General features: G+C 36.4%; 3 pseudogenes; 1 reads left to right on the forward strand and 2 right to left on the reverse strand.

The window, feature by feature from the left end:
• Nucleotides 1-16888: 16888 nt before the first annotated feature.
• On the reverse strand, nt 16889-17006 carry LOC118605814 (annotated as a pseudogene).
• A 29976-nt stretch (nt 17007-46982) lies between these two features.
• On the reverse strand, nt 46983-90103 carry LOC107505735 (annotated as a pseudogene).
• On the forward strand, nt 74136-74254 carry LOC118606316 (annotated as a pseudogene).
• Nucleotides 90104-107666: the final 17563 nt, after the last annotated feature.

Below are 107666 nucleotides of genomic sequence, written 5' to 3' on the forward strand. Positions count from 1 at the left end.
TTACAAGTTTTCAAATAATGAAGTGGTTTCCTGATTTATTCTCATGAGGTGCATTATTATGAATGCATGAATTTAAAAATATTCATTGTATTTTTATACCTTGTAATTATTTTATTTCTTTATGCTTAAATGTCTTAATGGCTGGAGCAGCCTCTTCTTTTTGCCGTCAGAGACCCTTGGACACAATCCTAACACTTTCTGATAGCATTCTAACTTTCTGGTATGAAAGCTCATCTTGAATATTCTTGGCAACAGCTCTTTCTCCAAAGAGTCCTAACTTCTTTACAGAGAAATGCATTTAGAGACACTAATCTGATTGCTAGACTGGCTCACTGATACCGAGTTGTTGATTTTCTAAGCCTGCCCAATAGATAGAACTGGGAAATATGTATATATTTTCAAATTCAGGAATATAGTGTTTTTAATTTCACCACTTATACATCTAAATTCTTTCTTCTCACATGCCAAAAGTCTCAGTTCCTAATCACATTAATGTAAGTGTTCATTTCATTATCCCATATGGCACACTGCATTCTTCAAAAATGGCCACAAAATGTTTTCAGTCCTATGTGTGCTTCCAGAACCTAGTTGCTTCTCATTAGGGGGAGTCTGTTTTCCTTCCCTTGAAACTGGCAGGCCTTTGTGTCCCCTCAATGAATAGAGTGAGACAGAAATAACACTGCATGACTTCTGGAAGATTGGTCCTAAAAGGTCCTCGAAAGCTTCTGATGGTCTTTCTCTCAGGATGCTCACCTTCGGAACCAGTTACCATAATACAAAGAATTACAGGTTCCAGAGAAAGATCACTTGTAGGTATTCTGGCCAACAGCACCAAGTATGGTCTCAGCGAACAGACAGGATCACCCACCAGACCTGGGTGTGAGGGAGCCATCAGATGATTCCATTTCCCCAGGTGACACAAATTGGAGCAGAGGTAATTTATCAAATGTTCAATTCAGGAGCAAAATAAATATCCTTTTGTTGGTATTAAATTACTCATGCCTTATTGCTTTTAAGTATACCCGTTTATCTTTTTTTTTTCTTTTTTATTATCTTTTAAAAATAGCTTTAGGGAAGTATAATTGACATATAAAAACTAGATAATTTAAAGTATACAATTCAGTAAGTTTTGACATATGCATACACTGTGAACCCATCAGCATAATCATTAGAATGAATCTATTACTTCAAGACTTTCCTCCTTTTCCTTTGTGATCTGCGTAATCCTTACCTGGTGCCCCAGCCCTTCCCCCGCCTCCCATCTCCAGGCAACCACTAATTGGCTACTGGTTATTATACATTAGTTGAGTTTTCTATGAATTTTTTTAAATCGAATCGTATATTCTGTACTTTTTTTAATGACTTCTCTCCTTTGACATTATTAATTTGAGATTGATCCATGTTGTAGTTTTTACCAATATTTCATTCCTTTTTATTTAACTCTTGCCACTTTCTATTTGTTCCCTACTACCAGAAATTTTAAAATTTACTAGTAATGTTTTTCCTGTCTGCTTCCTCTTCTCCAACATCTACTTGAAATAGTATCTTTTTAGGCCCAGATGGTACCACAAGACAGTCAGTATGCTTATTCTTCTTTTCATCTCTATCCCTGTTTTCATCCTGTTTTATTATAGTCAGAGATTGTGTCTATCACACGTCATACTTTTTCCACTATAATTATCATTTTATCTTAGTTCTACAGATGAAAATGTATTTAATTTTTACTGTCAGATCTTAACATCAGTGATTGTCTAGTCGTTTTGATTGTCCGAAGCTTTCTTTAATAGAGAAACAGTATTCTCTGTTTCTTTGAGGGTTATTGTAGCTGTTGTTTGCTTGTTTATTTGGAAGATTAATAACAGTTGTGTCCTTTTTTGTGTAAAGTTATGTTTGGCTGGATAATACACAATGGTTTGCATTTCCTTTTCCTTAAGTATCTTAACACATGCTGCTTCATTTGCTTTTGACATAAAGTCAAAATATCTAATGACAACTTGATTTTCTTATAAGTGATTTGGTGGTAGTGGGGAGTACTACTTGATTCCTATAGGGATCTTTCTTTTTTTCTTTAAAGTTTAATTATTTTACTGGAATACATCATGGCTCTCCTATGATGATTTTCCAATATATGTAGCATACTCTTTCAAGATGAAGTTCCAAGGTTTTTTTTATTTTTATTTTTTAAACTTTAGTAAGTTTTCTCGATTGTTCTCTTCCTTTGCTCTGGCTTTCTCCAGGGACTCCTATAATGGTACGTCAGATCTTCTTTGCTAACCTTCTACATCTACATCTTTCTTAAGAAAAAATTAAATCTTTTATATTTCTTTTTGATTTTAAAACTTACCTCTTTTCCATTTTCTATTTTTAAAAAATTACCTATTATTATTTATGCCTATAACACTTGGTCTTCCTAGGTGGTTTCCCATCTAAGTACTAACCAGGCCTGACCCTACTTAGCTTCCAAGATCAGACATCAGGCTTGTTCAGGGTGGCATGGCCGTAAACCATGAACTGTGGCTCCACTGGGGTATGAACCCAGGACCTTCTGCATGTAAAGTAGACGTGCTAACTGCTACAATGGAACCATGTCCACCTACTTTCTGTTTCTTTTAAGGCATTATTTATCTATTGCTTTCTTTTGCTTTTGAGTGATTTCAGGTTTAGTCTTCATTTCTAAAATTATTTTTTTTCTCCTATTTATGTTCATTCCTGAGTTTTGACCCCATTCTTCTAAAGCTTCCATTTTCCAATAACCTAATTTCTATGTGTTTCTAATTCTGTTTTATGCTGTATTTTCATAGCTTCTATCACTCATAAATATTTTCACTCTTTTCCCCTAAAATTATCAGAATAAAGCTTTGTGGACATATGTTTCTACAGAGTCTTTATTGTATTCTGTTCCCTGCTTATTTTTTTAAATAATAATTTTGTGTGGAATTTATCTACACACCTTTTTTGATTATGTGTATGAGAAATAAGTTTATTTCTGTGTTTTAAACAAGAAGGGATATCCAGGATAGCTTTTTTCTAGATCCAGGGCTTTAGAAAACAACCTTTTCTGTTGTTTTCATGTAATGATTTTTAAAAAGTGTGGTTTCCAAGACCGGACGCTCTGCGTCCTTCCACCACATTCATCTGGGTTTCCTTTTACCTTTGCGTTTTGTAACCTGTACCTGCTCAATTGGTATTCTCCTCAGGATGAGATTTTTGTCTCATGTGGGAGATTTTATTCATTTCGAAAATTCCCATGGATAAGATGCCCTTGTCACATCTAATCTTTTAATGGCTCCACCCTCCCCACTTCTGCAGCCATTTCCAGGTTGGTGTCGCACTGTTCGATGAGTGCTCTGGCCCTGTGGGGCGCTCTCGTCCTCACAGCCATCAGAAGCTGCTTTGCCTTGTTTCTCTCTCCCACACGAATGTGGGTTACGTGTGTGTATTTGCCACTGCTGGTTTCCCCCACTTTCCTGATTGCATTTTGGGGTGCATGTATGCTCCTAGGTTTGTTGTAGCTGTTACGTGTGGGTGTTTGGGTTTATTCTATCAGATTTTGCTAGAGGGGAGAGGGTTTCTAGAATATTTCAAAATTAGGTATCCCATTATCACTCTCCTCAGATCCTTGATATTTCATTTTTAACAAGTTTCCCTGGTGATTATAAAGTGCAGCCACAGTTGAGAAGTCAGAAGCTCTGAATCCTTGCTCGACCTCCATCATTTCCTGGCATTGTACTTTTTAAAGTCACTTAAATTATTTGAGCTTCGATTTCCTTCTCAATACAATGATCGCAATAATACCTGTACTGCCTTCCCCATAGAGTTGAATTATTTTGTGTGATTCACATTTGTGAAAATTCTTTGAAAGTGTGAAATTCTGCGCAACATATGTATTAGCAGAATCTTCTTAAATGAACACCAAGTGCAGCAGCAACCATGCCTTCGATCCACAGACAACGTTCTGCACGAACACTGCAGAGGGGAAGGCAGTATGTAACTAAGGAAATCTGAGCTCTTGCTCAGATTTTGAGACACTGTTCCCTCTTGGTCCAGAACAGTCATTAGGATGGTTCTGCCTGTGTTTTGTAGACTGGGATGGCTGGAGGTCATGCCTGCTGGGTTCTGCTTCAAAAGCAGTGCTTTTGTCTTTTCTGTTTTATATTTGTTCTCCTACAGATGATGTGTATATAAAACTGTTCAACAAGAACAAGAACAAGAACAACAACAACAACAACAACAACAACAACAACAACAACATATTGGTCGAGAAATATCCCCGATTTGGCAATCCCTAATTTAGACACACGCTATGAAGCAAAATTTGATTTCCCCTTCAATTGTTTGGAACTCCATGCATTTTCTATCAGACACAATACAATGTTAGCTCATCTCTATGCTCACCTTCAAAATACAGTGAACCTGCAAAATATAAGGGACCCACATTAGGCGCTTTGATACTAACCCGAGCGCTCTATGTTGTGTGTCCTGGTGGCAAAGACTGATATGTTGCTGAAGAGAGAAGGGAAATTTTTTTCTTAGCAGTTCCTGGTACCCTGACAATTTCAGGCAAATTTTAGAAATAACAAGTAAGTTTTAATTTTCCATCAATCTCCCTTTCGTTCCGCACTCCTCTCCCGTGCCCTCATGCCCCTCGCCTTCTGGCCTCTCATGACTTCAGGCTGTGACTTTGTATCATTTCAGCCAAGGAGCAGAACAAAGATTTGATCTTCTAAAGTGATTTTTTAAATTAAATTTATTGGGGTGACGTTAGTTAATAAGATTATGTAGATTTCAAGAGTACAATTCAATAATACATCATCTGTGTATCACATTGTGTGTTCACCACCCGAAGTCAAATCTTCCATATATTTGACCCCTTTTACCCTTTTCTACCTCCTTCCTCCCCACTTTCCTTCTGGTAACTGCTAAACTATGGTCTGTGTCTATGAGTTTTTGTTTGTTTCTCTTGTTCATTTATTGAGTTCAGTTTTTATTTCCCACAAATGAGTGAAATCATATGGTTCTCAACTTTTTCTGACTTATTTTGCATAGCATGATAATTTCAAGGTCTTTCCATGTTGTTACAAATGGCAGTATTACTTTCATCTTTTCTTATGGCTGAGTAATTTAGTGACCTCTACTGGCCCCAAACTATAGTCTCTTTTCTACAAAGCAACTGATCTTTGTCAGCCATTAGAAATTTGATATAATTAAACCAATGCACACTAGTGAATGACTGATGGCCCTTAACAGTTATTAATATTTTTAAAAGAGGGTGCTTGAATTGCTAATTGGAGAAGTTTAAACAGTATTGCTAAAAAATGGAGGAAAAAAGCAAAACATCAGGCCATATCAAGGATGGATTTTGCACAGATGACTTAATAAATGAATTCCTGGGTTAGGACCAGTGCAAAGCATGTAAGCTGTGCTTTTTATATTATAGAAAGTGCCACTATGTGGAAAGTGGCCCCTGGTGCTCAGTCACTCAGTGGTCCTTACTAGGGTAACTCTATTAGACTATTTCTTACTTTTCCTTACATTCTACCTCATAGATTTCCTCAAAGCACTAAATTTCACAATGTCTCTTCAGACTGTAGAGTAGGTAGGTCACTTATAAATATAGGTTGTTTTACAAGTCAAATGTCTCTAGAGCCTGTGCTTGGATGCTCAAGCATATCCGAGGGAGAGATTGACAGTCGCCTGCCCCAACATCCATACTCTCCTCCCTCCTTAATTAACAGAACTCTGATATGTTGTGGGTGACAGCGTATGCAGACACATTCTTAAATTTTCTATCATTTCTAGTAGGTAGATTGTAGATGTATGTGCAATATCTGGTCACTGAGATTTAAGCAAAATCATTGGGTGAGTTTTCAGAAACACATTTTAAAATGGAGAGGATGCCCCCTTTGTCTTTGCTCCCTGTGTCTTCTGCTTACTGGCAGGAACTTAGACCTTGTCAGTGGAGATTGAGACACCATCGAGGTAAGGCAGAGAAAGCCAGCGTCCTCGAGAGTGATGTGAAGCCAGAATACCAACTCTGGTCTACCCAGATGTGGATAGCTTTTACTTGAGAAACCTCTGTCTTGTTTAATCCTCTATTTCCTAAGTCTCCATTATTCACAGCGAAGTCTATTACTGTTACAAGCCCCTAAGTCACAATATAACTATAGTCAGAGTCACTTATAGTTAAAGTGACTTAAATTCTATTTTAAAATGTATGACGTTTCAGTTTAAGGATATTTATTTTACCAAGTCAAGGAAGGTATATGTGAATGATATGTGGTGACAGAAAAGCAGTTCAGAAAATAGACTAGAGCCATTTATAAGTGACCCCAAAGTCTAAGAATTCTGGGGACAGTCTTTTAGGTGAGGGCATAGTCAATGTAGAGATAAGCAAGCTTAATGATATTTGAGGTTTTGTTTGTTCTTTCATATATAGTTAAAAGTTATGTATCAAGGTAACTGCATTGTTTTCAAGTTCTTACATCTCACAGTTTAAAAAGTATAGAAGACTCAAAATTTGTTCTGTTACTAGTTTACATATATAATTCATCATTGAATTATTATGGGCCTCATAATTCTTTTAATTATTTATTGCTGATGATTAACTTTTGTTGGTTCTCAAAATTTAGTATGTATAAAAGCATTACCTAGGGAACTTGTTTAACTGGCTTTAACTTGTTTAACCTGTTTAACTTATTTACTTGGATTTGTTTGTGTGAGGCCCCAGAATCTTAATTTAATAGGTACCTCGGGTGATTTTATAGTGGTTAATCCACAAACCGCACATGAGCCAGTACCAGGCTCTCTGGCTCCACTATGCGCACATTCACCTAAAGGCAGCCTTCTGAATTTTGGGTATAAAGACTACTGACTTGTGCCAAAGAGTAGTGTCCCCACTCCGGCAGCATAGACATCACCAGGGAGTTCACTAGAAATGAAGATATTCAGCCCCGTCCCAGACCCACTGAGTTAGAATCTGCATGTTTAGTGAGATTCTGAGGTTGGGGGCTGGTAGTGGGATGATTCACAATTACGTTTAAGTTTGAGAAGCTCCGTCCTCCTGGAAATCAATCAGCCTTCATACAATGTTTCTTTATCACTAGAGTGCCTCCAAACCCTCGAAGGAGCCCTGAAAAATCACCCCAGTTCTACGTCAGACTCACTGACCCTTCAGCAATACAAGGACAGGAAATAGCTTTTAAAAAGACCCAAAGGTGACTCAGATGCACACCACTATTTAAAAACAATTGCTCTGTTGGGTCTGTCTGGCAACTCAGAACCTTTGGGATGACAAAAATCATACCAGAGAACTTTCAAGTCTCAGTTTTGCTTTGTGGTGTGACAGCCTAAAATTCAGAGCAGACATTTTTATTACTTCGTATAGCCTTTGTTCTTTTTAGCTTTCTTGTCCTAGTTGTTACACAGGGAGAACTCAAAGAAGTCAGTGGGTTTTCATCTCTGTCCTGTGTCCTCAGGGGACAGCTGATTTATTCCCAAGTTCTCCTGCCTTTTTAATTTTCTTTTTCTTTTAAGTTGAAGGCTGTACTAGTGTAGGTCAGCAGATTCATAATTCACTCTGAGACTGGGGAAAGGACTCTGAGCTTCTCATTTTCCTCAGGAACTGAGCAGTAGTTTGTTAAAACTCCAGAGCTGTCAGCCGTCACTGTAAGTATGGTCCCCATAAATATGAAGAAATAATGAAACTTTATTAAAGGACAGCCTAGGCATGAATCTTTATTTCATTTAATAGGTCTTGTATTAAAGTAACTTTCAAGACATTCAGATGTAATTTTTAACTCAGTCACTTGTGGGGTGGACAGTTTATTGAAGGTATTTTGGTTTATAACTGAAAGGGGCTATAAATTATGGCCCCAGTTCAGATTGTCCTTAAGGACATGCCAATTGATATATTGTAGGTGAGGTCCAAACCAACTGAGAACAATCGGATCTTTGTTTGGTAGTCTGTGGCTAAATTGTCACTTGCTACTTTTCCTGAATCTAGGAAGAGGTAAAGAATGTCGAGGTCGATCACTTGAGGAATTTCTTCTAGTGGGTGAGTTCTTTAGGAATTTATCTCGCTTACTCTGTCTCCAGTCCAAATGCTAACTCAGCATGAGAAAACTCTCTTTCCTTTCATGTCAGTCAGCATAAAAATGTAGTATCAGTCACAAGAACCATGGGATGAGGTGGTTGTTCTACTACTTGAATTCAGCACCTTGGAGAAGGCCCGTCTACCTTCTGTGAGCACAGTGGGTGTGTCATATGGACCTCCTGTTTGCCCAACTACTTCAACAGTTCTCTGTTTTGAAAAGGGATCAAGCTTAAACGAAATTGCTCTTTTTATGATTAAACATTTTGGGGCCATGGAAACTATACCTATATCTTTTAAGTAATTCCTGCTTTTCCCTATCCTGTTCTGCCCTGTCACTTTCTCTCTCCAAAGTCCAACTGTATTTCGTAGTTGAGAGGACATTTATTGCAAGCTGAGGAGTTGTTAGAGGATAATACTTCTGGTAGATAATGATGTCCATTGTGCCATCTTGCCACTGAAGGGAGCCTATTTGCCTTGAAAATAATACCTAACATCTCAGTAGGCAGTTCTTTTAAGGATTTTATAACACAGATAAAAATTGTGGTCAGCCAATTAGTAAACATTTAACACACTTTTAATGTTATAGAATAAGTGAAAGAACATGCAACGTAGTGAGGGAGAAGATTTTTTTTTCTGTTGCATTAAGTTGATTGTGTGTTAGCATTTATCACAAAAAGGAAGCCTCACACATGGGTAGTTAGGAGACTGAAATGAGGTGAAGGAAGGAACAGGCATAAAGATAAGGATCCTGACTTTACAACCAGGGCAAGGGGTGGACTTGTTCCCTTAAACTTCACAATGCACTTTTCATAGGAATAAGCCTTGTGTGCTTTTTTAGTCAAATTGGAAGATAGCTAGTGATTTTTGTCCTCATGAAGAAACACTTTGATTTTTTGAAGCAGTGATTCAGCAAATTATACTCAGCAATCTTCTAGTTTTAGTCACTTGGACTGTGATTGTGCTATATTATAGTAATTTTTATCAAGGGGTGGACTGACCTGGTACAACACTTTGTAGCAACTCATTGCTGATTTACTCCTTACATGACTACCTTCTGAATAAAAGAAAAAATAGAAATGTGAGGAGGATTTTCCTATTTTCTAATTTTGGATTAAATAGTCTTTGGGGCTTATGGAGTGTGCAGCAGAGAAACAGGTCGCAGAGGTCTCTTCGTGGTTCAGCAGTGATAGGCCTGCCGCTCAGCCTCGAGGAAGCATGCCTTCTTTTTTACCTCATATTATTCTCTACAGCCATCCTGGAAAACTCCTTATCTGACAAGGGGCCCATTTTAATAAATTTACTTTCTCACAACAAGATACTTAAAGCATAACTAAGAACTAATCAAAACAGTATTCTTATTTCTGTGTTTGATTCCTGACCCCTACGTTGGGACATAAACTGTGGCTGTGTAACCCAGAATGAGTAGAAATGCCCAGGAGGAAAGGTGCAGTAGTGAAAAGGGAGGAGTTTAAAAGCTAAACACTTGATTTGACTAGTCTCCCACCTATACTTTATGCCCGGGAGACGCCCAGATCGTGATCGGAGGGGCATGTCTTTCTGATCATCACAGCATCCCCTAGTGCAGAGCACGTGTCTGCCTTATGACTTTCTGCAAAGAGGTGTTGATTAACTGATTGATTAGAAGGTCACCTGAGATATGGTAAGTGAAAACACACAGTGGAGAAACTCAGTGAACGCTCTTTGCCTTTCTCTGATCTGCTGATGTGCGGGCGGTAGAAACCTATCATTTTCTATAAATGTGCATCAGCCATGCAGGGCCTGTGCTCAGAAATATTAGATCGTTTGATAGCTGGTCATCCAAAGAGATGAAGTCCAGCAGGAGTTGTGGACGAGACAACAAGGCCAGGTTTTCTTTCTCTTTTATGTTCTCTTCATGTGATACCTTTTCAATTCCTTATCTAACTTTGATATATAATGACATTTTCTGGGGGTGGGGGGTGGGGGTGGGGAGACCTAACAGACTTTATAGGTACAAAAAATATGAAAAAGGAAGGCAGACATAATGATTAGTGTGACTCTGCTTTCTATCTTCTTATCATATTTCTTTTTATGTGCTGACAGGATTTCAGTGTTTACAAATTAAGACTGTAAAATGCTTAGCATTCTGATTCACTAAACCCACAGTAGTGGTTACAAGCTGTTCTTCTGTTGTTACTAAGCAATTATCAAAAACTTATTTAGTACACAGGGTGGTGCCAATTAGTGCATAGAATACACAAATAAAACTTGGCATCATGAAGCACTAAGCAATCTTCTGTAAAGGGGGCCGCTAATCTGGATTTCTCCATTTTGGGCACAAGAATCTTGTCTGCGATGGTCTCCCTATCAAAATATCAGAATTTCTTTAATTAGAATTTTAGGGAGGCAGAAAAACAATTAGTTGAAAGTGACCGAGTACCTTAGTTGTGAGTAAATCAAAATTGTACATAATGAACTAAGCTATCATTTATTGACAGTACTGCTGATATGTTGGGACTTGATATAAACTTCCAGTTTGTCCTCTGTAACTTGGTGAGGACTGTTAGTCCTCTTTGTCTTTTTCAAGTATTGCGGAGAGGATGGACTTTAAATTGGAATTTGCAGACATATGGGGATACTGACCCAGGTCTCATGCCTGAAACATTCTGGGTTGAACTCTTATTTCAAAGTCCTTGCTTTTATTTTCTGCTTATGCATGGGCTCAAGGTTTATTTGCTTAACTTTATGACTGTGTTACTTTCATTAACCTCTACAAAATGTTTATTGTTAATTTTTATTCAACTAAAATGGACTGTTCTTTGTCTTTTTGCATAGAGCTGTATTATACATTATCATGGTTTTAGTACCTCCAAATCCTGCAAATATCTCTCTGGAGCTTCAAACCTACGTGTTCCGTGCTTACCGGAATGTCCTATCAATCACTGAAACTCAGCATGACTAAAACAGATTATTTCCTATTCCCTCAAAACCCCACTTCCAAATTGTTTAAATCCAGACTTGGCCACTTTCTGGTGTGGGACTTGGTCAAGTCACTCATCCTTTCTGTATCTCATTTTCATCACCTATAAAAGGAGATAAAAATGACAACTATGTCATAGACTTGATGAATTAGTTAATGCATGCCTTCACATAATATACACTATGAAAATGTTAGTTGTTTTAAATATTATTTCCTTGGGGTTCTCTAACTTTGCAAATGGCACCACATTAACCCAGTAGCTAAAGCTCAAAACCTCAGCGTCATGCTCAATTCTTCCCTTACCACTCGATTGCCCATCAAAGACCAAGTCCTGTGGATAACTACTACTTACATACATCTCTTGAAAGTTCTTCTTTAACCCCAGTGACATGGCGTAATCTTATATTACTGCAGTAGCCTCCTAGCTAGAGCTTCATTGACTACAATACCTTTATTATTCCTAATCTCTGAAAGAAAGACAAAACTGTATTTTAAAAATGCAAATCTAATTGAATATCCTGCCTGTGTAAACCTTTCTGTCATCTCCACTGTCTTTAACAAGGTACACAGAGGTCTGAATAATCTGGCTTTCGCTTTCTTTAACCTCATCTCCTATCATACTCTCCCTCTTCCCTTTCTTCTGGGTCTTTACCGAGGCCGTGTCTCATTCCTGGCCTGAAGGGCTCTTCTCCTTGCCCAGCTACCCCTTTCCCCAACCCCAATGGCTACCTCCTTCTCATACTTTAGGTTTCAGCTTAGATGTCACTTCTTCCAGGCCAGCTTTTAATCTTTATTAGCCGCCTATGCATTATATATGCTTTGACTCCTTAGCATCATTATTTCTTGGAGGGACAGTCAACTACAGTGCCTTCAATCGATCCATTCTCACTGAGGGGGTGGCTTTGTGACTACTTAAAAATCTAAGCCGTAGATATTGGTTATTCTGGGTTAGATACTGTTCTCTGGGTCAGAGACCAAAGTAGCACCAACACCCCTATGGAAATTCAGGTTCTCCCAAGTGTGTCTACAAGGTAGGGAAACAAAAGGTGATGCTTAATTAGTGTAACAATGGCATTCACTACTCAAGCATCATCTTTTGTTGAGCAATTAAGATAAAATTTGCTTATTTTTTGTCTTTGACCAGCTTCTCTTAATAGCTTGCAGGGTGAGGATTAATCTTGGATCTATATGTTTAAATAGCTAAAGTCTATCAGTTATAAAAGAAAATAATATACCAGGACCTAAAAGAATTTGGTCATCAGATGAAGAAAAATGGAGTATGCCTTAAGTATTCTCTTTTTCTTTTTCTTTTCTTTCTTTCTTTTTTTTTCGAGAAACTATACAGTTGCAGGGAATTTGGAAAATATCTATATGATATGCATATTCTTATATTCTCTGGTGCTATTTTAGTGATATATACAGCTTTTGAGTTAAATGAGAATGGCTACAAAACTGCTGAAGGTTGACCTGTATTTGTGGAATGGAAATTTTCCTGGAGGTGGATGTTGATAGTCCTGATGAATTTGGAAAGGTTTTTGAACAATCTTTTAAATCTGTCAAATTCTCTATTCTGTTACTTGTCAAATGAGGGGCTTTACGTAGATGAGGATAATACACATTTTATAGATTTGTATGGCACTTTACAGTTTACTAAGTGTTTTCTGAGAATAATGTAAGGCTTCTTGCAGCTCCAAAATTCTATTATGTTATGTTTTATTGATTCTTTTGAATACTTAATGAGATTTTTAAAACTTAAAATAGATATATTGAACAATTTTGGTTTGGTAGTGATATTACCTTCCAAGCTCTTTACTTTCTTAGGGGTTACTTGGATTTTGATTATGGACTCTGTTAACGAATAGTCTGCTAATGAATAAATGATGTAGAAGTATCCATAAGATGCATTTCAAAAGAATGATCTAATTTTAATAACTTGTGAACAACCAAAGTTTTAAATAGGTGAAGATTATATAATTGTAGCACAAATTTCCCTGTATTTTTTGTTTTTGTTTTTTTTTTTTTTTAGAATTCCACAAGATGGAAGATAACTTGGTATACATAGGAATCAGCTTTCAGATTGTCATTATCATGGATAATGCAAAGATAGTTGAATTATTACATCCCAGTTACTCAATATAACTAAGTAAGTAAGTAAAAATAATGGTCATTGTCAGACCATCTAAATGCTTCAACAAATTCAAACATTTTCTCATTTCTTTAATATTAGTTTGAAATTATTACCACTTAAAATGAGCCCCTAAAGGAGCTGAAATAGTTTAATATAGATTATGCTTAAATTAAAGAGAATAACTTGGGGGAATTGGTTTTTTGTTTTGTTCTGTGTTTTGGGGAATTGGGGATAGATGTGTAGGAAGAAAAATAATTTTTCCTCCTACCCTTAGAAAGTTCTTCTGGCTGGACTAATCATTAAAATGACATAAAGGAGATTAACAGGAGAAAACCAAGTTTTAATTCATGTGCACGAGGAAATTAACATAAGCATGAAAATTCCAAAGACAGTAAGGCAAAATAAGGTATATGTCACTCTGTACTAAGGAGGTGAAGTAGTGGTCTAGTACTTCTAGGCAAAGGAAAGTAAGGCGATTTACATGAATATGAAAAGAGTTCATGGTTAGTAAACAAATGCTTGTTGGGCCATTTTGAAATAATGAGGACTTTGATTGAATGGGCCTTCCTAGGTTCTCCCTGTCAACCATACTTAGTTCATATTAAACTGTAGTTCTGTATGATGATATCTCACTTCCTGGAGCAGGTCTCCTATTTAAATTCTTTTAAGCAGTATGCAGAAGGTCACATGTTTTTTTCTGAGTCTTTATTTTCTTAAAAATAATCAGCTTAAAAATCAGTATCCCAAAGAGGCATATTTTGGAGGGGCAAACTCTGCTTTCCCTAATAGGGTAGGGAAAGAAGCTATTTAGAGGTGATTCCCATCATTTCTTGTATAGATTTTTATCTAAGACTTTCCAAGGAGAAATAGTGGTGCTCAATGCTAACACAGCTCTCTCTCTCCTGTTTAGATTTTCATACCTTTTCATGACAGTACGTAGAGGAAGAAAATGATTAAAATGACATTTATCAAACATCTATTGTGTAACAGGTACTCTGTACACAGAGAGTGAAATGACCCAGATATAGACTCTAGTCCTAGGTAGAGTAACCTTTTTTTTTTTTTTTTTTATGTGGAGATTAGGTGACCCTAAATGAATTTAAGCATGGCAGTTGTACCTCTTCTTTTTTTATACACAAATTTACATGAGGAAGAGTCTGGGACTTCATTTTTAAGAATCGAATTTGTTAAAACTCGTTGTGTGGACTGGACTGGCTCTTTTCTGGCTATCTTAAAGAAAAGTGGTTTTGAGAGGAATTTGTCATGAGAGGAATAGGAGTTTCAGTCAGGGCTGACTCTTTCATCGAGGACTTGAGGCTGAGAACTCTAGAGGGCTCATCATCTGTGAAGCAGCAGACACTGGAACCTAATCCAGCCTAGCAAACCTGGAAACTAAATTGTGACCCAGGAATGTGTCTGTGTGAAGACATGGGACTTGCTTAATAAATACATAAATTTAACTCTCAAATTCAACATGTACATGGCAGAAACTAGAAAGTCAAAATTACAATTTATTTTTTGGACCTTTCTGGATTCGCTGTCAATGAAGTTCAAAGAGCATATACCTCAAAGTGAGGTGAAAGACTTCATCTTTTGTTTTCCCTTTCAGATTTAATTCACACATGCCTCCCATAGTGTGAGTGCCTCAGCACATGGAGAGAGAACTGGTACATTGACTCTACATGATTTTTACTTGCACCCTGACATTGAGTTCTAACTTCCATGGGACTGTGGTATAAATAATTGGAGTCCAAGCTAAATTTAAAGTAGACTCCCTCTGACTAAGCAGAGTAGTGGCAAGCTATTAACCTAAGGTTCTACTGTGACCTGGGCAAATTGGCAGGGACCTGTAATAGAAGTCAGTCCACCATGATGGGACAACAAAAGACACCTAGATCATGTGAACTGATCACTCTGTTAAGTGTGGGGTACTTTGATTTCAGCAAGAAGTGACTCTGGCCTCAGGAATAGTATGAGCAAGACACTGACATGAGCATGGACTAGGGGCTGTGTTTCTGCTTCATCTCTACAGGAAGCTGGTCATGTTTGACCCAATGAGCTCTGGTGGTAAAATCAATAAGTCATCATACAAGGATGGTGAAGCTTTGGGAGCCTAAGTGATGTTGCTTTGTAATCCTCTTTCCAGCATCTGCTCCTTTCATTCCCTCTTTTGATTAAAACCCAAGAAGCTAACTCTTTATCTTGGTAACTTGAAAGCAAAAAATGGGTTTTGAAAAATTATTCATGTTTCTAAAAGAATACTCTGAAGACAGCAGTAATATAATTTTCTATCAATATGAACAGGTTAGGGCAAAAGGGAAAATTTGTTTTCCTATCTCATAATTCTGGTTCAAGCAACATAGAATGCTTAGTGAAGATAAATATTTTAGTCCCTTTAATTATTTTTTCCTGTGCAATGAAAAAAAACCTCATAGATGAATTACGTAGTCATGTCAGTAAATATTTATAAAGTTCCACTCAGCCGCATTTTATAAAGACTTCCAAATATCATTCGTTCCATAATTCTTAAATTTTGTACAATTTTACCAAATGAGGAAAATAGCCTTTTTTATAACATTTATAAATGACCATTTTGTTGGAATGTATTCCTAGAAATCAGTAATGCTGTGAAACATATTTTCTCTCATACACTATTAGAGTAGGAAATCACATTTCTTATCCAGATTTAGTAATCTATAAATCATACCTATGACCCAAACACACCATAAAAGCAGGGATAACTAGCCATCAATGTAAATATTTAATAATTGAATTTTCTTCTTGGAAAAAAATAGATTATTATATGTATACTAGAACCAACAATATATTTTCATTTCATAGCTCTAGAATTGTCAAACAATTGCAATTTCCTAGGGTTTAATTCGTTATACATAATATATGTGAAATTCACAAAAAGAAAACTTAGATTATAAATTTGGCCAGCATCAATATATTAGCTCAATGTGTTTTTAAACTTTTCTTTAATGATAACATTGCTTCTCTGATTTGGAAAGGCTCTTTTTAGGATAATTTGGATTACAGTCCTGGGAAATTTACATTAATTATGTTTCTGATATTTTATGTACAAAATACCTGGGATATAATTACTATTGTGGATGAAGTTTTGATGATTCTTTTATTGACAGCAATACATTTGAAAGTAAGGGTTAGGAAAAATAAGACTTAAAAAAGTTCACAGAGATATGGCAATATAAATATTTATTAGAGCATTATTTATTATAATGAAAAATATAAAAACATAAATGCCAAAATGAAAAGATTAGTTAATAGCTTGTACAGTACAAGGAAAATTACAATACGACATCATTTTAAAATGATGTAGAAGAATGTTTATTAACAATGGAAAAATCAATATAAACATATATTGTTAAATGAAAAGTGTAGATTGCAAAGTAACAGTATAAAAATACACATTAAAACACACAGGTCATATAATAGGAAGGTTAATTAGCAATAGAATTGCTAGTAAGAGTTTTTCTGATTGTGTTATTTTAGTTTTCTTCTTTTGCTAGTTATTTGTTAATTGCTAAAGAATATCTTTTATCCTTATAAGAAAAAACAAGAAAATGTAGGACTTCTTTATTGCTACTTCCAGAGAGTTTTTTTTTTTAGGTGAGGCAATTCTTGGTTGACCTCACAGATTGCAAGGACCTTATCAGCTTACAATCCCTTATTTTTTAATTTTTTACGACTACAGCATCTGGTCTTCCTAGGTGGTCTCCCATCCTAGTACTAACCAGGCCCGACCCTGCTTAGCTTCTGAGATCAGTGGGATCAGGCTTGTTCAGGGTGGCATGGCTGTAGACTCCAGAGACTTTTTGTTACTTATTTTAAATTATACCATTGTGAACTCCTTGTATATGTAACTTTACATTCTTGAGGACATATTTTTTATGGGATGAGTTCCTGAAAGTTGAGTTGATGGAATAAAGTATATAAAATGTAATTTTTGTAGATTCGAACCAAAAGATTACAGCTAATATAATGTAAGGGAAATAATACGAGAATGGGATTTATAGAAGCACAAATACTAATATTCAATGAATATATAAAAAGCAAGGCAAATTAAAGTAACATGATTTTCCACTTATCAGATTTGTTAAAATTAATGAATTTGATATATTAAGTTTTGGTAAGGGCATGGGGAAACAAGTGCTCGTGTGTACAGTTGGAGGGAATATAAATTGGTACAGTGTATTATTTTTTAAATTAAGGAAATTAATAGACCTGATCTTTCCCCTTAGTACCTCAGTTTCTTCAAAACCACAGTGGCTTTAGTTTTTAACCTATTAAAGAACCCTCTCCTTATCTTCAAAATAGACAAGACTCTTGGGTGCTACTTTTATTTTCCACAGCCATTTTCCTTTCTCAAGGCACTCAACTGACTCTACAAGGAAGGTCTATATTCTGCTTGTTTGCTAAAGAACCCTAGAATATGGCATATGCTTTTACGTGCCAGTTTTACTGTGTGATGACCTTAATATATCAGAGACTTACATAACAAACCTCATGTGTCCGTGGGTCAGCTGGAGAGGTTATTTCAGTCTGTACTTCGGGTTACATTCTTTTGCATGTGTTTTTCATCCTTATCGGACCTGGATACGTGGGACACATTAATCTCATAATTAATGATGGGAAGGCAGAGGCAAGGGGGCAAGCCACGTGATGCATGCAGACTTCAACGTCTGCTTCCATCATGTCCACTGACATTCCATTGGCTAAAGCAGAAGACACTGCCAAGCCAAAAGTCACTGGGGTGAGAATTATACTCAACCAACTCTAGTAGAAGGTGCCACAAAGTCATACGGAAAGGGCATGACCTGTGTACTTCTACACCACACATGTCTATTTTAATAGCATGAATGGTAGGAAAGCATTTGCTATGTTGTAGAAGAATAACTTGCTTTCAGAATTCCCTAGCACATTTTGGGGCTATACTGGTTATATTACTGAGGTGGATAAAATTATCTTTCATGTGAAATTTTTGTTTGTTAATGGTCAAAATAATGAACATATCCAACTTTGTATACTTCTGTATATTTTGCCAGTCACTTTCCTGTATGTTCTTTTCTGTTTGAGTCTCACGATCACTCTGAGTATTATTATTTTGGGTACACTGAATAGTTAAATGACTTGGTGGAATTCAAGAGTTGAAATCTTTAGCGTTCCATAGAATACCATGAAATAACTCTAGCATGTGACTTTTTAAAATGTCCTTCCCAAGGTCACAGACTTAGTATGTGGCAAAACCAATCTTGGAATACCCATGTTCTGTTGCCTTCTGATTCTGCCAATGGACATCTTCTGTAACCAGTGGCCAAATAATGGTCTCGTTTTCTTCCAAAAGCCTCTTCTATAACCACATTAAAAAGAAATTAGCCTAAAGGTGTAATCAGGTTAAGTCCTGACTTTACGACAGAAGGAGCTTGTTTAGATGGCCAGGCTTCATGGCTAAGGGAATTCAGGCACTAGGTACATTTTCTCTGAGAATGGCAATGAATAAATATTTACCCCAAATTTGGCCTGGGCCATTACCTGTCTGTTTCATCGCTTTTGTCATTATCTTGTAGTATTTTCTTCTCTATTAATGCAGAACAAATAAAAATTCGAAAGCCTCAGTTATAGTCTCACGTAGGGGCAAAAATGGTTATGCCATATAGAGTTATTACATTTGGCCTATTCTAGCTAAGACCGTAGATTAGGCTAAGTTTATTCATTCATTAGTGTAGCAAGTGACTGGATTTGTGAACTGACATGGATCATGAAAGTTCAGTGAGAAGGCTGTTTCTATTTAAATTATTTTAGAAGGGGATTAATTTGAATAAGCCTGACCCAAGCCTTATAGCTAGAAAGAAAGTTTCTATTTACTAATAATTTGGGGATTTCTGTTTTTAATAATGAAATTTGGACTATGATATAAAAAGGAAAAATGATCTCCTTTATGTCAATCCCTCACAAACTACATGTAAGCAGACATTGCTATTTTAATTCTGTCCAGGAGAAACTTAATTTTTCCTACCTCCTTTAACAAAGAACATTGGAATATAATAGCAGAGGTAGTTCTTTCTTGTTTCACTTAATAACTACTGCACCTTTGAAACCAAAGAAAATCAAATGTTAAAGCTTTTCTAAAATTCATCTTTTATTATTGAACAAAAATAGGGATAAAAGATAATTCTGATGTTATTAGTGAAAGAAAATTTTTAGGAAAGAGAGCCTCTAAAAGTGAAGATGAAGGAGCTTTTGTGCTTACCTAAAACTCATCCAAAATAAAAGAAAAAATAAGGTTTTATTTAGGGTAGGAACATTATAATCTTCCATATGTAACTATTTTAAGTTTTCAGGAACTGGAAAAATTATTAAACTCACTGTAACACCATTGTCTTCATATTGCCCAAAGGATTTCCCAAATGATAGTGAACTAAAATGTGCCTATCTCCAAGTAATCTCCTGTTTAAACAAGGGCACTATGAATTTTCAGGAAATTACTAATTTCTATCTTTGAGCTCGAACAACAACAATGGGAAAAGCCAGGTTAAAAAAAAAAAAAGAAAAGAAAACAAAAGAAACCAAAAAAACCACTTATCCCTAAGAGCAAAGGAAATGTCTAATTAAGATATCACTCCCATTATTGGAGACCCTCAGAAACTCATTTTGCTGCTAAATACTCACTTTTCCTTCACAAATAGTTTTAAAAGCCCTATATAAGATGTATGAAGTCATCCTTAGAAATGACTGTATGCTCAAGAAAATTAGAAGCACGCTGCAGTCATAATAGATGAGGGAAGCTTCGTGAAGGGCACAAAAGCAGCTCAGCAGGAAGTAGACACTTGAAAACAGCAATTTAGAGTTTACAGGCATAGATTGAGGCTTTTAAGAGGTACTTCCATGCTTGGTGTGCTGTTAATCCTTTATTAGGCCATGAAAATGCATTCACTGAAGAAGCAATTTCCCTAGTTAAGCAAATATAATTTTTCCCCCTCACCAGGGCAGTTAAATAGGCAATTTTTCCCATGTAAATATTAGAGAGCAACTAACTGGTCTTTTATGAAGGACATTTGATGGCACAGTTTGTTTGTTTGTTTGTTTGTTTGTTTGTTTATTTGGTCTAGCTGCAGATGTATCAACTCAGCACAATAGTATTGAGGAGAATTAAGAGGAAAGGTCTTAGGCAAGAGCATGAAGAGGGACAAGAAATGAGAAAGAAAGAAAAAGTAATGGGGAGGGTGCAGGAGCTGGACAGTGGCTCTGAGGAATGTTTTTCAAGAGCATAGGCAGCCATGAGAATAGAGAAAGAAAAGGGCCAGATGAGGTCCTGGTTAGCAGAGGAGAAGCCACTTGGTAGTTACCATTATTGTGTTGCAGGACAACTTTGGATGCCTGAGAGTGGCTAGATGGCTCAATGGCCAGACCCTACACCCTTGGTAGCTTCTGTGATCAATCTAGAAGTCTGAAAGGATAAGAATGGGTTTTGAAGATTCCTTTCTCAATCACAATATTCAGCTTTGACTTGGTCTTCCCAAAACACTCACTTCTGAATATTCTACCTCTGACTATCTCCAAGGGACCTCTACCTGTAATCCAATGTCACTATTCTCATTTGACCCTCTGGAATTTTTCTGAGATTATAGGCAATGCTGAAATCATGGGAAATACTTAAGATAGGAGTACCTAGCAAACTATTGGCACTGTCTTCTGTTTTTTCCTGCCCTTCTACTAATATCTTCTTGACCCTATTTTTCTTGGCTGTTGACATTACCTCTTACTACTTTGCCTAGCCTCTTAATGGTCATTTCTCCATTTTTCCATGTCAAAACCCAATTCATTTTTTGAAATCCAGTTCAAATTCTACCACTTTCTTGTTCTGTCAGCCAGAATTAATAGTTGTCTTCTGTGTATTCATATAACAATTGGTACCTTTATTTTGGAATGCGATACTTTATTCCTTGAATTAGTTTTCTTTGTACTGATATTGTCTGTCCCACTGGACTACAAACTTCTTAAGAGCAAAGGTCATACTGTGTTCATTGCTATAGGCTTCATAATATTCAGCACAATGAAACATACAGTATATATTCTACCTTTTGAATACCTAATAAATAACCTAAAATATGGTTCCTTTCTGAGGAGTATTTGCATTTTAATGGGACTTTTTTTTTTTAAGTTGCAATACTTTTATAACCTAAAGGGATTAGTTCCAAGGAAACTTCTAGCAGGTAGGAGATACATTCTGGTAGGAACCTTGTCTACTGCTCTCTGAACCCTACCAGCCTTCTTTTCCCGATAATCCTGGCTCTAGTGATGATGCATAATATATTTTGAACATCAACATTATTTTGCAAAGAATTCTTTTTGATTCATTCAGTTTAACTAATTGGAATCATGTGACTTTGTCCGTGTTCAGGCTCCCTGAATGATCAATCAGCCACATAGTAGTTCCAAGTACCAAGAGGTATTAATGGTGATCAGAAGAACCAGTGTGTAAACCGACTCTACCTCAACTAGCTGTGAGACTTGGGAGTTGGTTACTTTCCATTTATTCATGTATTTAAATAGTATTTATTGAGCTCCCACTAAATGCTAGGCACTGAGTTAGGGCTTTGAGATGTAATAGAAAATGGGAAGGCATGGCTTTTTCTATCTAGAACTATTGTAGTAGAATAATGAACTTAGATAGGTGGATATAAGAAATTATACAAATGATTTAAATATTTTAAATATTTTAATCTTAGAAAAATGGTGATCTTTGTCACCTGAGGATAAATTTTAATGTCTATACTATTCATCATTGTTCATCCCTCCCTATAGTTCTGAAGCATTCAGTAAATTTATGCATTTTATATTCCTTTTGGAAAAATCTAACATTTATTGAGCATTTTTATATTTCAAATATCATAGTAGGTTGAATGATGGCCCCCAAAAGATGTGTTCTTGTTGCAGAACTTGTGAATATGACCTTATTTTGATATAAGATCTTTACAGATGTAATGAAGTTAAAGATCTCAAGATGAGATCATCCTGGGTTATGTAATCACAAGTAATATAATCACAAATATCCTCATAAGAGACAAGAAAAGATAGAGTGGAAGACCATGTGAAGACAAAGGAAGAAATTGGAGTGATGCAATCACAAACCAAGGAACACCTGAAGCCACTAGAAGGTGGAAGGCCAAGTCTCTACAGTGGGTACAGCCTGGCTGGGACCTTGGTTTTGGACTTCTGGCCTTCAGAACTGTGAGAGAATACATTTCTGTTGCCTAAGTCACCCAGTGTGGCTGCCCTAGGTATCTGATATAGGTCCCTTCATAGATGCTTTAAATACACTATTATATTTAATCCTGCCTTGACACTTTCTGGATGAAATTAGTTTTAAAATTGCAAGAAGGATAAAAGCCCTGAGAAGTTAAGGGATTGACCATGTTCTCATGCATAGTAAATGCTGGAGACTTGATTTAAACTCATTTCTGGCTGACTCCAAAGCCCATACCCTCTGTGCCATACTAGACTCATTCACATTAGGGCAGGGATGGATAATAAACTCAGATGAACTATCTTGTTCATAATGCAAATTTTCATCAATCCTGTTTTATGGGGTCTACCATACATAAATGTATTCTAGACACCAAACATTTAGGTTAAGGCAGGGCTCAGAGTTTGTTCTTTGTACTGTGTTTCTCTATTTTACTTATTCAATTTCATCTCAGAGTTTTTTTTTTTTCAATAAAAGTTATGTTTTATTCATTGATTTTTTAAAAATAATTTTTCAGGCACAATTTCCATTTCTCCTTCCCCTTCCAAATGAAGTTTGTAGTAATACAAATGTCCTATCATATACAGATAACATAGTCTTTGCTGTAATTTATGCTTCAGTCTTGCTGCTAATGCGTAATATTATATATTTTTCTTGAATGCTAAAATGGCATGTTCTTGGTGACTATATACTAATATATTCTTGATTCAAAAAATTTTTTTCTATTGAGCTGGGTGCTTGTATTTTTCAAAACATTGAAAGCATAGTAGATCATATAATATTTCCTACCAGGAATATGAAATTCTTTGAGGTTTTAAAAATTATAAATTAAAGGTGTTATACTTTAAATAAATACTTACATTGGGGATTAGTGTCTACTAGAAACTAATTTATTTTATTTCTGAGAAGGCACTTATAGGAAAATTTAATGAGGAAAGAATGCATTGTATTTAAAGTAGCTGGTTGTCATTGATCTCTGATCTTGTCTTTAAAAGATTTCATCCAGCAGAGAATTATTTGTAGTATCTGAAATTGTGCGGTCTTACCATAATTTATCCAAGGTTTAAAATCATTCTATTAGCCTGGCACTTATTGACAATGTCCTTTGCTGATTATTTCCTAGTTCAGATTCTTTTTTTTAACTTTCTCTAATTCATAAAGCTGCTTACCATAGCACTGGGGATTTTTATTGAAGAAGTAACTTTTGATTAAGTTAAATGGAGGGAAAGAGAATTTCTAACATACTTATATTGCTTACAGAGGCATAAATAAATTGTGGGTTAAGAGATTTCAATGACTTCTTAAAAAAATCAATGATCAAGAAGAGTAAGCTTGAAGAAGACACAGTTACAATGTAAAAGACATTTTAAAGAAAGAAAGAAAAACAATTATCAAAGTATGGCATAATTTGTGATTTGATTTTTCAGGGATAGGTATGAGTTTACTAATGAGCTGTTTATTTTTCCAGGTCTTACTTATAGCCATCAATTAAAATGAGTTGAAAGGCCATAGATTTTGAGAGACAAAGAGGAATCTTGAGATCATTTAGACCTACCCAAGCCACACTGGCTGGTCTCTTCTCTGGCTCTTCTCATCTGTAAAGTTTTGGTGTTAGTGATTGTGGTTGTTTTAGATTCCTTGGAAAGTGCTTCATGCAAAGGAATGAAAAGAGAAAACGGTGCAATTGTGGGAAAAAAAAAAAACTTTTCTAGCAATCATTCTTTTGGTTCCTAATCACTTAGCAATCCATAAAGCCCTTGGATTCTGACTCCCATTAGATTTACATAAATTCCCTGGGAAGTCGAATGCCATTTTTATGGCGTCTACTGAAGATATGGAATTGGGAGCAATTTGCCCTGTGGGAAAGAATATTTTATCATTGATATTGTTTAGAATTGTGGACACATGGTGATCTAAAAAAGCAAACCAGTTTTAGCTGATTTTATTATGGTATTTTTATTCTCTAAAGTCAATGCACTCATTGTTGGTATGATACTGGTAATGAGTTATATAAACATAGAGGAGAGATATATCATATCAAATCTTTTTAAATGGCATATTTATTTAAAGCTGGTGACTTGAGCATATTATATCTATAACATATTTCGGTGTATGATGATTACATTTGTGTGTGTATGTTTTAGGGGTTGCTCAAATAATCATTCAGATTTGTAAGACCACCAGACACCACATTTGGCACCAGTCCAATAAAAAGGATATAGGAAAGGAACCATATCTTGCACAGTTAGACATTTTTCTTCTGTAGACGTCTTTGCAGCATTTCAGCCAGCCAGGTGTTATCTTCTCCCAGGTGATAGATAGCTCAGGTATAAGATAAAATTCATGTCAGATAACTGCCAGAGCCTCTCTTACTTAGAGGTCTCATGTTCCACAAGAGCCAAAACAACTTGTATTATCTCCATAGGCATTACTTCCAGTGGGGATTAAAGAGCCTTGCCTGAACATAAGAGTCACTATGCTCAGGGAAGCCTAAATCATGTGTTCGCATGAAATGTCCCCATCAGGAATGATCATTTCCTTGTAGTTCCTCCCCATCCAGATGAAGTCTCCAATCAGGGACTATTTTTACCTTAATCAGTATTGCCTGGTAACAGAGTTAACGTTTACCTTTATCTTGTCATTTGAGAAATGAAAAGCCAGAGAGTTAAGTAAAGGTCAAATTCTCATGTAGCAGAGGAAGGAATTTTGTTAAATGCTGCCCACATTGGGTCAGAGAGTCAAATTTGGCCACTCATAAGTCAAAGATCAGACCTTATTAAAAAAATTTATTTTCTCAACTGAGTCTTTGCCTTTCATTAGACTCAGCGTAGAGATGGTAGGTAAAAAAAATGTATTTTTATTTATTTATTTATTTATTTATTTATTATATTCATTTTCTCATCCTCCAACCTTATTTTTGGACATACATGATTAATTTTATTCTCAGTGCTTCTCAAATAATATATGTAACAAAATAATATTTTCCTTTTAGTGAGTAAACTATATACTTTTTAGAATGTATCAAAATGGCTAATTGGGGGTTGTGTTTTTCCTTTCATAACTATCGTAAGAGTTGAGCTATGATTATCAAAATATTACATTAGTCCTTAATACAGAACTCTAAAATGAATGTGCAGATGTGCGATGCTGTAAATATATTTGCCTGGTCTAGGAATATTTACACTTGCATATGGATTTGCTAAAATGATAATGCTTCTTATAAATATTTTTGAGGCAAACATTTTATATCAGGCTGTTAAAGGAGCAAAGAGTTTATGAAATACTTTCATTGATTTTCCTTTCTACTAGAAGTAGAAAGTCTTACATTCCTTTCATTTTCAAGTGAGTGTAACCTTGGGATTCGTGGACTTGAGAGGAGCATGTAAACACAGTGCTGTGATCCTCCCAGGATATCCAGCACTCATCAAACACCTGTTATTGGAGCTCTGTGCCCAGTTTGACACCATAATTCTAAAGGTTTAAGAAATTTAGACATGAGAACTACTAAGAACATTAAAATATTATGGTAGACAAAGATATTAGGATAGGGATTATTTAATCTGAGAGAAAAAGTAAAAAGGTGACCAACCTAATATGTACATATCTAAACATTTCTAATTTTCATAATTTACTAAAATTTATAATGAAATGTCCCGTGTTCTCTCTCTGGAGAATTATCTCTGTGTTCTTTATATCAAAATCAGACCTAGTGTACTTTTTCTGGAAGTAAAGTAAGTAGTTCTAAAATTAATCCGTTATGCTTACTGAATCATGTCCTCTTGTAGGGTGAACTGTGCATGCCACACTTGTATTGAAAAATGACATTTAATGGAAACATTTAAATTCAAAATAGAATGGAAATGTTATTTTCCTAATGGGTTTATCTCTACTACCAATGATTAAGTATGTTATAAGACAGCATATATTTGTGAAGACATGACAAAACTGGTGTGAAATACATGGCATCAAGAAGCATCTTCAGAAGGTCTGTTCTTCAAACTGACCTCTTCCCTCTCTGAGAATGAGTAACTAAGGGCTTAGTGAGAGCTCTTTCTGCTCTATACAAGATCATTTCCCTTCTATATATAAAATTTAATAGGTAGTTATGTAATTTATGCTTATAAGATACTATCTAAAAAACTATGATATGAAATAAAACATATCATTGAGATCTGGAGTGGATGTCAAAACCCACCAGTAATTTGATGTTATAAATTGTATTTGTAGGGATTGATAATACTGTCTCCATTACTCATGTGGAAAATACTCCATTTGTATAGGATATGAGAGTTTGCTAAAATCCTTTATCCGATTAATTCCTTCTTCTATGGCCAATCTGATTCTTGAACACTTCCCTGTATGTATTTAATTATGTGATAATTCAACTAACATACATTGATTACCTATTTACTATGTGTGAGATGTTATGTTAATCACTTGGTAGTTTGGGGGATGGGAAGAGGATACATATTTGCCATGCCCTCACTCCCAGGAATTTTTTATCTACTTTCATTTGTGTGCATATGTGTATATATACACATACATATGCATATATGTGTGTGTGCATGTGCATTTTGTCATTTAGAATAAAATGAGAGAGAGAAAAAATAAATAAGGGAAATGAATGAAATAAAATTCAAACCAATGTAAATTGCTATGGCTGAAAGATGGAGAAAATATTCTAAGAAGTGGACAATATTATTGAACAAATTCTCTGATGATATAATTGTGGCCAGATGAAGAAAGATTAACTATATTACATAATAATTAAATGGATTAATTTCTTCATGATTTAAAAGACCCAAAGAGAGAGGGTCATAGAGCATTCTGGCCAGAGGAAGGAATTTCCTAAACTGACACATGGCTTTGTCTTTAACTCTGAGCTTTTCAACATTTCTAAGAAGTAATTAGAAAAAGATCTAGAGTTGTTTGCAGATGGCTCAGAGAGATGAGAAAAAGTGACGATAAACAAAACACTTAGATTTCAACTTGTTACAGTAGACCCTTGTCATTATTCATATTTTAGCTCGAATACTGCTTCAGACAGGACATCACTGACTCCCAATCCAAATGACACCTCCTCTATCACTATCTATTGTATTGCCATATTATTTTGTTTTATCTTCTTTGTAGTTACATTATCTTATATTTTTGCTTGTTTATTTGTATATATTTTAGCACCCCAAATTAAGATAGAAATTACATAAAAAGAGTAATTTTGTCAGTGATGTTCCCCACTGTGTTTCCAAGTGCCTAAGAGGTTTCCAATAAATATTTGCAGAAAGAATAAATATGAATGAATAAATGTATCTATAATAAAATATTGAAATTATATGAAGATAACTTTAGGTCAAGTTCATATACAAAGTTGAGGAAAGTTATGTTGATGTTCTTTCAGTTGACAGGTCTTAATCTAGGACTTTCTGTAGAGGAACAAAATCCAAAGAACAGTCTTATGATTTTAATTGATCTGAAGCTTTAAAATAACCAATGGTTACTAGAATGTGATTGCAATCTTGAGCAGCCTGAATTAAACTATTCTATTGTGGATGAGGGAGATAATAGCCTCATGTTTTATACTAATCATAAATTTTATTAGGAATTGTGTTTAAATTAGGTCATTTAAACTATACTGTGTTTAGAATATCCCTATAAGGATGATGAGCAATCTAGAAATCATTTAATTTTGGAGATGTTTGAGGAGATTAACCTAAAGAATTAGAAGTTAGATTTCAAGGCAATCACTGCTGCTGAAAAGTGACAGGGGAATCCTGGTAAGGAGAGATAAAGGAGAAGCTCCAAGTTTTGTTAATGAACTTTGTCCAAGTCTCTGGCTTACCCCTGAAATATGCATGCAAAGGGTAGAGTTCAAATAGGTCAGCTAAGGACAAAATATCTGAACTAGATTTGAGATACTAACCAAGAAAGAGTTTGCAATTTGAGTTTAGCCAAGCAAACTACTAAAAAAAAAAAAAAAAAAAAAAAAACTATCAACACACAGACACGCATGCATGCACACATACACACACGCATGCATGCATGCATGCAACTCTTTTCAGATGAATACAACAGAATCTGGTGTCTCTGTAATGGACAACCTGAAACCAATAGACCAACTCTGAAATATTCTAAATGTTCCAAAAGTAAACAACTATTTTAAAGTAGCTATGATCATTTTACTCAAAAACCTAATGGAAAGCATGCTCACATATGGTAAAAAAAAAAAAAAAAAAATAGGATGTCTAAGTTGAGAAGTAGAAACTATTACAAAACTAGAAATTTTAGAACTAAAAAAATATTATATACTCAATAATGAAACAATAGTATACTTTAATAATTTTTAGTTTCTTTTTACTTCACTGTCGGGAGTTTTGCTGACATTTTAATTTTATTTGGCTCAGTATTTGATGAGTGTACAAATCTAGTCTTAGGATATTCAAAGTTTTTGAATGGCTCAATATGCTATGCAAGTGATAATGAAGACAGTGAATTAGTACCTGGACAATCTCTCTTAATTACAGTTTTTTATGTATCTTATTGACTGTGATAGATAGTATAATTATCTACCACAAAGAGAAGCAGAGCCCTTCTTTTCCTCTGTAAATCCTAATTTCAATAATGGTTATGCTTTAATAAAGTCCAAAGTGCTGATAATTTATGTAGTTTCTGTTTATGAGGAAAAATGAATAGCCATATCCCAAGAGGATACCCCAACTCAGTTAAACAGTCTTGATTTATGGAGTAGAAGAGATTGATGTTTTAAAGTAGACCAAGTCTGCATACTGGTAGAGGTAGTTAGATCACAACCCAGAATTGAAACAGTTAGTACGGTAACTTCTTTCCCCTTGTTAAATGGAATGGGAAATGGATATAGAGGCATAAGAATATTCTTTTCCCCCACTACTAATACCACAACCACTTGCAAACTGCATTTGACTTCCACTTATCGACTATATCTGTTCTATCTAAAGACATCAGGGACCACTTGATCTGTGAATCCATTATCTTAAGTTCTCTACTGACTTTCATGGCACATTAGTGTTCTGGATCTCCTTCTTCCTTAGATTTTTCAATGTATTCTTTGTAGTCTTGCCTTCCCTCTCTCCCAAGTGTAGGCTATAGCCTTAGGTTGGTATTTAATCTTCTGTATTTCTGGCTCTATAGTTATTACTTAGGAAGTCTTATACATTGCTTTATATTTGGCAAGTTCTAAAAATAGGAACCTCCAAGCTTCTTCTTTTTCTTGATAGTCAGTTTTGTGTATGTAACTGTCTCCCGATATCTCTATTTTATTTGTTCATTTTTAAATAAAAGGAGTTTCTGATCTAGATAAATGGAGTTTCATCCTAAATCCTAGACCATCTTTGCTTTGCTCCTACTTTAATTTTTCTGGATTTATCTGTCATCAACTCCTAGGGCATATTCCATTATTGTGTCTATTGTACTTTTATTTTCTTGTGGTTTATCCACCACCACCATAACTACATAAATTTACATATGAATTACTCTAATGAATCACACTCATATTTCTGGCATTCTAAATACTCTTTCTAGATTGTGATTGCTGTGTTCTCCTATTTTCCTCTGCTTGCATTCTTATCTTTCCAATCACTTCTTTATAACTGGAGTGACATGCTCACATCATTTTTTAATGTAAAATAAAATTTATTTCATTATATACTAGATAAAGTTCAAACTCCTCATCATGGTATATAAGATCTCTTGTGATCTTTTGTAATTATTTCAGGTACTGCCTCTCTCTACTACAATACTTAAGTCCCTGCATTATGGAAAGACCTTCTCTTACCTAAATGTGTCATACTCTTTCATACTTCCATGCTTTGTATATCTATGTTTCCCTTTGCTGGAAACCCAGCACATCTTCTCCACATTGTATCTTGTTAGACTCCTATTTATGCATTAAGATTCCACTGGAGAGTAACCTTCTCTGAGAAGTCTTTCACATAGACATGTGAAAAAAACACTCCTCAGTTATGCAAAGTACTCTCTGTTTTCTTCATTGAAACCCTCCTCTCTTGACTCTCCTGATTTTTTTTTTTTTTGACTATTCTGTCTCTTTTTGACCTCATTTGGTGTCCATTTCTGAATGGGTCTCTCACTTTGTTTTCTTTAGAGCATCCTATTCATGTTCATAAAACTTTACTCTATTTTAATGATACATTATTTTTATGTAGTTATTGTTTGTCACCCCCCACTCCAACGAGACTGTAAACACCATGATGGTATAAATGGTGATCACTCTTTTTACCTTGTCTCTAGAACAGTGACAAATTAGTTGTTCAGTTTTTAGTTGTTAAAATAACTAAACGAATGCACAAAATGTTTTAATTTGACCATCTCTTAGATTATGAGTTTCTTGAGGAATATATGGTGTTTTATATGTGTGTGTGTATAGTTTCTATTATCATGCAAATACATAACACATAGTAAGCTTATTGTTGAATAAAATTTATAAGATAAGAATATATGTGTGAAAAAGGAAAAAGAGAGTCATCTGACTGGGAAATGGTGGAAGAGAGTAGGCAAGAAATCTGCAACCACTTACAGGCAGTTTTATGTTATTCTTTATTTTTAAGATGAGAGAAAGGAATAGGGACTCATGCATACTAATTAAGGTAAATTCATGTTTCTATTCATCATAAGTATGGCAAATATGTTTTAACAAAATGTTTTACATATTTTGCTCATAAAAAGGTTAGAGTTAATTATGCTTAAAATTACATGACAACGTGTACCTCATACCTACAATTAACAAATATAGAGGAAATGTAACTTAGGAGGGAAGCTGGGGGTGGCGGCGTGGTGGTGGTGTACATAAGTACAAGTTGGTAAGAACATTTCATTTCTGGCTTGTGGCCTAATGCGCCTTGTGATTTTTTGTAGATTAGCTTTTTAAAAATTATTATTAAAATGTATTCAAGCCATCACACAATTCAATACAATTTACATGTAAAATAACAAATTTAAAATCAGAAACCAGATTAGTAAAGAAAGGGATCTAAAGGTTGAAATGAATCATTCAAAAGTAAAGGATTCTATTTTTTTCATTACCTTGAACAATTTTCTGGGTCTTCATACTATGGATGAGTTGAAATCAATGAAAATATCATTTTTTTTTTTCTAACTCATTATAAATCTTAAGATTCTTGTAGGGAACTGGATAGAAATGTTTAGCCCTGTGGCTAAGGAGAACATGCCGCTCATGAAGCCTGATTGAACATCTATGTTAGGTATCGCCTGCCGTGTGTCCTCAGTGCTCAGGCTCTGTTCTGGGACAACAGGGTCTCTGCCCTGGGTCAGCTGGATAATAATAATCTCATTTACTGTGGCCCCCTGTCTTTAATGTGCATCTGTGATTAGGCGACTTGTCCTTACCAGATACAACAAATCATATCTATCATCTGATGTTATGGACTGAATATTATGTCCCCTCAAAATTTATATGTTGAAATCCTAACCCCGAATGTGATGATATCGGAAGGTGAGGTCTTAGGGAGGTAATTAGGTCATGAAGGTGAAACTCTCTTGAGTGGGATTAGTGCCCTTAGAAGAGCTTCCTTGCCCCTTCTGTAATCTCCGCCATGTTAAGATACAACCAGAAGACAGTTATCTACAAACCAGGAAGTAAGCTTTCACCAGACACCGGAACTGCCAACACCTTAGTCTTGAACTTTCCAGTTTCCAGAATTAAATGTTTGTTATTTAAGGTACCAGTCAACAGTAAATTTTATTATAGCAGTTGAATTATTGACTAAGACACTTAGTTCTCCATTATTATCTCTTGTCTTCTGAATTCTCTTCTAAATTCTCCATGGATCTTTTCCCATGTTGTCAGTCTTAAGGGGTTTGAGATTTTTCTCTATGTAACAATTCAGATTTGATTAGCTCCTAACATGTCACACCTTTGACGTAAGCAAAAAACCTTCTGGAACACTGGTTTATCTTGGTTTGTCATCTTGTGAGGCAAGTTGGCATCATCCCAAGCAGAAGGGCTAGCCTGACACAGTTGCCTTATCTATGGGATTAACTATAAGCTTCACCTTAGAGGTCATCAGTAGCCAGGTGGGCAAGGAGAGCTCCTGCAGAGGGCACACGTACCCTGCGAATCAGTGAGAAACATTGAAGGTTAAAGCTTTGTTTCTGGGGAGTTCAGAGCTCCCCAGTCTACTCGTGGTCTTAAAGACTCAGGGTTGTCAAAGGTAGATCTTGTTCTCCTGATGGGGGTAGGGACACTCTTAAATCAGTGACCCATCTGTATACCAGGGGAGAGTGGCATGTTCTCAGGCTGATTATTTTCTTCACTAGTGTTTATATTCTCTTTGGTCGTGTCCTCAAGGTAAAATCCTTTTCATGGTCAGGTAAGCAATGTAAAACAGGTGAACCTGGGGCAGAGCATAAGCAAATGAGATAGGACATGTGCCATTGAAATGGACAGCCACTGCTTAACCATAGCCAATTTTTGTTTTGTTATTGTTCTTGTTATTTTGTTGTTGTTGTTTTTGTTGTTTTGTTTTGTTTTGCTATTTAGGCTTATTTTTCAAGGGAAACTGTATATAGATAGATAGATAGATAGATAGATAGATAGATAGATAGATAGATAGATAGATTTTTATGAGATATTCTTTGATGATTAAATGTTCTGAACTATATCCTGTTTAAAAAAATTTCGGGGTCAAGTAAAGCTTAAGGGAAATAGAAGTCTTATTACCAGGTTACCGTGTGTGCTCCAGGGGCCTGATACAGATAGCATAGGGAAACTCTGAAGTTGAGTTATCTTCAAGTTTCAGGCTAATACTGCTTTTCATCCACTGGACTTCTCATTCTTGGTCTCATTCACTCTAAAGCCAAGATTCTATTTTAGCCTTAGAGAACTTGCTGTGCCCTTTGTGGGGATCATTATTCTTGGAACCCAGTATTTTAATGATAAGAAGATTGAGGCAAATCAGGATGGCAGACATTTTCCTTAGTGCTTAAGTCATTGCTTTCAACTTAAGGGAATTATTTATGAATTATGTCAGCACCTCAGTAGTGTGGTCTAACAGGGAGGTTGTGGATGTTAAGAAATTAAAATATTAATTATCTGGCTCTTTACAGAAAAAGTTGCCAGCCTCTGGTCAAGTTATTCAAACTGAGAAAACATGGATGGACTGGTGGCTGACTTGGTGGCAGTAGCTCACTATGGCTTGGGGACTGGTGACCGCGGCTTGGGTATAGGTGATTGTTACTTGGTAGTTGTTGACTATGGCTAGATTATAAGTGACTATAGCTTAGTGATTGGTGACCATGAACTAGTGACTATGGCTTGGAAACTGTAATATGGATATCCAAATATTCACCTCAGAAACATCAGCTATACTCAACCTAAGGAAATGAGATTAATTCCTCATCCATCCCTATTGTAAACATCCTGCCCCACTTGATGAGACTTAGGGTAAAAACTGTAAAGAGCTCATACAGGTGTGCCTATGTTTTCATAGTTGTAGAAAATGCAGGTATTGGCTTTTAATCATTTACACTGAGAAATGTTATTAAAGGAAATGGAATCTAATGTTTTATAAAATGTTTTCTGTGTAGAAAAAGCTAAATAGTTCTCTTATATTTCTCTCTTGCTAAATTGTTGTTAATGTACCACTTCTTACCTATTGAGAGTTTGACTGCATCTCTTATTTTCTTTGAAGCTTGTAATTTTTATTTTACGATCTCACTCTTTTCAAAGACAAGCATACCCTTACTTCAAAATTATGTTTTCATAGACATTAATCTCCCATAAATGCTCATTAAAATTTTTAGGATCGGGTTTCTAATGACATTAGTGAAGTACACTAGAACAAGAAACATGAATTCTCAGATTTAGTAATTTTTTATTATGTTAATAATAAAACCCATATGTTCTCCTCTGTACATGGGCGGAATGAGGGAGTGGAACAGATTGTTACAATATATGTAGAAAGAGAGACAGTGCAGCTCTCTGGGAGTAATGGTGTTACAGATGCCCAGCTTCTTGCATGTGGAGGTCAGAGAAGTTCTTTTTTTACAAGAATATTGGGTATAATGCCTGAAGAACCTGGAAGGGTGGTCAGTAGTTACTCTGAACATACATCATGGTCCTTGCAAGACTGCTTTTGCTCTTTGAATCCTCTTACCCGTCCAGATCAAACACCATTTTCAATTAAAAAAAAATGTGCTGCTGACAGGAGGGTGCTTTCAGCCACAAGAAGTGTAGGTCCCTCTGACATTAAAATATGTGCTTTTGATGTATATGTTTCCAGGTACATATTTCCACTTGGGTGGGGAAAAAATGTAACTGTTCTGACATGAACAGTTATTTTAAGTGTTTTGTTTATACCTCATCAGATCCATTTTTTATGCACGTTTGAATATTTTTTTTTAAAGTTTACATTGTTATTTTTTTATTATAGTTGTCATACAATATTTTGTTAGTTTCAGGGGTACAACACAGTGATGAGACAGTTATATAACTTATGAAGTGATCACTCCGATAAATCCAGTACCCATCTGACACCACACAGTTAGTACAATACTACTGACGGTATTCCACATGCTGTACTCTACATCCCCGTGACTATTTTGTAGCGACCAATTGTGCCTCTTAACCCCCTCCCCACAAGCTGGCAACCGTCAAAATGCTTTTTGTATGTATGAGCCCTCTTCTTTCTAAATCTCTCTTAATCATGAGGTGTCTCTTGGTAGAGTACTCAGACTCCAGAAGAGCACATACATATCTGGTGATCAAGAGCCCAGGACTCCTGGGTACCTGGCCTTTTGTGTTCTTCTAACTCAAGGAACCACTTAATCTGCAACTTCACCTTTGTTACAGTGTTCCTTAGATATAACCCCGATGTCGTTCATTCTTGTGGCTTGCACAGATATCAAGTACAACTCTTTATGGCTTATTTACAGGTAACTTACACCCTGTGGCTTAGGGATCCTCCAAAACCTAGTGTCTTTCTCCACCCCTGCCTCTTGGAGATTTTCATTAGTTCCTTGCAAGCACAGCTATTATTTAGATTTGTATCTGTTGCAGTTTATTTAGCATCTAGTACTTAACTGAAGACCATTCAGAATAACTTGTCTGCTATACCCACAAGAAGTAGATGTGCTTCTTCATGTTGAATTCTGAATCTGAAACTCATTAATAATTTTGAAGAGTGAGGCATTGAAATTACAGAGAGGTATCCCTAAAGCAAAAAGAAGTCTTTGGGGACTTCATTCTTGATATTTCCCCCTGGTCATTTTCTTCTTTGATTCCTGACTACACAAAACATTACAGAGAATATCACTTTATTGCATAACTCTTGATAGTCTATATTTGATTTGTCTTAGTTTTTAATTCCAATAAAGGCAAAAACCATATTTTTAATTTTCTATGTGTACTTCAGTATTTGCAAAGCATTGGGCCAGCATGAAGGCTTAATAATTAAATGTTAATTGATTAGTTTAATCATTATTTGAGGCACTGTTTATTTGATATGAAATAACCAGTGGGTTCTGTCAATTTAGTACTTAGGTTATTAAAATTGGTTATTTGGCTTAATAATTTTTAAGGGCCTAATTTGCCTCATTAATTAATTTAAAAAATAGAACAAAATTATTTCTGGGGTCTATATAGATATAACCTCAAAGACTCCAGCAAACACTTTGAAATTGTCACATTGAAGCTGTTTTCATTGCTTGCTGCTTTTTAGGGACCTGCCCAGGAACATTTGACGAGGGTCGTGTTCCCTTTTATAAAATTGGTAGAGTAAAAGCCTGGGGAAGAAAGAGGCCTTATGCAAACTTTCACCAGACACACTTAGAGTTTCTGAAATACAGACTAGCAGCAGTGATTGATTGGTTTTTTTTTTCCATCTCAGCAGCACTCAAGGTGATACAATATCAGGCAAGGGTATAAACCATATTAAGGAAGCCAGTTCTTCCTCTGGTAGTCTGTCAGTCAAAGATACATCAAGCTTCAGACTGAAATGAAAGTCTACCGTGCAGGAGTGATGTCCAATTACCTTTATGGATGTGAGACTGCGTCTGCTACTAGTACATAACTTCCAGCAACACCACTGTCCCGTCATGTTTCACATCAGCTGGCAGACTGTTTCTAAGTAAAAGGATCTAGGAAGCTGTTGATCATCAGGTGTTGGCAATAGTATCATTAAAAATCAGTTCTGCCAGCTTGGACAACTGTAGGGAGGGAATAACAAAATATCTCAGGTCCTGGGCAGGAAGGGCAGTGTACTATCAGTGACCGATAGTAGCGTTACTGGTATGCAAAGACATCTTAAGTTGTTAGGTTTGGTTTGTAGTTCTCCAAAGGGCATTTTTCATCATTTAATGCACACCCACAATATATCAGGAACACTAACGTGCTGGGTATGCCAAAATGAATAAGAGAGTGTTTAGTTGACTTATTATTTGATATTGAATTAAAATACTTGAAATACAGTGTCATAAGTGTTAAAATAGTATATTTAGTATAGCAATGTGCCAGTGGATAGCAATAGAAGACTATTGAATTAGTTAAGTTAGCCATTCAACCCTGGGACTCCCTGGTATGAATCTGGTCACCAGAAATATCCAAATTTCTGACCATGACTCAAGACTCCTGCTACCTATACATTCTAGTATTTTTTAAAAATCGTATTCCTCATTACCTTTTGTTATAATTACTTGTTTAATGGGTTGTCTCCCCGAAAATTTTAGAAAAGCATCATCCAATAGAAATACAATACAAGGACAAATGCCAGCCTCTTATATAATTTAAAAAATTTTAGTAGCCATGTTAACAAACACAAATGAACACAGGTGACATTAATTTTAATGCTATATTTTGTTTAACCCAATAACTACAATGTTAATATGTAATAAAAAATAATTAATGAAATATTTTATATTTATATTTGATGGCAGGTCTTTGAAATATGGCGTGTTTTCACTTATTGCACCTCTCAATATAGTAAAGTCACATTTCAAGTACCCAACAGTCGTATGTGGCTAGTGGTTATCGTGTTGAACAGTATAGCTTCAGAGGAAATCCATGTAGGCAGAGAAAGACTCCCTGTGTCTTATTTACTCCTCTGTCCTAAGTACCTAGCACACTGCTTGGCGTTTAATAAATATTCAGTGAATAAACTTGTTTTTTAAAAAGGTTCTCGACAACATTTGTAGCTACACAGAGACTTGGGCAACCAAGAATGATTGCTGTAAGCAATGGATTTGGGCCTATATTTTTTTAAGTTGAAGTAGCACTCTTCATTAGGAGCGCCATTGTTTTGAAAGTGTTTTAGAGAAACGCAACAACCCACTGAATCACATTAGTAAATAGATTTAAAAGGGAAGACTTGAATATGAAATACTGCACCATGTCTCTACAAAAGACTAGTGCCTACTAATGAGAACGAAATGGTGGCATCAGGTAGTGTTGTAATTGCATTTAGAGAATATCCCTCATGATGGAATTACAAATATCCCTTAGCTATCCTGTGACGGATGCTCCATTATGTGATTTATTTGGACCCTTTGATTTTTCTTCTCTCTTCTTTTGCTATTTTATCATTTATCTGTGTAATTACTTACTGTGAACCTAGGAGATGAAATGGATTACAGACCAGGGAAGTGAAAACTGGGTCAGTGGAATTTAATTACTGAGAAACCTTTACTGAAAAGAGTTTCAAACAAACAAACTAAAGCTGTGATAATTGCCAAGCATCATTGGAAGACACAGTTCAGAAGAGAACCTTTTTTGAGCACAGAAAAATACCAATTATATTCCACATAACTTTAGGAAAAAGCAATGACAGAGGTGCAAATAAGACCACCCACATTGTATACAGCACCATCATAACACATCTGTACTGAAACTGAGCAAGCTAGTTTGATTTATGGAACTAATTTGATAATAACTTTTAAAATTCGGCTTACAATATGTTATTATTAAAAGATCGAATTTATTTCTCAAAGCAAATGCTAAGAAATGCAATAGCTCACTAAATTTCTACCAGGAGTGTGAGGTTTTGAAAAACTACCATTTAAGGTCCAATTCTTTTTTTCATGAACAAATCACTGGTTTTTCGGCCAGCTTTCCTGGTGGAAGACTCCAGGGTCTGAGATATTGTTACAAAAAAAAAAAGAAAGGAGTTTATTACAACATTGCCGTGGAGGAAACCAATTTTCAGATGAAAGTCTATTCATGGGTGTAAGCAGATAAAAAATATTAAGTACTTAATTTGTGTTTGTGTTTGTATTGTGTTAAATATTATCACAGATTCAGAAACAGTATAAAATATGGTTACTACTTTTTCAAAGCAAGTAGTAACAATTAAAGAAGTATCAGACACTAAACTATAAGGCACTACCTCATGGAAATAGAGTTCTGAGTAAGGCAATATCAGCGAGGTTAGAAAAATGAAGAAAGTTTTCATGGAAGGAGTATAGGGTTTGGATTCGGTTTCAAGGCTGAGAAGGTGGAGAAGACAGAGACCAAAGGCCCAGACACATAACTAGAGTGGCTTGAAAAAGGAAACTGGATGAAGTTAAGAATGTATGCTGAGAAGTGTGGTGGAATTATAGTGAAAGGTAAAGCTGAGGGTCTCAAAAGTCAGGCAGCAATATTATTGTAATGGGCAAAGACAAGCTGCCAAGGAACAAAATTTAGGGTTTTGTTATATAAGGCTCCAGATTTTTCAGAACAATCGAAAGTGTCTCTTCTCTAGAGGCAGAAGACAAGTCAGTTACTTCTTTCCCAGACCTAGGAGTTTTTGAAAACTGAAAAACATTTCTAAGGTGAAAATGATGGAATGTGGCAAAACATGTGGGGCATAGTGACTAAAAGAGAGGAAAGGATAAAAAGTGACTAAAAATTCACCTTTTAATATGATTAAAAGAAGATAGGATGTTAGAGTAATGTGCTTAAGAGATGTGTTAAAGAGATGTATTTGTTTTGAGACACTGTATTAGTCAAGACAGGTTAAGCTTATACTGCCTAATAAATGAATTTCTGCCTTTTAAAGCAACAAAAATCATATTCTGGCAAGAATTGTTCAGTTTTTTTCTCAGTGCCTCTCCACAGCAGCTGTCCTCCATGTGGTGACTCAGAGATCCAAGCCACTTTGATCTGGTGGCTCTGTATTTTCAAGACAAGGCCTCCTCTGGATCGCAGCAGCAGAAGAGAGAGATTTGAAAGTCGCACAGAGTTTTATTCACCAAAATTGTCATGTGTCACTTGTGCTCACATATACATTAGTCAGAACTATGATATTTTCCCAGTTAACTGCATGGTGCTTGACAAGTGCAAACTCTTGCATATCCAGTAGAGAAAACAGAACAAGATATTGGTAAGTAATCACTGAAAAGGTCTACAATAGACCTATTGAGGATGAAAATCTCTACAATATAGTTAGTAGTATAGGATTTAGGTTCAATTGAGAGCTGAAAATAAGCCTCTGCGTATCATTGGTACAGATGTGAGTGTTGCTCTATTAGAGAAGCTAACATTTAGGAGCAGTGGCATGAGAAGGATGAACTGGCTAATCCTGCGCAGTAGTAGGAATAAGATTGTAGATTTGAACTCAGGCCTACTCTGAAACCAAAGCCCCACTCTAAATCATTGTATTACACTGTTTTCCTTTTATGTGTCACAACTGAGTAAACAGTTTGCACTGAACAGCTCAATTATAAAATGGTTATAAATCAATTATTTAACTGAAGAGGAGTATAGTTTAAATATAAGTTTTCGTGGTGTATGTGTCTTAATGACCAACTGACCATATCCTGATTATGTAATGGGTAGCATTTTGTTACCTGTATCCTGGGTCCTAAGGTCGGTGATCCCATCCTCAGAGATTCCTTCTTGGTGGCCTTTATGAAGTTTTATGATGGAATACAGTATGTATAAAGGGAGGCCAAAGATTGTGGACAGGTTTCAGACTGAGTCCTGGGCCTGGCACGTACCACCTGGGACCACTTTGTCCCATCAGCTAGTGAGATAAGAATCATCACAGGACTTCATGGGAAAATATGTGTTTGGACCAATGCCGTAGCAAAATACCAACATATGTTCTTTTAGCTATCTTCAATATTTTTATTGCTAAATGGGAGGGAGAATCAACATTTTTATTCTGGGGTGGGTATATGATCTTGATGTTGATATGTATTATCAATATTAAAATTATTGTCATTGTTCATTATTACTCTGTTACTCGTTTCATCATTCAAGTTCATCATATGGATTGAGAATATCTCCAGATACAGCTTAACGATCTTATGAGATCTTTGTCAATTACAACACATTTAAACAGTTCTATTGATTGAGTCTGTTTAATCTAGTCTAATGATAAAGAAGATCTCAAGTGTGAAAAAAATAGTAGTGGACAGGGGCAAGAATTGCATTGAAAATGTTGGAGAGGCATCTATGGAAACTAGATCCTTCGTTATGCCAATCTGAATATTTGCCACTTTTTGTGTTAGTGTATCACTTAATATTGAACAAATAGAAACTAAAAACAAACACTATCGCAGTCAAAACGTTATGCTGTGTGGTATTATAAAGAGGAAACCATCCCTTTTCTAGAGGATGTGATATTCCATTAATATTCAAACTTTAGTAGATTTCTGAAGAGCCAGTTAAAACCACAGATTGCCAGGTCCCACCCCACGGTTTCTGATTCTGAGATGGGCTCTAAGATTTTTCATTTCTGATAAGTTCTCAGATACTGCTGCTACTATTTGTGTGGGGATCATGATTTGAGAACTGCTTTTGTTCTCAGACCTACTGAATCAGAAACTCTGGGGATAGCGCCCAGTAATCTGTGTTTTATTAAGCCATTCAGGTAACTCTAATGTGTGATGAAGTTTGAGAATTGCTGATGTAATATTGGGCAAATTCTATATCTGAGGTAAATTACCTTTACTCTGCAGATGGGCAAAGTTTAAAGGAAGAGATTCCAGTTTCACTTAGGGAGGATCTATTATGTGAGTGAGGACTTATATTGCTAGGAGCCAGGGCAACAAAGATGAATAGGACACCATTCTTTACGCCAAGGACTAACAATCTAGTATTGGAGAAAGGCAGGTAATGAAACAAATGTCAGGATCCTATCATATAATCTAGGGTCGGGATGCATAGAAGGTGTCTTTAATGTTGTGGTTTGAGGAAGTGATGAGGAACCACAAAGGGTCAGGAAGGAGCCTTTGGGCACCAAGTCTAAGTATTATCTCCTGTGTGAAGCCTGAGCAGGGTCTTATAAAGTACTTATCTACGTGGTGAAAAGTGAGGGAAGGACATTTGAAGCAGAGGAAATTACATTGCAATGAAATATCTCAGGACCGTTTCATGGAACTGTTGGTGTGAAACAGTTAAGGAATATTAACTATTTGGGTATGAAATATTTAGAAGATATGAGCTAGTTGTAGATGAAACATTTCAGTGATGCTAACTCGTTTGGTTTGACAAGAGTAAAGGGTATTATTCACTGAGGAGCAGATAGGCTACTGGCATTCATTTTAATGGTTGGCTAACATATCAAAATGCTTCTGTCTGACTAGTAAATTGCTGCTGTTCCAAATCCCTTGTGTGATCCTTCCATTGTCCTCTTGTTCTTGAATCTCCCCCAAATCTAACGACTAAAGGCGTAATTGCTCAACACTGAAGGAAGCCTCCAAGTCCCTGTGCCAGGGATCTTGTTTGTTTCAGGTTGGCTGGTGCTCAGGCCTTGCTGGTTTTTAATACCACCTCTGAGTTGAAGTAATCGGAGTTAAAAATTTAGGGAAGCCCAGCTTGTGAGGGCCATGCGTGTCGTAGTAAGGCGTTTGAACTTCATACTGTAGATATTTGCAGAGAGGATAAAGGGGGCTTATGATGCTTTCAGATAATTTGTGATGGGGACCAAAATATATTCAAGAAAAATCCAGAATGTTCTATTTTTTCCCCATGAGATCCTTATCTTCCATAATAGAACAAATACCACACCATCTGGTATTCAGTCAGTTGGAAAGATCTAAAACCACGGAATTTCTCATAGCTACATGTAGTTAAAACTGATTTTTAAAACAAATTAATGATGCTTGAGGGCAAAAACCTGACTACTCACTTTTGGTGGCCTTCTAGTACCCATACCTGAGCCTTATACGTAGTTAAGGTTCAATACATATTTGTCAAATCATTTAGATGTATAGAAAGGAAATAAAGAATTCTGCATCATCAAAAAACAAATTGGGGAGGCAATTTGACCTTTTGAAAATAAAAATCATTGTATATTATTCATTTAATTACATTCTCAACTTTAATATTAGATATTCTGGGTCACAGAATTTCTGATTCTACCAGTTATAATTTTGAAGAGAGAGAGAGACCCATAGATATTAAACATTTTTAGCGTGGTAATTGTATTTCATTAATTATGTCATATTCCTGTGATGTAATGTCAGAAACCCAATCTACATTAACAGGTGGGCTGATAAAATAAGAGAGTACTATAAGCAATGGACATAGGAATCAATGATAGGCTCCTTATGAATAATGTAAATATTATATATAAGGCGTGATATATGGAAGAAGAGGTATGGGTCCACGAATTTAAAGAAATATGCCTGTTTGATGATAAAGATATAGATGAGCAAAAAGGAATGTATCTATTTTCACGAATTATTTTTTCGAATCTCAAGAGAACTAGATTTATCATGTAATTTCAATAAATTTCTGCCTGAGGGTAATCTCTAGATAATCTATCCTAATGGAAATTTTATGAAATATAGCAGTATTTTATAATTATTCATGTGCCTACTTACTACTTTTCTCTGATTATGTTCAGCTATTATTTGAAATACTTGGATCCTTAGAGTACAAGTTGCAGCAAATTTGGCCTCAATTAATCAGCCAGAGAGTAGTAATTCATACAATTATTTCATTCCCCAGGGTTCGGTGAGTTAGGGACATGTGTGCTCACGTATTTTATCAAAGGCCAAACCAATAAAGTCAGATCGTGAAGAGAATTACAGTGCATTTCCTCAAGAGGATCATGAAGAATTCCAGAATGCTTGTGGAGACTCTTGTCTAAATTAAAACAAAGAGGCAAGCTTTCCCTTACAAATACACCAAGGGATGAGGCTAGAAGGACCTATAAAAATAAATACTCTGCAACAGGAAGTTCACCCTAAGGACTGGTGGGAAAAATTCTTGGATGATATAAACAATCAAGAAAGCTCTTAGGAGAGACATTGATACCTTAGGGAACGTCCTGTCGCCCAACGTATTCCAAACCTCTCCCCTTGGAGTATTCCTCCTCTCCCCCAGCTGCCAGTAAATTTGGACTAGGGAGAAAAGTAATAGTATGAGAAACAAACTAATTTTAAGGGATAGTACGATTAGTTATTATAACACAATGCATTCTTTTTAGGACAATAACATGATAAAACAAAACAAAAAATAGGTATTAGTCAAGTGCCTTTTACCTTGGTTACTGCTGGAGTAACACAGACAACATTTTTGACTACTTAGTTTGGTTTTCAGCCACCCAAATCGTTCATTACATGATGTTACATTATAATTTCTAAAATGGTATACTTTCGCTCAATCTTTATATTTTATGTTTTTATCTTGCTTTTTACTCACTTTGTCCTCAGGTTCCAGGTTTATGGCATTTTGATGTGCTGACATATTTAATGATCCACTGGTATATTTAATGGGTAGATCAAATGCCACCATGACTGTGGCTTAAAAAATGTGGCAATAAAAACAGTTACAAGAGATCAGTTTGAACGTTCATATTAGAAGGCATTTTAGATAGTGGAAAATGTAAATGTTGAAGGCAAACAGATCTCAGGTCGAATCCTATTTCTAGTGCCAACTTGTGTGACCTTGGGCAAATTACTGAACCACTGTAAGCTTTAGTACAATCATTCTTAAAATATTGCAAACTATTTTAAGTTTTCATGAGGTAAAAAATTGCATTATTATATACCCCAACATACCTGATACATAGTAAAAATTCAATAAAAGATAGCTATAATATTAATATTTTGATGAGGATGATGACTAAGATGATTTTACTTTGGCTTTCTGGTTGACAAAGTCATTGACGAGGAGGTATAAGAAAAAGGTTTAACTTGAGCCAAGATTCTATATTTGTCACTAACAAGGAAGAACAAAGATATAGTCAAGTTCAACTAGAAAAAAGTAGAACCAGAAGGGTAAGATTTAGGGAAGCTACAAATTTAATACTCAAATATTTACTTTTAATTAGGTATATGACAGAAGATCAAAATAAACTCCCAAAGTGGATGAGGAATAAGATTCATGTGTTTGGTAGCTAGATTAGATTATCATGTTGAAGAAATCTGGCCTCGAGTTATAAAATTGCACTTGTTGTTTGCCTACTGTGTGTCAGTTGGTGTCCCAGGCACTTCTTCGTACATTTGTGTCTTTAACCTTATAATAAACCTGTGAAGTACGTACTTCTATCCTCATTTTACAGATGAGAAAACTGAAGGTGGTTTGAGTGAAGGAAAACAACTGAAAGTAGTGATAAAATGGCTGTTGTTAGGTACGAGGGAGAATCTCACACAAGGTGAAGGATTGATCTGCAAGAACCGAATGACAGAAAAGCATCCTGTACAGAGGGATTCGGAAATCAGGGCTGGCATTCTCTGGAAGACCTTGCCTTATTCCTAGACCAGATTAGTTTTCTGCTGTTTGCTTTTTAGGTCACCTGTTCCTACATATTTACATATTTCACCAGAATTAGTTGAAGTAATAAAATTATACTTAGTGCACATTTTCTTGTGCACTCGATTTGACATTCTGCACCTAGTGTGTGTAATAGCCTTCTCTACATAGATTTTAACAGATGAATGGATAGATAATGACAAGTGTGGCAGGATGTTCGTCTCCCTCTTCTCTCCTTTCCTACAAGCTGGCCTTTGAGAGATGGAGAAAAACGAATGATTTCATTAACAGAACTAGGAGAAGTTTCATCCCCTAAGAAGCAGCTAACATAAGCAAGTGAATGGCTAGTTTGTCCGGTAAATGTTTCAGTCAGAAGAAATTGAGGGACTTAACGGTCTTCACAATCAACTGTGATCTTTATACCACATCTGAGAGTAAATAAATGCACTGGTTTAGGTGATGGTAGTAGTTGCTCTGGCAGGGGAAAAAATCTCAGTGGCTTAAAATGTAGAAACTTATTTTTTTCTCATTTAAGGATAATATGGTGATGAGAGAGGTCTCTGCTCTACACAGTCATTGAGGAATCTAGGCTGACGAGTGCTCTGAGGAATGAAGTCTGCTTGTGAGTCCAGGAGGAATGGGAGAGGGCTTGTGAATAGCAAGCTAGCTTTGCCACATTAAACTAAATAGAAAGGCACTCGAGTGTCTAATGCAATTTTTGTGGTTCTCTAAAGACTTTACTCCACAATTTGGCTTTTATTTTCTTTAAGTAACTTTGTCCCGGTGGTGTATTTTTTGCATTAATGTAAATACATATGCAGGAACTTTATTTTCTGATGCATAAATTGATGTTAGAGATTAATTCATTAGCCGGCTATTCAATGAAAAGATGGATATTATTTAATGTATTATGTAACATGTTTATATATATTTATGATGAATATATATATATATGTGTGTGAATACTAGAGGAGACAAGGTAAAGATGTGTGCTGCAGACGCTAAGTTTTATAGGAGGGCAGAGAATTTCTGGATGAGTTATAACCACATTTAATGTGAGTTCATCAGCCTTCCCTCTGTAGAGTACATAGAGGAAACCGATCTGATAGAGTTTATATGTTTTCATTGTTCCTCATATAATTTTTAAAGAACATTTCATAGCTTTTCTAAAACTACATGTTTTTTTTATTTTTTATCCACAAATTTATAGAAAAATTTTAAGTACAGTATAAATATCTTTTTTCCCCCCTAAACCATTTTGAGTGCAAGTTGGTGACTTGCTGCCTGATTACTTCTGAATATTTTTGTGTGCATTTAGTATATGGAATGATTTGTGACATGGTCATTGTGACTGCAATACATCTAATCCTCAGACCCCATTTGAGTTTCATCAGTTGTTCGCATAACGTTCTTTATAGTAGGAAGATTCAGTTCAAAATCATGTGTCACATCTGATTTTTTTCAGTGACAGAATTCCTTGCTTTAATATTTTTTTGCCTTTTCCTGTTTTAAAAATGGACTCTCAATTACAAAATATCAAACTGCATTCAAAAGTGCCAGTCACTGGCCCAGTATGGGGAAGCCCACAAGTAAGGACAGACAACAGCAGCAGGTGGCAAGAGGTGGGAAGTGATTGAAGCAGTGGTCGCAGACATTCACAGGAAGCTAAAACTATCCAACAGGTTGTGCCTTAATGTTAGCACAGGTTAGACTAGTCGCTACTTTGGTGGGTGGCCTCAGTATATTTGGGCTCAGATTCTACATGGCAATACAGTTTCTTACAGTTAAGAGTTCTTGGCTTGCACCAAGCACAGGGTGACCGGGAGGCACTGGACCAGCCTATTAGTTTTTCGAAATGCTGTCGTAGACCTGATATGTGTACTGAAAAACATCAGGGGCTCTGCATTTCAGAGACAGCATGTAATTGGGGTTTCCTGGCTGGATACGTAGCTCAGCCAAGATCCAAATGCCATTAGTGAGCTTTAGGGTTTGCGACAGCATGGCCTGCCCTTCTACATTCCTCTTGGCAATAGTATAAAGGTTGCTGTTTTGCAACTTGCTGGAAACAGTGTCAGCATTTAAATGATATTACTTAATCTGAAACGAAAGTTCATTTTCACTGGGAATATCTTTTCACGTTGCAAGGAAGAACTGATGCTCCTTTTTGACATTTTCTACAAAGAGCACATTGAGTGGGATGAGGCAGCCAAAAGTAGAAGATCAAGATGGTTTTTCGCAGCCACCTGCACGTTCTTCAGAGGTTCTATCTTCATGACTAGGTTCAAGGTGTCCAGAGGCAGGGAGACACCAATGCTCTGGGTTGGCATTAGTGGTCTGTGGATGATCATCAAAGCTGTTCTCTGTCATGGGCTACAGAGCTTGATGGTGAAGTTCATTTCCATTGAGTGCACCTTTGGCAATGAGTAAATATTCCAGAAATCTCCAAGCCTTTAGCCTTTACTGCAGGCATCCAGACAGCACTGGGAGCTGCATTATCCACCAGGTTCCATGCCTAACCCTGTGGAGAGTTCACATAGGCCATTCAGACCACTGACCAGAAGGAGTGAAGGTTGCAGGCACCGATGATGAGATGAAAGCCTGGCCCTCCAGACTATCTAGGCCTCCCAAGAGACCCACTGCACCCACCTGCATGGAGGATACCTGTGGCACATTGACTGGGGGACTGAGATCAGGGTTTAAAAGGTCCTCCAAAGGTCAGCTCGAGAAGGCATAAGCTGAGGCTGTTCCATGTTGGTGACAGTAGTGATGCCAACAGGGCTGTCCCCTGCAACAGCGCTGCCTTGATGTATTGGCAAGTGAGTTCCTTCCACAAAAGCATTGGGAGGCATGTGATACACAGAGGCCAGAGAACCAGTGTGGCAGACCAGCTCATCCTGCAGAGTTGGCTCAATAAGATCTGTCTCCTCAGAGAATGAAGGCTCCTCAGACAAGACTACTTCTTTGGCTGTGACAGGGTCCATTGAGAGAAGACGCTGATAAATATAGCCCCGATCTCGAAGGTCAAGATTATCAGAATCCTGTGTTGCCAAACTTGAGACTTACTGTACCAGCTCCTGTGTTTCCGATGGTTCCTTGAGAAACAGCTTTACTATGGCAGTAAGCAGAGCGAGCTGCACCTGGGTGCTTTCACCATGAAAACCTTCCAGGAAGCACTCTAGTAGCTCATCACCATTGCCAATTCTTCCAGCATATTCTCCCATAACCCAAACCATAGCTGCTCAAGCATCTGGCTCATCTAGCAAGTCTTAAGTTCTCACACAGTGTGGCAATGATACTGTCCTCCTTCCATCTTTATGTTGTTAATACAATTCTGTCCTCCTTGTCTGTTTTGATGTTTTGACTTTGGTTGGCTGAATCAGAATTCACCTTATTCTGAGGTACTCTTGAGATAATTAGGGTCTCTTCTGTGGAGACCTGGGTGGTGATGTTTGTATAAAGATGTCTCAACTTGGCTTACCTGTCACTGATGTTTTTTCATCTTGACTTGAGGCAACTCCTGAACTTCATGTGTTTTCTATAGATCCCATGCCTTAAGAAGAGAGATGAACAATTTTGATTTATTACCTTTGTCCACTTATTTCATTCCCACTCCTCTCATTATTGGGATGACAGGATATTATAGTTCTATTTAAGTAATGTTTGTCTCTGTCAATGTCTATATGATTTTAAGGAAAATACGGTTTGGTTTATAAAAATGTATTCTAAAAAAAAAAATGTCATAATATGTTCCTGTTTTCCCTCAGTCAGTGTCTGATTTCTCTTAAGTTCATTAAGTTGCCAACTATATGACCATCCGTTTCTATATATGCATTATGTTCTCTGGAATTGTGAAGAGACTTTGGGGCAAGATTAAACAAACAAACAAACAAACAAACAAACAAGCCTGTAATCTATGTTTAGAAATGTCCATATCTAAATTTTAAAATATTATCATTCACATCATAACGCTTCTTACCACTGTTACCACTTCTTATTTCTACTTAAATTATTTCAGTTTTTTTTTTTACAAACTCCACTGATCACAGTAATCAAAACCCATTTATTTAGAGGAGCTTCAACAACTAAGCTGAAGTGCTACTCTCTCCCTGAAACTAGCCTGACCCTACTTGGTACTATTTTGTTCTTTACTCAAAGGTTCATTTATCGTAATATATAGCTACATATGGCTCATCTTCATATACACACCATAAGGCAGGTATAATTTCTACTGTCTAAATGCAGGAGTTGAGATTCAAAACCTCGAAGAGGATAAACAACTGGATAATAAGTGGTAGAGTCTGGGTTAAACCCAAGCCTCTGACTTTGTACTATAATAGTCTCTTTACTCTTGGATTGGCAGGCTGGCATTCGCTCACATTATCGTCCTTCCTGTACCTTTCTTTTCTCCAGAGACAGACTAAAAAAACATGTATTATTTAGTTTTTTCTTTTAATTAGGGGATAGCATATTCCCTAATCTTTTTCTCTTAAACCCACTACTGACCTCCTCTTTTTTTTCTCATTTCTGTAGCCCAATCTATATAGATTCCTTTGGTTTTCTTTCCTTTTCTTTTATTTTTAAGGTCCTCTTCCAATTTCCTCCCTTTCGTTCCTTCCTATTTATGTTCCCACATGAATCACTTCTGCAAATGGAAGTCTCTGTTTTGTATTTTATAGCCCATGACTTTTCTCTCACCTTGGAGGATTAAAAAAATCTTTGAAAAATACCTCACTACTTTCTGATGTCTTTTTTAGACTAAAATATATAAAAGTAATATATTTTTGACAATATTATTATATATTTGCTTAGAAAGTTGGGAAATGGTACCATCTTTTTTATTACTAAATTACCAATACTAACATATGATCATCTGGCACAAATAAATATTTGCTAGTGCATGAATACACGCATTTATTCACAGCCACACACAAAAGACAGAGTGAGTGGCGTATAACCAAGTTGGGACACCAAAGAGCATTAAGGGCTGTTTTCCAAGGTTTAAAATACAAAACAATATCAAAATCAGTATAAAAAATGTAAAGATATATTTGCAATAAAAAGATTAATGAGAAAAGCCTGGACCTACCGTGTAGAGAAGTAATATAATGTTTACAAATGACTAAGAGAAAGGTCAGTTATTTAATATCAGTATCTATCCTGATTTCGTTCTCAAGGAGATTTGCCATGATGGCTTTGACGAAATATAAGCCAAAGGCAAGAGAAGAAACATGCTTAACTTTTCAGGTATGTTTAGGTTAACACTGGGATTAAACAGCATGTCACATTCCTGACTAAATTAATTTTTGTGTTCTAGCGACTAGACAATGCCTGTCCTGGTGCCTGGCCCAATGCAGTGGCCCACAGATGTGAACAGAATAAATGGGTGAAGTCACTGTCAGCATTAAGAGGAATTATGGAAAGCAACAGAGGAATCATGGAAAGTGCCAGAACACTGAAGTAGAAGAAATGTATCTTCTGAAAACTTCAGAACAACACATTTACCAAAGACACCTCACAACTTGCTAGGATGGATCAGGAGCCCTCAGGGAGTGAAGCATTGAGTCTGACCTAGAATGACAGAGAAGGGGACCTCAGGTAAAGAACAAGATAAGAATGCAGGAGTCATTAAAAATGGCCCATATTAAAGTAATATTTTCTATAGATCCCTGATTTTTCATATCCTTTAAGACATACACATCATTTACATATATAGTTGAACCTTGGACAGCATGAGGTTAGGAGTGCCAATCCCCTCGCAGTCGAAAATCTGCATATGACTTTTGACTCCCCTGGAAGATAACTACTAATACCCCCTACTGTTGACCAGGAATCCTACTAATAACATGAGCATGTATTTTATATGTTGTATGTATTATATACTATATTCTTACAATAAAGTAAGTTAGAGAAAAGAAAATATTATTAAGAAAATCATAAGAAAGAGAAAATATTTATGATATTGTATGTAGTTATTGAAAAAAATCCATGTAAATAGATTGCAGTTCAAACCTGTAATGTTCAAGAGTCGACTGTGTGTGTGTGTGTGTGTTATTTTGCCACAAACAAATTCTTTCAGTGAAATCTTAGTGGAAGACCAATATATAACTGCTATGGGGAGAAGGGTGTTGATTTGGAACTTTATATTCTTCTTGTCCCATTTCTGGATTCTTCCTTCAATGGTGGCCCTAAAGAGATCTCCAGAGAGCCCCAAATCCAGTTGTTATCAAATTGAAGTATGGATGGACAGCAGTTGAGGTATTTTAAAAATGAAGAATCTTGCATCTCATCACCAGTGATTTTCATTAAAAACAAAGTGGAAAAGAGCACAAGTATCTCAAGTGATGCCGATGCAAACGCTGTCAGGGCTCCACACAGTTTGAACAAGTAACATAAAGAAAAATTGCCTTTTGTGTTCGCAGCTTGACGGGAAGGTAAAGGACCTGAGATAGATGGAATTATGAAAGGCACTAAGTGCAAACCAGTTCTAAGTTAACATGGAGGGAGGACTTAGTGGTCGTTAGGGGCCATGAGTGGTTAAATGCTGTACTCATTGCTCTTTCAGATTTGGCATCCATGGGGCACATTCATGATCGTGGAGAAACTGAGAATTTCAGACTAAATAAAACAAAACAAAAGCACCTTTATTTCTCATCTTCTCTAGGGAGCTTAGCCTTTTATTATCCCCAGGACAGTTCAGCCAACTCAGAAGGCAGCTAATTCAAATAATAAGTTTTTATCTTGTCCCTTTTCCTTTCCAGGGGTTATTGCTAGCTTAGTTCCTGTTCTGTTTCCTTTTCATCATCCACCTGTATTTAACCGTTTCCCAGGTGCTTGTGTTCAATTATTTATTGGTGTTTCATTCTTGCCATAATAACTCCCCTCAGTGGGCACTACTGAATCCTTTCCCTTCCTCTCTTCTGTGTATGTACATTTACAAATAGGATTTTCTCATTAGCAGCTACTTAGTCAACTCTCTTCTAGTTCCCTGTCTGTACCATAAGCTGCCAATCATGCACCCCAAGCATGAGGGTAATGTGGTTGGCTCAAATCCCGCTGGGGTTCTGATTTTCCCTATTGTGACTAAGCCCATCAAGTATATTCCTCAGATGCAATTTTTGTTCTTCTCATGCATTTCTCTGTAAAACAGGAAGCCAACACCAACAGGCTGCACAGCCCAGGCTCCATGGCAGCTGGCTTCCAACTCTGCTCACCTAAAATAAATATTGGTGAAAATACAGACCATGAAGAGGAAGAACTGCTCGCAGTGGCATCTCTGACCAGGCTGGGACCCTCCACGACTCTAGCTCCTTCCTCATAGGTCTGTCATGTTCCGGTTTCCGTCAGGTATTCCTGCCCTGGGATTCAGGTAACACTGCCCTTTTCTCCACTTGTCTCTCCAGCTCTAGGGTATAGTGGTTTTTTTGCTGTTGCCAGTTTTGGGAATTACATTGATTACTCAGCTGCTTCATCACCTGTGTAACCAATTCCCTGAATTGAATTCCCTCTGATATACATACTTGAAATGGTTTCTGTTTTTCTGATTAAGCTTTATACCTCACTATATTTTTTCATTCTCCTTCCTTTTTCCCCTTTCCCTTTCCCCTCTTCTTCCTCTTCCCTTCCATCTTTCTTCTCCTTTTCCTTTCTCCCTCACTTTTATAGCTAAGGAACTTCTCCACTTAAGTGATGAGATTGCAAATCTATTTCAGATTTCCCAGTGCACCCAAACGTGAAGCCTCCTCCTATCCTATCTCAATCTCTTGAGATTAAATTTCCCTGTTAGAGGAGATTGTTAATTGACTGAAAGGATTTTTTGATGGTTATAATTATAGTCTATGACCACTTAAAAATAAGATGCAAGACTGATTAGAATTAGAAGTATATGATGATTATGTAAATGGATTAGGAAAGATAAGGAAGTCCATATTCTAATTTATTCAGAAGAATCTTGTGTTGTTTAGGAGCATGAGGCAATGTGCCGTTAAACATTAGGTGAGAGGGTTGCTGAGACTAGAGACCAGAGATAATGGTTTCAAAAAGAAAAGAATTTCCTGTCTAGTGAAAATCATGCACTTCTCTGAGAGAAGCTTTCCTGGAGAGATTCTCAAAAGAGTATGTGTATCCTGCAATGAAGACCCCTGATCTGTGATTGATCAGGCTGTGATTGATCTTGTATCTGTTATCATGCTTATTGGTAGACAGAGCTCTTTGGGAAAAAAAAAAACCCAGTCTTTACCCATCGAAAGAAATATCTTCATTCTGGTAGCAGTATAAGGTGGTTAAGGATCATATTCCCTCATCCTTCACACCCAACAACACGCCACCGCTGCCACCACCACTCCACGCTTATACACACACACTCACACTCACACACACACACACACGCACATGGGAAGACACACGCCAGTAATCTGTACTTATCTGTATAGTTAGGAAAATGGTCTCTTTCTCGGGATCAGGAAAAAATGGCAAAGGATCTCCACATCTGGAATGCTTAGTTTTCTTAATAGTCTGAGTTATTGTGTAAAAGGGGAAGGAACTAGGTTGTTACCAGATAGATAAATCAAAGGGGCTTTGTCTAAATAGTACATCTTTAAGAGACAGATTATAATTAGGCATGTTCTGGATTTGAATTCTGGTTTCTGTGTGACCTTAAATCAGTCATTAAATCTCTTCGAGGTTTGGTTCCCTTATTTTTATTAAGAGAATAATAGTACTCAATTTATAGAATTCTTTTGAGGATAAAATAGTGTAAGTCTATTAAAAATCATATGTTTTCTGACAAGTTTTAAACTTTCAAAATATTTGTTGATATTGTAGTTTCTATATTATATACACAACTCTCAGAATATGTGCTGACATTCAATAATGTTAAACTCATTATTGTGTGTCTTCTACACTGCTTTAACAAAGTTCTTGAAGTTTCTGAATGATGAGTTAAAAAACTAAAGATACTTAATTTTTGAAGTAAGTTTAAAATACATAAAGCATATTTGTTTGACTAAGGACCGGTACATAACATATAAAAGAGATTTTTATAACTATGAGAGTTTTATTATTGAACTTTGCGTTTACCCTTTACTTCTTTTTGATAGACTGTATATCGGGAAAAAAATTTCTCATTCAGTATGAATCTGTCTTATCTACCATTAATTCCTTTTTCAAAATTCATAACATTTTGGCATTTTAAATGTACTTGTAATTTTTTATTACAATTGGCATTCAATATTACATTATATGTGTCAGGTGTACAATATAGTTATTAGACATAACTTACAGCCTGAACACTCTGATAAGTCTAGTACCCATCGGACTCCATACATAGTTATGCTGTACTTTGCATCCTCGTGACTGTTTTTATAACTGGCAGTTTGTACATTTTAATCCCTTCCCCTTTTTCACCCATTCCTAATACCCTCCCATTTGGCAACCATCAAAATGTTCTTTGTACCTATAAATCTGTTTCTGTTTCGCTTGTTTATTTTTATTTTTTATTATCTTTTAGATTCCACATATAAGTGAAATTATATGATATTTGTCTTTCTCTGTCTGACTTACTTCACTTAGCATAATTTCCTCAAGGTCCATCTGTGTTGTTGCAAATAGTAAAATTTCATTCTTTTTTATGCCTGAGTAATAATCCACTGTACATATATAACACATCTTTATCCATTCATTTATCTATGGACACTGAGGTGGCTTCCATATCTTAGCTATTATAAATAGTGCTGTAATGAACATAGGAGTGCATATGTCTTTCTGAATTAGAGATTTGGGTTTCTTCAGATAAATATCCATAAGTGGAATTGCTGGGACATATGTCTGTCATTAACTCTTTAGTTCTTTTTTTCTGTCCTGATATTTTCTTACACACTCACTTCCACTGAAGTTACTCTCTCTTCCTTCATCATGACAGTGGATTTTGCCATCGCTTTCATTAGAGTCATTCAGAGTTACTTTTTTGGATGTAAATGTATATAATTCTACTCATTTTGAACCCACAGGTTGACACATTAAAGATGCAGTAATGAATTCTATGAAAATGATGACCTCTTCATGGTTTTTCTACCCCTCATTTCAGTACTAGTCAGCTGTTTCTTATGGCTCAAATAGCTTCTGGGATACATATAATACATTGGATGCTTTGGAATCTAGTTAGTGAGAACTGGTATGGACTAGAACAGAGACTGAATACTAGCACTTTATAGCTCAGGGAAAAGGATTAGAACTCAGAAGATCCCTGTGAGAGATCAGCTGAATCATACGTAGGAGCTGGACCAGCTACATAATTTGGCGAGTCAGTATAAAACAGAAATGTTCAAAAGTTAAGAAGTTTATGTATTTATAGTAGAATGTGAGAACAAGCATGAGGGCCTTCTAACTTCAGGGCTTATGACTACACAGATAATGTGCCCACGAAGTTAGTCCTAGGTAGGAGTAGGTTTTAATGGAAGGAGGGTGTAAGCATCATCCTCGTGTGATTGTGTCAGACTGTCTAGCTCAAGAAATCAAGCTAAACTGGTGGGCTGAGTCCACCTATCTGTGAGGCTTGGAGAATGTGAGGAGACTGAGGAGCATAGAGGCTTCCTCCTAAGATTGTATCAGGTGACTGGCAGTCTGAATGCTACTGTATCACCAGCCTACAGTTTGACATAGACCTAGAGGTTCCAACAAATGTCATCAAAAAAAAAAAAAAAAAAAAGAAAGAAAGAAAATAAGGGAGAAAATAATAAGTATAAACATTGAAAAAATGAAACTATCTTTTTCTTGATAAAAATATTGTATACTGGAAAACAAGATATTTCTCAAAAAATGTAAGATAATTGGTAAGATAATTTGGTACAGTCGTTAGATATAATATAAGCATATAAAAATCATATTTCATAGTATAGTTGTGCTTCAATCAGAGAAGTGGAACTACAGTTGACCCTTGAGTAATGTGAGGTTAGGGGTACTGACCCCCACATATTCAAAACTCCACATACAACTTTTGACTCTTCCCAAAATTAACTATGCTCAATTTTAGTCGAGGTTTGGTTTCAGGATCCCACAGCTACCAAAATCCTTGGATCCTCTAGTCCCCTGTATTAAATGGTGTATATCAACACATACAGTTGGCCTTCCACATGTATAGATTCCTAACTGCAGATCACAAATGGTATAGGTGTTACTGAAAAAAAAATTTGTTTATACACGGACCTACATAGTTCAAACTTGTGTTGCTCAAGGGTCAAGAGTATTTTGGAATGAGAAATTTATTATAGGAATTAAACATTATTCAGCATGGAGAGAACTTGGAAAGTAAAGGTCCCAAAAGGAGAGTCAAAGGAGCAGAGAAAAATGACAAGTCAGCCCTGATGCAAGTATTTGCCAGCTTGCACCTGGAAGAATAAGTGTGTCTGGTCACTTTTGTTGGAATTATAAAGGAGGCTGGTGTAGAAGTTTATAAAAGATTGTGTAGATGCCAGTGGATGGTTCTTGGCTCTTCACGGCCACTGCCCCTGTGAGTTCATGGTGATGTGCAGGTGGCAGGTCACTGTTTGTCAGTAGGACCAGCTCACAAGGGAGAGCTGGGGAAGAACAAATGCAGTCTAGAAACCGCTTGTGTTTAATTGCTGCTATTTCATTCCTGCATCTAAAATTTCATGCAACTTCACTTTTGGCCAACTGCAACCTGTAGAAAGAGGGTTTTGGGAAACATAGCGTCCAGCAAAGCCAGGTCTAAAATAGAGCTATTGATCTAAGTACAAACAAAAGAGAGGGATAAATAATCTACTCTTTATAGCAAAATATCAACAAATTACTTAGTAATAAATTTAACAAGAAAGGCATATGTATGCATGAAGGACATTATAGAATCTAAGGATGTCAATCAATATTTGGTCTTGTCTTAGAAGATTCAATACTATTAAAATATAAATTCATCCAAATTTAATATTATGTTAAATACAATTATAGTTAGCAACTCAATAGTTTTTTGTTTAATAAAATGGCCTTTAAGTTTATATATAAGAGTAAATCTTCAGGAATACCCAAGAGAGGGATAGTGAAAAGTGACTTGCCTTAGAGATTCGGAATGTATTGCTAAACAGAAAGCCTCTGCTCATAAATCATTATGGTATAAGAATAGACAAAGTAGAAATCATGGAAGGTTGAGAGGATCCAAAAGTAGGTCCTGATATATATGAGCATTTAATATATGAAAATACAATATTTCAATGTAGAAGAAGATAATGAATTATTTAATACATTCATTATTTGGTAAATAAAAATAATGGATTATTTACTAGAGTACACCTAACTGTCCACTGAAAAAAAATTAAAAATTGAGCCTCTTTCTCATCCTACATAAAAATAATCTCCAGTTGGTTTAGATATTTAAATGTAAAAAATTAAAATTTAAAAAAAGCTCTAGAAAACAATGTGAACATCCTAGAAGTGAGCAATCAACTCTAACACTCAAAGCTATAAAAGTGAGAACTAATTAAGTTTCATCATGGCAAAGATACCATGAATGAAGTGAATAAACCAGCAATAAATTTGGATAAACATGTAAAGCAGAGAAAAAAAAACTAATATCTACACTATGCAAAAGACTCAAAAATTAATAGCAAAGTAGCAATGAATATGAAGAAAATATTTATAGTAGTGAAAATCTGCATGATCAAAAATATATGAAAAGATGCTCAAACACAATAGTCAGTAAAATATAAAAGTGGTAGAGTTCACTTTTTACTATTTAGAATGACAATATTGCGATGAACCTAAAATCTACTGCCACGTGGGACTGGGAAAAAAGCATGCTTATCAATTGCTAACAGAAACAGGAAAGCAGTCCCTCAGTATCAGTAAAAAATATGTATATATCCTATGGCTAGTAATCCCTTTCCTGATAATCTATTTTACATAAAGAAACCTTCAAATCTGTAAGGATTATCTACAAGGTTGTTTACATCAATATTATTCAGAATGGGGAAAAAAATCCATCAATAATAAAATAGATAGATAAATTATTGTGCTTCTAAACCACTAAAAACAATGAGTGGAAGCTATACTAGGTACTTTGAAAGACTTCTATGAAATAGCACACAAAAAAATAATGTGTGTTATCCCATTTTTTGTAGTGTATTGCTAAAGCCTACATATGGGTATGTATGTATATACACACACACATACACACACACACATATATGAATATGTACACGACTACATGAGCAGGGAGAAAAAATATGAAAGGATACATTTTAGGTTGGTATCTTGAAAAAGAGGCACTTCTCCAAAGAACTTAAGTGGGTAGAGTGGGGAACAAGGACAGAAGTAAAAATGTAAAGTAAAAACGAAAAATGAATTAAAAGTAATGTAGGATATGATTACATTTATTCATGTATGTAAAATCAGAATTATATGACTATATAAAAAGAAGTTTTAACAAGGTTTGAGCCAAACCTTTGGCCGGTCCTGAGTGAATCAATCTCTTCCAGATATTAACCTTTTTTCCCCAATTTTTCTTGGACCAAGAGGTTACCAGGTTGGGGGCTCTTCAAGTAAAGATAGAAATAAACTCCGGGGGATTTACAGTTTGGGTGCATTTTCTGTTGAATTTTTAAAAATGTGGTGACTCATATCCTATTTCTTCTTGAGAAATATGTAGAATAAGTGTGTGTATGGTGCTGATAAACAGGTTTAGTGTCTGGAATGAATGTGTCCTTAGCACAAATAGGAGGAGACAGCTTCAGAGAGAAGTCAGATTTAATTAGAACAGACCCCTACAGCTGAAGGGGTAGTTAGAAGCTTTGAGTGGGCAAAAGGACCTTCTGTGGTGGAGAGCAGATATTGACACAGTCACTGAGGGAATTTTGAGGATGAAGGTCAGAATTTGGGGGGAAATCACAATTTAGAGAAAAGAAAAGGTGAAGATTAAAGTCATTGCAGAAACCGAATAAGCTGGGGGAAAAAAAATGCCAGTGGAAATAAAAAATATTCATCTCCAGAGAAAGAGTGCCTAACCAGGGCCAGTGCAATGGAATGGGGAAGATGCTCCAGTCAGAAAGAAGATGGCTAGATTTTGCAATTTAGGGAGGTATCACTAACCTTGAGACAGTGTGGGTAAATAGAGTAGCAGCAAACATGTGGGAGCTAACGTGGAAATAGGGGGCTCACTCTTCAACAGAGGCACAGAGTTCAAGACAATGCAGGATTCGAGAACAGAGAAAATTTCAGTCCACTTCAAGGAATGTTTTTGATCCTTCGAAACATTGTTATTACTTAGATGGCAGTAGAATTTATCTCTGCCACCAAAATGTTTTAAAGCAGCTGCTCAGAACTCTAGAGTGGAAATTGGTTTGAGGTGAACATATCCACTCTATAAAGCTCCACTTGGGAAGCACTCAGATCCTCTCCACCACACTGCTTACTCTAGCTACAGCTGCAGTGACCTGTTCCATGATGGATGGTTTCACACGGCTTCATGCAGGAGCACCTTAGCAGCACCCCATCTCATGTCTGCCCAGTGCGTGCCTCTGTTTGCCTGATCTACAGCCTCTCTTTCACAGGGGTGGGCAACATCCACAGGAACCCCCTTAGCATTCACACATATGCGTACACATATATATGTGCATGTGTGTGTGCATGTGTGTGTGTATGTTGGGAGGGAGAGGGTGGGTCCTTTGACCAGTGAATAAAGGCCACTGGATAAGTGCCTGTTTCTTTTCCCCAGGCGTATCCTAAGATGTGTTTCCTGTAACTTCTCGTTTGGTCCTTTCAATTAGACCACCACTTTCCCCACAGTAGCTGTGAGCAGCTACACAATGCAATCTCGTGTCCTCCCTTCTTCCGTGTTTCAGTTCCCCTGTCCCTCATTCCTGACACCTCCATCAAACTCCCCGCTAAATTATTGTACTTAACCCTTTGTTTCTGGCTCTGTTTTCTGGAGGTATTCAAGCTGAAACAGCTTCTATTCAAAAAACAGGAAATATAGGCGCTATTTGGTCCAATACAGGAATAGAGAATGGAATGAATGCTTGTTTTGTTTCACTAGAAAGTGTGCTTCTGCGTCCCTTTATTTCCTGCTTTTTAAAATGAGTTTGGGTCTTCAGGTATTTTGAAATGTCTTCAATATGTTGATTTCCTTAGGCGAATAGCAATAGAAGAACCTGTTCTGTGATTGATCTTCAATTAATTGCCGAATATACAATGGAGTGTAAAAGAATTCAGCTACTTTTGAATAAAATGCTCTTATAATTAAAAATCTGTTAGGGAGAAGAGTCCTAATTTTCTTTAATGTGCCCTGAAAATTTGCCAAGAATTTAAGAGTCTTCCATCATTACACAATGGTTCTGGACTTTCAACAGTCCCTTAGCTCCTCAGTTAATTTTAAGCCCTGAACCAAAATTAATTCTTTAGACTCTCTTTGCTTTTTTTTATGTCACCTAATTTAGTAAGATTTTTGGAGATGGTTATTCTGATTATGCTTTGTTATTTAATTATGTGATCTGCTGTTAACAATTACGCTACTCCGAAAGCAGCTTCCGAATAGAAAACGCTTTTTGAGACTGATCTGGGAGCTTTCCAGTTTCATGCCTGTCTCTTCTGATCTCAAGGTTGTCCAAAGAATTATGTAGTGTTAATGGACATCAGAAGCAGGACCAAGACGTGAGCTTTCTCTCTCTATTGAATTTAATTAAGAGAGCTCATCCAATTACTACCTCTATTTGCTTAGAGGTTATCCGCTAGGGATAACAGTTTCTCTAAGGGCAGCATCCTAAACTTCTGTGGCTTCTTTATATTCCTGGCATTTCATTCTAGGCTAATTCTATTTGAACTGTCTTTAACTAGAGGAAGAAACTCTTAAAGGAAAACAGCAGATTTGCACCGGGGAACACATTTTAAATGTCAAACACTTTATTCCTGTGATTGAATTATAGCTCTAATTTTGAGCCTGTGAGATTGACCAAAAACCTGGCGGAAATAAGCTATATCTATATCACTCTGGTCCCAGTTCCTCAGCCTTGACACCATTGAACTGGACAATGAGAAAACTATAGCGCTGCGACAAAACATGGAAGCCCATAAACGCTGGCATCAAATTATCTGAGGCCACGTACTGACTCTTCCACTTACTACCTGAATCTGACAAAGGATGCTTAATTTCTCCAAACTTCTATGTTCTCATCTGTGAGCACAGGTAATAACGGCAACCACCTCATCAAATTGCTGGACCCATAGGAAGCACTCAGTGATAACTATTATCATTATTCATTATAACTGCTAAAGTAAACTGTAGTTAATTACAGTAAATGCCTAAGATATCTGTGGGTTCCTTTATGATGAATGCGAATTGTCTTTTAGATATTGAGAAAGTAAGGAAGAGAGGAAAAGCAAAGGAAACTAAGGATTAAATTTAAAATCAGTGCCTTTAAGAAAAGCAACACCGTATGGGTTAAGATCATGCTTTCTTAAGTTTAAAAGCCTGAGTTCAAATCCCAATTCTGCCACTTATTAGCTCTTATTAGCACTTGAATGAACTACTTAATCTCTCTGTGCCTGTTTTCTTATTCTGAAATAGGGGATAATTATAGTGCTAACCTCATACAGTTGTTATGAAATTCTAATCATGTGTTCTTAAAGCAGTGCCCGGCAGGCCCTGCTTCATGGTCTTGTGACCTGTGCCATCTGCACAAGCTACAATGCTCAGAACAACGCTATGCTTTGTTTAATGTTCTGCTGCTCTTAAAATTCTTCATAATTTCTTATTATTCCTAATAGTTTGGGGCATGCATATGAGCAGATATGAGCAGACATGCATAATAGGCATGGCCACTTTCTTCCTTGCTTCTGCATTAGCACACACCGTTCACAGTGCCCCATGAGTACAGAATTCCAGTGGACCCAGATGCGTGGGAGTTCAGTTAGACGCAAAGCAAATACAAGGTGTGTTACGCGTATGACTGGCTAAGTGAGAGTGCTAATGGCCCCAAGAGACCACAGTTTTGGCTTAAAACAGAACTTTCTTCAAAGGCAGAAAGAAGGTAATAACAGCCTAAGAAACACAGTAACCAAAAACCCTATAATATTCTTTCTTACTCACATTATTTCCTTGTATTAGCCAACTATTTGTGCTGAAATAATGACACAGAGGGGAGAGAACTCATTGTTCTTTTTCATGTCAGTCTGTTCTTATTCATTAATAAGCTGAAAGCAGAGAGAGTGTTAGTAGAATGTGTATGTATCAAGACGTGAACAAAAACAACTGAATTATTCCTGTGCAATGTTTCTTCTGTTCTATCAAGAAAGAAATACATATGCACAGAGGACCTGTGAGAAATGCAAATTGTATAATTCTGATGATTGTACGCACAAGAGTAAGTGCCTTATATTTTAATTTAAAGGTGACATTGCACAGTATAAAGATGGACAATAAAATTTATGCTAAATATTTTTTAAATAGATTTTCTTTAAATAGCAAATAAAAAGCATGATGACAAGTGAAGAGACCATGAATGAAAGGAAAAATATTTATTTTTTAATACTTTTGACAGCACTTTTTTTTTTTTCCTTTAGAACAAATGGCTCTACACTTTCATTTTGCATAGGGCCCTACAGATTACATAGCTGGGTTTATTGCCTTGCACATCACAAATACTATACATTTATATCTATCTATACGTATGTGTGTGTGTGTGTGTGTGTGTGTGTGTGTGTGTGGTTTCAGAAAAGACTCAATGGTGGTTTCAGATTTTTATGCTGAAATATTGTGTTATTACAAGGAAAATTCAGAATTTCTTCTCGTGGAAGAAGGTTATTCCAATGGGGAAAGATGACTTACTCAGTATCAGAACCTGTCCTTCCCTATGAGTTTTGCATTCTTCATGGAGTTGATACACCCACTGATCCTAGATTGGAAAGTTTTTCTTCTACATCACAGATAATCCCAGATAGCCAGATGGGCAAAGTCCATAGTATACCGCAGTATTTTTTTTTTTTTTTACCATATCATAGATACTTTTCAGTGTCCCTAAAGACCTTTACAGCTTTCTAAACCCTTTCAAATACATTGTTTCATCTAAGCCCCACAACCCTTTCGATTTCCTCAGTGGAGAAGTTAAAAAATAATGTATGTGGCTGGCTAGTTACCAACACCCCTGGAGGGGCATCGCCTGCTGAGCACATCACAACCCAAGGTCTGACCCCTGAGTCTCGCACATTCAGAAAACAGATTGTGTCAGGTTCTCAGAGCTTTATTGGACTTAGGCATGCTGTGTCACTTCAACCAAATCCACAGGAGAATAAAATATAGAATACAGAATGCCAACGCTGTAATTTATAGGGACGATTGTAACTTCCCAGCACACCAGCCCATTCATTCCCTCACTGGAGACAAACATTCTGAGAAGCCGGCTTATCAGAAGGTAGCTTGTGGACATGGAATCAGAACAAGGAGAGTTGGTTGGATAATGCACATGTTTCATTGCATCAGGCTCTGCTGGTCTGATAGAGCTGTCTCGACAATAAGTGGGCGCGTTTGTATCATTTTGTCTTCCTAAGACACTTTGTTCCCCAGTCAGTGCTGGAAGTATACTGATAATTCATACCTTTCTTTCTCTCTTGCTCCTTGCTGACTGATTCATTTTCTGATAGATTCATACCTTCTTGAGATATGTGATTTTTATCAATATAGTAATAGCCAGATTCTTTTCCTTTCTGCTTCTTGCATAGGGAATATTTTTTCTTCCTTCAGTCACTTTTAATATAACTTGTGCCAGTTTTAAGGTTTAAGTATTAGCTTTTAGGACTACCTTCAGGAAGTGCTGTCTTCATTTTACAAAACAGAAAAGCTCAGGGAATTTTAATAACTTGTTCTGAGGAAGGAATCCATGTATTTACTTCTATTCAGGGTTTTTTGTTTGCTGTTTTTAATTTGTATGCAAGTATACTGTCCTTCCTACTGCATTATAGTCTACCACATCTGCCATCTTGAAATGTATGAAATTAAAACACTTTTTGACTTTAAGGCAGCATCATATTAATTTTCTACCAAACTCCTTGACTTGACTTGCAAAACACCACAGATTCTGACTTTTAGCCCTCTCCCTCTGGCTTCATTTTTTCTCTCTGCTCCATTCACTCCTTTTCCGTCTCACACACACCCTGGCCTCACACGTGCCTTTCCCTCTGCCTGGAATGCTCTTCCCTCAGATAGGCTCTTTGTTCGACTCTTTTGCTTCATTCAGAACTCTACTAAAACTCAGTCTCCTTTCTAAAATTATACCACCGTCACTCCCTATTCCAAACCCTTTACATTTCCTCATAGCACTTAATGGTAATTATTATGTCTCATTTAAATTTTGCATATCTATTTTAATTTTGCATTGTCTGACCCTCCTATTGGAATATAAGCTTTAAGGAGCTTTCTTTGTTTTATTCATTATTATATCCTCGGTCTTTTGAATGATCTCTACCACGTTGGACTACTGTGGAATAAAAAAGTGCATGTAGGGCACGTAGCATCAACTCTGGTCTTTACTAAGAGGGCAATAAACATTATTTTGTTATCTAACATCCATTTATTTGATTCAGTCACTAAGCAACTTTTTCTTGAGTGGTTTTTCTGTGCACAGAGTAGGTGTTCATGGAATATATGTTGAGTGGAGATAGATGAGTGGAGATAGATAAATGAATGATGAGCTGTTAGGGGAGTTGGAAGGAGGAAAAAGTTACTTCCAAATGGGTCAGGTGTCAGGACATGATTCATGGAGAAGGTGGCATTTAAACCAGGTTTTAAAGTAATGCATTTGATTTATTTTTGTGGGCATGAGGAGAGAAGACACTCAACGTACATTTACAATATTTTTGTAGCACTCTCTATTCTGCCGTTTTAACATCATAGAAATGTCCTAGAAGGTAAGCTCCAGTTGGGTGGAAACTGTTTCTGTCTTGTTCATCTTGATTTATGCAGTTTACTGTCTCCATATATCTAGTATACATCATCTTGATATATCTGTTCTGAATGTCTAGATATATATTTTATTCATCGTGTGTTGATATATGTGATAAATGAATAGATACAAATAAAAAGTGAAGTGTTACAAAATTTACAAAGATGAGATTTTGATAAATATGACACTAAAGATTTTTAGTGAGGAGGTGAGACAGAGTTAGGCTTGTGTTGTGATTATTTCTATGAGTTAGCATTAGGGTCATCAATGAGATTCAAATATTTGTGAATTTATAAGCTCATATTTCTCTATAGAGGAAATTTAGAGTCATTAATATGTACACAGTTTAGAATAAGTTTCAAATTAGTATAAAGTTTATTATGGAATGTTGATGCTGTTTAAAAAAATAATGTTAATCATTTTTTTTTAAATTAGAGTTTCAAAAAAATGAGTAGTCAAAAAGGCTAAGAAAGTTTGAATAGTTTCCCTAATATTATCATGAGAACTTATTTGTCTTGTGAGGTTTTTAGTAGTTAAGCTCTGAACCATTTTATCACCTGAGGGTAATTAAAAATCATGTATCTTTATGACAAGAAATCTTCGCTTGGGGACACTAGTAATATGTTCCTATACAAAAGACACTGGCATTTCTTTTGTCTTCATTAGTCATAGGTACTACACAGTGTTTAAGCAGTTCTTTATTTAATGGCCAACTCAATCAGCTAGTATATGGCTGAAGAGAAACTTATAGTTAGATATTATGAATCTAAATGTGATTCCTATCTTCAGAACATCAGTCACGGCAAGGAAAGAAGGGTCTAGTTTTTTCTTGGGAGTTTTTTTTTTCCTACTTACCCGAGCACAGACTTATCAAAGAGCAAATTTGCAACCCCGTGCCTTGGGGCTGATGAATTCTAATGGCCATTTCATCACAGCTACTAGCACCATTCTAAACTTCTCTGTTTATCAGTTAACCTTGTTGAGAATAAAATGCAGTAAATGCTTGACTATTTTGTAAATAATATTTCCTTTTAGATTCTGAACTTTAAAAATGACATATGGCAATACTAGGTTTTACAACCACATTACTGGTGGTATGAATGTTTATTACTGGTAGTAAAATGTTTATTAATTGTGCCTGATAAATTACAATTTTCCAGATCTAGTTGGGTCATAAAACATGGCATGGTAAATTGTATAGGCAGCTCAGCCCATGTCATTGTATTAGATAGAAAGTTGTAGCAATAGAGGGATTGGACATCACAAAATTCTATTTACTTTCTCTTCAAGCCAATGCAATGTTATAAAACACATGAGATTTTACCATGCTTTTTAAAGATCATAGTTCTCTGAAGTTCCAAGCTGAGGTAGATTATCTTTTGGAAGGTAATGGTGTGTGGTTCATTTGAGTTGTGGATGTGATGCCGAATACATGGGGTGGTCAATAAGTTCGGAAGAACCTGGATGAGTTTCGAAAGCCAGTGAAGTGCGACAGCAGAGAAGGCTAGTACTGGATGAGCTAGATGGCGACTTCAAAGCTTGAAAAGCAGGCAGAGAAAGGAAAAGCCAGGTGTCCTCCATGGCCTGCCTATCTTGCTTACTTTGGCTGACAGTCCCTTGTAATATCTACAGTTTTGCCTTTTATTGTTTCCTCTTAGTTTCGATAGTTATAGATTAATTCAGGAAGGTGAAAGGTACTGTGAAACCATATTGCCCTGGTTCCATCTCTAGTGTTTATCTACTTTTTAAAGAAATGTTTTAAATGCATTTATTCATAAGAGGTGTTATAGATGTGTGCTGGGGAGGTGAAAAAGTCATTATTCTTCAGTGGCCTTTCTATCTAATAATTCTGAATAGTAATTCTCTGTGGTGTTTAATTTTATGTGTCAACTTGACTAGGCCACAGTACCCAGATGTTTGGCCAAGCACTGGTCTGAATGTTCCTGTAAAGGTATTTTGAGATGAGATTAACATTTAAATCAGTAGACTTTGGGTAAAGTAGATTACTCTCATAATGTGGGTGAGCTTTATCCCATCAGCTGAAGGTCTTAATAAGAAACAATTGACCTTCCTGGAAGAAGAAGGAATTCTGCCAGCAAGCTGCCTTTGGACTTAAACTACAACTCTTCATTGCGTCTCCAGCCTCCCTAGTCATGTGAGCCAGTTTCTTGTTGGTTCTGTTTCTCTGAAGAGCCCCGACTAATTAATACACTCTCTATAGTACCAATGGGAAACATCACTAATGAAGTGACTGTTGTTTTAATTAATCGCTTTTATTACAACTTTAATCTTTATTTTAGATAATGCTCAACAAATTTACTGTGATTTATGGTTTTCAAAGGGCATGAATTTTCCCATTTGTATTTTATAAAAATTTGACAGAAAATTAGGATAGAGTTCAATTAACCCCCTGGGTTTTGTAGTTTGAAAAGTACTATCCAGAGAGTTTATTGCTTATACAAAATCAGCTGTGAAGTTAGAGCACTGTATTTAGTACGCAGATTTTCTTCTTCATAGTATTGTAATCTTTTTATGACATATTGCTGCATCTTTGAGTATATGAGAATGTTAAGTCATGGCAGAAGCTATACACACACACACACACACACACACACACGTAATGTCATACAGTGTAATATCAGAATAATGTATACTAAAAAAACGTATGAACCTTATTGTAAGAAAAAGATAGTAAAGAGAAACTCTGTGAGTTACACAAGCTCACGGAGAGGCCTGCTTCTAATGCCCCAGTGGGGCAGCCCTGGCTACTTTCTATATTGGTTCTTTTTTTTTCTCCTGTTTGAGCCTTATGTCATCCATTGGAAACAGAATCAAAAACATAGTGATGTTGTAAGGTCTTGGAAGCTAGGACTACTAAGCGATGTTTTATTAGCATATGTAGACTATCAGGCTCTTTTACTACTTGCACAGTTTGGCCGGGCATTGATCCTTGACTCTGGAAAGTGGCACATTGGGCACAGCTTTTTTAAGGCAGCATCCTTGAAAAAGGACTTAGTTTGGTGAAACTGATGTGGGGCAATAAAACAAGGGAGACATGAATAATTTAAGCACCATGAATTGTCCTAACAGAAGTTAATTTCCACTAACGTACCTTCCAGTTCCCATTGACTTCTCTTGTGGTACTTTTTTATGCCTTCCACTACAACTCTAAACTTGGCTTTGGCTGTCAGTGGAACACTAGTTCCTCTAACCAAAGGTTTTAACATGAAGCTAGTTTTTGGAAATCTGCCCTTTACCTGCTCAGCAACAGCAATGATTTGTGTATGGAAACAATAATGTATATAGAATAATAGCCTCACAAATGTAGATTAAAATAAAAAATTTGAAAACCCAGCTTCTTTTGGAAGAATCAAGAGATTATAAAGTAGCTAACATTTGGCATTGTCATTGCCGAGGCGAGTGAGTCGATCCACAGGTGCTGGTGGTTAACAGCTGTCAGTGACTGGGCCTCATTTATCTCTTCCTCCCTGGGTGAAGAGAAGGCTCTCGGTAAGTCGCTGCTCTGTGGGGATATTTAATATTGATATTTAATATGCTCTTGCTGGGGCATATTCTTTATTTCACATAAAGGATCAACTGGGCAATGGGCCCATTCCGAGTTATCCTCATAAGTCTAAATGGCTCCCGGTGATGTCCCACTTGAAGCCCACGGACAGTGGGAGCCCCTGCAGTGCCCTCCCCTGGGCATAGTCTTCACCTGTGTGAATGAAAGGAATTCCTGGGTTAGAGACCCTACAAATTCCATGGCTGTTTGTTGGCAGCCTCCTATGTCATCTATAAATAATATTTGATAAAGGCTTTAGCATAATTAGAACTCTTTTTATAGGCAAGAGAAAGCGGGCCTTTTTTCTCCCTTTTGTGATGCTGATCAGTCTCCCACTCAGCTGTTGAGCTCTATTGTGAGTATATCTCAAAATGATTAGATTTGAACACAGCCTGTCACAGGGAGTTGTGGCAGGGTTATAGGTGACAAATGAATCCTTCCATTTCTGCAGGACATGCGCTGCGGTGGGAAGCACACTGCTCTAGGAGTCAGGGGACCTAGATTCTACATGTAGAAGCTGTGTGGGGTTTGCACGATGATTTGTTTCTCTGACCTTGATTTCCTTTTCTATAATTGAAGAGGTTGGTTTAAGTACGCTTTAGAGTTATCTACAACTAAATGACCTCATGATTTGTTAAAGGGTTTACCAGATGAGCGTTAACTCCAGTGTTAGATTGTGAGGTCACAACATTATCTTTAGATATTAAGTTTTGGTGCCAACCAGACCTTCACAGAAACTGGAATTTATAAACTTTTCTGTAAAATTGGCAAAATAGTTGTTCTTTATAATATTATTGTGAAGCTTGAATTATATGTTGCATTTGAAATGATTAGCAAATAGCCAGGCTCAGGGTAAGACTGACTAAAAATTGTTTATTAGGATACTTTAACCTTCACAATGAGAAATGAAATATAATGAAAATAATTGATTCTAAGCCTTATATTTCAGGTAAGCATCACTGACCTCCATACAAGGTATGAATGCAGAAAAGTCAATTTTCTATTTCTAGGCATATAGAATATTTAAGGTGATTTTTCTTAGGACCAAGAAAATATACTCTTTGCTGACAGTTGCTAGAGCAAGCTTACATATATAGATATTTTTTTAAATTTAAAAAGATCCTAAACCACATAATTATTCTAGTGGAAGAATTGTGTGCATGTAAAGGTAAATATGTGTTTGTTTGTGTTTATCATTTATTATTTTAAATATTTTTCAAATGGTCAACATTCCCAAATTGGAAGAAACAAAAGAAGTGAAATATCTCTTTCTCCTAGTCTCATTTACCATTTTCTCTACAGTCCCTTCAGACTCTCCCCCACAAAATGTAGCTGTTTTTATTAGTTGCCTGTGTATATTTTGAGTTTCTCTACCCAAATTTAATTTTTCCTTTTTGTTTTCTTAAAAGGCAGCTTTTCTGTGTCTTTCTATATCCTACTTTCAACTTAACTTTATATCCTGTAAATCTTTTCGCATTGAGGGGCAGATTGTACTTTTCAAAAAATGGCAGCAACAATAGCTTCCCATCCCACTGCTCTTCTTTGTGACTTTGACAATCTTCACGTTAAAAGATTACTTGATGTCCCCTCTCCTTAGATCTGAATGGGATTGTGACCACAGAGTGATGAGGGTAGGACAAAAATGACAATACTGTTTCCTCCTGGCTTTGCTTTGAGGCTGCTGCCTTTGAAACTCAGGGGCCATGCTGTAAGAAAGCCTAAGCAATCATGTGGAGGTGTCAAGTGTAGGGATTGCAGCTTCAGCTTCAGCCGAGTTTCCGAAATCCAGCATTCAGCACCATACTTATGAGTGAGTGGACCTTCCCAGTATTTCAGCCTCCAGCTTCAAGGCTTCCCAGTTGAGGCCCTGTCAAGGGTGTAAGAGAAATAAGCAGCTCCTACTGTTTCCTTTCTGAATTCTTGACTGAGGGGATCTGTGAATATAATAAAAAGAATCATTATTTTACTAAGTTTGGAATGGTGTGTTATGTGGCAGTAGTAACTAGAACAGTTTCTGTAAACCTTTCTGAAGCTTTATAGTATTCTATTCTACTGTATTCTGCTCGCCATATTTAACTACATCCTTACAGATGACAATTTGGGTGGATACAATTTTTGGCTTTTGAAAAAAAAATCCTCTAATATAATGCTCTAATATCATTGCAAATATTTTAAATAGATGTAGATATATTTATGAATAAATTTTGTCAGATGGAATTTCTAGAGCCAAGGGTAGGCGAATTTGGAAGTTTGATATTTCCAAATTGACTTTTGTAGGGTTTCTATGCATTTATGTTCACACCTGCTGTATCTAAGAGGGCTTTCTCAATACAGTCTTTCTAAAGTATGTTGTGGAATTTCAGTTTTTTGCTAAGTAAAAAATTGTATTATGACTATAATTTGCATCTCTTTTACCAGGTACAAATTTGAACAACTTTTTTGTATGAATATACTTTTATGTAAACTATCTTTTTAGATATTATTTCAATTAATAGGTTCTTGTATATATGAAGTAAATTAGTCTTGTAGCTACAGAACAATTTTCAGAAAATTGTCATTTTCTTTTGACTTTCCTTATAATATTTTGTGTCATCTTGAAGATTTTGATTTTGATTTAGTTTATCATATTGAACCACAAGAGACCCTGAGCAATCTTGAGCAGGAAAAACAGAGCTGGAGGCATCACATTCCTGATTTCAAAATATATTTCAAAGTTACAGTAATCAAAACAGCATGGTACTGGCATAAAAACAGATATATAGATAAATGAAACACAATAGACCACAAATAAATCCACACATTTATACTCTACTAATCTTCAACAAGTTACAAAGAACACACAATGGGGTAGGATAGTCTCTTCAGTAAATAGTGTTGGGAAACCTGGATATCCACATACAAGTCAATGAAATTGGACCTTGATCTCACACTCATACAAAAATCATCTCAAATGAATTAAAGACTTAAATACAAGAAATGAAACTGTAAAGCCACTAGAAAAAAATCATAGGGAAAGAGTATCTTGACCTTGGTTTGGGCAATGATGTTTTTAGACATGAGCCCAAAAGTAAGGCACAAAACCAAAAATAGACAAGTTGGGATTGAATCAAACTAAAAAGCTCCTACATAGCAAAGGAAGCAATTAACATAGTGAAGAGACAACCTATGGAATGGAAGAAAATATTTTCAAACATTTGCTAAGGAGTTAATATTGAAAATGTAAGGAATGTAAACACCTCAATAACAAAACACAAACAAACAAAAAACAAAACAAAACAAAAACAACAAAAATAACTTAATTTTTTTAATGGTCAAAGGACCTAATAGACACTTCTTCACAGAAGACTAACAAGTAGCCAATAAGTAAGTGAAAAGGTGCTTAACATCATTACTTAGCAGAGAAATGCAAATAAAAACCACAGTGACATATCACTTTACACATGTTGGAATTGCTGTTATCAAAAAGACAAAAAAAAAAAAAAAAGCAATAAATGTTGGCAAGGATGTGGAAAAGAAACTCTTACATACTCTTGGTAAGAATGTAATTTAGTACATCCATATGGAATATAGTATGAAAGCACCTCAGAAAATTAAAAAATAGAGCTACCATGTGAACCAGCAATCTCACTTGGGTATATCCAATGGAAACAATATCAGCATCTCAAAAAGATGTCTGCATTCCAATATTCATTGCTGCATTTTTCACAATAGCCAAGATTGTGAAACAACACAAGCGTCCACTGACAGATGAATAGATAAAGAAAATGTATGTATGTATGTCATGGTATACTATTCGGCGATGAAAAGTAAAGAAATCCTGCCATTTGTGACAACATGGATGAACCTGGAGGATATATGCTAGGTGAAATAAGTCAGACACAGAAAGACAAATACTACATAATCCTACTTATATGTGGAATCGAAAAAGCAGAGTGGAATGGTGATTGTCAAGGGTTGGCAGTTGGAGAATATGGGGCGTTGTTGATCAAAGTGTACAGATTTTCAGTTATATAGAATGAATGGTTCTGGAGATCTAAGGTAAGCATGGTGACTATAGATAAGAATATTGTACATGTGGCACTAATATTTGCTAAGAAAGTAGATCTTGTGATCTCAGTACACACATACAAAGTAACAATGTGAGATGATGGATATGTTAATTAGGTTCATTGTGCTAATCATTTCACGATGTATGCATATATCAAAACATCACATTTTACATCTTAAATTTTATAAAAAATGTTAGTTGTTAATTATACCTAGATAAACCTGGGAAAAGGAAAAGTGAAATGAAGAATGTGGAATTTGATTAAATTCTTTTTAATCTTTTCACATGATATATTTTGTCCAGTGAACTCTTAATAAGATAATGGATTTTAGATTTAAGTCATCCTTTTTATTTCAGTCTCGTCAGATTTTGATTTCATTGTTTTAATTGCTTTGTAAAAGAATTTGAATATTTTTCTTCTTATTCTATTGCTTTCAGATCCTTCTTAATGTTTTGCCTACAGTAGCATGCAGTTTGTGTCCCAAAGGTCACTGTGAAGCTTTGAGAGATTAAGGTGTACTGGAACTTCAACACCTTACACATAAAATTCCATTATGTACTTGTCCCTATTGTTCAGCTGTGTTGGGGCTGATATAAATTTGATATTTTATTCTTTGTAGGTGCTACTCCATTTTTTTGGAAAGTGTTAGAAATCTTCCTTTCTTCGATATTCTTTTGATTTTATTTCCTGATATTTTTGCCTTTAATTCTGATAAGTTGTCACTAAGTTTTTAGAAATTATTTCTCCATTTTAAAATTTAGCATTACCAGACATCTATTATGTATATGCTAAATTTTCTTTTGAATTTTTAAATCTTTTTTTTTTTTTTGTCATTCCTGATGACTTTTGAGAGTTCCTTTATTAGATCTTCCAGGAAACAATTTTGTTATCCTAATGTATGTGTGTGTGTGTGTGTGCATACACATGTGTATATATACATATATATATACTCACACACATATATATGTAGTTACATATCTTGTCTATTAAATTCTTTTTGAACCTGTATTTCTACTTTGCCAGCTCTGAGTTACTGATATCTTCATTTATCTCTTTCAGTGCATTTTTAAATGCTTATTTAACAAAAATTAAACTATCTGGTCTAATATTTGTGCCTCATCTAACATAGATTGTTCATTCTCTACTCCTTCTACTTCTCTTCTGCCTCTGCCCGTCAATATCTGGTTATTCTTGTGTGCGAGCTCATTTACCCTAGGAACGTCTGCTGTCTTTGCTGGTATGTAATAAATAAGAGGAAAAGTAGTGCATGCCAGTGAAGTCTGAGCTTGACTCTCCCCATGCATTATACTCGTGAGAGGGGCAGCTCTCCCCCTTAGAAACTTCTCTTAAATTTGCCCCAGTTACTGATATTTTGCAGGAACTTTGCTCCCTTTGTTGTATTTTTCATTTTGGTTAATAGATAAAATGTCCACTTAAAAAGTCAACAGTCTACGGCCACGCCACCCTGAACGCGCCTGATCTCGTTTGATCTCGGAAGCTAAGCAGGATCGGGCCTGGTTAGTACTTAGACAAGAGACTACTTAAGGATACCAGGTGCTGTAAGCGTTAAAACAAAACAAAACAAAAATCGGCAGCATTCCCACAATCAGGAGTAACTTTCAGAAAAAAAGTTTTGTTCATTTTTGTTTCTGTGGCTTCAACACTTTCATGTACATGACAGGTGCTCAACAAGTGTTTCGTCGAATGAATAAGTGAGTGATCTGTAAGTTCAACTCGATTGCAATAAAATTTCCAGTATGATTTTTTAAGAGGAATTTTTTAAAGTCATTCTAATATTTATGTGGAATTATAAAGGCTAATCATAGCCATGGCCACATTGAAAACAAAAAGCAAAGGAGAAATTATCTTGCTAAATTCTAAAATAAATTAGAAAGTCTTATAAACAGCATAGTCAGTGATTGTGTGGTATCAGAAATATAGTTATTGGACTAGAGATCAAAAACAGGGCACCCAGAGACAATTTCATGAGTATCCTTTATATACTCATTAACTTTTGGATTTCTCTTTCTATTAAGTATATTTTTAGAAATTTGTTCATTTTTCTAAGGGATTTTGTTCCATTTTCCCCCCTAATTTGCAGGAGTTCATCAGTATTTTATAAATAAGTTTCTTGTCAGTTTTAAACATGGAAAACATCTTTCAGTCTGTCACTTTCTTGTTAAGTATGTCAAGATGGTATACTAAGAGTAACTCCAGGAGACCAGAGAGAATGCTGCAATTTTCAAGACAAAAATTTTACTTGAAAATGTAGGGAAGGACACGACTAGAATAAAATACATCTAATTATAGAGCTGAAGGCAAAAATGTTGATGAATTTTAGGGTGAATCTTGAGACTTCAAAGACATTTTGTGCAGTGGGAAGTCCTCCAAGGCTATATCACTAGACCTTATTAAGGTGTGCTGTCACTCTCCCTTACCTAGAGGGCATACCTGAGGAGGACAGTTAGGAATCTGAGAATAAAGTCTTAAATCCTTCGCCTGGCACATCAGGCCTTTTCAGGTCCGCCTAGCTCTCTCTGTCATCTGCTTCTGTTCACTCACACAACCTTATGCATCAGCCATACGAGGTGACTATTAAGTTATTAAAATAAATTCTTGCTTTCAGATTCACTGAAATATATAGTTTTCCAGATTGCTTTTTCTTACTTTGTAGTGGGGCTGATGGTGAATTGCTTCTTGTCATACCTGGAACCACTACTCAAACTGATTTTTAACTCTGTGTTTCACTGAAAACTATGTGCATATGTGTGGGCATGACTATGTGCATGACCGTGTGCATGTGCGCGCGTGTGTGTGTGTGCACGCGCGCTTGTGTGTGTTCTCTTCTGTCATGGGTTGAATTGATGCTTCCCCAAATTCATATATTGAAGTCCTAATTCCTAGTACTTTTTTAGGTTGACCTCAAATGTGGCCTTCGTTGGAAATAGGTTGGGAGCAGATGTAATTAGTTAAGACGAGCTTATTAGGGTGGGTGCTGTGCTAATTCTTTATGACCAGTGTCTTTATAAAAAGGGAAAATTTGGGCTCAGAGATACACATAGAGAGAGCACTGTGTGAAGAGACTCAGGGAGAAGATGGCCATCAAAAAGCCAAGGGGAGAGTTCTGGAACAGGTCTTTTTTTCAGTCCTCGGAGGAACCAACCCTGCTGATGCCTCGGTTTCAGACTCTAGTCTCCAGAATTGGAGACAATAAACTTCCATTGTTTAAGCCATCCAGTTTGTGGTAAATATTATGACAGCCTTAGTAAAATATTATGCTTCCATTCCTCACATTTGCAACTAGCTTCTTTTGAGAGCCATTTTGATAAAGACATAGAGGTTCGAGGCTTATTTGATTGTTTTTACTTTATTTTAAAATGACATATCTTGAATATAGTTACATGGTATATCACAGTCAATAGAAAATCAGAGATCACATTTAGATGTGGGTGCTAGGGATGCATTTAGTCTTGTTTACCAGCTAATTAACCATTTTTCTACAGAACAGCCTCACCAAATAATTAAAATTTAAGTCTCATAAAAACTGACTATTCTAGATTACTAGATGTCATGGACTTGCTGGGTCACTTGTGGTAGAAGCTATTCATTTTAAAGCCATATGCTAAGAGTCCCCTTGTAATCATTCTCTGATGGACCCAAAATGAACCAACGTGAGACAGAGTAACTCATAGTGATGAAAAATTGTGGAGCGGATGTGACCCATAGTTCATTCATTCATTCATTCAGTAAGCAGATTGTATCAGGTACCATGTGATGATTCAGGGATATAAAGATAAAGTGGAAGAGCTATGGGAACAGAGAGAAGAAGCACCTCTGTGTAGAGGAAGTGGGATAGAAGGAAAGGGGGGTTTTGTGTTGAGTAGACAGGGAGAGAGGTTGGGGAGGACTTCTTTCCAAGCAGAACAAACAGTACATTTAAATGAATACAGGCTTGGGAATCCGATATGTCGAAGACTAGTGCCAAGTTGAGGGATATATTTAAAAAAATATGTTTAAAAAGATATGTTTAAAAAAATAGCAGGAGATGGTGCTGGAGAGGTTGAATGGTACCGGATTGGGTGGGGTTTTCAATGCCATGCTAAAGACTTTTCATTTTGCTTTTCAACGTCAGTGCCATTTCAAAAAAACCAAAAAACAAAAAACAACTGTGATAGTGACACAAGTAGTCCCTGGTGGACGCAGGAGGAGGCTTGCTGTAGGAGGGCCCTTGTGTTTTCTTCTTGACCTTTCTCTAGAGTTGAGGAGCCTCCTAGTCTTTTTTACACCTAATACCGTCTAGGTTATCTTGAACTCTTGAGGAGTAGGTCATTCCTTTATTCCACACGTTAATTGAGATTTTAGGATGAGCAGAATAGCGTCCCCCTGCTTTAGTGTAGAAAAAGGGTGGTGAACTAAGAGTGATTTAGATACTTTGTCTTTTCAAAGTCACATTTGAGGGGAAGGCGCTAAGCATGCCTTGAGAAATAAGGAAGGACTGCTCAGTGCCTAAGAGAGGGACTGGATAACAAAAATTAAAAGGAAAGGAGAAGGAGAAGTATTTCCAAGGAAGGAGTCAGGCCAAGCTTTACTTGGCTTCAAAGAGATATAAGAGTGAGCTCTCCAGAAGGAATTTCCTTTCAGATAAGAGGCATGACACTGTATATATATATATTCTTATCTTTCTTTTTTCTTTTTTTCTTTTTTGGCACTATCCTGAGTCTTTTGCCCTAGATATGTAATTTTCTTAATAGCCTTTGAGGTAGGGCTCTTTATTTTACTGTTGGGGAAACTAAGACAATAGATCTTTCCTTAAATTAGCAATAAATAGATGAACTTGGCTCTATTTATTGGGTTTATGCTATTAATCATTAGAGTATACTCTCCCCATTTGTCTTGTAGAAAATATGTCAGTTCCGAAGACCAGTTACAACTCTCCCTGTTGCAATGTCATTAAACCATGTAGCCCAAACCCAATGTCCGAGGCAAGTTTTAATACCTGTACCTTGAAGCCATAGGGCAAATGTGCATAATTCACATCTTTCAGCTGTAAGCTATTCCCTGGATTAATATCCTATTTTCACAGGTAGCAACAAAATAAAGTATTTTTGCTCTAGAAACAGAATGGAAACCCTGTGTGCTTCAGGCCATGATGTTAAATGTCCTTTTCTGAGTTCTCCATTATTATGCATCATGTCGATCTCAAGATCTTGGGGCCACGCCCAGGCCACAAAATGTCAAGTTGGTGCAGAATTTGAGATTGCATAGTGAAGACTGCAAAATGCTTGCTTGCCTAGTCCTAGGCCAATTACTTAATTTGCTGGGCCCAGGTCTAAACAAAAAATGAGAAGGCCCCTACTCGAAAAGCAGGAAAAAAATGCCATTACAAGCACTAAAATAAAAAGTGTTTTCTTTTCTTTGGTGGTCTCTCTGTCTCTTTACTTGTCATAGTGTCTTTTATTTACTATTCAATGTATTCTAAGTATGGAAAATTAAGTTTTAAATAATTAATATGAATTTTACCATTCATCTCCTTATTGTACAGTGCCAGTTTTAAATACAAACATGAAAGCATTCAGTCATGTGTGGTATCACCAAAATTACACAATTCATATTTCTCAGGGCATACAGATATTTTCATGAGAGGAAACAGATCCACAGATCCACAAAAGTAACTCACCTGTTTTTATTTCACTTCTTGACTCATGATCATCTACCAACATTGTCTACCATTAGCTTGTTGAGTAAGAAAGACTAAAAGATAAGAAAGGATGTGATAGATTTCCTTGGTCATTGTTTCTCTTAGAACATCATTATCTTCTTTCTCAGTTTGAAGAAAATTCTTGTTCTACCTTTAGAACAGAAAACATAGCTCTTGGGGCTATCAGTACTTCTGCTTACTTCATTGTAGATATAACATGCTCATCTTATACTTGCTTTGAGTTTGGCTGAACTCCCATGCATCCTGAGTTCACTGGTATTATGTGCTCATGGGTCATCCCCAATGTTATAGGCAAATAGGATGTCAAGGATCAGGGCAGATGTGCATACTTTCATATTGCATTTATCTCCTTTCCATGTTTCATTGCCCCATTTGACTTCATTTACAACATACAAGTTCAAAGATAAATTGTTAGGAGTTTCAACACCATGACAGTGGAGCATTGAACGAAACACAAGGCATTTTGAATGTGGACCCCTGTGAAGCCGCACAGATTGCACACCCATGAAACTAGCCCTGCCTGGACCACTTTAAGAATTCCTACTTTGAGCATCACTCAGTGATAATGGATGAGAAAGGAGGAACAGTGTGGTGACCAAAGGCTCAGGGATGAAAACCCTAGAGCCACTAACAAACTATTTCATGAGCTCCTTCACTGAGGTGAATGCTGCTTTGACATTTTAATTCTGGTGAGGGGGTAGGCAATGACAGGTGCAGTTAATTCCTCTGTAATGGCATTCAGGAGCCAGTGTTCTGATTCTAGCTTTGCCATAGTTGAGCATGACATAACTTCTCTGAGTGCCAATATTCTCATCTGTAAAATGGGAATAATGCTGACTACCTCACAGGGCTGCTGGGAGAAGTAAATAATGGATGGCATATGCATATAATAGAGGGTAATAAAGGTAATGTTTTATTCCCACTTTGGAGAGTTGTTGGTTCTATAAGAACACTAAGTCAGCAGAATGCCCTGTTCTGAAGAAAATCTGGAAGGAAGGTTGAAGGTTTCTGCCACTTGGCTCCACAGCTTCGATTCCGAGGATAGCAGCAGGCTTACTGTTCAGGGAGCTTCTGTCTCTTGATATTCATGGCATTTTATAATCTCAGTGAATTATTAAAATTACTGAAATTGTATTTTTGGTAATCATCAATTATTTAATTATGGAAACACCCATGTGGGAAAAAATGAACAGTTGTGAGGGTAAATTATACCTTTGGACTTCTGTTACAAACTATGGCTAAAGTTGACTAGAACATATGTATACGTGTACACCTGTTGTTTTGCTTTCTGCAAATGAATGTTCTCCATTTTTTGCATGCAAATATGTTCACTTCTCACTTCCTGGAAGACCAAGAAAACCGGCAAATGTTGGTCTGCTGCTTAGATCCCCTGGCCCCCTCCACCAAACTGGTGCACTGTTTATTTGTGCTTAGTTTTCTTTTTATTCTGTAAACCTGCAATTGTCGCAATCCCTGATGCATGACTCTATGGGTCTCTAAGAACATGTTTCTGGCTGGGGAAATGAGTGCATGGTCTGTTTTATACTTGATATCTCACAGAAGTCAATACAACTTGCCAAAGATGGGGAGGGAGACCAAGGAGGAAGGAATTGGAGAGAGACCTGAAAGGCCCTCAGCTTTTGAGGAAGCACTAGACAAGCTGAATGCTTTATCAGAGCCTCAGGGTGGAGGCTAAGAAAGGAATTCCACCCTTGGAATGCTTCAAAGCCCCTGGCTTGGCCTGGGGTTATGTTAATGAGCGCTGAGACCTGAGATTGCTCTTGATCCACCTTTCCTTCCCTACCTCTTCTCCTTCTAAGACAGGGAGCTGGTTTGGAACCATGCTCCATGTCTGCCTGGACAGTAATATATCTTAAACCCCTAGCCATTTTTCACTCCTAGGCTTAGGAAAATATAACTGAATATTTTTAAAGAGTGTAGTAATTCCTAGAGCAATGTAATGTTTTTCTCCTCTCTAACTCCAAACTCCCTCCTTGGAGTTTGTCATTCCTGACACCGAATGAAAATATGGGAAGTTTCCATAATTCCTCTAGTTTTCCCACAGTAGTAGATTAAAAAAAATAAAATAAAATAACACTGGGTCACAGCTGATCACAAGATGAGTAATTAAAATGTATCTTCTAGAGTCATAAAAATTTCTTTTTTTAGTTCCAAGTTTACACATCTCCCTTCCCGCAGTTGGGGACCTGCAGTGGTGGCTGGTGCTGTTTTTTCTCTCATGTCTTTTACTTCTCATCTGGTTCATTTCTCTACGGATGAGGCATTTGAGGGCAAAGGTTGTAATGACAGCAATGGACCCAGGTCATCTGACTTCCCAGTGTTTTTCAGGTTGCACTGGCTGTCCTCTGTCATAATAGTTTGTCAAAGCTCTGTACTGAGGTGAAAAGGATATTATGCCCTGCAGTGACGGTTTGCATGGAGGCTTTAGAAGATGGAACAGTTTCTTGCATGGGTTTTCATCTGTGCAGGTGGCCTTCCCAAGTGAGTGGGCAGGAGTTCCTCTCTGGCGAGGTACAGGTCTGTTCGGACCCATTAGGGTGCTGGTCTTTCTTTCCTTCAAACAGCACCAGTTTCTCTAAAATTTAGCCGTTGACATGCCATTAACAGAGCAGAACATGTTGATATCCAGCTGTTGCTTTCATTACCAATTTGTTTTAATTGGTCTCACACTGTTTTCCCCTCACTTCTTTGTACTGTGTTGGTTTAACTCTGTCTGTAGCAGCCTGGCTTAAGCTGTAAACCTTTTATGAGGGGAACTTGCTGATGTGTGGAAAGTCACAGGCAGCTGGCTGGGCCCTGCTGGCAAGTCTGGAACTTTCCAGGCCAGACCTTAACCATTCAATAATTCTGTTTCTCTTTCAGTGTTTCCTTTTTGAAACTGTAATTCACAAAAATTTAGAGAAGGATTATTTCTCCGAGTAAACCTCTAACAAAATTTATTCTTAATGTACACGTAACATTGTTAAACTGAGAATTAGGATGAGGTTTAGAACGAAGGATGTTTGGTGATATTGCTGTTGGAAAAAATTTTTAGTGATCATCAGTAGGACATTTTTCTCTAGTCTGTCACTAATTAACAACTGAGCGGTAGCCCAGTGCAGACAATGTCCTTGGAGAAGGAACGAAGTCCAGATGGTGAGCTATGATCCAGAAATTCGGGCATCAGTCAAGAATGCAGGGTGATTACAAGGTGACTAAAAGGGAGATGCCAGTTGGAGTTTGCACAGGGCCATCTTGGTTGTAGCTGCAGGTGGTAACTGCTTACTTGGTGTAGTGAGTAGTTGAGATAACGATTTGCTTTACCTACAAAAACCATAAGGTAGAACTTATTCATAACCCATAGCTTAGCTTTAATTCTCATTTATGTTCAACCTGTGCTTTTATACAGGGAAAAAAAGAACACACACAGGCACACACACACACACACACACGCACACACTCACACACACAAATGGCGAGCAAGATTCCTATAGGAACCACTTATTTACTTGTATGTTTAACTAGTAGTTGTTGAGCAACTACCGTCTTATGAGTACTGTTATAACTATTTGAGGATCATGTAGAAATGAGGCCATTACCCTCAAGGAATTTACAATTCATTTAAAGAGATAAACCATTATGAATAATTTTAGTATAGAATAAAATGTGGCTAGGGCCACAAAGGTAAAAGAAAAAAAGGTATCACAAGAATAAGAGATTTCTTCTGGAGGATTTATTTAAAACATCAACAGCAATTCTCGCAATAAAAGAAAATAGGTTTTATTCTGTTAGGTGCAAATTACCTCAGCTGCCTATTGTACTCACATTCACTAAGTAAATACCCCATTCCAAATTGGCAAAAGCAGCAGTACTTATTTTTTTTTAAGAAAATTGACATGAAAATTATGTGATTATTTTGATACTTAAGGTATAAAAAGATTGGATCCTCATAGAAAACCCAATTTATTTATTTTGCCTTGAAAAGTCAAGATTGGACAAGGAGGTAAGTAGTTATTTGATTAGAAACTTGACTCTTGAGTTATAAAAGGAATGCCTCCCTGGAAGATGTGTGTGTGGGGGTGGGGGAGGGTAAGTGAGACTATCAAGTTGTTCCTTTGATTATCACTGAGCACCTCCAATGTGAAGGCTCTACGTTAGGCATGGCAGCCATTCAAACCTGGAGATCTGTGAGTTCGGTGTGTGTGCAGTGCACAGGTATGTGAACAGAGACACAAAAAGTTGGGAAAGTGAAGTGCTGGTTGGGTAGTAAGTTGCTGGGACCAAGGAAAGATATGAGGTTGGAGGCAGAGCCAGATTTCACAGAATTTGTAATTTGGCCCTGGCCTTTGCCAGTCGTTATTGCACATTTCACTCCTGAAAATAGATCTATGCATCATATTTGGCGTGCTGACACAGGTAGGTAGGTAGTCAGGGTTCTTCATAGGTTATAACATTAATTGTACTATGCATTGCAAGTGTGTGAATCAGTATAACATATTTGAGACTTAAGATTTATGTTTTTTAATGGTGGCCTTTTATAGAAAACCTACATGTGGACAATGAATCTTGGAATCTGACAATGGTATAGTTAAAAGCTTCATAGAAATCCTAGTTATTGAAATACACATGTAAGAAACTTTAGGTTTTAACATGCTGGGTTTTTTTTTTTTAACTATTTTAGCTTCGATGATACTCTATAGCTTTCTTTTCTAAATTAGTTCTGTTTAACTGGCATTTTCTACATTTTTAATCAACAGTAGGTATGAGAATTTTGTACTAGGTAACAAATAAAGGATTTTTTATATAACTCAGTGATACTGGAATTATAAAAGAAGTCAAAGTGAATTTTGCTGTGGTTCAAATATTTAAATTAAAAATTTTTAAATAATGAAATAGGAAAAGCATAAAATTTCTTTCCTCTTTTTTCAAAAGTATCTTAACAACGCCTGATGTAAAGAATAAGAACTCATGATTTTTGCACCTGATGTCAATGAATTCCACCATTCGAAATGATGTAGGGAACAGATTACACAGGAAATTCTGAGCTAAAAGTTATAAAGGTAAGAAGATATAGGTCCCGCAGTCTTCCCGTTGTCCTCCTGAACATGGGACCAGCAAACTGCTGAACATGTAATGTGGATTAGTGTGGCCAGTTCCCAAAACCACCCTCAGGTTCACCGGTTTGCTATAAGAACTCACAAAAGCAGTTATACTCACAGTTAAAGTTTATTATGTGAAAGGATCTAGATTAAAATTAGCAAAGGGAAAGTGTGCATGAGGCAAAGTTTAGAAGAGACCAAGCATGGACTTCCAGTCATCCTTCCCCAGGGAGTTGTATAAACAATGTTTAATTTTTCCAGCAACGTGTGACAATATATATGGAGTACTGTCAACCAGAAAAGCTCACTCAACTCTTTGTATCCAGTTTTATTGAGGGTTCATCATGTAGCCATGGAAAATCCACGTGACTGACCTTAGTTACTCAGTTTCTAATCCCTCCAGAGGTCAAGTTGAGTTGGTACCACATGACCCAACCATAAATCACATTGCTAGCATAGACTACCTGGTGTAGTCCAAGGCTCTTAGATAAGGAGAGATATTCTTACAGGCAGGGCATTTCAAGGGCTTAGCGGTTACCTTCCAGAAGTCAGTCAAAGGCCAGACTTTTCTTTGGGATATGCATGGTTTAAGCTTCTCAGACCCACAGAGTCAACTCTTTACTGCAGTTGCATTCCAGAGTAAGGAAGGGCTTATTGCATCTTCTTATATGACATGAAAACAATTTTGTCGATGAGAAGAGTATCAAATTATTGGGCACTGAACATTTTGGGTTAGATGTTAACTGTGTACAGGGGCTGTCAGGCAAGTCAGCTGCACAGCACATAGGGATCTTTGGGGGCCTTGGAAAGCTGAGTTTGGGTGCAGTTTCCTCCTGCTGGGAGAGGGAAGCACTCTTCATCTCAGGTGGCCACAGTCTAGACAACCAAGAATGAGTACTGGTGGTGACCTTCCAAAAATGAATTCCTTATATAGAAATTGATATCCTCAAATTTTTGGACAGTAAACAGCATTTGGCTGATTTGGGCAAATTAAAATGTTTTGTCTGAAGTCAAATCTATACTGTCTAAAAGGAATAGTAAAGTTAATATCTGCAGAAAAAAACTACAGTTGGCTTAATTGCTTATCTTTATTTTTAGAAGACAGTGAAGAAACAGTTCCTTCATTCCTTCCTTTTTTGTGTGCCTGCTTTCACCAATGCACGGCAGTTATGGAGTGCACCAATACGTATTTTATAATGGAATTAACTATGACAACATAGGCAGTACTAGCACAAACTGTGGAACTCTTTCTCTGCTCGTATTACAGGGTACACATCCCTACGGAAGTATTCTTTCTTTTGTGATTTGTTCTCCTACATACCTCTTCAAACACCCTGCACAAAAAATAAGCAATTTTTAACTCAAGATTTATGGACAAAAAGACAGAAAGGGAAAGGATGTGACTTGAATTTACACATTTTGCATTTATCAAAATCTGAAAACCTTTGTTATATTGTAAATTATGAAAGTATGAGGTAACGTTTAGCTGAAATCATCAAAATTATAAACTCTTAAATTAGTTGGAAAACTCATCAGTACTATAAAACTAATTTCTTTATAGTGCAATAGATTGATTAATCTGCTGAGTGATTATTCATAAGTTTACCCACATGTCCTTGGGTAACAAGAACAATGTGACCAAAACCAAAGCAATGTGACACATTTTGAAGTTGCTGAGCTGAGTATTAGATGTGTGAAAACCTTCAAAAACCACGATTGAATACTAGTAGCCCCTTGGTACACAGACTTTTTTTTCCAGGCAGGATAAATGTGACCTTAGTTTTAAATAAAAGTCATCCTAATTAAAAAGAATTTGCTAACGATAATAAAATCCTGGACGAGTCTTAGGGCATGATATTCCCTAAGGAGCTGAGCCAAATTCAGTGTATGCTGCCAAATATTTTTGAGGTTGAATTGCTCTGGGGCTCATTATCAATGGGTTTCCATCAGTCCTTTTTGAATCAAGGATTTCCTTTGTTGGCTTTAGATTGTCTTTGTATTCTCTTGACACTCATAACAAAAGCTGCTTCATTTAGAAATGCTGTTTGCTAGAAAAATCCAACATCAGATGAGTCATTCTGTCCATTACCCCACCTCTGTTCACTGCTGTGCACTGTGCTCTCGCCAGTAAGATTTTCCTCTATCTGCGTTGGGCTAGATTCCCACTTGAAAAGTACATATTTGTTTTTCTTCTCAGCAGTTCCTGTCTTTCTCTCTTTGTACCCGCTTCCTTCTCGGGTTTTCCCATAATCATCCTTTCCAATCTCTTATTTAGGACTTTTAAACCATCAAGGTGAAAAGCAAGAACAATGAGTTTCAGACTGAAAACCTTAGATTTATTATCACTAAATTCCTTCTCAGGAATTTTCCAAACCACTTAGGTATAACAATTGCTCATTTTTATTACTCAGTTGTGCCATCTACTTTTTCAATAACCACACTTCAGATATATACATGTGCTATATATTTTTATATCTTTTACTTCTATTATGTCAATTACTGAAAGGTCATTCAAATTTTCAGCTTAACCAACCTATCAAAACAGCATATAATACCAGAAGTTTGTTCTAAATAGAGAGATTTGTTCTTTTACTTTTTAAACAGAGGCAAAGGATTAACTATAGTAGCCATTTGGGGTTTTCTTTAATTATAGGAGTGAAGAACATATGTATATGATAAACTCTGAGTAGTAAGAGTCGCACATTTGTAAGGTTAAAATAGATAGGTTGGAAAACATCTATGATGCTTTATTATTGAATGTGTCCAATAATAATCGTGTTAGCTTGTTATATATTAAATCCAGAGGACTGCTGTAAATTATGGACTTGAAACAGTTTTGCTAAAAAATCAAATATAAGAAAGCTGTGTTACCTTCTTAATTGATTTAAAAATTGATTAAAAAAATATTCTGAATTATCTGGGCAGCTATAGTCTATAGCATAAGAAAACACATGGGTAGATAAGTGTGGATAGCTCTGGAGCAAGGCTACCAGTGTTCAAATATCTGTGCTCTCACTAGCCATCTCTGATTTTTTTGGTTAATTATTCAGCTTCTTTAAGGCTATTTTCTATCAGTAAAAATGGAGATGATAATTACACTTATTTCAAAGAGTTCTTAAGAAAATGTCCATGCGAAGTGTTTAACACATTGCCTAAGCACATACTAAGGACTTGAAAAATACAGTTATTTCTCCTTGTAAGCAAATCAGAAATAATTTGTAGCACAACTTGCCACAATTGAATTGATTCAGGACTTTGGGGAAACATTTTGTAAGTCATCATTCATCAGAGCAGATACATGAGGGTAATTCTTTAAGATGTTTCTACTTCTCAAAAGTTATCTAGTAAGAAATTCTTTAGAGATAGTTAAGCTGGTAAAATCCATCCCAAACACTTTTATTTTGAGATGTTCGTTGAGATTTTTATGTTAAAATGAAGCAGAACTTGAAAACCAATTACTGGCTCAAAAAGCTTTCATCTAGAAAAAAATGCTGCAATATTGACCTTTTTTTATCGGTACAAGCATCCCTCGGTCTCTTTTGACAGTTGATTTGTCTAGTATATCTAATGTGTGGACTTCCTCAGAGATTGTTTCTGTTCATTTATTTTTTTCATTGAGTGGATCATACTTGCCTGTTTCTTTGTATGCTTCGTGAGTTTTTTGCTGAAACCTAGACAATTGAATGTTATGATACGGAAAATTTGGAAATAAGATTCCTCTTCCTTGGGGTTTGCTGTTCTCGATTGTTGATGGTTGCAATCATCTGTTTAATTTCTATTTCAAACTATTTTTGCAATGACTATGTTTCTTGTCATGTGTGTTCAGTGAGGTCTCTTCGTTCAGTTGTATTCAAGAAGTCTTTTGACAAAGATTCTCTAGAACATAAAACAAAAACGACAACAAAAAAGTAAACAAACACCAATCCTAGTCTTTACAGACTGGCCCTCAACTTTGGCACTTCTTTAACCCTAGCCAGGTCATTAACAATTTCTCCCTAGCCTTCACTTCATGCTTGCAGCAAGCCTAGAGACCAGCCAAAGATGAAAGCTTACAGTCGTATGTGTTTTATGAGCACTCATCTCCCTGCGCGTGAGTGAGCATGGCTTCCTAAATTCCTGAGTATACATGGTGGTTTTGAGAGTGCCAATTTCCCAAAGAAACTGTCCCTACTTCCTCTCTCAGGTTTGAAGATATTTATTACATGTCTTGACCATAACCTTTTATCCCAGGTGGCTATGGATTTTCCATTTATCTTAAAATATTTTCAAGGAATACCTGCCTTTTTCTCCCTTGGTGATCTAAGTTAGTTAAAACTCAGGTGAGTGTTTTGCATCAGTCCGTTAGGTAGCCCCCACGTAGGTTGTAACAGAGAAACACAATAATCTCAATTAAGTGCTGCTCTGTTTCCTTCGGAACAAGGTACCAGGGTCCCACATGGAGAATGCAGGCTGCCATCTTCAGTACTGTCGTGTAGCCAGGGAGGGAGCGAGGCAAGAGCAAATAAAAATACCAGAGAACTTTCCTGCTGTTTTCAACTTATTTTTTTCTTAAATCAGCATTTTTCTTGGTTACTACAAACTTTTTCCTATTTTCCAGAGTTCTGACGAAGTTGGTTCTGACAGTTTCTGCTTGTTTTTGTTTCTGTGGAGCAGTAGGAGTTTGTAATTGCCTCTTCTGCCATTTTGCTGATGTCAGTCATTCCGCTGTCTCTTTTGAAGGTGATTGACTTAACATCTGGACAAGAGTTTAAGTATGTTTTACATATTTTTTCAAAAGCTAACATTATTCAGTTTAGCACATAATGTAGACTTGTCCTAATGTATTTATAATATACTTAAAGTTATGATCTTACTAGATCTATCAGTTATTACAACCTTGCTCAATAAAACAGCATTGGAAAAAGGCAGTGTATTAGATGTGCTCATCATTCATTTATGTAGTAAAAGCGTATTGAGGGCCTAATACACTCCAGGCATTATAGTGAGAGGGCCTGAGTGTTTAAAGTTGAATGTAACATGGTCCCTCATCCTGAGCTACTTGGACATTCAAACAAGTAATGAAAATAAAATTTGGTGAATACTATGAAAAAGGTATGTATAAATTACTAAAGGAAACTAGAGAAGTCAGAGAATAATCCGTGATAAGAATAGTAGTTTTAAAGAAGTAGAGATATTTATTCTGAAACTTAGAAGGCGAGTTGGGGTTTAGTAGGCATTTATGATGGAATGTGGCATTTCAGATGGGATGAAGAGCATGTAAAAAGACTTAAACATTTCGAGCCCAGCCTGTGACAAGACCAGAGAGCAGTTTTGTTGGGCTGGAAGTATGGACTTGTGGGAGAAGATGAAGGAAAGAAGGTTAGAAAGTTAGGTTGTGGCCAGATTATGAAAGGCACTGTGTTCTGTGCTAAGGATTTTAGACTTGATCCTGCAGACAGAGAATGATATAGTCAGACTTGCCAAATTAAGAGTCCCATTTCTTCCTCTGTAAACTCAAAACACTCGTTTTTGTTTTAGTCAACGAGAACTAAGAAGCTTTCCTGTGAAAGACATTTCTATGTAGAGCGAGAGATGCAGGAATGAATAGGATGTCAATTCTGGTTACAATGAGCTTACAACCTGTGAGGCACTACTACTGTTCCTTGTCTGTATTACCTGTATTTGCCATTCTCCTCCAATGGCTAATCCTGTTTTTGGTGATTTCCTTCTTAACAAATGACTTTATTCCCTACTTTAAAGAGATAGAGACTAGATGGCATGAGCCACCTCTAATTTCCTTCCTTTCACCTCAGATTTTCCAGTTACTATATTTTTATTACACCTCCTTTTCTTTACACAGATTCTTAGCAAAAGCTTCTCTCCTTCCAAACATAATTTTTCTTCTTCATATCCGGAATCATATCTAAATCCTTTGAGATCTTCATTGATGATTTTCTCTCTTGCTTACATTTCACTGAAGTTTCTCTTCTTTCTTTATCTGCTAAAATCCTTAGATGTCTTCATTTTCTCATTACCAGACTCATTTATTTGGATCCCTGGAAACAGAAGCTCGCCTATTCCAACTATTTTACTAAAATCATACTCTTTTTAAAGACACCAGCGAGATCTTAGTTGCTCAGCTAGGAACCTTAGCTCCACCCCAGTGTTAACCTTATCAGCAATTGAAGTCTCACCTCCTTTGGTTTCCTTAGCCCTCTGCTGGGATTGTGCTGAATTGTCTTCTCTGTGTTCTGTGTTCAGTTGCAGTGGCCTTTCCTGTTCTTCAAGGATGCCATGCTTGTTTCTGCCTCAGGGCCTTTGTCCTTGCCATTCCTTCTGCCTAGAATACTCTGCCCCATATTTTCACCTGGCTGATTTCTTCTTGGCATACAAGTCTCTGCTCAATATCAACCACCAGTGCTTGGCTCCCACGGAGTGTTCAGAAGACTGGCCTGCCTCTTCCTCATCTTCTGGCAAGGCGGGAGGCAAGGGGACAGCCCAGGGCTGTCCTGAGGAGCACAGGCAGGGAGGCCTTCCAGGTCGCCCTCCCCAGGGCACACATTCAATTTGCTGAGCCCCAGTCTTCACCACTTGTTTCTGTCCAGAAAGAGGCTTCATTTTGGGCTTTGTTTGTTTTTGTTATAGGAGCCCCAGGAAGGGCTACAATACTTTTTAAATAAAAGGCAACAGGTCATCAAACAAACAAACAAAAACTAACTAACTAACTAACTAACTAACTAACTAACTAACTAAATATAATAAAAACATATTCACAAGTGCAAGGAACACTCAGTAATTTGGTTTAAAAAGAAAAACACCTCCCATAAGAGAGCCAAGTTTTCAACACCCTCCCCTCCTCAAACCCTGATTTTTCTAGAAAGTTGCCTACTGCTTACAACCCCAGGACACACATCAACCAGATTCAGGATTCAAAAGACCCAACCTACTTATACAAAAAAAAATTAGAACTCACTCCCCATGATTTTCTGTATAGGCCTCAATGTGGACACTGAGGAAGGAAGGGCAAGCTGGGGAGCCTGAGGCCAAACTAAACCCCTCATAGTTGTCAAGGGCCTGGGTCAGCCGCGTTCTCAGGATCTCTTTGCTGCTATACTTGGGGAGATCAAGGAGGTTGTAGCAAGTGTGGGCCACGGGCAAGTATTGTTCCTTTAACACTCTAGGTGGCATTCCTCCTCTTTGACTTCTTGTATTATCTTCATGCCACTCTGTTTACGTGGCTTTGTAGCACTAACCACTGCCTTAATTTCTTTGTTTTGTCTTTTTTGTTTTCCCCTCCTCATTTGTACATAAGATACCTGAGAATGGGGATATCTTCCATCTTAGTCTCTTTCTCTTTTATTTGGCCTCCTTTCCTTTATTCTTTCTTCATTTTTCATAGTAAAGATATATGATATGTTTTTATTAAAAAATTATTTAGAATATTTCCTTCTAAACAAATACTGAGGGTATTATAAACAAGGCAGCCAAACTATGCAAATGTACAGCCTGACCTTGGTTCCTTTCTAATTTGTCTTTCTATTTTCTTCCTCAGGGGATGTTATCATGTTTTGGGTTAATGCTCAAATCTAAATCTCTCCTCTTGACCTCTCTCTATTTATAATTTCTTTAACCTCACTTAGTTAGATAGTTACTTCTAAATGGCCCATTCAGTACTAATTATTCTGTATACTTATATTGTGTCAGACACTAGTGCTACAAAGATTAACAATATAGTTTTTAAAATAATGAGATTCATAGTTTGATAGTTTAATAGCTTATAGTTTGATGAGGGCAAATAGATATGTAAAAATTAAATTTACTAGAAAAAGTACTATATTTATGGGTTGTAGAGATTAAACTGGAAGCAGGAAACAAAAGACTGTGCTATTATTTGTAACAAAGAATACCATCCGCTGATAGCATGTCATGTTCAACTTCATTAATAAGACCAAGTCCTTTCAATCAAGCCTACAAATATAAATGGAAAGACTTTCTATTCCACTAGTTAATATAGGTTCCACTAGGCACAACATCCCATCGAGTTAGAGAATTATTATAATGCAGTAGTTAAATTATAGTCTCTTAGACTAAGCTACCTAGTTTCAAATCCTGGCATATGCCATCTGTTGAACTAATGTTTGGTTTTGCCTAAATTTCCTCAACTGTAAAATGAGGGTAATAATAATAATACCTACCTCAATGAGTTGTGAGAATCCAAAGAGTTAATATAAAGAGCTAAACACTGTATTTAGCATATTGGGAGCACTCAATAAATGTAAATGCTTCACAATTTATTCTGCACTACCAGCCATATATCCTTGAATTCCACAAACCAGAAAGCAACATATACAGAGTTTTAGAAACATATATTTATATATTTTTCCATTTTTGATAATTTTGCTTTTTCTCCAGTGAGATTTGCCCTTCTAGTTGGTTTGTTTTTCAACACTATTACATTTTCCATGCTTCAGAGTCCCTGACACCCGTGAGAGACTTTTCATCCAAGATCATTTCATGGATAAAGGCCTGCCATGTTTTCCTAGATAGCCATGGGCGAAAGGCTGTGATCTTTTTGCCAGAGAATGCTGCTTCACCTCCTAATTACATCTTTCCTTTGAATGTGCTGTCTATTCTATTGGATTTTTATTTCAACACTTACTTGTTATGTAAATTCGTCCATGTCACACATCTGCTTGTCTCTATTTTTTTCTTTATTTTTGTTTATGAGCCACTTAAAGTTTTTGTTATTTTTAAGAGGCAGCTGAAAACTTGTTTTTGTTTCAAAACTGATATTTCAAGAGTACTTCAGTAAAGCTTACCACAATCTTTAAGGTCAAGAACAAGAACAACAACAATAAAATGCACAAAATAATCAGAGCTTCTACTTAGCTCATACTGTGCAGATTCCTCTGTAAATTTTTGTTAGTTTGAAAGATATTATGTTAGGAGGTGAATTCTGAAGGTGACTGCTTTAAAGAAATCCTCTTTAACAGTTACATCTCACTCTCTTCTGAGTATAAGAGTTGTTTGATGAATCTGGTAATAACAACACTACATATTTTTATAACACTAAAACAGACATTCGGCTGCATTCAAGACATTATCTCATTTGATCCTCACAAGCCAGCAGGGTGAGGATTATTACCTTCGCCAGCTGCTCCTATTTTCTTTGAATAACTTCAATAGAGAAACCAGTTTTCCTTCAGTGGGCACATTCACACTGACACAGACACTCCTACAAATCTCCTTTTCCTTATCTGCAGCCATCATTCAGCTTTCCCTGACTTTCCCAGCCAGTTCTGCTCGATTAGCATGGCTCTTAAGGGTCCAGTATTTTCAGTACTGTCTATATTTTGAAACAGAATTGTATGATGGGACATGCCCAGGCCGTGGTAATTTTTAAAAATTTTTTGGGTGGTTTTAACGAGCAGCAAGGTTTGAGAACAACTTCTGTAGATACTTAGAGCTGTGGTCTCCAGAGATGGAAACGAATTTCTCTGATGAATACAGATACAAAAATCCCCCAAATACTAGCAAATTGAATACAATGATACCTTAAAAAGCAATGCATCACAATCAAGTGGGGTTCATTCCAAGGGCGCAAGGATGTTTCAACATATGCAAATCGATCAATGTGATACACCACACTAACAAAATAGATAAAAATTATATGGTCATATCAATAGATTTAGAAAAAAGCATTTGACAAGATACGACATCCATTTATTATTAAAGCACTCAGTAAAATGGGTAGAAGGAAAGTAATATACTCAACATAATAAAGGTCGTATTGATAAACTCTTAGCTAATATCATACTCAATAGTGAAAAACTGAAAGCTTTTCCTTTAAGATCAGGAAAAAGGAAAATGCCCACTCTCACCACTGTTATTTAACATAGTATTAAAAGTTCTATCCAGAGCAATCAGGCAGTTGCAACAAAAAGAATAAAATACCTGGAAATAAACTTAACAAAGAATGTGAAGGATGTATACACTGGAAACTATAAGCCATTATTAAAGTAATATGTAGATTTAATGCAATCTCATCAAAATCCCAATGGTATTTTTTAAAGAAATTGAACAAAAAAACCATCAGATTGAATGAAACCAAAACAGACCCTGAATAGCCATTATTACTCTCAGTAATTTTTCACTTAACATAAATAATTCCATATTTCTGTTTATTCAAATACCACTAAACTAAATTTTATTTATGTATTTTATAATCAATGTGTTTTCATATGTATTATTTCTCAATAAGACTCTATTTTAGGCATATGATTACATCTCCTTTTGTAGGAATCAAGGGCCAGAGAGGTAAGGTTTCTGGCTGAAGATTATAAAGTTTGTCATGTGAAGGACCTATATAATGAAAACTATAAGACTCTGTTAAAAGAAATAGAAGAAGATATAAAGAAATGGAAAGATATTTTGTGTTCTTAGATTGAAAGAATCAACATAGTTCAAATGACCATATTACCTAAAGCATTATACAGATTTAATGCAATCCCCATCAAAATCCTATTGGTATTTTTTAAGGAAATTGAACAAAAATCATCAGATTTGTATGGAAGGACAAAACACCCCAAATTTCCAAAGCCATCCTGAGAAAAAAGAACAAGGTTGGAGGCATCACTCTGCCCAACTTCAAATTATACTACAAAGTGACAGTAATCAAAATGGCATGGTTTTGGCAGCAAAACAGACACATGGACCAGTGGAACAGAATGGAGAGTCCAGAAGTAAACCCATATTTATATGGGCAAATAATTTTTGACAAAAAAGCCAAAACATACAATGGAGAAAGGAAAGCTTCTTCAATAAATGGTGCTGGGTAAACTGGAAAGCCATCTACAAAAGAATGAAACTAGACTGTTGTCTATCACCACACACCAAAATTTAACTCGAAATGAATTAAGGACCTGAATATAAGAACTGAAGCAATAAAATGCATAGAAGAAAACATAGGAATGAAACTCAAGGACCTTGAGCTTAAAGAGGATTTTCTGAATTTGACCTCAAAGGAAAGGGAAGTAAAAGCAAAAATAAATGAATGGGACTCCATCAAACTAAAAAGCCTGTGCTCAGCAAAAAACAACCATCAATAAGGCAAAGAGATAGCCATTTGAATAGGAAAGTATATTTGGCAAACAATGCCTCCAATAGGGCCTAATATCCAAACTATACAAAGAACTCATATGACTCAATAACAACAAAAAAGCAAACGATCCAATCAAAAAATGGGCAGTCCCTGAACAGACAATTCTCCCCAGAGGACATACAAATGGCCAACAAATATTTGAAAAGATGCTCAACATTGCTAGCTATTGGGGAAATGCAAATTAAAACTACAATGAGATATCATCTCACACCTGTTAGAATAGCTATAGTCAACAGGACAAGTAACAACAAATGTTGGAGAGGATGTGGAGAAATAGGAACCCTCATACACTGCTGGTGGGACTGCAAATTGGTACAGCTGCTATGGAAAACACTAAGAATTGATCTACCATATGACCTGGCAATCCCTCTACTGGGGAATATTACTCATCCATAAGAAGAGATGAAATACTGCTATTTATGACAACATGGATGGATCTCGAGATAATCATACTAAGTGAAATAAGCCAGACAGAAAAAGTTGAAAATCACATGATATGGCTTATATGTGGGATATAAACCTAAAAGCAACAAATGAACAGGACAAATAAACAGAGACTCATGGACATTGACAATGGACTAGTGGTTATCAGCGGGTAGGAGGGAGAATGAAGGTAGATGGGGGAAAATAAAATTAAATCATTTCTTCAAATAAAAAATTAATTAATTTAAAAATAAAATTAATTAAAATTTTTTTTAAAAAGAGAAAAAGTTATTAAAAAAAGATTGTGAATAGTGTGGGTGTGTGCACACATATGCGTGTGTGCATGCACATGTGTGTCTATAGTGGAGGCTGAAGAGAAGAGAGTGTGACCTGATTTTTCTGACCTCTAATTTGATGAACTTTCCTTCTCCTTGCTATTCATTGTGTAGTCCATGAGCCTACAGGACTTCCATTATCACCTGGAAGCTTGTTAAAAATGCACAATCCCAGGCTCCACCCCATATCTGGATTTGGATATGACTTAGGAGCTGCATTTTTAACACGGGGCTTTGAAATTCCTGTGGTATACCATGCTCCTTCTTAGAATTTTACCCATATTTTGGGATGTGTTCAAATAAATATATTTCATATAATGATGTCATGAGGGATAATTATTCACCACTTTTGCCTGTAGTTTTCCCCTCCGAAGTTATTTTCCACTCTTTTCACTATGATTTGAGGCATTTCCCCCCTAGCTTTCTTCCTGCCCTGAAAATGAATTTCTGATTGTTTTTGGGCACTTTGAATTTTGCAGATACAAGAGGTACAGAGGACCCGGGGAGAGTTGATGTTGCTTTTTCACTGTCATAATTTTTCTTCTTTTCTGAGCCAGAAGGTGTAACCTAGGAAAATGCCAATCAGACTCCTATTAAAATTTAGATTCTCAGTGGATCTTGCCAAACTCTTGTTATCGTTCACAGCTCATAAGAGGACTTTGGAGATCTCATGCAGTAACATCTTTCCTGATAGGTATTCTCTCTACCAACTTCGCTTGAAAAGATTCCTAGTGATATGCATTTCACTTTACTCAGCTCTTCATGTCTTTCTGCTTCCCCAGTGAGATCTGAAGCTGGAGAAGCTTAAGAAAAGACAGACAGAACTCTTGTGGAGGCTGCAATTCCAAGACAAGTCTTGCTTGTGGCTACTGCAGTCGAAGTAAACAAACAGGTCGTTTTCAGAATCTGAGGCTACACCGAAGTGTTGCAGCAGCCTTAAAAGCAGTCCTGAGAGCTTGTCTCACGATCTGCTGTGCAGTTTCTGCACACACCAACCATTTCAGGATCAAACTGCTTTCCTACCTCTGTATCCATCTCCATCCCAGTATTCTCCCAGACTCGGGGAAATTAATGACTTTGTACTCCTTTAAGGGAAGGAAACAAAGCCCTGGCTATGATCCTAAAGTTATCATGTCTTTCTTTGGAGTAGAAAGCATATGCATGCCAACTGTATGTTTGATATGTAAAGTAAATGAGGTATAGTTAAATTCATGTAACAAACATGCAAATGCATATCACATATTAAAAAATAAAAACAAAATAACATGCAAACTGGTCCTCATTTAAATTCCTTATAGCTTTTTCTGTATAGCTCTCATGGAACATTTAAATTTTGCCTAATGTTACTATACATATTTATTCTCTGATTAATAAGCTGCTTGAAAAGTCTTACACATCTTTGTATCTCCTAAGGACCCTAGCTGAGTGCATTTCCTGTAGCAAAGACCCTCTTTGGAGTCAATGCATATATCACATTAAATAATGGAAGAAAGAAGAAACATGAGTCAGGGCATTTGGGTTCTATTCTCATTTCACACTGAGGAGAAAGACAAACTGGGGAGAATAATATTTATCCCTGTGTCTTTTTTCCTCCTCTGTAAAATGTGGTCATAGAAAGGCAAGACCTTTCAAATTTTTTCGAATACCATAGTTTTAGCATTCTGAGTTGAAGATATATGAGACAGACAAGTAGAAAAGCCCAAATGGAATTTCAGGTGGGATGTCAGAATTAGAGATGTGTTTTGGAGAGTCATTGGCATATGGCTCTTAGTTAAACCATATGAGAGAATATGGCTCTTAGTTAAACCATATCACAGAAAGTATGCAGAGTAAGAAATGGTTTAAGGTAGCACTCCAGTTGACACTCGATGTTAAAATCTTTTCTTTGCAAAAATATAGCATTAAGCCCAAATTCGTTTGTATGGCATATGAGGACCTCTACCATCTGGTGTTTTTCATTCAGCCTTTTTCAGGTTCATGTTTTCCTAGTCCTGATCCAAATATCTTGCTCTGTCAATGTCAGATGATTGACCGTTCCATGCTTTTCTACCCTCGTGTGCTTTCGATTATTTTGTATCTCTCCCTAGCGTGCCTTGCTCGTTTTTTATTTTGTTTTGTTTTTCTTGGCAAATGCCTATTTAGTATTTGAAACAGCACTCAAGAATTTTCTTTACGGGTTATCCTCTTTCTAGTTATTTTGTGTCTCTCGTATTTGTCCAGTAACACATCGCACATGTTAGTCAGATGGTCCACAACTTAGGATAGTTCAACTTACAAGTTTTGATTATAATGGTGTGAGTTCAATATACATTGAGTAGAAATCATACCTTGAGATTTGATCATTTCCTTGGCTAGCAATATTCAATATGATACTCTCTTGAAGCTGGACAGCTCCAAATTAGCCATGTGAACACAAGGGTAAACAAGCGATACTCTACAGTGTGCTATGTTCTAAGGTAGGCTAGGCTAAGTTGTCATGGTAGATTAGGTGTATTAAGTGATTTTTTGACTTACATCATTCTTCACTTACCATGAATTTATTGGGACATAATGCCATCATAACTTGAGACGCATCTGTACTCTCCTGGTTTTTCCTTCACCTCGGTGGCTACCCTGTCTCTTTCTTGCATTACTAATATGGCTTCCTCATCTCCAGCATTACATTTAGGAATTCCTCAAGGAATAATTCCTTATATTTTCTCCTAAGCAAACTTATACACACTGAGAACTTTACTAAGCACAATAGGTACATGGCTGGCACATGTATATATCTGCTAAGACCTCCATTCTTTGCCATGGGCATATACAGGCAACTGATTACTTGCCATTTTTGCTAGAGGGAGAGGGTCAGGGGAATGTCTTAAAGAAACTTCAGTCTCAACTTGGCCAAACTAAACTTATGAGCGTGCTCTCCCAAACTGTCCTATTTCTTTGATTCCTATTTTAGTCAAGAGCCCAGTTATCCACTTACTAATACAAACAAGAAAACTAGAACTACCATTTTCAACAATGTTTTCCCCCACATCAGACCCATCACGAAGTGTTTGTTGTCCATTAAATCTCCTAACTAGTACCTTAATCATCCATCTTTCTTATAAGTGTGAAATACCCTAGTCTAAGCTACCAGTCTCACGAAAATGTTATAAAGTGCTACCGTATTCATCTTCCTACATCTCTAATGTCCTTGTAATTCTTTCTCCACATGGCACAGGACATAAATCTGCATGACATGGAACAGCTATTCTCAAAGTGTCATTTGGGGATCTATTCGAGGGATCCACAAGACAGAAATTATTTTCTTAATACTACCACATTTTCACTCTTATTCATTCTCAATGCACTGGAATTTTCCATAGTGACCTGACCTGTGCTATTGGAACAGAACGAACACAGAAGCAGATGTTAGAATCTAGTTGTCCTCTATTAGGGCAAATATTAGAGGGATTTGCAAAAGCATAAAACAACATATCACTCTCCTCACTAATTCTTTTTTGTTTTGAGACACACAGTTTTTTAGAACAAATAAAAATCATGTTATCTTAACATATGCTAAACTTATTTCTGTTACTTTAAATGAATTAATAAATACTTCAAAAATTTTTCAGGTTTAATTTATAAAAATAGTAAGTGTTAGTAGATATAATGCATATGTAAGCAAAAGCTCTTCGGCATTCTCAGTAACTTTTAAGATTGTAGCAGGTTCCTGAGATTAAGACATTTGAGAACCCTGGACTAGGAGGCCATCCAAGGCTTGGCCACTTTCCAAATGTATCTTTCTCTGTATCATTCCTCTCTTTTTCTACTCTAGCAACCTTGACTCCTTTCAGTTATTTGTTCTTGCCTTATTCCCTTCTAATGCAGGTTACTCTGCTGGAAACTCTCTTTCCCACCCTTTTTATCCAGTAAACTTGAAGTCATCATTCAAATTACATCATCTCAGTTGTCATTTCCATAGGCACGCCTTACTTAATCTTTTCAACTGGGTCAAATTGACTATTTTAGGATCTCATGACATTTGTACCTCTCATTCATTGTTATGGTTATAACAGGACATTTGTTTCTGTCATTATTGTCTGAAGGCTCACTAGCTAAAAATGCCAAGATCAGAAACGAAGTCTGTTTTTATTCAGACACCTAGTAGGAATTTATGGAATGAATAAAATGGATGAGCTGGAATTATGCAATGGGCACAAAAACAGTCCTAAAACATGTGGTGTTACAAAGGGTAGAAGTAAAATATAAAAATAAACCCAAGAGAGTTTCAAAGTAGGTAAGAATTTCACAAGGATTTAGACCAAAAAAAAAAAAAGTCTACTTATCCATCTAGAAGGGAAAATGAGGAAAGAAAGGCCCAAGGATAGAAAACACCAATTGAAAAATTTTATTTATCAAGAAGTAAAAGTACAATTGACCCTTGAACAATGTAGGGGTTAGGGGCATTGATCCCCCACACAGTTGAAAATCTGCATATAGCTGTTGACTCCCCCAGAACTTAATTACTAATGGCCTACTGTTGACAGAAAGCCTTACTGATAACATAAGCAGTTGATTAATACATATTTTACATGTTATATGTATTATATACTATATTTTTATAGTAAAGTAATCTAGAGGAAAGAAAATGTTATTAAAATCATGAGGAAGAGAAAATGCATTTGTAGTATTTATTGAAGATATATGCATATAAGTGGATCCACACAGTTCAAACCTGTGTTTCTCAAGCAGGGCCAATGGTATGTTAAAGGAAGTAGCAAGAGATAAGACTAGAAAGACAATCCAGAGCTAAATGTTTAGGCCCTTGGATGTTAACCTCAGGAACTAGAGCTTCAAACCGTAAGGAGCGGAAAATCCAATATGTGCCCGTGGCAAGGACTGGCAGGAAGCAGTGCATTTTGGACACATCCATCTAGCAGTGCGTGAGACACATTAGAATGGTGGTGGTGAAACTAGCTTGGGGGCTACCCGGACTTCTGCACGAAATTCTTCTGAAGGACTCGTGTCTACATGAAATCTCTTTTCAGAGACCTGCGATGACTTACGAGGTGCTGACATAAAAATTTAAAAGTGATAAAACTTCAGTTGAGTGAGTTTTCCTTTTCACAGTCTTCTATGTTATCTCCTGAAGCTAAAGGATGTTTTTACAATACAGGGTGAATACAAATTTTGTATGCTGGTACCCAGTGCAGTGATTCTGGAAACTGCGTGACCTGGTCTGGAAAGCTGGACTTGTGCACCTGGTCATGTGATGTTTCATCCCTTTATGGTGCATTCACCAACTGTGTTGTAAATGTCCTCACTCCAGATTGAATTTTTATATACTTGAGTCATGCTGGAACCTAAACTCCAATAACTTGAACTGAAATGAAAGGTGGGACATATTTTTTCATTTTCTCTTAAACAAGTTTATAGTCAGTTTGCCTCAAGGCATCACAGTAACTGAGCTCTACAAGTGATTGTTCTACAGATAGAGCATGTGAGCCGAGTCTGTTTTAAAAATTGAACAAATGAGAACATGGAGCTTTGTGCCCTGGAACTTGGCTGATCATTTTTCATGGGGGCTTTTTTGGAGCTCTAAGTGGCTACACAAATGAGGACTCTGAGAAGAAAAGCCATTAACATTATGGGGAATATTTCTACCCTGTAGAAATAGGGTAGAAATTGTAAGGTTTTAAATAGAAGAACCTTATAATTTGTTATCTTTTAAGGTGCTGTAATGCATTTGATACCTCCACTCTGTGGGAATTACCATTTATTTATTGCTTACTCTAGGCTAGTACCATATTGGGTCCTTTAAATGTATTCTCTAGCTAACACCCATAAAGCCTTGAGTAGCAGTAGTCTTATTTTTATCTTCATTAAAGGAATGGTGATTCTGAGAGTTACAAAATTTAAGTAGCTTCTCCAAGTTCACAAAGCTAGTAAATGTTAGAGCTGGACTTTTTAAACCCATTTATTCACTCAAATAAGCCTTTGGGGAATCACTAGTGAATAAGAGCCCTGTCCTCACAGAGCTTGTATTTTAGAGATAGAGAAAGATTGAGACGGTCAGCAAGCAAGTAAATAACTAAACAACATGCTTTCATGGAAACACGAATCTATGATGAAAAACAAAGCAGGATGAGGACAGAGAGTGAAGGGATAATTTTTTTATTCTGTTTTGATAGTGATTAAATCAACCTTCCTTCAGCAATGACTTCTGGTTTGAGCTCTGACATGAAAAGAGCTTGAAAGTTACCACTCCTGTCCTCACAATTTAAAGAAGTCCCCCCCCCACACACACACCAAAAAAAGTTAATCACTTTTCTTAGATCTAGCAAAGAATTGAGATCACAGTGGTTAGCACCACTACTCTGAAACCTGGAGGGATAAGTGAATTGAACACAGAGAACCACAGCTATGATCAGCTAGAGCAGTGGTCCCCAACCTTTCCGGCACCAGGAACTGGTAATCCTATGAGGGTATAACGCCTGATGATCTGAGGTAGAGCTGAGGCGGTGATGTTAGTGCTGGGGAGTGGCTGCAAATACAGATGAAGCTTTGTTCACTAGCCCGCTCACCTCCTGCAATTCTGCCCAGTTGCTAACAGGCCACAGACCCTGCAGGTCTGCAGCCCTGGACTTAGGGATCCCCGAGTTAAAGTAAAGTGAAAACCTTGGAGCCAGAAGCAGATGGGAACACTTATGTGGTCTGCATGTAGACTAACTTGAGAATTAAAACTTCTAGGGGTCCAGTTTTGGAGAGGTCCCCATATTTCATAAGTATTATTCCCAGTAGTCACAAGGTTCTCATAGAAAAGATAAGAGAGAAAAATTCTTCCTGTTTCATGCAGAGAAGGGGAAATTAACCAGTTTTAAATATATATCTGAACAAATATATCTGGATAATCATTTGCAATATGTATGTAATACATGTCCGCTATTGACAATTTCTTTTATTTTTTTTTATTCTGAAAATGTCTTCATTTCATATTTATTTAAAAAATGACTTGATTGAATATAAAATTCTGCTTGATATTTTATTTTGCTTATTCAACTTCTTAAAGATATAACCTCAATATCTTCTCGCCTGCATTTTAATATATAATATATGTGTATATATGCATACTATTTAAGACTGTCTGCTAAACAACATCTGGATTATCTTAGGTCAGTTTTCTTTTGTTTGTTTACCTTTTTCTTGAATATGGTTCTCATTTTCTTGTTTCTTTGCATACCTAGTAATTTTTAATGTTTACTGGACATTTTTAATGGAACATTAAAGGGACCCTGTGCTCTATCATATTCCTCTGAAGAATGTTGATTCTTTTTCTAACAGGAAGTCTTTATTTAACTGGACAAGCACCCTGAACATGTGTAATCTTTTTTGTTGTCATAGTTAGGGTGGGTCACTGAGAAGTTCAAAATATTTTTTAAAAAACCCCTCTAATCATGCTGGAACTTAAACCCCAAACATTGTCTTTTTTGTGAATCTTGTCCATGTTCATTTTTAGGTATTGGTAATGTGGATCTAGAGTAGATTTTACTCTAGAGTATAGTTTGAACCTCTAAGGCATGCACTGTTTGTGTTTGACCTGGACACCCATTCTGCGAACCAGATCTCTCCATGCTGGCTGGCGCAAAACTCTGGTCTCCCGTAACCGCTGGGCATCTGTTTCCTCCGTTCTACTCTCATCCCCATAACAGTTACTTTCTGGTAAATCTCGTATAGTATCAGCCTGTGCATGTGCATCCCAGACTTTGGCCCAAGACTCATGGGGATGTCCACACACACTTCTGGAATCCACTCTGACCGCAGGTCAGTCATTTTGGTAATCTTCCTTGAAGGGTTCTGTAGCTGCTGCAGCCTCACACCCCGATATCTGTCATCCCATCGCAGCAGAACCACCGTGTCCTTTTTGGGCTCCATTTATCTATTCTTTTTATTTTTTTTTGGCGGGGGTGGGGGGAACCGTCTCTGTAGATAGAGGTAGAGATACCGTGGGTTTCCCTTTTCTCCTTTTGTCCAGTTTTATAGTTATTTGTAGTAGAAGGACTACAATAGCATCAAGTAGTGTTATAGCTAGAAGTTGAAGTTTAATATTATATTATTAACCTTTTATCTTTATTTTTTTTTTCAATTACAGTTGACATTCAACATTACATTGGTTTCAGGTATACAGCATAGTGGTTAAACATTTTTACAACTTATAAAGTGATCTCCTCGTTATTTAATTGAATGTATTTTGTTTCCAACTTTACTGTAAGCCTCTTGCAGGCAAGCATTAGTTCTCATATTTTATTCAAAACTTCTAAAACCTTGGGTTTTGTGAGCATATATTTGTTTCTTTGTTAATTCATTAATTCCACAAATTTTTATTAAGTACCTGTTATATGCTAGGTACTGTACTAGGTACTTTTAAAGTAATTAACATAGGACTTCTGCCTCTATTAGTTCATAACCTAACTGGAGATGTGCTGTATTTTGTAGAATAGACATATAAATTAATTTTTTTAAAAAAATATAGTTTGTATCTACAAAGTAGAATGGAGGAAATTAGCGAAAAGCATTTCCCCTAGAGAATCAGAGAAAGCACTGTATCGTTGGGATTAAAAATTGCAACTTAATTGAATTATTCAACATATGAGTAGAGTTCTTTCTAGAAAATAAAGCGGCATCTAAATAAGTTTATGTAAAATAAGGAAAAGAATAATCTTGTGACAATGCTGTTCATTGCAGGATGGAACCATCAATAATTACCTATGCTGTTGGTAGAGGAAAGGAATTATTTCATGTTTCTGATGAAAATGGTGCATCAGTGAGTGCCATTTCTTTAATTCTTAGTCTCTTTATGCAGTACATAAAGGGTCTTGTTGTCATAGCTCTATTTTCTGTTATGTTGAAAACATTGCCTAGTTATTAATTTTTCTTTGTGCATTTCAGTTTCTTCTAAAGTCTTAGTAAAGTACCAATTAATATTTTATTATCTCTGAAGTGCTTGTTTCTGTGATCGGATTTGTAATTCTGCTACAGCTGGCTCTGCATATACTTGGCACTATTGTAGTCATTGCTACCATTGATTGATGCTGTAGGAACTGAGGGCCTGTGGCGAAAGGGAAGATGACGAATACGGGATAAAAGTGCTGGACCAACATGCTTTATTACTCAGGTTTTGTGAGGATATTAGAACCTGCTTTATATATACAGTCAATCAACCATCAATATTTATTAAGCACCTGTTTGGGAGAGATAAAAAGAGTATCAGACATAATTTTCATCTTAAATGAGTGCTTACAAAGTCTCTGATATCAAATATTGTTGGGAAAATAAGACACTGATATGAAACAGCCCTGGATTTATCCCCCAAATATATTGAACACTTTCAGTGAGCAAAGTACTATGGAAGTTCTGAGAAGGTAACAAAGAAAAATAAGACAGAACCTATATCCTAAAGATGGTTGCAGTCTGGCAAGGTAGTGAGATATGCAAAGAAGATGGTTATGATGTAAAGCAGAATGGAGTAGATACTAAAGCAACATACAAAATTCATTGAGCACTTATCATATGCCATGTATTAACTTATTTAATCCTCAACACAATTTTTGGTGTAAGTACATCATTATCCTCTTTTTACAGATAGGAAAATTGAGGCGTAAAGGTGTGTGAAGTCACTCGCTCAAGATAACATAACTAGTAAGTGACAGAGCTAGGGTATGATCTCAGGCCATCTGGTTTCCACATTGTTCAAAGAAAGTTATAATGGAATGCAGAGGAGGAAACAGTTTATTCTTAGTGACAATATGATGCTGAGGGACTTGAAACCATTGTCAGATTACTATTAGTAGTTAATTACTAGTGATAAAGTGCAATTGGTCCCCCATTGCATAAGAAATACATAAATTCAGGAAATACAATCATCTTCTGTTCTCAAAGCTAACATAAAGTCTCATGACAAAATGGTGTTGGATATCTACAAAAAAGAGTTCATTATTCTCATTTCTACCACTTACCCACCATCCCTTAATAGATCAAGAATTATTGCAAGCAAATATTCAAGATCATTCAGGTCTCTTAGGACTTATTTCCCCACAATCTTGTAATTATTTACTCAGTTCCTCTGGTTCTTTAATACAAATATAGTTTTACTTCAAGAGTGTACACATCTCTCCAGTCAGTGGAAGTATAAATTCCTCTTTATAAATTATTAATTTAACTCTATGGTTTAGAACTAAATATCCCATGAATCTTGTTACCATGAATTAATAATAATTCTGTACGTTCGTATAATACTTTACAACATTCTTTCACATAAATTATTTAATTTCCATAGCAGTGTAGTGTGTTGGGTAAAGTTGATATTAATATTCCAATTTTAACCATGAGGAACCGAAGACTTCGGAAATTTCAGTCACTTTCTTGAGTTCATGTGGCTGTGGATTGGTGACCTCGACTTACTTTCCAGTCTACTTTTTTCTCTCTCTCTCCCTTGCACTAACTGAGCCTGATCATATCAGATCAGAAGAATTTCAGGTTTTAAAAGCATAAAGATGGCAATCACAGCTGGAATGATGTTGAATTCAGTAGGGTACAGCAGCCTTATAAGACCTGGCCAAAAAAGCATCATCCAGGCAGCCTCAGCTATTTACTAGAATTATGCCAAGTGGTTTAGAACTTCAGTGTGATAGCATGTTAGAGATGGGAGAGATCAGTGTGCTTGGACTTATTCTGAGGTAGGGAACTTTGGTGCACTTTGAAGAAAGAGTAGAATTTGAATAGGTTGACATGAGAATTATGTTTTACTGGCTAGAAGGGGAGCATGAACAAAGACGCTAAGAGAAAGATCAGTAAGAAAATATTTGGGATGAGAGGACTACTGGATTATAAACCATATGATAAGGATTAGTCAGAAATCGGGTTGGGTAAATAAGATGGAGAAGAAGATATTAGATTGGACATAGGAGGCAGAAAATAGGAAACTACATAATGTTCTTGAAATAAGGACTAGCTTGCTCAATGGGCTCTTTGGGGAGGATCCGTTCATTTTCGCTTGGCAAGGTGAGTAATGGTGAGCCAAGGAGATCGGCTAGGAAGTGTATAGTTGGTGTGATGAAGGCTTCAATTATGAGATTGGTATAACAATGAAGAGAAAGGAAACATTTAAATAAGGAAGTGTTTTTGAAATAGTGACAAACTGGATTCATAGGATGAAGCAAAGAAAATTTTAAAGCCAATTTCAAAGTTTATAGTCCAGGAGGTAAAAAAATGTTGCAACCTCTAGCAGCAAGGAATGGTCAAGAAAGGGAATACATTTTAGAAAAAGGAGGTTTTCCTTAGCTCTTTGAGTGTGGCTTGATGTTATTCCTGAGGAGGATATCGATGAGGAGAAATCTGACTGGCCAATTAGAAAGTAATGTAGGAAGAGTTTGATTTGGGAGGCAATAACAAGCAGTGACGTTTGATGCCATCGAATCTGGAGTAAACACAGGAGCATGAATGAGAGAAATGAGAAATAAAAGTAAAAGTTCAATGTTGGAGGCTTGTGGAATTGCCTATCTTAGGTGCTGAAAGATGTCTAGAAGGACAGAAGCGAGACCAAGAAGGAGAGATCAGAGAACTGAGAGTGACATATCAATGACGCCAGAGAAAGAGAGAGGGTCAAGAAATTGCGGAGATCAGTAGTTAAAAAAATGGCGTCAACAGTAAGAATTTAGAAGGAATATACCGTTGGATATGATGATATTGTAACCGGTGGAATTTGGGGGAAATAGTTCAGATGCAGTAAGTTAATTATAGTATATCTACCACTGTCAATGGAGAAGTGTGTTATCCATAAGGTTCTACATTAACATTTTTTGCTGTTTTCAACATACAGTGTTAGAAAGCGAGTGGACCTACAAAGAAATTTGTAGAATTCATCCTGAAAGCTACTGATGTAAATATGACCTTTAGAAATTTTACCCATTTGAATGCAATTGGAGTTTGGAAAAGTTAAAAATATTTATAGCAAGAGTGAAATTTAAGAATTAAGGACAGCAAAAATTTTGCAAAATATTGAAAATTCCCCCAAATCAAAGTGAAAAAGAAAAAAAAAAAGAGCACTTGCAGTCATCCTAAATAAGTTGTGTACTTTCAAGCACCTGGTGCTGAGGAAATTTTAGAAACAGTATATTTAGCCCTAATTTTACCAGCTCATTATGCATTTCTATCTTCCTGATTCTTACTTTATTGCTAGAGAGATTTGCATAAAATGATACTTTTAAAAGTTTCATCTGTTTCTCCTATTTAT

This window comes from Rousettus aegyptiacus, unplaced genomic scaffold, assembly GCF_014176215.1.
Source record: "Rousettus aegyptiacus isolate mRouAeg1 unplaced genomic scaffold, mRouAeg1.p scaffold_m13_p_7, whole genome shotgun sequence".
Classification (NCBI taxonomy): Eukaryota; Metazoa; Chordata; class Mammalia; order Chiroptera; family Pteropodidae; genus Rousettus; species Rousettus aegyptiacus.